At 30.4% G+C, this 110,445-nt stretch overlaps 13 protein-coding genes across 23 annotated transcripts; 8 read left to right on the forward strand and 5 right to left on the reverse strand.

Moving 5' to 3' along the window:
• The first annotated feature begins 4,351 nt into the window (after nucleotides 1-4,351).
• Nucleotides 4,352-11,291, forward strand: LOC127242640 (methionine aminopeptidase 2A-like). 3 transcript variants are annotated; one of them, XM_051262261.1, is made up of 12 exons: nucleotides 4,352-4,490; nucleotides 4,698-4,873; nucleotides 5,738-5,771; nucleotides 5,885-5,992; nucleotides 6,782-6,881; nucleotides 7,311-7,456; nucleotides 7,547-7,638; nucleotides 8,270-8,364; nucleotides 8,440-8,536; nucleotides 9,704-9,847; nucleotides 9,930-10,147; nucleotides 10,826-11,291. In XM_051262261.1, the coding sequence occupies exons 2-12, from the start codon at nucleotides 4,714-4,716 to the stop codon at nucleotides 10,934-10,936; spliced, it is 1,305 nt and encodes a 434-aa protein (XP_051118218.1). In that variant the 5' UTR covers nucleotides 4,352-4,490; nucleotides 4,698-4,713; the 3' UTR covers nucleotides 10,937-11,291. The 3 variants fall into 3 exon arrangements, with proteins under 3 accessions (XP_051118218.1, XP_051118216.1, XP_051118217.1); XM_051262259.1 differs by having other exon boundaries at nucleotides 5,732-5,771; nucleotides 10,826-11,290; XM_051262260.1 differs by having other exon boundaries at nucleotides 4,703-4,873; nucleotides 5,732-5,771; nucleotides 10,826-11,290.
• Nucleotides 11,292-11,754: 463 nt separating this feature from the next.
• Nucleotides 11,755-17,712, reverse strand: LOC127242638 (probable methylenetetrahydrofolate reductase). 2 transcript variants are annotated; one of them, XM_051262256.1, is made up of 12 exons: nucleotides 17,548-17,712; nucleotides 17,009-17,420; nucleotides 16,805-16,865; nucleotides 16,424-16,503; nucleotides 16,144-16,317; nucleotides 14,820-14,993; nucleotides 14,630-14,730; nucleotides 14,441-14,552; nucleotides 13,737-13,817; nucleotides 13,476-13,653; nucleotides 12,134-12,468; nucleotides 11,755-12,056 (listed from the first exon to the last, which is right to left on the reverse strand). In XM_051262256.1, the coding sequence occupies exons 2-12, from the start codon at nucleotides 17,414-17,416 to the stop codon at nucleotides 11,973-11,975; spliced, it is 1,788 nt and encodes a 595-aa protein (XP_051118213.1). In that variant the 5' UTR covers nucleotides 17,417-17,420; nucleotides 17,548-17,712; the 3' UTR covers nucleotides 11,755-11,972. The 2 variants fall into 2 exon arrangements, with proteins under 2 accessions (XP_051118213.1, XP_051118212.1); XM_051262255.1 differs by having other exon boundaries at nucleotides 17,009-17,712.
• Nucleotides 17,713-23,967: 6,255 nt separating this feature from the next.
• On the forward strand, nucleotides 23,968-33,374 carry LOC127242639 (ALBINO3-like protein 2, chloroplastic). Of its 3 annotated transcripts, none has more exons than XR_007836846.1 (15): nucleotides 23,968-24,498; nucleotides 24,906-25,012; nucleotides 27,299-27,426; nucleotides 28,107-28,178; nucleotides 28,288-28,389; nucleotides 29,274-29,333; nucleotides 29,759-29,824; nucleotides 30,384-30,431; nucleotides 30,738-30,920; nucleotides 31,007-31,062; nucleotides 31,157-31,274; nucleotides 31,562-31,651; nucleotides 32,374-32,483; nucleotides 32,594-32,877; nucleotides 33,265-33,374. XR_007836846.1 is itself a non-coding variant. In XM_051262257.1 (14 exons), the coding sequence occupies exons 1-14, from the start codon at nucleotides 24,167-24,169 to the stop codon at nucleotides 32,745-32,747; spliced, it is 1,626 nt and encodes a 541-aa protein (XP_051118214.1). In that variant the 5' UTR covers nucleotides 23,968-24,166; the 3' UTR covers nucleotides 32,748-33,236. The 3 variants fall into 3 exon arrangements, 1 of the variants encoding a protein (XP_051118214.1); XR_007836845.1 differs by having other exon boundaries at nucleotides 32,594-32,872; XM_051262257.1 differs by lacking the exon at nucleotides 33,265-33,374 and having other exon boundaries at nucleotides 32,594-33,236.
• A 6,045-nt stretch (nucleotides 33,375-39,419) lies between these two features.
• Nucleotides 39,420-42,843, forward strand: LOC127242641 (UDP-rhamnose/UDP-galactose transporter 2-like). The gene is made up of 5 exons (XM_051262262.1): nucleotides 39,420-39,890; nucleotides 40,273-40,457; nucleotides 41,131-41,331; nucleotides 41,630-41,791; nucleotides 41,979-42,843. Exons 1-5 carry the CDS (start codon nucleotides 39,761-39,763, stop codon nucleotides 42,330-42,332), a joined length of 1,032 nt encoding a protein of 343 aa, XP_051118219.1. The 5' UTR covers nucleotides 39,420-39,760; the 3' UTR covers nucleotides 42,333-42,843.
• Nucleotides 42,844-45,937: 3,094 nt separating this feature from the next.
• On the forward strand, nucleotides 45,938-51,328 carry LOC127242607 (chaperone protein dnaJ 10-like). Of its 2 annotated transcripts, none has more exons than XM_051262196.1 (11): nucleotides 45,938-46,103; nucleotides 46,236-46,367; nucleotides 47,192-47,251; nucleotides 48,166-48,248; nucleotides 48,362-48,521; nucleotides 48,924-49,053; nucleotides 49,881-50,039; nucleotides 50,317-50,495; nucleotides 50,601-50,681; nucleotides 50,766-50,915; nucleotides 51,045-51,328. In XM_051262196.1, the coding sequence occupies exons 2-11, from the start codon at nucleotides 46,281-46,283 to the stop codon at nucleotides 51,135-51,137; spliced, it is 1,182 nt and encodes a 393-aa protein (XP_051118153.1). In that variant the 5' UTR covers nucleotides 45,938-46,103; nucleotides 46,236-46,280; the 3' UTR covers nucleotides 51,138-51,328. The 2 variants fall into 2 exon arrangements, with proteins under 2 accessions (XP_051118153.1, XP_051118154.1); XM_051262197.1 differs by having other exon boundaries at nucleotides 45,939-46,098.
• A 1,029-nt stretch (nucleotides 51,329-52,357) lies between these two features.
• On the reverse strand, nucleotides 52,358-55,378 carry LOC127242608 (uncharacterized). Its single transcript, XM_051262199.1, has 7 exons — nucleotides 54,940-55,378; nucleotides 54,640-54,700; nucleotides 54,440-54,534; nucleotides 54,323-54,356; nucleotides 52,851-52,905; nucleotides 52,722-52,764; nucleotides 52,358-52,648 (listed from the first exon to the last, which is right to left on the reverse strand). The coding sequence occupies exons 1-7, from the start codon at nucleotides 55,201-55,203 to the stop codon at nucleotides 52,577-52,579; spliced, it is 624 nt and encodes a 207-aa protein (XP_051118156.1). The 5' UTR covers nucleotides 55,204-55,378; the 3' UTR covers nucleotides 52,358-52,576.
• A 2,030-nt stretch (nucleotides 55,379-57,408) lies between these two features.
• On the reverse strand, nucleotides 57,409-61,345 carry LOC127242590 (uncharacterized). Its single transcript, XM_051262171.1, has 11 exons — nucleotides 61,288-61,345; nucleotides 61,147-61,226; nucleotides 60,774-60,920; nucleotides 60,607-60,669; nucleotides 59,537-59,848; nucleotides 59,071-59,453; nucleotides 58,889-58,988; nucleotides 58,734-58,787; nucleotides 58,558-58,644; nucleotides 58,328-58,456; nucleotides 57,409-57,807 (listed from the first exon to the last, which is right to left on the reverse strand). Exons 1-11 carry the CDS (start codon nucleotides 61,343-61,345, stop codon nucleotides 57,490-57,492), a joined length of 1,731 nt encoding a protein of 576 aa, XP_051118128.1. The 3' UTR covers nucleotides 57,409-57,489.
• A 3,595-nt stretch (nucleotides 61,346-64,940) lies between these two features.
• LOC127242614 (60S ribosomal protein L35-like) lies at nucleotides 64,941-66,283 on the forward strand. Its single transcript, XM_051262209.1, has 3 exons — nucleotides 64,941-65,043; nucleotides 65,157-65,449; nucleotides 66,109-66,283. The coding sequence occupies exons 1-3, from the start codon at nucleotides 65,040-65,042 to the stop codon at nucleotides 66,181-66,183; spliced, it is 372 nt and encodes a 123-aa protein (XP_051118166.1). The 5' UTR covers nucleotides 64,941-65,039; the 3' UTR covers nucleotides 66,184-66,283.
• Nucleotides 66,284-66,309: 26 nt separating this feature from the next.
• LOC127242613 (chlorophyll a-b binding protein 7, chloroplastic) lies at nucleotides 66,310-68,493 on the reverse strand. The gene is made up of 6 exons (XM_051262208.1): nucleotides 68,278-68,493; nucleotides 68,005-68,171; nucleotides 67,599-67,745; nucleotides 67,319-67,451; nucleotides 66,768-66,860; nucleotides 66,310-66,681 (listed from the first exon to the last, which is right to left on the reverse strand). Exons 1-6 carry the CDS (start codon nucleotides 68,419-68,421, stop codon nucleotides 66,379-66,381), a joined length of 987 nt encoding a protein of 328 aa, XP_051118165.1. The 5' UTR covers nucleotides 68,422-68,493; the 3' UTR covers nucleotides 66,310-66,378.
• Nucleotides 68,494-71,795: 3,302 nt separating this feature from the next.
• Nucleotides 71,796-75,666, forward strand: LOC127242615 (mitotic spindle checkpoint protein BUBR1). The gene is made up of 11 exons (XM_051262210.1): nucleotides 71,796-72,102; nucleotides 72,203-72,262; nucleotides 73,214-73,358; nucleotides 73,453-73,610; nucleotides 73,977-74,058; nucleotides 74,140-74,203; nucleotides 74,289-74,343; nucleotides 74,526-74,694; nucleotides 74,994-75,076; nucleotides 75,164-75,241; nucleotides 75,348-75,666. The coding sequence occupies exons 1-11, from the start codon at nucleotides 71,885-71,887 to the stop codon at nucleotides 75,409-75,411; spliced, it is 1,176 nt and encodes a 391-aa protein (XP_051118167.1). The 5' UTR covers nucleotides 71,796-71,884; the 3' UTR covers nucleotides 75,412-75,666.
• An 894-nt stretch (nucleotides 75,667-76,560) lies between these two features.
• Nucleotides 76,561-77,794, forward strand: LOC127242616 (splicing factor U2af small subunit B-like). Its single transcript, XM_051262211.1, has one exon. It carries the CDS (start codon nucleotides 76,686-76,688, stop codon nucleotides 77,559-77,561), a length of 876 nt encoding a protein of 291 aa, XP_051118168.1. The 5' UTR covers nucleotides 76,561-76,685; the 3' UTR covers nucleotides 77,562-77,794.
• Nucleotides 77,795-84,102: 6,308 nt separating this feature from the next.
• Nucleotides 84,103-91,754, forward strand: LOC127242617 (AT-rich interactive domain-containing protein 5-like). 3 transcript variants are annotated; one of them, XM_051262214.1, is made up of 15 exons: nucleotides 84,103-84,238; nucleotides 84,347-84,473; nucleotides 84,846-86,352; nucleotides 86,465-86,595; nucleotides 86,674-86,713; nucleotides 87,057-87,109; nucleotides 87,531-87,576; nucleotides 87,854-87,946; nucleotides 88,580-88,696; nucleotides 88,796-88,847; nucleotides 88,966-89,038; nucleotides 89,782-89,848; nucleotides 89,943-89,993; nucleotides 90,204-90,301; nucleotides 91,038-91,754. In XM_051262214.1, the coding sequence occupies exons 3-15, from the start codon at nucleotides 84,871-84,873 to the stop codon at nucleotides 91,042-91,044; spliced, it is 2,310 nt and encodes a 769-aa protein (XP_051118171.1). In that variant the 5' UTR covers nucleotides 84,103-84,238; nucleotides 84,347-84,473; nucleotides 84,846-84,870; the 3' UTR covers nucleotides 91,045-91,754. The 3 variants fall into 3 exon arrangements, with proteins under 3 accessions (XP_051118171.1, XP_051118169.1, XP_051118170.1); XM_051262212.1 differs by having other exon boundaries at nucleotides 90,209-90,301; nucleotides 91,038-91,752; XM_051262213.1 differs by lacking the exon at nucleotides 84,103-84,238 and having other exon boundaries at nucleotides 84,246-84,473; nucleotides 90,209-90,301; nucleotides 91,038-91,752.
• A 3,946-nt stretch (nucleotides 91,755-95,700) lies between these two features.
• On the reverse strand, nucleotides 95,701-98,034 carry LOC127242618 (AT-hook motif nuclear-localized protein 29-like). 3 transcript variants are annotated; one of them, XM_051262217.1, is made up of 3 exons: nucleotides 97,740-98,034; nucleotides 97,360-97,601; nucleotides 95,705-96,977 (listed from the first exon to the last, which is right to left on the reverse strand). In XM_051262217.1, the coding sequence occupies exons 2-3, from the start codon at nucleotides 97,377-97,379 to the stop codon at nucleotides 95,966-95,968; spliced, it is 1,032 nt and encodes a 343-aa protein (XP_051118174.1). In that variant the 5' UTR covers nucleotides 97,380-97,601; nucleotides 97,740-98,034; the 3' UTR covers nucleotides 95,705-95,965. The 3 variants fall into 3 exon arrangements, with proteins under 3 accessions (XP_051118175.1, XP_051118174.1, XP_051118172.1); XM_051262218.1 differs by lacking the exon at nucleotides 97,360-97,601 and having other exon boundaries at nucleotides 95,701-96,977; nucleotides 97,740-97,975; XM_051262215.1 differs by having other exon boundaries at nucleotides 97,360-98,034.
• Between the last annotated feature and the right edge of the window lie 12,411 nt (nucleotides 98,035-110,445).

The following is a 110,445-nucleotide window of genomic DNA, read 5'->3' on the forward strand; positions in this document are numbered from 1 at the left end:
ATTTTGTTGCATTGCATTCTTAGAAAGCTTAAGTTCGTTCTTGTTCATTCCAGAAGCAAAATTTTTGCTCAAGAGAGACATTTTCAGGTATTATTTGTTTGACTAAATTATTTTATAGTTTTCATATTATATTTTGTTTTATATTGTTGGTAGACAATATTCTCTGTTTTGCATTGTATTTTCAGGTATTTATTGTTTAGTGATTGTTGTGTTTTTGTTTGTAATTTTATAACATCTTAGGTGTTTTTTGGTATTATTTGTAAGGTTTATATTGATATATTATTTAAATGCATAATGTATTTGTCTATTTCTTATTTTAATATTTTTATAGATGGCTTATTTTTATAATATATTAATTTTAATCTTATTAGTATTTATTTAATATATATTTTTTTACAGAAACAGATGACGAGTAGTGGCCAGAGCAATATTGATATTCTGCTATATTGGGATGGTAATATTCAAACACAACACTTCCAAACTACATTCAAATATAACACTCGAAATCTGTTTTCCCCCACTTGTATAATGCTCATTCATAAGCAATCAACTACAGAAGTTTCTCACAGACATCCTATTCATACCAAGAACTAATGAAATCAAAGGCTTAAGTATTCCTGTACCAACTGATGCACTAACCTTTGTATATCTGCCCAGTAAATGCCAATAGATGACCACTCTTGAGTATCTGTAAATCATAAAAAAGTAATTACAAAAAACTAATTATAAATCATGAAAAAAATTCATTTATAAACATAAATATGGCAATAGAATATGCAATATTACAAAAATTAGAAAAAATATATATACCATAAAAATTTTAAATATGATAAATAAAAATTCTGAAAATTATATGATTATACAATAAGAAATAGTAAAAAGTAAAAGATAAATAAAAATAATAAGATAATACCTTATGAATCTGGATTGAAACAACTTTCAAACTTTTTCAACAATCCGATAGGAAATCAGAGATACAATAGGAGGTGCTGATTTAAAAAAAAAAAGAAGCGATACTCAGACAAATTTATATGAAAACAAACAAAACACAAAAATTACAATATCCGTCAACCAATATTTTCCAAACCAACAATCAAAACAAAATAGAACGAAAGAGAACAAAATTTTGAAAATCAATTACCATATAAGAGCAACACCAACGACAATGGCAGAGATTGACAAAAGAAATTGCAGAAAACCCACAGTGTCGTCGCGCAGAAGAAGAGAACGAAGGGAGAATAGGTTTAGGGCTTAAATGATATTTATTCTTATTTTTTAATAAAAGTATTTGTAGTAGTTTTCAAAACTACTATATTTGATAATTTAGAAGTTTCAAAAACTTCTAAAATTATATATTTAGGAGTTTTGAAAACTACTACATAATATAAATATAGTAGTTTTCAAAACTCGTTTGAGGGCTAGAATTTTAAAATCCGATTTGACTTAGGCCATTTTTTTAAAAAGCCCAAAGCAGATTCGCATGAATATCTGTCTATGGAGCTCATAATCTTTCTGCTCATATCACTATTCACTTCGCTCGAAACACTTCGCTCACATGAACATCACCTATTTTTCGCCCTTGAAAATTGTTAAAAGATATTCTCTCTCTCCGTACCACATATATTGTACAATATCAATTTATTTTTTTCATAAAATTTAAAAAATATTAATATTATATTAAAATAAAATAAAAATAAAAATAAAAAACTAAATTAATATTTTATTAGTATTATATAATATAAAAATAATAATATTTATGTAATAATTAAAAAATATTTATAATTTTATATTGATAATACAATCACTAAAAACTAAAAAAATACATATTTTATTATGAGATGAATCAAAATTAAAAAAAATAAATAAATTATTAAACTAACAGAGGGAGTATTTAAAAATAATATACTCCATTCGTCCGGCTAAAAAGTATTAGGTATTTCTATTTTGAAATATTCAATTACAAAATAATCATTTCATTAAATCTCTTTTTTCTTTTTCACAAATATTTTTACTTTATATCACATCATTACTTTTGTACAATTATTTTTGGCACAGAAATTAAAAAATAATAATATTTTAATTATAGTAAGTAGTTAAAAGTAGCAAAATAATATTTTTGCCCATACTTTTTGGTATAAAAATAATGATGTGCTGTAAAACAGAGGTATTTGTGAAAAAAATAAAATATTTAATGAAATAATTACTTTATAATTGGACATTCCAAAATAAAAATATATATTCTTTCTAACTGGACGAAAAAAAATATATCGCTATAAATATTCACTTTTACGAAGGATTGAAATGAAGAATTTCTGATATGATTATCTCTGTCCACCTTAGAGAAAAAGAATTTTGGGTGTGTTTGTTAGAAGGATTGGATTGAATTTTCACCGTTCATTTAATTTTTTTCCCAAACAATATCAAATTAAACTCATTTTTTTTATTTTTTATATTATACTAAAAATCAATTTTACATTCAAAACATTACATGTAACACCTATTTATATCCGGTCATACAATTATTCAAATTCAAAATTTTTACTATTTAAATCTCAACTCAAAATCCAAACCCCAGACAAACAAACCTTAAGTTTGTTATAGCAAAATTCACTAAAATATGTTGTTGATATTATACCAAACAGAACTCCACCAATACTACAACCTAGCAACAAGTTCATTTTTAACAACATCAAGATCCATAACAACCATTACTTAGATAACATCACTAAAATGACATCAAACTTCAAAATATCAACACAACACTAGATAGATGTCAACCCTAACCCTACCAGCAAAACAAGCAAAACATTCAAACTGATCTTCAATGATTCCCATTTACCAAAACACACAACAAACCTTCAAAACATCAGAGGACTGTGATTGAGGAAACGGAATCCTCACTGTCATTAGCAGATTCAGATTCCTCGACAATCCCAGGGAGCAATCGACAAATCCGTCCGAGAGCTTTCATGTCCTTAGCCAATCCTTTCTCATGCGCCGCCAGTCTTCGCTGCAGGCGTCGAAGTTCCGAGCGCAGATAAGTCACGAGTTCTGCACCGCGCAAAGCATGTGATGGATTCTCGTCACCATCTTCAGCTACAACATTTTCTTCATTCGCGTTGGAATCATCCACAACTTCTGGATCTGTAATATCCACCGATACCGTCGCTAAAACTCTGTTCCTTCCGACTCGACGAACCGCGCGTGGAGATCTATCCGCCATGGCTTGTCGACCTCGTCGTGTCATCACCATTTTGAGGAGTGGTCTTTTAATTTGTGTAGAGCTCCTGACACGACCTTCAGCTCTTAATAAGTAGAAATACGCACTCAAGAGACGAAGAGTTGCTGTCGATTAAGCTTCTGATCATTTCTCTGTAGCATCAATTTCGCGTGGGAGGAAGTGAAGAAAGGATTAATGGCGGCAGCTTTATGGGTTTTTTGATAGGACTGAAGAGCTGATCTGCTACGCAATCAGACTGACAGCATCAGAAGTTTACACTGAAGTTCCAAACTTGCCCCTTTGAACGTGGGCATTTTATTTAGGATGTGTTTGTTTGAAATTTTTCGTATTTGAATAATAAAATTTTGAATAAAAATAATAGTACGATACTATATAAAAAGATATTGATATAATATTTGAAATATAAAATTAAATTTTAATTAATATAAATAAATAAATAGTAAATTTTTTGAAAAAATTCCCAAACAAACACACTTTTAGGTTATTATTTCAAGTACTCCATAGGCCCGAAACGAACTTGCCTAATGGAGCCTAGATGACTTACCAAGTTAATCTAGGGTATGCTTTTTCTTTATAAGTACGAGAAAAATTGAGTTAAAATTTGATATTAAAATAATATTATATGATAAAATATTTTATAAAAAAAAATTGTAATTTTTTTAAAAAAATAACAAGTTTAAATAGTAGAAATTTGTAGTTTAAAATAAAAATAAACAAACTCTATAATAAATATAAGTCTCAACCCAAACCACAAGATATTAATTCAAAGGGTAAAGGTTGGACTTATGATCCGTGATTGTGGGTTCAAATCCATATGTACCTCATAATGAAAGAATAAAAATTTTGAAATTTAAATGTATAAAAATAAATAGCAAAAAGTATAGGATTTGTTTGGATATGATTTTTTTGAAATTTTTTTTTAATTTGAAAATTTTAAAAAGTAAAAATAAAAAATTAATATTTTATTTGATATTTTATAAAAAATAAATAATAACAAAGGAATAAAAATGTGTTAAATAAAAAAAGGCATTAGCTGAGTGAATATATTAGTATTATTATATATAGTCGTCATCACCATTATTGTTATTATTATTACTTTGTGCGCAAGGAAGTTTTTTTTGACTTTGCTCCTGCAGAACGTATAAATGTGAAATACAGGAAGTTTTCAGTTTCTCACACAAAAATCCACATTCTGTTCAACTCAGTTGCTGAACATCGAAATCTCGCCTCACCTGTTCTGATTCACGAGGTTAAGAAGTTACACCTAATGATCTGTTTTCTGTTTTTCCTGTAAATGCAGCTCAATCGCTGTTTCCGCTCGTATCTGACAGAATATGAATCAGTGGAATCTAATTTCTCAGTTGTTATGTTACTGCTTTGATGGTGCATTTTGACTGAAGATAGAATTTACAGCGTATGTAGTATATTGATTGCGCTGTTTTTTCTGTTTTTGTAGAACAGTTTTGATCGAAATGGTGACCGCAGAGAGTGGAGCTGAAATCCGCCGGGAGGCGGGAATACCGAACCTCTCTATTGGAAGCATTCAAACAATCAGCCAGATTGCAAAAGACGAACAGCTCTTTGTTGAGGAGAAGGTTTCTGGTTTGAATTTGAATTTGGATGAGCCACAAGGTAAAACTTAGGGTTGGTTTGGCTCTTTTTTTTATTTTTTGAACTTATTACTGAGTCTAGGAGATTATGATAAGCGCAGTGGTGTTAGGATCGATCTTAGAAACAATCAATGAGGCTAAAAATGGAGTTCTCATGGAGACTAGCATGCTTGTCATCTTAAGTAGTATGGAGATCTGATTGATTTTTCTGTTCAAAGTTTGGGTTACATTTTGTAACCTTTAAGTTCGTTCATGCATGAGGTTTTTGATGTTTGTTTGTTCTCAAACCTGATTAGTATGGCTCCAGAAAAGCCTAGTCGAGGGCATATTATTTTCTTACCTTATATACAGGTATCATTAGTTTCGATTTGTTCACAGGACCTGCTATTGTCTTCAAATTTTGTTATTCGAGCTTCCAGTGTGATATGCCGAGTTTATCTTCAACTAGTGACCATTTTTTATCACCATTCCTCTTTGAACTTAGTGAAGTGAACAATCAAATGGATTTCCAGTGTATGAAAATTGGTTGTGTATTCAAAGTTTTTCCGTTGTTGATTTGGTGCTAAAGAGAAAATCTATCCAATTATTCAACTGTATCCAAACTAGTATATAGTTCTCGTCATTTTTCTTAATTAAACCAATTTACTTGTTTTTCTTGGTGATGAGGCATAATGTGAAGATCTTCTTCTTGTTCAACTGTTTTTTTCTTGTGGATGTAGATTTATTGTTTGGTATTTTTGCCCGTGACTTTTATATTTTATCGGACTTTGTAAGGTTATCCGAAAGTTATAATGTCTTGATTTCTACTATTCCGAGTAGTAACTTTCTAGTGACTCTGTTTCTTTCCAACATCTATAATTTCTACATCTGAATTTCTCAGAAACAGCAACAAGGAAGAAAAAGAAAAAGAGTAAAAGCAAGTGAGGCTATAACCTTTCAAATATCTCTTCATTTCTGATTTCTCCTTTTTCTTATACAAACATATACATACGTGTGTGTGATGCCAAGTAGCTAATATTTGTCTAATTTACAGGAAGAAAAAGGGGCCACCACAGCAAACCGATCCGCCAACTATGCCGGTAGCTGACCTATCTGCATCAGGGGAGTTTCCAGAGGGGGAAATTCAACAATATAAGGATGAGTATGTCCATCAATATTTTTATGCACTCTTTTCTTGCATATAGCTTTGATAGAACTTAAGGAAAGTTAACTGCTGTTCCATATAAAGAAGACACATAGTTTCTTTACTTTTATCTTTAAACAGGGATGGCATATTTAAGATTCCAACAATTTGCTTGGTTGTTTCCAATGAAGAAATGAGTGGATAACTCTGATAGTTAGATCGGTTGGAGTTATTTATTTCTAGAATTGGAATGTATCTTTCTCGGGTCCTAGATCCCCCTAAGGGTAGGCTATGAGCTAAATCGATAGGACTTGTGAGTTAGCAAGTCGAATTTTAACAGGTCCGACGCTGAGGTAGCCTCTCAGTCATAAAAATTGTAGATTGTTTTTTTACTGGACTTGGCAAACTCATTTCAAACCTATCGATTTTCATCTCTTAATTTTAACTGCTCTAAGTTTAATACTGTATCTTCTTTTCCTTGAAGCATTAAGATAGCATCTTCAAGATCACTTATTTTTAAAGAAAGAAACTACATCTTACTTTTTTGAAGTAAAATGGTAAATAATATATTAGACTTACTTAGCGGTAAGAGTTCCTATCAGCCAAGTTGGTGAGGTAATTTTTTACGATAAGATATTAGCTTGTCTTTGTATTCTGTGTTTTAATAGTGGTTGAATGTGATGTTTTATTTATGGAATAACGAGACTACATTGCATCGTAAGTTAACTGTAAAATATTTTTCGTTTATTTCTTGCTTGGTATTGTGGGAAATCTGAAAAAGGTATATGTTATATATTTTCAATGCAGTAACTTGTGGAGAACAACATCCGAAGAAAAAAGAAATTTAGAGCGATTGGAGCAACCAAATTATAATTCACTCCGGCTGGCAGCAGAAGTCCACCGTCAGGTAGCTTTATGCATTTCATATGCAACTATTTCTGCACTCAACCAGGAAAAAGATAAAATAATACTCCCCGTCCGGAAAAATTATGTAAATTTGTTTGGATACAAAAACTAAAAAATAATAAAATTTTATTAAAGTGGAGTATGTAAAATGTAAACTGAGGCACTATAAAAAATATTTTAAAAAATAGATAAAAATGTGATGAGGTAAATAAAAGTAGTCAAACTAGTTATTATTTGTTAAAATATGGATACTAAAATTTTGAATGAATAAAGTTATTTAATATGGCATTTGAATTTGTGTAACATAGAAAAGTTGGTGGGTTTAAAGTGTACAATATACAATGATATTTTGATAAATGGAGGTCAAAGTGAGGATAGATTAGAAATTGTAGCATGTTCCACATATGCTAAAATGTTCAATCCTTTATAGGTTCGAAACTATATTAGGCAAATAGTGAAGCCAGGAATGTTGATGATTGATCTGTGTGAAGCGTTGGAGGATACAGTTCGGAGACTCATTTCGGAAAATGGCTTAAAAGCGGGGATTGCATTTCCTACAGGATGCTCATTGAATTGGTAAGGATTGAGTTCCACTTTGTTGTCTCTCATAAAGTGCAGTTATCTACCCAGGTTTAAGGTGTTCGACAATGTTCTTTTTTTCCCGAGGGTTGCTGCTCATTGGACGCCTAATACCGGTGATAAAACCGTGCTTCAGTACGATGATGTGATGAAACTGGACTTTGGAACTCACATTGATGGTAATATATGTGTATATATAGGCTTTCTTTTAGATAAGAGAGTTATGCAGTTTTGAAATTTTGAAAATGGTAAAAATTAATATGTGATGCTATATCTTATAAATATATATATATATATATTATGTTTCTTAAAAGGAAATAGCGCCAAAATTCTAAAATCTGTTGTGTAAACAAAGTTACAGTGTTTGTAACTCATTTTCATGCATCATTGAGATTACGGTGGAAAGTGGTAGGATGGCTTCTAAATCTGACCTATTTATTGAAAAAGTTTGTTTCAGATTTATTGAAAAGGTTTTTTTTGCAATTGCAAAAGTTTTGTAGGCTGCCCCGTTTATAATGTGTGTATGTATATATATATATATATAATTCTTTATTTAATACAAAGAGGACTCATTTTATATAATTTATATATATAAGACTTATTTGATCTTTACTTTCGAATGGTCCTTAATTTTTGTTTCACCCCGAGCCCCTACTAAACTCTAGCTTATTTAGCCAAACCTGGCACAACCTATTTCCACCTCTAATTGAGTTTGATGAATGCCTTTTTTTTTGTGGAACTAACAACTCTATTTTAAAATTTAACACGATTTAGGTTTATAGATAAGCAGTGGTTACTTTGTTATATCAGGGCACATTGTGGACAGTGCATTTACAGTGGCATTCAACCCCATGTTTGATCCACTGTTAGAGGCATCTCGTGAAGCTACCAATACTGGAGTTAAGGTTAGAGGATGAATGATGGTTTTTGTTGATTAATCATAGCATGCGAGAATACAAGTTATAATTCTCTAAAAACAGGAGGCTGGAATCGATGTACGTCTGTGCGACGTTGGGGCTGCAATACAAGAAGTCATGGAGTCGTATGAAGTTGAAATCAATGGGAAGGTGTTCCAAGGTATGTTCTTACTTGGACAATTTGTATGCATTTATGGGTATTTTGGTGTAGTCTGATTTTCGGATTAGTATTTGAGTTTAGGGATGTCAAATGGGACGGGTTAGCCCCTAATCCACCCAGACCCGATCTTAATGGAGCAGATTCGGGTCTAAAAAAATTTGTTTCGGGTCAGGTTGTGAACTTTGAGTTTTAGACTCAGTCAGATTCAAGGCGGGTTACGGATTTTACTAAAAGTCCGTCATCCCCGGATCCGGACCCGGACCCAAATATTTTAATAATTATTATAATTTATTTATATTTTTTACAATATAAAATATATTATTTATTTTTTTTAAAAAAAATAATAATATAAAATAAAATCTTAGTTCTAAATTAAATTTGTTTTCGCATTTGTTTCTCCTACCATTCTCTTTATAATCTAGACTACTGTTGATAACCATTATTGTGAACTATTGTTAATATTTGATTGTTCTTATTTTTAGAACTTTGACGCATATTCTTTTTTTAGTATTAAGGGTGTGTTTGTTTGGGGGTTTGGATTTTGAGTTGGAATTTGAATAGTAAAAATTTTGAATTTGAATAGTTGTATGATAGCAATGTAAAATTGATTTTTAGTATAATATAAAAAATGAAAAATAAGTGTTTGATTTGATATTTTTAATGGGATGAATATTGGATTTGAAATCCAATCCCCAAACAAACACACCCTTTTATTTTTTAAAAAAATTATATTTTATTCTTTTCTTTGAAAAAAAATTGTTTGTCGGGTTGGCCCCGAACCTGACGGGTTTGGGGCGGGACGGTCTTGGAGCCATGTTGCGGCTCTTGAGTCCTAATATTTTCTAACGGGACGAGTTTCAGGGCCTACAAAATTCTAATGTTTTCTAGCGGGACGGGTTGTGGTTACTGTGTTGAATTTTATAGGTTAACACAGTACTAACAGCACAACGGTAAATAACATCATCAACATATATATATATATATATATATTTTAAAGATTTAGACTAATAATCGACTTGGATAAATATTGTAGGGAATCTTACTTGTACCTCTTGCAGGGGCTAAAAATTTGCTAACAATTTTTTAAGCGATGAAAAATTATTTTAATCTGTTATTTTCGAACATGTCACACTCAAGTAGTAATCTTGATGATTGATTGTTCAACAGTAAAAAGTATCAGAAATTTGAACGGGCATAGTATCGGAAGCTATCAAATCCATGGAGAGAAATCTGTTCCGACAGTGAAGGGAGGAGAGCAAACAAAAATGGAAGAGGGAGAGGTGTATGCCATAGAGACATTTGGATCCACAGGTTTTGCTCTTTCTTATTTTCTGTTGGTTAGAGATCTTTTAGTTTATCATAAGATAGACAATGTTCGTTGCACGCTACGCAGGGAAAGGGTATGTCAGAGAAGATCTAGAATGCAGCCATTACATGAAGAATTCGGATGTTGGACATATTCGACTAAGGCTGCCGAGAGCAAAACAGCTGTTGGCGACAATCGACAAGAACTTTTCTACGTTGGCATTCTGCAAACGCTATCTCGACCGCCTTGGGGAAACTAAGTATTTGATGGCACTAAAGAACTTATGTGACACTGGGATTGTTCAGGTACGCCTATAGTTGTCTCGGGTAGCATTACATAGTAGTTAACCTCAAAAATGCTATATTGGAATAGCAACAGGGTGACCGGTATTTAAAATTTTAAAAATACATAAAAATTATTATACTTGCAAATTTATAGTAAAAATCATGAGAAAAATTTATAGATTAATTTTATAAGTATTGTTCAAGTTGGTAAAATTGCAAAAATTATATGATTCTTAGATAGTTATATAAGTAAAAACAATTAAATTACTACTACTTTGATAGATAGATAATCAAAGTTAATCTGTATCTAATTTTCTTCCCTATTTTTTTATTGCTACTCTTGTATGAATTTTTTTTTTTCATTGTATGTTAATCAAATAGCACAATTTTATTTTATTTTTCCTTTTTAGAGTTAGAAGTACCTATAATATAATTAAGATTATGATATAATATATTATTCAATTTAAAAATCATTTTGCACCGCTATTAGCGAGCTATTGATAACTATGGGTACACTATATACATTCACACACTCACATGTGTGTGCATTTTTGGGTTTATGAATGGTGTTTGCCTAATGTTACATACAGCCAATAGCTCTATAAACAAACATATGATTCATGCAATGCTACAGTGCAATTACTTTAAATTCCTGCTAAATTGAGTTTTGATCTTATGTATTTTTGTCGGATTGAGCAGCCGTGTCCTCCGGTTTGCGACATTAAGGGCAGCTATGTATCTCAATTCGAGCATACAATATTACTTCGCCCGACGTGCAAAGAAGTGGTGTCTAGAGGAGATGACTACTGATGAAACAAATGGTGGTTGAAGATTGCAGAATTCGAATACGAGAGAGGTACGGTGATGATATTCTAAGAAACCCAACCAAGGTAAGTTTCTACAGCTACCTTCTCAAGTGCTTTATGTTTTTTGTATGATCTGTGTTGTTCTGTTGTTGTAATGGTCTGTCTGTTCCTTCTCTATTGAAACTCTTTGAAAATCCATTCATATATCAAACTAAGATCCCAAGCTGTGTTTATTTTGTATTTGCATACTCCTTTGATGCAATATTTTTATAAGAACTAGTTTTTTCTTAAAAAAACATGTAATCACTTTAAATTGGGAGGGCATATTTTGTGACATTGGCCACTTGTCAATATTTAAATTAAATATCTAAGAGTTATTTTCAAGTGGAAAAGCATGAATTTCTTTATTTATGCACATTCTAAACAGTACGGAATGCCTTCTGTTTTTATTCCCCTCAAATTATGCAAGTAAATATTCACGCCATATTACATGTGTTTACAACATAATATACCGGATTTTTATTTAAATATTCTATTTATTACCTCTATTTATTTGTAAATTTTGAATCTATATTTTACTATTCAGTATTTTTTTTTTTTAAAAAAAAAATCAAATTAAATATTTATTTTTTTTATATTAAATTGAAAATAAATTTTACTAAAATTTATATTGTGGATTAAATCATTATTCAAATTCAAAATTTTATTATTTAAAATTCAAAACTTTTAACTATTTAAACCCACAAAAATATGAAGCCATCGATTATAGATATTCATAATTATAACATGCAAAAAAAGAAATGAAGACACAAGTTGAGGGAATTTGTAGAAACACAGAATGAATAATTAGATATATGGCGATTCAGGGAATCAGAATTCTCAAAAATCCCAAGTTATTAAACCTTACAATTAAAAGAAGAGAATGAGAAAATCATCATGCCAATAATTAAGTAATTAAAAAACATAATGAAACCTCAGCTCAGGTAGTAGAGAATGAAAACCAGAGATATTAAATAAATGGCTTCGATCGAACCTTTTTTTCAGATGTCTTGAAAAACAGCAAACAGGTCTCCATGAATGTAGTCATTGTCCACCAAGCTCACCAAGTAATAGCTGCCCTTCACCTGCACACCATACACACATTATTATCATTTCCGCATCTTATATATACATATATATATATATGTGTATTCATTCTAACCCCCTCGAGCAATTTCCTCGATGGATCGTCTTCGGGGTAAAGTTTTGCCCAGCCCCTTGTCCATATCTCGAATGCTTCATCCTTCCACACAACAAAGCTTGCAGGATCGACAATCGTAGGCTGGATTATCTCCTGTGCAGGGAACACACCCCATGTCACGGCATTGATGCCTGTATTCTCGACATTAGATATCAAAGTTCCTCCGATATTCACGGCCATGTAGGTCAGCATCGGGTAGAGTTTGCATTTCTCGATCAGCAAATTCAGCTTTTCCAGAGGGCAGAAGAATTCCAAGTATGCCTTCTGGTAGACGTATCCACCCGGCCCGCCCCATCCTGCATATCCAATACAGAGTCGAATCCCATTAGACATGGTTACCAACACACCACAAAATTGCGTAAAAATAAGGTTGTGTTCTTTTGTGAGTTTTACCACAACTTTTTACTATTCAAATACTTTTTTCCGTCCAAAAATGTCTTGCATCAAACAATTATTTTTCTTTTTTTATATTATATTACAAATTTTATTTTACATTCAAAACATCATATCATCTTCTATTTATATCACATCAAGCAACTATTCAAATTCAATTTTTTACTATTCAAAAATCCAAACCCAAACATTAAAACGCACAAACAAACACACCCAAAAAGTCTCACCAAACAATTGCTATTGTTTATGTTGTAAGTACGAAATTGCAAACAAACGCACGTCTCACCACATAGTGTCATGCAAAGTTCTGATTTATGTAGGCATAACGGAAAACTCATATTCAAAGTTGCTCGACCTTACAAGGTTTTATATCCTAAAAGCAAACTCCCCCTTATACATTTCTACATTATTATCCAATCCCCAAGGTGTGTTTACTATTGTGATTCAGATTAATAGACTCCTTTATCCATCATAGTCGCATGTTCACATTAATGTATTTAAGTCCCTAAATATTTTATTTAAACCTGGAATTAATATTCTAAATGATTATCCAATCCAATAAAATAGTTGGAATAAACTAATCCTAAAAATTAAAAGTGAAATTGTTAGGGGTGTGTTTAAATCTCATTTTCCCCCAAAAATTTACGTCAAATAATTATTTCAGTTCAAATTTTACTATTTTCAAAATAACTCAAAGCACAACTAAACAACCTCGACACCATTAGTAGTAGAGACAAATAGTATTATGCAAAACTAAGCAAATCAAACAACATGCAATAGTATTCAGCATTCACCACCCCGCATCACAAAAATGCACTATTTTACCCCAAAAATAACATCCAAAAAAAGTAGACAGTTCAGGAAATCACAAAAGCAACCAAACACAACAAAACTAAACAGATTCTCTTACCAACAGTCGGGGAGTCAGATAGTGCACCATTAACAGCTGGCTGGCTGTTTATCGTGAGAAAACCTTTCATGTTAATATTGCCAAGTTGCTCGTTAATAATTTTGGTCTCTGGCTGCAGCCCATCTAGCTCGGACCACGGATTGCTTCTAAGTTCCCCGTGACAGAACTTCATAAATTTCTGATGCATTCGAAACACATAAAATTTACATGTCCATTCACTTAAGTATTGAACTCAAAATACACTTTATTGAAGAATTATACCTCATATATATCCTCAACATTTTTCAAGGGAACACCCCATTCCTCGGCAAGTTTCTTGTCACGGGCGCGGGGCCGCATGAACTGATGAAAGAAATTGAAAGGTTTATCTCATTGAAAGGAGAAATATCGTTTCAGGTGGAACAAAATACAGAGATTATTTCTATACAAGAAGCAACACTGAAATGGTTCCCTTCATATTCCATAGTTATGTGTTATTTTAAGATCCATACCGTCAAAGAAATATCACTTTCGATAATTGAGAGAATCCCACATAAAAGTTGGATGAGAAAATATGAAGCATTTGATAAGACTAAATCTGCAATTATGCAGAAGAGTAGTATACGGTAATTCAGGGTATATGTAAAGCTCCAAATCAATACAAGGCTAAAGGAAAACCTTCAAATTTTAGAAGACCTTAGTCTCGAATGTAAAAGCTCTAAACTCCTCAATTAATGTTTTTACTGTATCCACACCAATATTCCTACCAAAAGACCATTCATTGGCACCAAATATAAATAGTTTTATATAGAACTAAAAGATGAAGATGGTTTATCCAGAGATGGAAAATAAGAAAACCACTGTATATCAGTTGCGCCTTAAAGCAGGTATGCAAGAATGTCTAATTAAAGAAATGAAACAGAAGACAGAAGAGATTGATTGCAACACAGTCAACAAAACACTCAGGTTTGTCAAAAACCACTTGCCTGATAATCAGTGAGTGCACCATAACTTGCATTGCGGGAATCTCCCCATCGACCATGTGGATATTGATCCCAACCAATAGTCCGTGAAATATAGCTCTTAGGACGATTAGCCCTAAAATAGTTTTCAAAACGGTTTCAAATCAGAAATTAGGCCAAAGATCTTCCGGGTCCACAAATAAGTTTACGTACCAAAATATTGGACGAACATTTTCTTGCACCCGGTTAACATTTGCTGGGCGTCTCCATGGCAAAGACCTAGAAATTTTGGATTCCTGAATCAATCCAAGACTCTGCATGTCGAAGTGTAGATTAGCCTCATTCCCTCAATTGCATATAAATTTTGTAGCTAAAAGGCTTCACACAGGCTAAGAAAACCAACCGTTAATATACCCAATGCAGATTTTTCCATGTTCAATGTATAGAGATGAATTGTCCGGATCCCACTGGCCATAATTTTTTTGCACATTTCCGTTCCTAGGTGAATTCCATAGGCCCTGACAGCTTCTTCATTATCCTTAATAGGCTCCAAGGCAGCCATGATTTCTGGTGGGATCTACAGTAAAACATTAAAACCAGATCACGAAAGTAGTAATAACTAGAGGTGAGCTGTTATTACTAGCAATAAGTGTACCATAATGATAACAAAATCAGCATGACATATACAGACATATAATAACAGTAAAAGTTGTTCAACTAACATGAGAGACATGGAAGAAAAGAATTTTGACAAAATATACAAGGGTCATCCAATCAGTTCAATTTCAACTCCTCTGCTAAGCTAGTATGAATAGAAGTTGTTTCTTAAGATAAACATTATATATCAACAACATTAGTTGCCAATTATCTTAGGACTTAAGAGGCATCTCAAAAGAAAATTGACAGGTGATTGTAACCTTCAATAAGATACAATCACGTGGCTTATAAATTTATCATAAAAAGTTTTATGTTTCACGGATGAGGCAAGGCTAATTAAATATCACACATAACCATTCCATTTCTATCTTGATTCAATTACAAATCAGAAAGTATATCAGATGAAACTTTCTATGCATTATCTTAGCTGTTCAATCGGCAAGCTTACTAAAGAATAACTGAGAAATATTGTAGTAATAGAAACTTGGATGGCTTGTTCACATTCTTTGGAGAAAACCCCTTTGGGAACTCACATTTGTAGTTACTGTGGCAAGGACTGAAGCTTAAAGAAACATCCATGCGTTATCACATAAGCATCTGCCTAGCACAACTTTTTTAGCTGGGCATTTTGTTTTTTATTTGTAAAAATATTATACACTGAGTGGATATGCATTAGGATATACGAGTATAGTTAGGTTACAGGGTGTTGAGTGGTGAATGTGAATACTAGTAAAATTTTGTATCAAATTTAATGAGGTAAAAATTGTTCTGAATCTAAATTCATAAATTGAGTAGTTAATGAATTTTAAGTTTTCTATGCTTATGTAAGACAAAAAAAAAAAAATTATTTTGGATTATATTATATCTGGGATGTTAGTTGTTGGTGAGATCTAGTGGGGAGAAAGAATGGGCAAACAATAAGAGGAACTTTGGGCTGTCAGAGTAATGTCATCAGAAGACATTGCAAGCACAGGTAGATTGTGTGCAACAATATATGAAATTGGCAACTACCCCGAGTTCATAGCTAATAGTTACGAATCAAATGAGAATGGCAAGGCATTGTGTCACACCTTAGTTTTGCAGAAGCCAGTCATGCGAATGAAGCCCTTGTAATTATTAATGGGCATAATTCCAGGAACGATTGGGCAGGTTATTCCAATTTGACGGCAATCGTGTACAAATTTGAGGAAGATATCAGTATCATAGAAAAGCTGGGTTACAATGACCTCGCCTCCAGCATCAACCTGCAAAAATAGCACCAGGTTGATATAGCTTGCAGAAAAACTACAGTAGTCAAATATCTCAAATTCATTACAGTAAAATATTGCCACATTAAATTTCAAGAATGACCTTCTTCTTTAAATAAGCAAGGTCTTTTGCATATGCCTCTGGCGGTGCCACTCCATTCTCAATAACATCAGGATGTCCCTCTTGAATAAATGGTAAAAAGATAGAGTAAGATTAAATAACATTAACTCAATTAAAATTACACAGCACAAACAAGTTCATCATTATCATCAGCAGAATAAACATCACATAATTATATCACAGTTTAAAATGAAATAGAGATGAGCTTATCAGTTTGCAAAATTCAAATCCATCATGACAATCAACTACTTCTAAACAGAAATCCACAGGTATATACAATATAGATGTTGCATTAGTGAACATTTTTGAGGATCAACAATATTCAAACGTATTTTAAGCCAAAATATGAAAAAAGACCAGTACCTGGATAGCCAGCAACAGTAATCCCAAAGTAGTCACCATAATTGGCACGGATATGCTCAACCTGCAAACAAATAGAAAGGTACAAAATGAGCCATCGCTCAGCCGCAGGACATGCAATAATCATAAATCAGAATGAAAAAAGACACCATTAATTCATTAAATTCAAACTTGTATATGCACTCGTAGTTTCATATCCACACTTACAAGATCGAGTGCGCAACCAAATCCTCCCTCGACCTGGACGAACTTGTCCTGCCCATGAGGGGGATCTCCTCGCAGGGCGAGGACGTTCTGAATGCCATTGGACTTAATGGTGGTGAGTGCGTGGTCGATCTTCTCGACAGGCATGTTGGTGCAGGTAAGATGCATCATAGTCTCGACGCACACCATGTTCTGCATTCGATTAGCGATCTCCAGCGTTAGATCCGCCGTAGATCCGCCCGCGCCCCACGTGATATCGCAGAAGGCAGGGTTGTGCGCCACCATCCGCTCCATCCTGTCGAACAGGTTGTCGACGCCGTCCTCCGTCTTCGGCGGGAAGAACTCGAACGAAAACATCACATCCTTGCCATTGGCAGCCGTCGCCTCCCGGATCTTGTCAATCACCTTCATCGTGCTTCGCAAAACCAATCCAAACCAAACCAAAAATATTCAATCCAACCGCACAATTCTACACAAACTCAAAAAACCAAAAACCACCGCGCCAAATGTAATGCCGCTGCCGACAAAATAGTAACCCTCACCAGCCGACCTCCGATCAGATCCGCAGCAATTCCCCCACCTCCGCCACAGACTTGCACGATTAACAGAATGCAGAACCTCCAAACATCACTCGATTTATAGAATCTCGAACTGTAAAACTTCAGAGAGCAGAAATTACCCTCACGATCTGCGTCATTTCCCCCACACAATGAGGAAGAAGATTGATTGTGATAACGATGGCGAGGTAGGTAAGTGCGGTAAAACTACCAGGGTATAATTGTCAATTTACAAGGCGATCCCCGCACCACCAATCGAGGACGCACAGAAGTCAGATTACCAACCAACCTATATCGATCAAAATTACCAAAATGACCTCCTTCGATTTAGGAGACAAATCATTGATATGTAGCGGTTGGTGATGTATAAGGCTGTGTTTGTTTAGAGTTTTTTTATAATATTTTTATTAATCATTAAATTAAATACTTTTATCCAGCTTATAAAAATATCGTCATTTTGTTCGTAGTAAAATAAAATTGTCATTTTCACATTTAGGGTGTGTTTGTTTGGGGGATTGGATTAAATTTTTACTGTTCGTTCTATTTTTTTTCCCAAAAATATCAGATCAAACATCTATTTTTTATTTTTTATATTATACTAAAAATTAATTTTATATTCAAAACATCACGTCAATACCTATTTATATCACATCGTACAACTATTTAAATTCAACATTTTTACTATTCAATTCCCAACTCAAAATCCAAACCCAAAACAAACACACCTAAAATTCTCAGAAGTAAAATATTTACTCCATCCCTCCCAAAACTTTGGTTTTATTTGAGTTGGGCACTGAGATTTAATGAATATTGATATTATATTAATAGTTTGTAAAAAATATGAGTAAAAAAAGATTTTTATGCCAAGTGTATTAGTATAGAAAGTAGTTGTATTTGTGTAATAATAATGAAAAAGTAGAGATAATTTTACGGTAACACGAGTATTTATAGAAATGAGATTATTGTTTTGGGACGGACAAAAATGGTAAATAAGATTACTGTATTAGAACATAGAGAGTATAATCTTTTAACTGTTACATATTTTTCGTTATTTCATAACATTTGACGCATTTTTATTTTTACTATATTTACCATTTGTCATGTATTATATGCCGGGGCGGCTCATAGCAGGAGCATGATGAGTTGCTCAGGTCCTAATTAATAGAGGATTATATTTTAAATATTATATATTATTATTATTATTATTATTATTAAATTTTAAAATTAAATTCTAACTTTTAATTTATATTTTTTTCTTCATAATTATCATATTTAATTATAAAATTAAATTTTAATTTCTAATCATATATATATTTTATTTTTTTTGTCTACACTTCTTTACCTTACATCTTATCGCATTGTCTCCAGCAACTCGATCAAACTTGCCTCATTTTTTCTCTTATATCTTTAACCCTCCTTCAGTTTTTACTTTTCGAACTTTTAGACAGACCGTCTTTCATCTTATTTTCTCAATTGATATTGTCCAGACGGTTACGTTCAACCTCTTGTCTAACGTCAATCAGTAATATTATTAAAAATATTTTTTAATTATATATTTGTAGGGCATATAATTTATTTTTGCTCAGGGCCTAAAGAAAGTCCGAGACGGCCTGATTATATGTTATGGAATCAAACAACTCTTTTACATAGGAACGATATTGATCGTTTGTATATAATGGTTTCTAATTTATTTTATCTTCAGCAAAATTTCTCATCAATGTCTAACTTCTTAGTCTTATGTTAAAAATCAAGGTCGGCATTAATAGCCTTCTCCTACCAAGAAAATATATCACTAAAGAACTTAAGCAACATGACACTTTTTTATACTGTGTTACTCTTCCCTCCCCATATACCATGTCCACGTTGTCGTATCTGTCCGTTCCACATACCATATCACTCTCCTTTTTTGGAAAATAATTACACATTTTAATCTTATTTTAAATTTTTAAATTTTACTTTTTAAAATTTTAATTAAACTAATTAGTTATTTTAATCTTAATTTATAATTATTTATATTATAGGATAATTATTTTCACTAATACATTCTTAATTATCTACTAATTACACTCCTCCTAAAATACCGTATCTACAGTGTAGCAGACACGGTATCTGGGACGGAGGGAGTATTTTTTATAGTTTGATCACCTTAAGGCTCGTCCAGCGGCCAAAGACTTTAAAAAAATCTATGGTGATGATCATACTGACATTTTGTCTCATATGACCATAATGTCTTCTATTTGATTATTTCTTTTTTTTTTAATATATAATGTGGAAATCCGCAGTCGCTATCCGAAAGTGCACACTGAGTAAACCCCCGATCGAACCTAATACCCTGCAAATCAGGTTCGACGAAAAAGTCACACTAGGCAAACCATGTGTGGCAAGTGACCCGAGGCGTCGGGGATTTTTCTGCGACTATGTGGAGTTAGACTCATTTATCAGTTGGACATCAAGAATGTTTTCTTTCATGTTGACCTTTAGAATGGTATCTATATGAAGAAACCACATGATTTAATTTGGCAGAGAGAATCTAGTCTTGTGTGCAAGTTTCGTTGTTTCGTATATTATTTATAAGAGTCCCCTTGTGCTTGGTTTGGACGGTTTAGTGCCACTATACATGAGTTTAGAATAATTAGATGTGAATTCGATTATTCTATTTTTTACATGCATATGATTGCTAATAAGTTCTTATATTATATTGTTTATGTTGATAATATTGTCGTTACTGAAAACGATCAAAATAAAATACATGCTTTTAAATAACATTTGTACCAGTACTTTCAAACTAAGGGCTTAAAACTACTTAGATAATTTTTTGGCATTGAAATACTTCATCACCTGATGGCATTGTGTTTTTACATAGAAAGTATATTTTTGATACGTTGGAAGAATAACCCATTACAAAGTGTAAGCTTATCTGACTCCCGTATGAATGCTAAATTGTAAACTTCTTTTGGATCAATGGGAACTTTGAAATACATTAGTTGTTATCGACAATATTGTTACTCATTTTGATATTTTATATGTTTTTTTTTTATCATATTGATATTCCATATGTCAATTATTTCAATTTAAAATTTTTATTATTAAAATTTCAATTCAAAATTCAAACCCCTAACAAACAACCCTTAGTATTAGATGAACACACTCTTAGTAACTTTTATATATGTAGTAACTTAAACATAATTTTAATATTAGATAATTAAGATTAATAATTCGTTATTTAGTCATTCTTATTGCGAACTTTATCAGATATAATACATCATATTGAATTAAAATAACTGTAGCGGGTCCGATCAACAAATAACAATAATAATAATTGTAGTGGGACATAAAATATTAATATAAATTAAATTATTAAATATAACATATAAATTTCTTGAACTCAAATACGACGTGAATTCTATCAAATCTAATAAAAAGATACTTATTTCGTCCACACACAAAATAAACATTTACTTTTAGCTAGTGGGTAATTAAAAATAGTAAAATAATATTTTTGTCCATATTTTTTTTTAGTGTAAAAGTAACGATGTGATGTAAAGTAAGCGTATTTGTGAAAAAAAAAAAAGAGGTATTTAATGACATGTTTACTTTATAATTGGACGTCTCAAAATAAAAATATATATACTTTCTAACTTGCTGAAGAAGTATTAAATTATCATATGAAATTAATTTAAACATACAAAAATACAGTTGAATTACATTATATTTTATTAATATCATAAATAATAGTGTATTAAATTAGATATAAAATACTCATTTCGTCAGGCTCTAACATTTTATTATATTATTATATTTTTATAGGTTTTTTAACAAATATTATTATAATAGTATATGACATTAATAAAAATATTTTTGTCATTTTTTTTAATTTTTATATTATATTTTTTATAATAATTAATATTTAAATATTTATTTTGATATTTCTAAAGTAATGTAGTAATTCAATATATAATTTATTATAAATATAAATAATAAAAACTATAAATCCTAAATTATTTTGAATTACCTTTTACCAGCGGAGAAATATAAAGACTTTTGATTATAATTTGAAATGATTTAAAATTAATTGTTAATTTGAATTTTTTGCTTACATAATATTTTAATTTAATATGTTATTAAAAAAATAATTTATTTATTTTATTAAAAACGGTACTAATTTGAATTTAAAATAATAAAATAATAAATCCTATACTTGGTTTGCGTAATAAATTTAAAATTTAATAATAAATTTAAAATTTAAATAATTATTTAATATAATATATAATTATTGATACAATATTTAAATTTAAAATAATTTAAGTATAATATAACAAATATAAATTTGATTTAATATTAAAAAATAATAAAATTCTTCTAAAATTCCAACCAAACACAGCCTCAACCTGATATGTTTCGATCAGGTAATGCTATAGCCAATGTCGTATTCATATAAATATATATATATATATACATATATATATTATTTTCCATCAACAATAAAGTATATGTATTTAAAATGACAAGTCATTTTCATAAAATAAAATTAAAATAAATTATATAAAATACGTGTCAAGTTTTTAAAATGAATATATAACATATTTATGGCAAAAAATAAAAAAAAAAATAAATCCCGTGTATAGGCCGTGTCTCTTATGTATGTTTATTCATTTTTTACATATTTTTTAATAAATATTAATAAAAATGCCATATATAAATACTCTCATATAATATATTATATATTTTTTAAATTATAAAATATTATTTTTATAACAACTACATATTTTTTATAATTAATATAAAAAAATAAACAAATAATTAGTTTTATCCATATATATTGAAATAAAAATATTTTATTTCTTTTTATTTCAAGTTAATGAATTTTTTCTATTTAGTTTGATTTTAAATTTCATTTGAAATAAAAAAATAAAAACATTGTGTTCACCCATTTAATATTTTTTATATAAATTTTTTCATAAATATCATTAAAAAATACAATATATATAATATATATATTACCCTGTACTAAAAAATTAACAATTTTAAATAAAATATTATTTTTTTTTATATATTATCAATACAATTCTAATATAAAAAAAATTTAAAATAAACAAATCCCTAGTTATTATTCCCTCCTTTCCAGATAATTTGACCGCGGTAATGTGGATATGAGAATTTAAGAGGGATATAATTAGTAAATAATTAAAAATGTATTAGTGAAAATAATTATCGTATAATAAAAATAATTATAGATTAAGATAATTGATTAGTATAATTAAAATTAAAAAATTAAAAATTAATTTTTTAAAAATAAGATTAAAGTGTATAATTATTTTTTAAAAAAATGACAAAATAAGTAAGACGGAAGAAAATAAAAAGGTGAACATGAGAAGTGGGACGAAGGGATTATTATTATTATTATTATTATTATTATTGTTTGTGGGTAGTTGTAAGCTTGTAGTTGGGGTGGGTTGGTGGGGGAGTATTGCTTGTTGATATATTTTTTTGAGGTGAATTAAAATTAATAAAAAATTGTTCATATTTAATATTTATTTATTTTTTTAAAAAAAATTATGTTACAAATAAACACAAGAAACCCATGGCTCACGTGGATTTACTAATGGTGAGATGGATTTTTTATTTATTATTTTTTTACTAATGGTGAGATGGATGATGACCCAATGTTTAGATTATTGTGCACGTGTCGATTATATATATCCATCAATACAAGACAAATTTGTAGTATTATAAACAACATAGGTGGATATTTGGCAATTAGCATTTTCATCGATTTTAAATTTATTTAATAGTTTTATATTATTTAATTAGTTACATAATTAAGTAAAGTATTTGATAAATATATATACATATATATTTTAATTTGTTGGAACTTAAAAACAATTTAGTTCACATTTTATTTTATTTTTTTATTTGTTTTATTTGTCCTTAAACGATAGGCTTTCATTCACATATTGTGTATTTATTTTTTCATAATAAATATGTAATAAATATTTAATTGCTTTATTTTAACATTATCTATTCTTTTACACATTTAAATGCTATTAAAATTAATATATTTTTTACAAGTAAATTTATAAAAATATATTGAATAAAATATTGAAAGTATAATTAATAAAAGACTGCATGGTCGTAATTTTAAATAAAATATTAAGATATTTTATTAGTATATACAATTATATTTTAATGGAGTGACGGAATATTTTAATGTTCATAATTTGTTTTTTAGGTAAAAAATAAAAAATGAAAATTGTTGGACATATTTATTATTATTATTATTTTTAAAGAGACCTAAAAATTAATTAGATTTGTTGGGCTTTAGAGAAAATAAAACCAGTGGACTGCAGTACAGTTATTTAAGCCCAATAGTAGAGAGCATAAAACCCATCTCTGGGGTTTCGGCTATGGCGGAATTGGAGCGTATAACGACCAGCGGCTACTAGAGAATGAGCGGGGAGATGAGCTCAGGAGTTCCGTTTCAATGGCAGACGAGACGAGATCGAAATTAATCGCTGTACTTTGGTATTAGTGTGATTGATATGCTGATTGATTGAATTACACTCTTCGTATCTCGGATCGAACTCGCTGCCTCATCAAACTGGCAATGCGATTGATCGCATCGTTACCCCGCCGCCATCGTTGGCGGCAATCGCCACCGCTCCCATTAATTTTTGCTTCTTTCAATTACTCTCACCCTTCGTCGTCGTCTTCTTCATCTTCACAATCCTTATTTAGTACCTCAATAAGCAACTACACCACCACCTCAATTCTCCTTAACTACCGTAAAAGCAACTGCAGCACTCCGCATAACTATATTCGGTTCTCCCGACGATTTTCTACAGAAATTCCTCTGCAAGGATCAGACGAGTTCAGTTTTCCTGTAAAAGCTGTAATCTCCCTGCTCGATTCTTATCACGATGCTTCTGGCTTACCCTGGTAGTAGTAAATCTGTTGCACTTCTTCATAATTTTCTGATTAAGGATTTAGCAGTGGAATAGTTTCCGTATCGAGATTTAGAATTTACAGCAATATGTGTGGCATGAGTTTTTATTATGATCTATTTGAATTTGTTCTTATGGAGATTCAATCATACTCTATCACACCTATATACGGTGCTTATTACATCCAATTGAATCCCAATTTTTTTATTTTTGGGTATAGTTGTTTCATTTTCTGATCATGTTGTTGATGGATAATTTTGCTTCTTTTTCCCAGTATTAGTGTGGTGATTTCTAACGAATTTCCCTAATCTAGCTGAGGACTTTTGTATTTAATTGACCACATGGTTGTCTCTCTGTAGCTTTAACGGCTGTGTATTAACTTAATTGAGTTAATTTTGCTAGGTGGGTTGTAATATCATCGTCTACAGTGGCTTTGAGGCTTGCATTGTTTCCTCAAAAAGTTTTGCAACTCAAAAAATTGAAGAGGATAGCAGAGCTGCTGCCTAAACGTTAGTATCATTCTTTATTTATTTTAGCTAATTATGTATATCTGAGAAATTGAAAATAGCAAGGATGGAGTTATGACTAGAACAAAATTTGCTTATTCTTTTTTTCTTCTTAATTTCTCAGCTACATTAAATGTGGAATTTAGAGTTCTAAAGAACACTCAAAAGAAAATTCGTTTTTATGTTGGATAAATTGCCTCTTTACTTTGGATGGTTTAAACCTATAATTGATAAAAAAAACCCTATATAATGATAGTTAAATTAAGGATAATTAATCCTTGTTAAGTTTGTGGTAATTAAAGTATCTTAAGTTATTATTTATTAAGAAACTTTCTTATTTTTCCCTTAATTAATTAATTAATTATTATTATTATTTCGTGACATTGGCCAAAGCCCTTTAATGTTATAGGTGTGCCCACACCATGAATACAAAGAGGTAATAGGGAAGGGCAATAGGGATGCTGGGAATCGAACCCCCTAACGATCGAAGAGTTAAAGGGTTTCGCAACTAGACTACACCTTCAATTCCAACATTAATAATTAATTTAAAAATAGCTATATCATATAAATCAATGATATTTACTAAAGAAAATAATCATATTTAATAATCCATTAAAGTATATTTTATACTCCCTCGGTCCATCCAAAAGTTATACATTTTGCTATTTTTGTCTGTCAAAACATAAGGTATACATTTTTTAGTAAGTGTGGATTCCGCTACACATTACAAATATCCTTGAACTTATACTTATTTACATCTATACCATTAATCAAATTAAAACACAAAGGGAAAAAAGTCTTTACACAAAAAAGTACCCACCAATCACCATTTAAATATAATATTTCTTAATGAAGTAAATGCATACATGTATACAGAGGGAGTATTATTTTATCTTATGGTTATAATCCATTAGAATAGTCCCTTGAGTTAAATTCTATCCTACAAAGTACCACACCCTAAGGATACTCGGCGTCATACTATGATTCAAGGTATTTCTAGTATCCTTTTGACACGGTACCTTTGTAAATGCAACAAAAGCAGTTTTGTGGAAGCTCGGACAATTTGAAATATAATTTCAATTTGGAATGGTGTAGGGAAAATGTAAGAGCTCTGGTTGCTGAATTTCAATGTGAAGGGTTATAAAACAGTTAAGTTTTGTGATTTTGTACAATGGAATGGCGCAAGAAAATCAAAGATAATCAGGCATTCAGTTGAATGATCAGTTAAGAACTTGGATTCTCAAAAAAAAAAAAAAAAAAAAAAAAAAGAACTTGGATTCAAGGTCCTAGACTTGCTAACACTAAATTAAATGAGAATAATGGTAATAGGTATTAATCCTTTCTAAGATTAAGTTATGGATGTGAGATCAAGTCTCACACTCACAAATTGAAGTGGTGCAACTATGCTTAAATCACATTGTAGTGTTGTTAATAAACTAGAAAGTTTTCAGCTTATATAAGTTCCAAGATATTACATATAACTCCTTGAAAGAACAAAACTTGAAGGGCTGAAACACAAAGTTCACACTTTAAACTTTCACTGATACCAAACATGATGATGAAGAGGAAGACTCCTAAATGGATGTGTGTATGATGCATTTTTTTGAAAATTTGACGCTCATCAACCACTGGTAATGCGAAGCGAAGGCTACTTGTATATTAGGGAATTTCAAGGATGTCTCTAATTGGTGAAATGATGGTTGAATTGGAGTTGGTTCTATAGGAGTAGAGGAATAATCTTCAAAATTGTGGCCTAGAGTCTAATGATGTCAAAAATCATGAGTAATCAATTTGAGCGAGTTATAGATCTTGGAAGTCTGGAAAAGGTGTAATATGGTTTGGTGAACTGAGATTGGGTGGACTTTGGTTTGGTTAAAAGACACTGGTTTAGAAGAAGTTGATAGTGGAAGTTCATTGGTTTAGCAGTTTGGAGCCCCTTGGCATAACTGCAGATGATCAGTCTGGTGGTCTGAATCTCCGTGTCACCAATACACGAACACTGTATCACACACTGTTGAATTAATAGATGGGAGTGGTAGTTGTGTTCTTACTTGGATGAAAAATGAAGATTTACAGTTATTTCTATGAGAAAAACATTAGTCATTATCTCTGAAACCCGGCCTTTATATAGCATCATTCCTCATCTTTATTATTATATTTTTTAACTTTCCAATTTTTTCTTTCTCTACTATTTTAAATTATGAAACATGTAAGAATAATGTAAGGTGAAGTGTTTAATTCAACATAACATGTATTTTTTTCTTTTTGTTGTTTTGTGCATCCTAATAGTACCTCCACCATTTCCACCGCCTCTGTCTGGACGAAGTTTCAGAGATCAGCTTACCCTTTTCTTCAAGGAAAAGAAGACTGCTGGGTGCCCGTCACTTTTTTGGTTTATTTCATCACTGGTCATTGAGGTCCTTTTCCTCTTTGCTTTGCTTGGATTTTATCCAAAACCCTTGGCGAACAATTTATCTTGCCATACAGAGCAGTTGTGTTATATAACTTATGTTGTAGGTGCTTTAATAGATCGAGTAATCTGTTCCTTTATCCAAGAAAAAGTATTTCTAGTCTAATATGAATACCTTTACGTTTTGCCGAGATATAAGGTGAAGATGGAATTGATTTTAGGTACTACTGAAAAGTATGTTTTGAGCAAAGGACCCCTTGTATACTATTTCCTTATCTTGGCAAAGTAAAAAATGTACCTTTGCAATGTGGAGACATAATGATGACAATGGCTGTGCTGACAGCATCACATTCATTGTCAGCTAAGTGCTTTTTTAGGTCCTTTGTTTTACTAGTCATTCAATTCATTGAAGCTGTTTATTCTAGTTTGCTTTTTTATTGGTTTTGTCTTTGTTTATCTGTAGTGTGTACTATTATAGATTCACTTTCATCACTTATGGTTCACAATATTTTCTCTCTCACTTGTGAGCTCCATTTACTGATGTGTTTTCTTTTGAAACGATAAGCTAGTTACAACTGAAGTAGAACAATGACTTAAATTTGCAATATTCTCTATAACTTCTACTTTCTGAGTATGTTAGATGAGGTGTCATCTTTCTTATTTTCTGGTCTCTTGAATAATTTGCAGGTCCCCTGCTTTTTTGTGTGGCTAATGAGCATCCGTAGGATGTCGTTAAATAATCACCCTGGTTTTGATAGTGTAAGGCCAACTTCATTATTTTAATCTGATTTTTTTATTTGAAATCCCCTTCTGGCATTTTGCTGCTCGTTGTGAATGGCAAGTTGAATCTTATCTTAAAATATTACAGGGAGGAACTTTATGGTTTGAGAATTTGACTGAATATCCACATGGTACACTGGGTCCTATTTTCCCACTGATAATTGCAGGCCTGCATTTCACCATTGTTCAGGTTGGTACAGTTCTTAGCATGTAACTTTGATTCTAATTCAACATTTACAATGGGTTTCAGAACTGATGAAGTTTGAGATTGTATGTTGGAAAATTGTTTGTTTGCCCTCATCTTAAAGGATGGAGTATTGGAGTGTGATGATAGTGTATCAATGTATTCCATGAAACATTGTTTCCTTTACAATATATTGAATAAATATCAAAACATTCCTTGTTGGAAATCAAAATTGATTTAAAACTCCACAATATGGCATCTGTGATTAAGAGACTCCTAACGAGAGTTATTACTATTGATTATTTGATATGGCTTCCCAGCGTCATATGATACTCATGCCAATAGTCTCCTTGGATTGGCTTCTATTGTCTTTCCATTCTTCTTTGAAGGCTTTTAGAAATGGCTTGTGGATATCATTGAGGAACGCTGATTGTTATCTTAAAAGGAAACAAGCTGTTCAAGCCAGTTAGATTATTACCAGTGAGAGAGGGGTTGGTTCTTTATTTCTTACCATGGGTCTGCTACTTAAATAGTATATTAATAATGGAATTGGTTCTACTGATGTTTAGAATTTATCACAGTTGGTCCTTACTGATGGAAGCTTTTGTTTGAGTATCCTTTAAGTTGTTTCTTTACATTCTGGTGTTTATCGCTTTTCTAAATCCAAACAGAGATTTTAAAACCATTTATGTTTAAAGATGTCTTTCAAGTTGTTTTCCACAATGCTAGCTTTAAATTCGGATGCATGATTTACAGCAAAATGATTTTAAAAATTATACATACATATATATATTTACTAATTACATGTATCTACTTGTCATTGCTGCTATTCTTGATTGGTCACATTTCTAATGGGGAATATTCTAAAGTCTTATTTAAGTTACTTTCAGATTTCTCTTCAGAGACATTCACGTGAGAATTTACAAGGTTTATTGGGATCATTAATGAAGGTTAGCTGGTAAAACTTATTTAAATGCTTTCTTTGCTCCACTTTAGATCCATTTCCATCTGCAGACTTAACTAGCTCACGATATATTATTTCTTATGTTGTCTATTCATATAAATAATGCATTGCATGATGTTTGTACTGCAATAATGGTATATTTGCATAAAGTTTGTTACCATAATATCTTAATTTACCCATAAAACCTAATGTCACAGATCACCTTTTTGTATTTGTACATAGGAGTGGTTAACCGTACTTATATCCTAGTTTTTGTTGTGTTATGAAGTTATTTGTTCTGCAAAAACAGTCATGGTAGTTGTGAACATTACATTTAATCCTAATTCCTGACATGTGCTTTAAATAATTGCAACATGTAATATATTTAATATAATGGCGGCAATCTAAATATTTTTTTTGCTGTATATATAGATATACAAGATTTATTTGGAACTGCTGACTTTGCCTATCTTGGTTGCTACATTCAATGTTCCTCAGGTACATTGCTTCATCCACTTTGTATTATCACTATACTGTACTAGTAAAGTTTTTATGTCAGGCCATGTTGATCACCCATAAACAGAGCATGACAGTTTATATATGCTTCGTGCTGCAATGTGAAGTTCTCAAATTCAGAAGGAATATATATATTATTTCATTTGGAGGTCGTTTGACCTATGCATGATGCTGTCAAATATGGACAACTAATTATAGGGAGACATATCCCCGGGATTATGGGATAGTTTCTAAACACACAATCTAATTTAATCTAAAAAAGATATAGCTGTGATAAGAAATAAAGCTACAACTAGAATAAAGTGAAAAACTTCCTAAACTACACAATGAAAAACACAGTCTTAATAGAAGTAAATGAAATTTCTTTGTTGAACATGCATATTGAATTTTGCTACTTATTTTATGCTTTATTTACATGAATCCAATAATAATTGGTTATATGTTTCTGTGTTCTTGGTATTTTTTCTCAAAATGTGCATGCTCTTTCTCTCTCTCTTTATATATATATATATATATTCACATATTTATATATCTCTTTCAGGGGAGCTTGATATATTGGCTGACAAATAGCTCTATGAGCCTGACACAGGTTGGTAGTACAAAAAATTAATCCCATTAATATTTCGATCTGTTATGGGAAAAATTAAGTGGCAGTATCGATCCTGGGTTGGTTCCTATAGTATCCTTTTATTAACTATATTGAGCTCAGTTTGTTATAGGGTGTGCTTTTTCTTCTGATGCACAGTTGTCTTTCATTGCACACTGTACATCGACTGTGATGGATTATTAAATGATATAATTGTGATGAATTAGTATGGTGTTCTTTTCATGTATCCAGTGTTATGAATCAGCCTGTTGTTGATATGTCATTTTACTTTTCTTCCTTCCTCTGCAGATAGTGAGCTTACAAAACCCCAAATTTCTTGATCTTCTTGGGATTCCTAAAATGAATGCTGCAGCTCTTGCTCCAACTGAGCAAGAAAGACAAAGCTCAGCAGCAGCAGCAGCAGGTAATATTATTCGTACAAAGGACGGTCAGATCTCTGTAGAAACACTATCACCTGAAGAATTGGTTTCTGTAAGTGTGGAACACTCTACACTTTCAATATCTTTGAAATTTTCTGAAAGCTCTTGTTATCAAGCTGTCTTACCACATTTCCACAGTATTCAGTCAAAATCTTAACTGATGGCCGTAAGGATACTGCAATTAGATATCTAAGGTAACACAATATTTGATTTGTCATGTGTTTTAGGATTTTATTTATTTATTTGTTTTCCATGTTCGTTTTGCATCTTGTGATGTGTGAAATGCAGAATTGCTCTTGAAAAGGATCCTGGAAATGTAAGAGCTTTGCTTATTATGGGGCAGACATTAATTCAAAATAAACAATTTGCAGAGGCGGTTGACTACTTAGAAAAGGCAATTTCAAAGGTCTGTTTCAATTCTATAATCTATAAAGTTATCAATTTTCTTTGGGTAAATAACACCTGAAAGATGTGATCCATGTTGATAAAAATATATGCATGTGTAACATTAAATAAAGGCGAATGAAATGTTATTTCATCCGGGCGAAACATATTGGTTTTCATTAAACTGTTCTTGTTCTTCCAACTACTTATACTAGTTAAATGTCATACACATACACCACTTTTTAGTCAAGTATTAGTTACTCTCCTAATAAACACTCTGACTGGGGGTTTTTCCCTAATTGAATCCAGCTCCGCGATGCCAACTATCCTACAGAAGTTGAAAAGGTCGATCATCTGATTCTTTCATCTCTATGGGCTGGTATTGCTAATGTGAAGCAGGTATCATCTGAATCTTTGCATTTGTTAATTTTCGTAATGTTGTGAATCCCATATACCCTGGATTGGCTAGAGACAGGAGTTACTCATGACATGATAATATATTGAATTTTCGACTTGACGACAGACACAGTAATAGGGAAAAGATTATATATACTGCAACTGGGAGTTATATCTTCAGTCCTGTTTATAAACATGTTATATATCATTGATCATGGATAGATTAAACTAGATTGCTATGGTGGACAAATTTTAAAGCATCAAATCAATTGAAGGTATTAACTAGAAGGCAAGTAGTGACATTCTGTGGCTAGAATCAAGTGGGCCGAGACATACAATTAAGCTATCTATTCAACGAGGTACACTTGTTGTGTAGTGTAACTTTAGATTAAATTGAGGACAGTTCTCTGTTTGCTCCAAATGACAGTTTTTCAGTGAATGCATAATTACACTGCTTAAATTTTCCAAGAACACCCAGGACGTCAATTCTGCGTGGGGACGAAAACATGTGACATGTCTGTCTTCTGAATTCTGATTATTTCTTCGTCCAAATTAGATAATATCACAATGTGCCTCTGATTTGATTTTACTACGGATAGATGAGATATTGTCAATGCTGCTCACCTTTTAATCTTCTCCCTGCTCTCTTCTACACGGGTTGAAAATTGAATGACACAACATAGATAGTTGATTAATTAATTTTTCCATGTTTTCCACACTGGTAGGGAAAGATGGAGGAGGGTCTTCAGCATCTCGAAAGAATAGGTCAATTAGAAGAGCCTGAGGATTCTAAGAGCAAGGCACACTACTATGATGGTTTACTTGTTCTTTCAAGGTGTGAAATTGTTTCCTCAACTTCCTTTTTTTTCCGAATTTTATGTCATTTAACATATTCTATATCTCCTGAATTTCTTTATTTCATTTCTTTCTAATTTGGGTTTGCAGTGCTTTGCTTAATGTGGACCGTAAAGCTGAGGCATTAAAATACTTGCAAAAGGCTGCTGCTTATAACCCTGAGTACAATGTGTATTTGGAACAACTGGAAGCAGAGACACAGGATTTTACAAGCGATCTAGTTAACAGCAGGAGGGAATTCTAAGCTAGCACAACTAGTACAGCAACCAAAGGGGCACATCCAAATTCTTCCGTAAGCCTTTGGTGGATGGATGACCATGATGCCTCCGACACATACAAGTTAATCGAATAACGCTCTCCTCCATGATGGTCCGGTACTACACCCTGACTGAATTCATACGTTCCATTTGATTGTTTATGTTTTTTGTACAATACACCCTGACTCAATTTATATGTTCTATCTGATTGATTATGTTATCGTACAATAATAGGGGGATGAGTTATTATGCCAGAATTGTGATGATGATTAGTGTTTGAAAGATTTTGATTGCTGCAAAAACAAGCATGATATTGATTATTTGATTGTTAGACTGTGCACTCTCATTCCTAGCTTTTGAATTAATTTTATACATACATCACATATCTGTTTCTTGTTATTTGATTTTGGGTCGGCATCTGGTATCTGACTAAGCTCGGCATCGCCATTCCTCCTGTGTAATCCAACGATTACTACATGTCCTGGTTTATCCTCTTCTCTGCAGATTCAGGGCTTCTCTGAGACTTTCCTCGGATTTTTTAGATCATGTCTATCTGGAGGATTGCAAATTGCAGCTTCTGCTCGCGGTTATCAATCCCAAATTCAATGGAACAAGTAAGTAACACACTTGTTTATGTAGTTTTTCTGCGCATTTTGTTAACGTGCTCATACAAAATGCCATGGCCTTATCATTTGGGAGTTTAATTGAATAAGTCTTGCATATTTCGTTCATTTTGCACATTTAAGTTCCCTTGAATTCCGTTAGTTCATACAAATTCGCTAAAGCTGCTTCTGGCAATATGATACATTGTGATGTTTTCCATTTGGTTTTCAGTCTAGATTTTGATTTTGATTTTGCAACAGATCCTTCAATTTGGATGTTAGTCGAACAGGTTAGGTTGTACTGTTTTGTTATGTCTGCACTAGGATGACCTTGATTTTCCCTCCAATCTTGTTTATTTCTTATCTTGTTCTCTTCTGTCAATTTCTAAGGCTTACATTTCCTTTTTGAGCAATTATGCATGCTACAACTAACTAGTAACTATTAATACTTTTTTTTTTACACTTATTTATCATTTATCTTTACTTTATTATAAATTTATATTTAAAAGTAAGGTCAATTAGTATTTATCTTATTATATCTATCTATTATTATTATTGAAATACTAATATTTTTTAATCTGCATAGAAGGAGTACATCATTTGTCTACTAAATTTATGCCTGATTTTTTCTTCTTTTGTTTGTCAAAGTATGCACTTTCCATATATATCAACTAATTTTTACTAACTTCTTAATCTATACTTTTTAATATTATATTTATTTACAAATAAAATATGGCATGATTACTTACAAATTCAATTTATCAGAGTTTTTTCACTTTATTAACTAACTTATATTTCTAAACCATTATTACTTTATATCACAAATCATAATAAACTAATATCATAGTACTTCTTTCTTCCTATATAAAATGTTTTTTTTTTTCCTCATATAATTTTTTTATATAAAAAAAAATAATTACATTTTAATTTCACTTTAAATTTTATAATTTATAATTTTTTTTTACTTTTAACAAATAATTCAATTATTTTAATTTATAATTATTTGTATTATATAATAATTATTTTTATAAATATATATATTTTTATTATTTACTAATTATATTTTTTTTAACTTTTATATTTACGTAGACAATTATATTTATGAATACATGTAACTATAAAAAATTAAAAAAAAAGTGTATCTCAAATGAATACAGACAGATTTTGTGGATGTGGACGGATGAAACCACTATTATATCAGGATTTGCTGTTTCACAAAGGCAAGTATAAATGTTTGCCTTCCATTTTTTTTACCATAATGCATTATGTGAAATATTTATTGATTTTTTTTTTTAAAAAAAAAAAAGACTTAAAAATCATTTTCTGTTTGCTATAGATTTTTCTGAAGTTTTAAAAAATCTTATAAAGGGTAAAACCAATATATTTAATATGATACTTTTAAGTAATAAAGTAATTAATTGATATAATATATTTTAAAAAATTTACTTGTATCAAACTTTTCAAGAACGTCCCGGAACCCATTTTTGGAGACGTATGCCCAATAGTGACTTGTCACTTAGTCCTTGTTCAACGGTCCTTTGTCTTTTTTAAAATTTTATTGGTCCTATTATGTCCGTCAGTTTTATATTTATTATAAAATAAATATAAATTTGATAGATAGGAGTAGTATAATTTTTATTTTTCTTAAGTTTGTTTTGTTATTTTATTTTTATATAATTTACTTTTTAAAAAAACTAAAATTAATTTTTTTAGTTATAAAATGTCATATCAATTTATTAAATTCCATTTAATATTACACTGAGTAATATAAATAAATAAATAATAAAACCACTAAGACGAAAATATACTCCTTCGGTTTGTTATAATTATTGTCAACTCCTAATCTAATAAATAATAAGTAATAAATTTGTCACTATTTTTGTGATTATTATATATATTTTTTTTATTAATTTTAATAAATTTTTTATAGCTCACTTTACTTTTTATATACTTTGCTTTTATATTAAAAATTATTATCTTCGTCCACAGTGAATCTATCTATTTTTTTTCATGTTAATCTTTGAATATTAATTATTATATAAAAACGTAGTACGAATCCATAAAAAATGACAAAAATAATTCTATTGGTGTCTTATAACACTAATGTAACGATATTTCTACAAAAAATATTATACAAATACAATACTCCCTCTGTCCTATAACAAAGTGTTCATTTTTCCATTTTAGTCCATCTCATAATAAAATATTCATCTCTGTAACTGTACTATCTACCTAACATTACAAATACCATTACAATTTACAATATTACATTTATATCACACATACTAATAAGGTTATTTTAGTCATTTCTACTTTACTTCTATTATATCCCAATATAATACTAATATTTCTAAAACTACGTGCAAAAAACAAATAGATATTTCTTTATGGGACGGAGGGAGTAATATTTTTAATATTAAAAACAATGACCAAATGCAAATGGATAGATTGGCGGTGGATGGAGGTAGTATTACTTCATCCGTCCTACTTATTATGTTTATATTTTCATTTCTGAATGTTCTACTTATTTTATTATTATTTTTTTAAAAAAAATTATACACTTCAATCTTATTATAAAATTTCTAAATTTTAATTAAACTAATTAGTTATTTTAATTTTAATATATAGTTATATTTATTATACGATAATTATTTTCACTAATACATTTTTAATTATATACTAATTATATATTTTTTAAAATTAATGTGTCTATGGTGAAATAGACATATATCAACGACGAAAAGAATATTAATTTTTAATCTATGTTGTTCAAGCAAAGTGACATACGAAAAAAAATACTAATTTTCTTGTAAAATACAAAAAAAAAATACTAATAAACACGATAATTTATGATAAGTATAATTAATAGATAATTAAGAATGTATGAGTGAAAATAATTATCTTATAATATAAATAATATATATTAAAAGTAAGATAACTAATTAATTTAATTTAAATTAAAAAAAAAAAGAGATTAAGATGTATAATCATTTTTCAGAAAATAAAAGTGACATAAGATATGAACAATGTGGACATGGTAGGTGGAACAGATTGAGTATATTTAAACGAATAATCAAATAAAATATAAAAATAAACTAAAGAGCCACCCTCGTAATACTATTTTCAATAAAAATATAGAGTACATTTGTTATAAAAATAAACTAAAGAGCCACCCTCGTAATACTATTTTCAATAAAAATATAGGGTACATTTGTTTTATAAAATGATTTGAAGAGATATTTTTTATGAATAATATAAAAATAATAATTTTGTATAATATACTAGTATATTATTTTTATTTTTTTTTTTTTGAGGGGGATATGTTGGTTTGTTTTGACAAAAAGAATAAATCCATATTTTATTCATTCAAATCAAAGGTATCTATTTTTGTTATTTTTATCCGTCAAATCATAAATTTTTTAGTAAAAATATATCTCAAGTAAATATCAAATATCTCATTCTTTTCATACTTTGTTATTTTAATCTTACTAATATAAAGGGTAAAATACATTTTTATATATCTCTATTAAACTTTATATTATAAAATACTACTTCATTCGTTTCAAATATCCTGCAACATTTCATTTTTAGTATGTCTCAAATATTCTGGAACATTTTCAAAATAGAAAATAGTATCTACTCAACACTTTATCCCATCACACCATCAAAATAAAAAATATATATATATTTTCTCCAATACATCACCTAATTTTTAAATTATTCTACTTAACACTACCCACTTAAAAATCCGTGTCCAAAGCAATGTTGCACTTTGTTTAAGACAGAGATAATACTATTAATATATTCATTATCTAAATACAGAAATCAAATAAATATCTTTCATTCGAACAATTTTTATAAAATATTACATTAAAATACTATTTAAACTAAAATTTTAAATAAAAATTTCAAACACAAACACAAATCAAATAAACCCATATTGTTCGAAAAAGTTAAATAAATCAAAACAAACCCACTCTAAATTATACATTAAAGTATTTTGAAAAGAAAACTTAAGTTAAAGAGAATATGAGAATTGAAATTCATCTTTAAACACTTTCCAAAAATATACGCAAACAATAATAAAATATCATCTAAATTCAAAATGTTAAATGACAGCAAAGGTGACATTAAATAAAACTATAAATTAAAAAAAAAAAATTGCAATAAATCAAACTATTGAGTATAAAATGGTCCTAAACTTTTCTTTTTCCCTTTATATTTAATTTCCTTGAATTACACTCTAGCAAGCCCACTTTTTTTTTTTTTTTTTTTTAATTTTTTGTAGAAGTCCAATTTAATTTTGAATGATTTTCTATATATGAAATAGGTTTTATTTTCTAAAAATAATTAGTAAGTACATATAAAAAGTTTAAAATTAATATATTATTTTTATTATTCAAATCTCACATTAAGTATTTTTATTATTTTTATTCACACTAATCATATTCACTAATTATCATTCAAATACAAATATCTATACAAAATTGCATACAACTATTAATTAGTTCATAAAAAAAAAAAAAAAACCCAAAAACACAAATAAAAATGCTCTGTCATCTTTAAGATTTATTTTTTTTTCAATATTTTTTATTATATAATCTCATTATTCGTAAAGAAATATATATTCAAAAGCAAAATACAAATCAAATATACTCAAAGTAGACAAACCATTAAAAATTGTTTGACTGTATTTTAATATTGTTATTATGCAATAATTATACTTTTTGTTATTAAAATAGAGTATATTATTTAATTACCATAAAATATTAAATTCAAAGTATTATTTAAATATAAAGTAATAGAAAAAAAAAATCAAATTTAAAAAAAATAAAATTGTTGCACTACCTCCCATAAAAAATTTACATTTTTCAATATAATATGATAGTATAAGATGTTGGTTAATGAAATTGTCATTGTAATATTTTATTTAAATTGAAAAAATTATAGTATTTGTATAATAATAATAAAAAAATTAAAATAGTTTATAGTGATATGATTATTTATGATAATAAATTATTTTTTGGAAGGATATAAAAACAATAAAATAGACCTATTATTTGAAACAAAAAAAAAATTACTTTATTTATTTTCTAATATAAATTTTATATTCAAATTTTATTTTTATATAAAAAAAATAAGTAGTATAATAAAATAATATAAACACAACAAATATATACACGCCTTTTTTTTTTTAATAATCTTTATTCAATTGTTTTACAATTTTAATGTTGTATATTCTGAAAATATATACTTTCCCGTATATCTTTATTTTGTAGTGTACAATTACAAAATAATTATTTTTTTAAAAAAATATAACCTCATTTATTTTATAAATATTTTTGTTTTATCATTATATTATTATCTTTACTATATAATTAAAAAACTGTTATTTTTTTTAAAAAAACAAATAAACAAATTTATAATTACTTCTATTTTGTTATTACATTATTAACTATTATATAAAAAAAAAAAGTAAAAAGCAAAATTATATTTACACTACTTTTAACGGTGGTTATAATTATTATCTTTTAAACCGTGACCTAAAAATAAATATTTACTTTTAAAATTGATGAAAAAAATAATTTTTTTTTTTCAGATGATTATTATTTTTTTGTTATAAATTAATAAATTTGTCCTTAATTGAATGATAGAGATTAAAAGTAATAAATAAATTAAGAATAAAAATATAAAATTTGTGTTTAAAAAAAAAAAAACACCAATAATAGTTCGACTTCCCAAATAAAAAAGTAAAAAACCCTTAATAATATAAGTGATATATGTTGTGCCAATTAGATAATCCACAGAAACATCGTGTATCAGTTCGTTAACAACAACACACATTGTAAGCCTCCCTTTTGATTAATTAATTAATTTATTTATTTATTTATTAAAATTTAAGACTACACAACACTACAGTACAAGGAAAAGCCATTCCATTCCAGCTATATAATTTAAAAATATTTTCCATACAAAAGAAACAGCTATACATAATATATGTATGTGTGTGTATATATATAGAGCGATGGATTTGGGGCGGCATCGCCAATTCAGATCTACAACTTCTTCAAAAATTATCGTCTCCTCAATCCTCATAATCAATTCAAATTCAGATCTACAATCCGCGTCTTCGATCAGCATTGTCGGTTTGATTTGTCGTTTCCGCGGCATTGCGTGTCGTTTTTCGTCATCGGCGCAGCAATTGAAGGCGTATTACATGTGAGATTTATATGCAATCGCTGTGTTCTTCAAGTTTCCGCTCGCTCTCCCCGTATTTTGACCGCGAGGAGGGTTCTGCTGCGCCAGAGTGGTGTTCGTGTTGCCGTGATTGCCGCCGCAGTGAATTTGCAGTTCGGGAGGATTGTGGATAGCGCGAAACGAGGATTGGGGAGGGAGGGATGGACGGAGAGAAGAAGTCTTCGCCGGTGTCCGATGTCGGGGCTTGGGCTATGAACGTAATTAGCTCCGTTGGAATCATCATGGCTAATAAGCAGCTCATGTCTTCCAGTGGATATGCTTTCAGCTTTGGTTAGTCTTAATGTTCTTCGTGCTTTGGATCTAGATAATTACTGTTTTTATCTCTTTTTCCTGGAGAAAATTGAAGTTTATTCAGTTGCCTTGTGTTCCAATTATGCTCTCTGTCTTTATCATCTTCAATTGTGAAATCTCCTGCTTCTCTGTAGCTATGGGATCTTCTTTTATGAATTTTGGAAGAAAAATGAAGTATACACTCTGTTTTTAATTTACTTATCGGACTAAAAGTTTGGCTTGCTTAGAATTCATCATTTTAGGAATCTTCACTAATTTTTTGTAAACTTGGATTATATTTTCATCTGTTGAATCGATAATTTAAAGTGTTGCTATTGCTAAGAATGTTTATGATCTTCATTTATTGTTTTGGTCCGTGCAGCCACGACATTGACTGGTTTCCACTTTGCTGTTACTGCTCTTGTTGGCATGATATCAAACGCCACGGGGCTTTCCGCGGCAAAGCACGTGCCATTATGGGAGCTTATTTGGTTTTCAATTGTAGCGAATATGTCTATCGCTGGGATGAATTTCAGCCTCATGCTAAACTCAGTCGGGTTTTACCAAGTATGATATAAATTTTCTTGCTTATTATGTTTATGGTTAGGAACATGATAGTTTTGCAAAAGATATTATGATATCTTCGATGATTAATGTCCTCTTTACTCTATTAATGGTATGCATTTATGTTTTGTTTTGCTGAAATATGCTTTTAACACACTGTAATCGACAATCAGATGCCACTCTTCTAAACCAGAAAAACCAAAATCGTAGAACTTGCCCTTTTGCATCCATCTTGCTCTGTCATATATATTCCGTAGAGTTTTTAGGCGTACGATGTTGAATTCCGATCTAGACTGTTGATAAAATTAAACGATACAGTCGTGTTAGGCATGATTAATGGATGCTTGAATACTCTTGGTCTTTTCCAAAATGCAGTGTATGATATCATTATCATTCAGAATTCTACCCTTCTTGCAAGAAATTATGTTCCTGTATTTGTTTATCGATAAATCTTATGCCAAGTGATTTATGAGAATAATTAAGTGCGTGCCATATAATTTGTACTAACTGATTTCTATTCTTATTGACGTATAATTGTTTCTCATGTCAATATTCGTCCAGTTTCAAAGCAAATTTCTCATAAATTCATCTAGATATCCATTCAGCGCTATTTGGTTGTTTGCTCTGCAATAATTATCTGGACTGCAAACTAATGCTTCTCGTACTTTTGATGTAGATCTCAAAATTGAGCATGATTCCGGTGGTCTGTGTGATGGAATGGATCCTTCATAATAAGAAATACACGAATGAAGTTAAAATGTCTGTTGTGGTTGTGGTTATAGGTGTAGGTGTTTGCACTGTGACTGATGTCAAAGTGAACGCCAAAGGATTCATTTGTGCTTGCGTCGCTGTTTTCTCGACATCTTTGCAGCAAATTGTGAGTAAACCATAACCTTAACATCATAAACTCTTCATTCAAAGATAATTTCCATTAATCCGTAAATTTGTTCTCGTCTCAATAAGTAGCAATTACTTTGGTTTATGTTTGTTTGGTTTTTATTTAGAATTGAGATTTTGATTTAAATGTACTTTGATGGGGGATTTTTGTGAGATGGAATAGTGTATTTTTATTGAAAACTGTACGTACTGAATAGTGGTGATTTTGGTTTGAAATGCAATCCAAACACATTAATTTCTTTCGAACAATAATTGGATGATACTCTTTTTAAATGCAGTCCATAGGCTCATTGCAGAAGAAGTACTCAATCGGATCCTTCGAATTATTGAGTCGAACAGCTCCTATTCAAGCCGGCTCTCTCCTCGTGCTCGGTCCCATCGTCGACTATTTTCTTTCCCAAAAGCTAATCCTCGACTACAGTTTCACCTTCGGAACCATCGTAAGTATTCTTCAACTTCCCATTTCGCACCATTACATACAAATATAATCATATAAAATAGAACTGACAGTACATACTAATTATTTATACATAATGTGCTCTCTGTTTTAATATTCATATGCTATCTATAGTATTTTCATGTACTGATCTAACACAAAAATCCCAACTTTTTTCGCAATTTGTGCAGCTATTCATACTCCTATCGTGTTCTCTAGCCGTGTTCTGCAACGTGAGCCAGTACCTCTGCATCGGGCGCTTCTCAGCCGTCTCATTCCAAGTTCTCGGCCACATGAAAACAGTATGCGTCCTAACTCTAGGATGGCTTCTGTTCGACTCCGAGCTGACTTTCAAGAACATCTTGGGGATGGCTGTCGCCATTTTCGGCATGGTGATCTACAGCTGGGCTGTGGAACTCGAGAAGCAAGGACACTCCAAGATAGCCAAGAACAGCTTGACCGAAGAGGAATTCAGATTATTGAAAGAGCGAATCGACTCGTCTCCCCTTAAGGACGCCGAGCTTGCCATCACCACGAAGGTCTAGTAAAGCTTATCCTTCTTCTGTTATTGATTTATTAGCAGCACCATAGCTTTTGTGTAGTTCATATTTATTTTGTTCCGGGAAGAAAAGAAAAAAGAACCTCTTTTATATATATATTGCTATCGATAAATTAGAAATTTAGTTAAAATGAATCGACAAAGATATAGAAAAGATGAGGTTTTTATCTCTATGACCGCAATCCGAAAGGGGTGGCCTGAGGCGTTGGGGATTTGAACCCATGATCTTACGGTCACACGTCAACTCCCACGCCACCAGGCCATCCGTAATACCTTAAGGATGACCATTAATTTATTTGTTGTAATTAGATAATGTTGCAATGCATTTACCAATTTGTTGTTTGTTTGGAGGCCACAATCAAAATTGTTAATTGCTTTTGGATTAGCAGGCTTTGACATTTGACAATTCCCATGTTGGAAAGAGTCTTCTTCTTTGGTCTTTTTGTAATTGTTGCAAGATAATGACCTATGTATTTTAATAAGTTGGAATTTATACATGGAACATCTATATGTAATTGTTTATTTTTTATAATCTTTTTGATATTTTGTGTAAGAAAAAATAAAAATTTTGATTAAAATTTTTTTATTAATGAATAGTATTAAAATTTGAAAAAAAAATATATGTAATCGAAACCTTATTCTTTATGTTAAACATTACATTCAATATATATTGCTTGAGATGCTATTCAATGATTTTTCATTGTTAAGGAAATAATTAGAACACTCCAAAATACTTTTATATTATATCTAAAATCAACTTTGGATTCTTATTTTGGGTATATATGTACTTTTTATCTCATTTTAAATTAGCATTTTAATCAATGAATTCAGCGGTGTAATTAAAATATATATAGCTATTCAATTTACTGTTTTAACTCAAAATATTTTTAAAAAAAAATAAAAATAGTGATAAATACTATATTCAACATCAATTTGTTTATAGAAAATGTTTAAAATACTACATTGTCAATTATTTATATATATAAAATAATATTTTAAAAATATACGGTAATTAAAATGTTAATGTTTTTTTTTAAAAAAAAATATTAAAAAAATATATACGGTAATTATTTTTATATAAAAATAAAATTAAAAAATAGTGTAATTATGTTTACTTTTTTGGAATAATTTATCGCTAGCCTCAAATCAATCTCCAGCCTCCTACACTATCACACGTTTTTATATACTCCCTATGTCCCTTAATCATCTATCCATTTTTTCATTTTGGTTCGTCTTGTAACAAATTATCAATTTCTTTTTTTTAAGTAATTGTACTATCTATTTAACATTACAAATATCTTTCCAATTTACAATATATTACACAAATGTCATTACATTTATATTATACAATACTAATAGAGTTAATATAGTTTTTTTATTTTTATATCTACTTTATCCCAATATAATACTAATATTTCTAAAATTCGTACAAAAAGCAAATGAATATAGATATGGGAAGAAGGGAGTATAAAAAGAGGGTTAAATAATTTTATTTTAAAAAAGAAAACAAAAAACAAAAAACAAAAAGAAAAAAACCAAAAAAAAAGAGCAAATTTTCATAGACATCTTAAATTAAAAACAATAAAAATAAAAAATTGGATTGAAAGAATATATAATATGAAAGTTGTCAGGGTTATTTTTTATATGATAATAGTACTATAATATATTGTGAGGTTATTTTTATCAATAATTAATTGCATGAAATACATATTTTCAGATACATTTATAATTTGTTTTAATTTTTTTTTATAATTTTTGCTAAACTGTATAGATTGAATTTTGAGAACCAAGCATAATTTAATAGTATTGGATTTTACTTTTAACTGGTATCAAAATAGATATAATAGTATTGTTCTTGTTATTCTTTTTTTATTGTTTCTAATATTATATAATTTTGTTGTTTTTAATAAAAAAAAAAATGCTAATTATACATATATGATTTAACTAGTATTTTATTCAAAAACAACGAAAATCAATATTTTATTAAACACAAGCAAACAAACTTGCATTTGAAAATAATAATAAAAATAAAATAATAAAAATAAAAATAGTTCTAATGTGCTAAATGGTCAGATCCCAATCTAAAATACTTCTTGTATTCCAAAATAATTGATTCATTTAATTAATGATACAATAGTTAAGATAATAATACTTAATTTCTTAGCAGTATATTTATTTTTTTATTCTGGTACGTCCTATAATAAGTATCTATTTCATTTTTTTTTAATAGCGGTACTTTCTACTAACATTAAAAGTACTCCTACAATTTGCAATATATTACACAAATATCATTACCTTTATATCACACAATACTAATAAGGTTATTTTAGTCTTTTTATTTTTTTTAATTTATTAATACCACACCCCAATATGACTAATATTGCTAAAACTCCGTACAAAAAGCAAACAGATAAATAGACAAGAGACGATGGAATATTTAATTAGTTAATAATAGTAAATTATAGTAATGTTTTTTTATATAATTAATTATATTGATAGTATTGAAATAAATTTAATATATATAATAAAAAATTAGAATATATATTTAAATAGTATTTTAAAATTTATATCGCAATAAAAAATATATATGCAATATGAATAAGAATAAAATTTTCTACAATACAAGTAAATAAAAATAATTTTATTTATTTATAATTAAAATAAAATAATTTTATAAAAGATGTGAAATTTTATATGTAGATAAAAATATTTGTTTAAAAAGAGAGCGATATTAATAAACGAATTACGTATGATATTATATATCATGTACTTAAATTTATATTTATTAAATATATCTAGTAAATTTTACTTAAAATAAAGAGATATCTATAGTTATGGAAACAAAAAAATTAAAGAAAAAAAATGTCAACTAAATTGATTACTAGAAGCAAACTGATGTTTAAGGTAAGTCCCTTTCTAGCCACGGGGGGCAGAGGGTCAATCAAGTATTTGTTTCCCCTACTTGGGGTAGATGGAAAATGAATGTGTGGACGGATCGACATTGGGCTGCCCCGGGAATGCGGGTATGGGCTACGGGGTTCCCTGCAAACTATGCTCGACAGGCAAGTCACACTAGACGAACCATGTGTGACAGGTGACATGAGGCGTCAGAGGTTTGAATCCATGACCTTACGGTCATACGTCCAACCTCTACACCACCGGACCATCCCTTACGGGACTCGAGGGATGTTGATTTTCATGTTCCTGAGAGTGGTTGATCAATTTTGGTAGCTTTAAGGTGATGAAGGTGATAAATGCCTAATGTGATCAAGTATTTGTGGAGTCTGGCTGTGCTATATTTTGGTAAGGTAAGTTAAATAGGCATAAGCAATAATACTTAAGGGTGTTAATTTATATTTTAGTCGTATTGGTATTAGATTGAGTCATAAGTGTAACAAAAAATTATCATTTTGAATTCGAAATTTGATCCGAAATCCTAGACTAAATACAACATAAATTTTTTGGATCGGATTCAGGTCAATCGAAACCCAATCAAACTAAACATGAAATAGACCCGAATTTTTTTTTTTTTTTATTTTTAAAAAAGAAAATAACTATTTTACGGTTTTATATATATGAATGAAAACTAGTTTTAAAAAACGCGCTTGTGAGAACAAATCAGGGTAGCCATTCCATTCCGCACGGGTACAGCAGCCTCCACTCCTCTGGTGAAATTGACCAGTCAGACATCCGTCAGCGCCACCGGCCAACTCGCCCCCGCCCTAGATTCTGCCGTCCTACTACCACCCGAGGTGAGGTCAGTGGTCCATGATCCATTCGATTGGGTAGATTTGATTCCGTGCTTTTCTATTTCGTTGTTGATTTTACTTCTTTCTATTTTTTATCTTTTGGTGAAGTTAATTGTTCGATCGTACTGATTTTGTTGCAGGATCGTTTTGACTGACCTCTCGGTGAGTTAACTACGGCGAGGACGATGGTAAAGGAGACGGAATACTACGATGTGCTCGGTGTGAGCCCCACGGCCACCGAGGCTGAGATTAAGAAAGCTTATTATGTTAAGGTTTGATTCGCTTTATCGCTCGAGTCGTAAGTGGTGTGTATGTGTATGTATGAGTTTGGGGTGTTAGGGAACTTCATTTGACGGTACAATAAGGTTTTTGACCTGATGTTAATTCTAGTAGGTGTTTTGATTTGAGAGTTGTGATTTGCTTATCTGATTGAGATCTTGGTTCGATGAAATCATTGTTGGATTTAGAGTTGAAATTTAGCAAGGCTTCTGCTCTAGGATTGGATTACTCGAGTTTTGAAGGGGTAATATGAGTTCAATTTATTGGTTGAACTTGTGTTTGCCTATTTTATTGGATTGTTTATACTTTGAAGTATTACTGTGTGAAGCAATTAGGTTTTCTCTGTTGGTTTCCTCATTACTAGGAAGATGCTTTCGTGGGATCAATGCCGTGCTTCTTTTCATGATTGTGTTGGAAGCATTGGCCTAATGCTTCATCTGTTGCTTTTCCTTGAAATGGAGGCATGCTGAATTTTGAATTGTATTCGAAGTAGTTGGAATGTTGGATGCATGACGTGTTGTCACAGCACAGCTGCTAATTCCGGATAAAATCGAAGATATTTATAGTTGCTCTAATGTTAATAATTTTCTGTTTTTGAGTAAGAAGCTGTTTCTACTCAAGATGGTATGTCAAGAATTAATATAGGTGAAAGGAAAAATATGCACTGGGTAAAATAATTTATAGCAGGTGTCATGTTTTTGTTAATTTTGTTTGAAAAATTCCACTTCTGAATGGTGAGAATGAATGATTATCATTTTCTGTTCCTAAATTTGATTTTGGGACTTCTTTTCCTTCATATCGTAACATTTCATTGCAGGCCAGACAAGTTCATCCAGATAAAAACCCTAACGATCCTTTGGCAGCACAAAAATTTCAAGTGAGTTTTTACTAATTTTTTCTAGGCTTTAGGCTTTTAGTGTGTAGCGTATTGTTATTAATTTTTTGAGTTCACATTATTCTGAAATCAACATATATTTTGCATTATGGACTCACAAGGAAGAAATCATCACTTAAACACAAATCCTTTATTTGTGCAGGAGAAATCAATATGTCCATTAGTATCCAGTTGTTTTAAACAAAAAAATTATATTGTTGCATGTGTAATTTGTCATTTTAAAGGTTTGCCCTTATCTAATCTCACACTCGCTAACCTTTGATTTTAAATCATACAAGATAAAATTGTAAAGTTCTAAGTGGAACTATATTCTGACGGTCAAGCATGCATCTCTGAAACTTTTAATTAGAAAAATATAGGGAAGCAGTCATAAAATAAAATAAAAAAAATACAGGGAACATTCCAATGCTTAAACAATATAGTCTCTCTTTACTGCAAAATATAAACACCACAGTTTGGCCAGTTGATATTAGATTCAATTTTGGATATGAAAACAAAACGTTTGTTATTGCTATATAGTTAACTTAAATCTTCTTTTTAAGAAGATTTATGAAGAAACAATAGCTATATAGAATACTTTACTTTTAGAATAATTCATATTATTATATTTGTCGAACAAGGCTTGGTTTCTTTCCAAAAGTGATTGGTATGTTTAAACTTGTATCAGAATTCATTCAGTTTTACTGAATTAGCAATGCTTATACTAATGTTTTACTACAATGCATAATAGAAATATTGTTAAGTGGTGCTTAGGCAGGGCTTTACATGACCAAGCTTGAACAGTAAGCTGATGGTGTTTTGCGGGAATAGATGCATCAAGACTCATGTTTATGAATTTGTGTACTCATTTGCCATGTATATTAAAAGATGCTCATTGCTTCTACATTTCTAATCAGATTTTAGGCGAGGCCTATCAAGTGCTGAGTGATACAACCCAAAGACAGGCATATGATGCCTGTGGGAAATCTGGAATTTCAACGTTAGTTTATTCTGACATATATGGCAGTAGTATTCACACAGTCACAGTTAGTTATTAATGTTTTCATTTTACATCTATTTCTGACAATGTGTACGTTGTTGACTCCTTTTCAGAGACTCAATTATTGATCCTGCAGCTATTTTTGCCATGCTTTTTGGAAGCGAGCTTTTTGAGGAGTACATAGGCGTGCTTGCTATGGCATCAATGGCGTCATTGGATGTTCCAACAGCTGGTGAAGAGTTTGATACAAAAAAGTTGCAGGAAAAAATGCGGGTTGGTTTCTTATATCTTCATAGTTTATTGTACCTATATCACCTCTATTATGATTAACAGCGGTACAAAGTCTACACTGTTTGGCCAAGGAAATTCTAGGAGTAATTCAGTTTTCAATGCCAGTAGAGAATAAAGAAGAGTTGAGGCTAATGCTGGGCAATATATATATATATATATATATGATGAAAAAGATACCGAATTTCCATACTGATTGCCAGTCTTAGTTGACCATGATTCAAATTAAACTGGACGATGGCTTTTGCTGTGGACATATTTTGCATCTACTTATAAAAAAAAAACAACAGAAAAATCTCTGATTAGTTTTCGTTTTCTAAATACTGAATTCCATTGATATGTCTTTCCATTCTGGTAATGATTTATTAATTTCCAATGAACTGTCAGACTGTCCAAAAGGAAAGGGAAGAGAAGCTCGCTAGCATACTGAAAGGTAAACTTAACCTGTACGTCCAAGGAAATAAAGAAGAATTCATTCATAATGCTGAGGCTGAAGTGTCAAGACTTTCGAATGCTGGTACGATCTAACTCATTAGTATCTCTATTTATTCCCTTCTTGCAGTTTTCGTTTTTTTTTCTTCGCCACTACTGAGGCCAAATGGATTCTAGCTATAGCTAGGAACCATGATCGTTAGGCTTCTCTTTTAAGATATATAGAATTGAGGATCCCTTATCATTATTGAGGAAAAGGTTTTAAAGCCTTTTTGTTTTAGCATATCCGTGACCTGGCATGGGATTCATTAATTGTTGAAATCATTTATATGTAATCATTCATGTCACGAGTGATTACACAATGAAAGATACACTTCTATAGCATTTTAATGCCATACCAAATTACCAATGTTAATTCAGAGAAGAAGCATTTTGCTTGAGTCTCTGTTGTGCCCCATTAATGATGAAAGAAATTTCAACTTATTAGGAAAAAAAGAAAATTCTGGAAAAACATGTGTTTGTTTAGTGTTTATAGAGTTAATTGTTTTATTGCTAGGTACGAGAAATTCTTAAGGTATTATAGTGAATGATATTTTGTATGTTTGAATTGTTGAATATGAGTATATATTGTATATTGTTTATTATATTTGTTGGTTAATCTTTTTGGGGAATTATGTAGCTGGTTTTAGTCTTGGGCGAACAAACTCCATGTGAATGGTGACCTGACCTTTCAAATGGCTAATGAAATTGAATATGTCTGACATGAATTAATTAATTACAGTAGATATATTCACCGTACTTTGTTTTCTAATAATAAGTAGATATGGTTTTTGCTTTTATCGAGCTATTCTTCTAAGTTCTAACATGCACTTATATGACCTTTCTTTCCCACAAATTCGTGCTCTATGACAGCTTATGGTGTGGATATGCTGAACACCATTGGTTACATATACGTAAGGCAGGCAGCAAAAGAGCTTGGAAAGAAAGTGATGTACTTAGGCGTGCCGTTTGTCGCTGAATGGTTCCGAAATAAAGGGCACTTCATCAAATCCCAAGTAACTGCTGCAACAGGTTAGTTTTTGTTTTATACTGTTCCTTCAAGAAGTATATATCTTGGCTTAAATTATCGGATCAAACACTTACATAATATATTGATTTATTGCCATTGATCCCCGGCTGCGCCATAAACGTATTCTTAAACAGATCTAGCATAGAATCTTGGGAATTTACTCAGCGAAATTTATTAAGCAAAGAGTTCCAATTAGTTCTTATAAATGCCGAGATTAGAGTGTGCTCTCTCGTCTCTATCATTGCTTGTGGATTCATGTTCGTCGTACTGTTTCCGTAGGCGCCATTGCGTTGATTCAGCTTCAAGAAGACATGAAAAGGCAGCTCACTGCTGAAGGAAAATACACAGAGGAAGAACTCGAAGCGTACATGGAAACACACAAGAAGCTAATGATCGACTCCCTCTGGAAGCTCAATGTTGCCGATATAGAAAACACCCTCTCGCACGTTTGCCAAATGGTTGTCATGTTTTCTTCTTGTTTGGCAATGAATTGCTGCAGCCGGCAGCTTCGTTCGTTCGTTCGTTCGTTCTTGATTAATTGTTCCTTACGTTTTTCCTTTTAGGTTCTTCAAGATAACAATGCAAAGAAAGAGGAGCTCCGGATGCGCGCAAAAGGTTTGAAAACCCTCGGCAAAATTTTCCAGGTTAGATGAATGCTCTAACCCCACTGAATTTCCCTCTTTGAAATTTTCTTTTATTCATGATCGAATAATGTTCGAATATTTCAGAGGGTGAAATCTAGCTCCGGTGCAGAAAGTACACAAAGTGATCCAATTCATCAATTGAATGGAAGCGAGGCGAATAACAATCCGGCGAACACATCGGCGAGATCTTTGAACAAACAAGACGAGCCGTATAAGACTCCATTCGAAGCCCAGGTATGATCTGATCCGATCCATCCATCGATCTTGTTCTGGTCCTAGCCATGAACGAATTAAAGCTCGGTTTTCCGGTATGATTAGTTACTATAAGCTGAATTGAGACTCAACTTGACTTTTGGTTTGTAGAGTCCGTACGTGGAGGCGCCCCCGTTTCCGGGGGCTGAATACAGCAACTTTCCGATGCCGACTGCTCCACCGGGCGCTCAGAAACATCCTTGAGATGGAATGGATGATGTATGGTATGTGCTCTTCCTCCTTTGATGGTTTTTGTGTGTTTATTTATATGCATGCATGCATTTACTTGTTTGTTGTGATTTTTTTCTTCCCATTGTTGTGTATAGATATCAAGCAATCTTGTAGGTTTTTGTGCTATTCTTATTATTATTATTACTATATGCTCTCCACCCAAAGCCTTTTGCCTTATTCATTTAATTTTCGTTTCAAGAATCAATCGGTCTCTGTTTACATAATCTTTTAAGCTTTATTCATCAGCATTATTTCTTTCAAAAAATATCATATCGAATAGCTATCTAACAAAATATTATATTAAATATTTAGTTTTTTACTATAGTTAACACTCCAAAACTTGCAAAATTCTTATTTGAGATCATTGTCCGACTTGTTATAGTGGATTGATTTACTTCATATTGACTGAAATTTCATCCACTCTAGTTATAATTCCGAACAAAGGACTGGCAATTCGGGAGGGTCCGGTTTTTCGAGCTGGCTCGGCCCGACTCGATTCTGAATCAGGTTGGGTCATAGCCCGATTTTAAATTGGGCCTCGTAGGGCAAAGTATAGCCCGGTTTAAAACTGGGATGTGCTCGCCTGGTTTTATTTTAATTATTTTGTTTCTTTATAAATTTTAATTTAATTTAGAAAAAATTTAATCCAAATGGTATAAATGAATAATTAAACTCACAACCATACATAAATTAACCAAGACTATTACTATCGAGTCATCATTTAATTTTTTTTATTATTTCATTAGTTAATATATAAATATATATATATATATATAACTTAATTTTAAAAAATTTAATTTGAATAAATCAGGCCGCGCCCGGTTTGTAGGTGCGTCGGATCAGTCCGAAAATTTGAGCTATTTTTGGAAATTCAAGCACAATCTTTTTGTGTTGTGCTCGGGCGGACTTTCAGATTGCATTTATTTTGTCCCTCTTTAACTTGTAGTGATAAGCTTGAATCATTATGTAATCAATCGAAAAAAAAGTATGGCATACAATATACTAAAATTATTTTTGAATTTAAAATATAAACTATCACTACTTATTTATATTCAAAATCTCACATTCATATCTATATTATACTAAAATTATTTTTGAATTTAAAATATAAACTATTACTACTTACTTATATTCAAAATCTCAAATTCCAACTCTCAAAGTTACTATCAGACAAAATTAAACACTACACAGTGTTTATGTAACTCCCCTTACTACGATTGATTTTATTCAAATATCGAGCCCAATAGTCATTAACACCATAGGAATATGCATCTGCTTCAAATATCAAACTTCGATCCATTTATCTTATCTTAGCAATGGCACCACGGTTTGTTTCGATTTATCATAGTAAAGAAGGAAATAGTTGTACATACCTTGCGGAGAAGTAGGATCGGAACACAAATGTGTGTGTGTCAAATCCCACTAAGGGTGACCACAATTCTGCGCGGTGTTGCAGCATCACGGTGCTCGCATAGCCATATACCCTAAATGACGAGGAAATGAAACCCATCCTTAATTTTAGTCGATTCTGTGCCAAATTGTTTATCAAGTACATACCTGCCAGGTTCCCATGTTTAATTTTCCATCTGTGATAGGTATCCTGAAAAAGTATGTAGTGAATAATTTTGTTGTATTCGATTATACAAACTTTAATATAAGTACATGTCCGAAATTTGAAATTCATACGTGAGGGAGCAACCAAACATAGACGCCTTAATGTGTGCCGGCATGTCATCTGGACCTGAAGTAATAACCAACACTCGATTATCAATCATCGAAGAAAAACAGAAAGAAATGGCAACAATGTGCTCTTTTTTTATGCTTCAATTAGATTTTGATTTTTACTTCTAATGGTGTGTTTGGTTGAAAGTTTTTGTGGGATTTTACTATTCCTCTCATAACCTCCAAATATCAAATCAAAACACTTGTTATTCATTTTTTATATTCAAAATATCACATCGAATCTTGCTAGCCATTCAATATAGTAAACAATAAACAAACTGCAGGTTTCTATCAAAATAAAGTATCGGGCGTTGCATATTATTGGAAAGCAAGGAGAGCAACCCATCGAAACAATCTTTTTAAGATATAACATCCAAAAATTCAACAAGCAAATTCCAGTTTGCTTCAGGAACAAACATGCCTAATGCTGGTTTAGAATCAACATTCCGATTCTAAACCAATACGGCCAATCTACGTTCTGTGTTTTACTCTATTTTGTGGGTTGACGGCAGAAGAGGATTCTGCCACATTCATGCGATGCATTTTTAACAAACATCAAATTGGTTGGCAATTAGAAATAATTTGCAGTTGGCCCTTTAGATATACCACACCGAGTTCATGAACTAACCACTTAGATCAACTTATTACGCAATACATTCAGAATTAGTTGTGATCACATAACATATATTACTCAACTAGTCCCTTTGGATAGAAGTTTTGAAATAATAAATGTGGAAGGCTATGTTACATGTAGTTAATGATGCATTTTCATATTAGCTTAAGATCGTGAAATAATCCTTTAACAATAAAGAATTCCCTATTAATGGGATTTAAAAGATATATATATTTAAACCTTATACATAATCCATTTATAGTAAAAAAATGTATCCATTCACAATTTCATCACACAACCTTTAATACATAATAACCAATTTGCCGTTATTTTCTCTATTTGTTCCAGTTTACTTTTACATACCTCATTTTTATATTAAAATACTACTCTCTCTGTTCGAAAATTTTATATATGTTTGTGCGGAGACTAAAAAAAAATTTAATATTAAAGTAGAGTAGGTAAAAAATAAAATAGGAATATTATTATAAATTTATTAAAAATTGATAAATATATATATATATATATATATAGTGGAGTAACTAAAAAAAATAGAAGTAAATTAGTTATTATTTGTTAAAGTAAAATTAATAAAATTTACTGAGAGAGTATTATTTTTCAATATAATTATTGAGGGAGTATTGTCGACAAATAGTGTCAAAAGGTTTAAAAAATGTCTATGCAAGCAGAGTCTATGTTCATGGGCAGGACACTACACCAACCAAACAAACAAACAAACTAGCTAAGATAATTCAAGAACACAGAATTGCATAATCATTGTGGTAAGAACATAGTTAATAAAGATTAGGAGAGATCGAGAAATTACCTTCTAGTGTATGTTTCCATGGCGCAGACCTTCCCTGAAGCCACGAAATTCAAAAACCTGTGATTCATCTGCCAACACAGCTTATGTCACAACATCAACCATGGACAAGAAAATTACCTCCGGTACTACTTTGTTCAAAAATGTCTCTGTATCGTCTCGAACATCCGAGTCGTAGTTTTCATTTATAGTTAAAGATGCACTCGTGTGTTGCACTGTCGAAAAGGAATTGAAATGAAATGTGGAAGAATCTCATTGTAATAATACAATATTCCATATCAGTAAGTCTTATCTTATGCTCGAAGATCTTCATCACTCACAGAAAATATGAGCAAGGCCACACTTGAATCCTGACAAGTCCTTCCCAATCTCCTTCGTAATCTGAGACAAATTCAGAGTTAGTGCAATCAGAATTGTGCGCTTTTCATGTTCATTAACCTAATGGTTTCATATGGAACACGTTTCAACTCGAATACTACGCCATAAGTGGTACGGAACACGATTCGAGGAGCTGAGGTAATACGATTTCTGGCGTGGTTATGTCAGGATCTAATTTCCGATGGAAATTCTAGTTCTAGACAACAGTTACTACGTATAGAGAATTAGAGATCGAATCGTACCGTGGATGTGATGAGATGACATCCTCGCCTTAGAGCGGGGACGGTTACAGTCTTCTGCGCCCATTTTGGAGCAGTTCCGACGGACGATGGTGCTGCCACCGACATATCAACACGGCGACGACGATGAGGAGGAATCCACACGCGATTATTGGTTCCTACGGAGTTGCAGTAATGGAATTTTGCAGCTGCGATCGGTAGAGGTACAGCCTTGGGAGAGAATATCAACGGCGGCGGAACGGAGAGTGATACCGACACCGAATGCATTTGCACCGCCTTTGAGCCCAAAAACCTGGTTCTGTGTCAATTAACGAACGTAGATCGATGGAGAAGCTTGAATTCTAGGCAGAATTGGATTTGATCCAGTTCGATTAGACGACGCCTTGTGGATTCTGAAGACGCCATTGAAGTTGGGCCACATCACATTTTTTGTGGACTCGTAAAAATTCTTCTCATACCTGTGGCCACTGTATTTCTTTTCATTCATTTATATCTACAGATATATATTTATTTACAATATGATTTGTTAGTCTCTTTTTATATAATGTGTGTTTGTTTAGCCATATCAAATCTCAAATTTTTATTATTTAAATTCTGTATTTTTAAATATTTTTTTTCACAAAATATTATATTATACTCCCTCCCTCCGTCCACAAATATTTACTTTTGGCGCGGTGTTTAAAAACTAATATTATTTTAATTATAGATGGTAGTTAAAATTAATAAAATGATATTTTTGTCCTTACTTTTTGGTGTAAAAATAATGATGTGATGTAAAGTAAGAGTATTTGTAGAAAAAAATTAGTAATATAATGAAATCTTTATTTGTCCCAAAATAGAAATATGTATACTTTTTCTAGTTGGACGGAGGGAATATATTATTTTAATACCAAATTCAAACAAAAAAACAATATTTCAAATTCCATCAAAAATAACACACCCATAGTGCTTTAAATTATTGTCAATACTAATAAAATAAATTAGGTTTTTTAACCAAATTTAATACTCTTTCCGACCCACATAATTTATCATATTTTCTATTTTCGTTCTTTCTACATAATTTTGTTTCTTTTTTGAAAATATAATTTTATACATTTTAATTATATTTTAAATTTTTTATTTTTTAATTTTAATCTATAATTATTTTTATATTATATTCACTACTTAATTTTTCATTCATTCTTTTTATTATTATACTTAAAAATAAATAAATAAATAATAAACTCTTCCAAATACACAAACTTGGTACATTAACGGCTTACTTTTAACACTAATTCATCAGTAATCTTTTATATATATATATATATATAATATCAAATAATTATTTTATCTTATAAAATAATATTGAAGGTTGGTTACGGCAAGATCATTAGTTTGAATTGTTACAGAAATAGGAAAATTAAGAAAATGAGAAAAAAAAAAAAAAAAAAAAAAAAAAAAAAAAAAAAAAAGAACTTACAAGAAAACCATAATTTGGTGATCTGTTAGATCAAATCTATGGTTGGATGACCAAACCAATATTTTTTATAGCAGTTTTAGTTTATATTATAGAATAAATACATCAAATATTTACAAATTCATAAACAAAATTCTAGCTAATATGATTTATAAAAACTATTGCTCTTTGCTGAGAGGTTTTTTTGGTCTACGCCCCAAGGAATAATATAAAAATTTTACTTCATTAAAAAAATATAAAAAATAAAATAAAATCGTACAAAAGACAAGCAACCATTCCTAGAGCTGTTAAGCGAATCGAGTCGTTCGTAAACTCAGCTTGGTTTGGCTCGATTTGGCTCGGTTAAAACTCATTCGGGAATGTTAACGAGCCGAGCCGAACAACATAAACAGACTCGTTTGATTAATGAACGAGCCCGAGTTTTGTTTGTGAACGATTTGTTTAAATAATATATTTATTAAAAATATTATATATATAAAATTATAATTTAGAAATAAAATAATTTTAATTTTTCTTTATAATCTATATATAAATTTAAAAAAAAAAGACAAACGAGCTCGTTCGAGCTTAATCGAACCTAAACAGAGCCGAATACGAGCTCAAACAACAAAAATTCTTAACGAGCCGAGCTCGAACATTACGAATGAGCTCGAAAGCTTAATGAACGAACACGAGTGTTGTTCGCAAACATTAACAAACACTTAAAATTTGGCTCGGCTCGACTCAATTCGGATCGGTAACAGCTCTAACCACTCCTACCATTCATTTAGAAAGAAGAAGAAAAAAAAAAAAAAAAAAAACAAAGAATTGCTGTTAATGTACAATGCAATTTTTAAACACCACACCAAACAAAACAATTTGTTGTTGGTTCTGAAAAAAAATCAAACATCCAACCACCCAAAATCTACGTTACTCCAGGTCTCCCTATACAGTGTATATATATATATATATATATATAAAAAAAAAAAAAAAAAAAAAAAAAAAAAAAACTCAATTCACACACACAAACTCATATATACTAACTGAAGCAATCTTTGATTTCTGGAGGAGAAAAAAGAAAGGGATATTGTCAACATACTCTCTTGTATCATCATCAATCAAGAACTCCATCTCATTTCAGCTACTTCCTTGTCGATCAAGTATCGAAACGACGCGCTCTGCTCGAGCCAGTACACGTGCTTCTCCGGCCTACCCTTGGCCATTTTCGTGATGTCTTTCTGCTGGCTCACCGGGAGGCTTCCGCAGACCACTTCCAGAAGCTCTGCCATGCTGAGCGACACGTCCTTGGCATAATACCGAAGGATTTTCGGCAGGTATATCTTTGTTTGCTTGTGGATGTACACGGTGGCCTGCATGAACTCGTCCTTGGCGACTTTCAGATCGTGAAAGATGTGCTTTGAGGTGTAGACTCGAAGCTGTTACACAGTTCAACCAACATTATCAAGAATTATGATCCGTCCCACGAAATAAAAAAGATTTTACAACTAGTAATCAAGAAATATGAAATTTAAATTTTACCGGTATATCTGTAGGAAAAGAAAGAATTCGACATTTTCTTTGTAAAACAGTTCGACCAAAATTATCAAGAATTATGAAAAGTCCCACGAAATAAAAAAAGATTTTACAACTAGTAATTCAAGAAATATGAAATATAAATTTTACCATTATATCTCTAGGAAAAGAAAGAGTTCAACATTTTCTTAAAATGATATTAGCCTTGACTGAAAATGTAAGTGTTATAATTCCCCCGGAGACATTGCAAAAGAATAAACATACAAAAGGTTATTATGAATTTATTAGTTATTACCTGTGTAAATTCTCGAGAGGTTATTATTCTACACGGTAATTTTGTGAAACGTGTGGAGTGGTAGTAGACAAAAATCACTCGATAAGAATAAGATGAAAAAGGTGAGAAACAAATAGTGGATGTTTTACCGCAGGATCAGAGTATGAGCCCGAGCAAAGGGCGAAATGAACGAGCGGTTCAGGGTAGTCGATAGCACAAGGATGTTTGGTAGTCCCAGCCCGGAACTTCTTCCCGGGAGATAGAAGTGTCTGAAGCCACTGAGATAGTAGCATTCGTGCTATGTCAATAAAGGGGTTAAAAAACGAAACAGAAAATATAACATGAATGCTTCGGAGGAGTGAAATTTTCAGAGACATACAGGGGCAGAATAATGTGATTTGATTCCCAGAATGCTGCTTTGTATGTCGTAAGCATTTACATGATGTCCTCCGACATTATAAGAAGCCTGAGAAGATATTCTGCCCGTCAAACAATTGGAAATGGAAATAGTAATAACAGAGATTAGTCAACATGAAGAAGTTGTGAGATTGGTACCTTTTCAATGGAAGCGCTCTTTATGTAGTTTTGAGTTCCGTACGCCAAGTAAGCCTGCGATCAAAGTAAGCATTGCAAGGAGGATTTAACTCAGAAATACGGTAATTAAAATATTTTGTAAAGAGGACGGGGAAAATAAGTTTAGCGAGGCATACGTGCATCACCAATGCATTGTGAATGTTGATCCAAAAAGCGAGCTTCTCTTCGCGCCTCATCTTCTTTAAGTCAATTTTCTCGAGATGCTTGACTAAAGACCTGCACGGATTCGATGATTTGAAAGATGAGGATGGATTAAAGCATTATAATGATTGATGGTAGGGATTGGGTGTGAAAAAACCTGAATTTATGGAGCATCGTAGCTGCATAACCATAACTCTCGTCGTCCAAACGTATCTTCGTAACTTCCACCATTCCAGAGTAGGGTCCTTTGTCCTGTTTCACGCCTTCCGAACCACAATTCTCGCTAATTTCGTCAGTGCATTGAGGACTCCAACTGCCTGATAAATTTCTCGGGGAGAATGTGCTGGAGGAGCAGAAGGAGGAAGAGGACGAGACGGAATACCCTTTGTGAGTCTGTGCGGGGCTGGCGAGTTTGCAATAAATCAACGATATACATCTCATAATGTCTTCGGATAGTCTACCCGGGGAGATGAAGGAATCATCTATGTAATGATTCCCGAAATGATCAGCAAGGCTACGGTGCCGGAAGCTCTTCCTTTCCTGCAGTCAATCAACAGATACACAAGAAATCCATCAATAGCTAGTCGATTTCTGTCGAAACCAATGAAAAGATTATCACAAACCTTGCAAGGCGAGGGCTTTGGAAGGGCAATTTGAATTGATTTTGAAGAGCTGGTTAAAGCGCTTTCCGAAGAGCTTCGGGCTTTCTGATCCTTGGAATTTCTTGGTGTTTCCAGTTTTGATTTCAGGGAAAGATGATCCGAGGTAAAACGTGGAGATATTCCAGTTATTTCTTTTACATGGTTGCCGTAGTCCCCTGGAATGCTCGGGAGATGCCGGTGAAGCGCTGTCCGGTACAGAGAAAGAAGGTAACTCTCCAAATTCACTATTTCAACTTCGAGTGCAGCAATTTCTTTCACAAGTTCCGCGGAAGACTGCATCCAATGACACCAATGAAATACATTAGTCCAACAAAAATGAATCGAAAGACAACATCAAAGCAAGATTCGATTGAACCAACATTGTCCCTGCCTAAAAAATACACAAGATATCAGTTAATCTTGTCTTCTTCGCGGCATTATTTCATTATTTGATCTTATACCAGAATACTAACACAGATGAAATCACCAAAAAATAGTTTCAAAGACCATACTCAATCAAAAACAATGGCTACTTAACCAAAGGATTAATTCAGGATCAGCACTGCATTATTTCATTGTTTGATCTTATACCAGAGTCGAAAAGTTAAGTTATAATACTAACACAGTTCAAATCAACAAAAAATAGTTTCAAAGATCATACTCAATCAGAAACCATGGCTACTTAACCAAAAGCATTAACTCAGGATTAGCAAGTTCTAGGTCAGCTCTAGGTCAGCAGCAAGACAAGATCCAAGATGAAGAACTAATAATAATGATGTAATCGAAGCAATTACTGCAAAAAAATCTGTAACAGACAATAAAGATCAACCACCGTTTAACCAGATGGCACAGGGTTCAAGGCATGAACCCTAACAACAATAAACTGTGAATATCAGAGTAGATCACCACAGCTTTCCACCAAAGACACCCTAAATCGTGGCTTTCAAAAACCAGTAAAATCAATTCCATGGCAGTCCGTCAATCGATTTAAAGGAAGAAATACCAAAACACACAAAACATGAATAAACCTAAAACCAATCGCAAACACTGACATGATTCTGGCGATGGAGCGAAATCTTGGGCGACATATTGAGTATATGATGATCCTTAGGCATCTGACAACCAACGGAAGAAATCGAAGCGAATGGAGATGGAGGGGGAGAAGGTGAGCTCATTATAAAAAAGCACGAATCCACCGACAGTAGGAGCACAATCTTACAGGAACCCGTGCAGAATCATCCTTGTACGGCGAAAATATCCAATTCCATGGCATGAAATAGCCTCCGACAATATCTAAAATATACCATGGGGACAACACCGGCCATGGCGGAATGCTCCAGAGGCCATTGAATGTAGCAGAAACGCACTAACAAACAAACAATACAAAATTATCAATATACAGATATATATAATCCAAACACGATGGAGTGGGTAGCCAGAAGCATTAAATACTACAGATTCAGTAATTCAATTGCAGTAATTCAGATATTGAAAACAGATGGAATGGGTGGGTCAAATTCAAACCATCTTTTTAATTAAGGAAAATTATGGACCGTAACAACACAATAATAATGAATTCGGAAAATTATCACCATAACTTTTGGTAGGGAAGGGGAATCATGACGATCATTATTGATTGAGGGCCAGAACGACAAAATTTGGGGGCAGGTTACTGTGATTGGATTAAAGTAATGTCAGACATAACGATTACTGAAATTGAAATTAGGGCTTACCAAGTGGAGATGGAATTTGCATTTGGTGGTCAGGTAAGCTTAATCCAACATCCTTCATGGCCACAAAACCAAAACCAAAACCAAAATCATAACCATAACCATAACTAACATCAGCATCAAGAGATTGGTTGATCAGTCGTCTTCGTCGTTTTCCTAAAACCCTATTTAATAATTGATAATATGAATAAAAGTTTGTAAAAAGGCTCGATGCCTTTTCACTCGCAACGGTCATTTTCAAGGGTTTTACGTTACAGCATTCAAATTGGGTCCCACTGCTGACCATCACGCACCTATTATTTAACAATAAATATTTTAATAATATAATTGTGTTGTAAATTATCTAATACTATTATTTATATTTTATTAAAATACGTAAAATATTTGATGTAAATTTTATACAATAAAATAATTAAATATTCAAAATAATATTTTTTAATAAAATAAATAACTAGATAATTTACTATATTGTTGTAATTTGAAACCCAAATAATATTATTTATCTTCTCATTATTGATAATAAAAATGTATATTTTTACTTAAATAAAGTTTTAAATTAATATTTTATTTTAAATTGATTGAAAACCACAATCAAACAATTACATATATTTTTATTTTATAGTACTCTTTTAGATATTCATATATATATAATTTTAAATATTAATTATTATATCAACCATGTTTCTATTAATATTGTATAATATAAATATAATAATATTTATATAATATATTATATAAATATAATAATATTTTTAATAATAAATACATTGTTATTAGACAAAAATAGTACTATTTTCTCTAAATATTTGATTAATTTAAGTTACCTATATATATATATATATGATAGGCATCAAATTTAAAATTCTTAATTAATCTTATACAGTTATGTAAGTGGATAATTTCTATGAACACGTGTGCAGAAATAATTGAATTTGTTTTATTTTTATTTGAATTTGATTTTTTTTTTTTTACTTTTGTTTAAATACAATATTTTACTGTCATATTTTATAATAAAAATAAAATATTTTATTGAGATGGTAAAAATTAAATAAAGAAAATTGAGGCCAAACAAACGCAAAATTCGTCCGAGGGAGTTTGGGAGATAGACTCATATTTTTTTTATAATTTAATAAAATGTATACAATATATATATTATTTTTTAGAGAATAAATTTTTTTATAATATAAATAAAAAAAATTAAAATATATAAATAAATATAATATAAATTTATAATTAAATTATACAAATTACTATATATTTATATTATTCTATTTATATCCATCAAATCAATATACATTAAAACTCCTCAAATTTTAACAAAATTCAAAAAAAAAAAAAAAAAAAAAAAAAATCAAAACTCAAACTCATTTCAAAATTCAAATAAAATCAAACACAAACCCAAACCTAAATTTTCCCAAAATCTCCTAAAGAAACTCACCTATAGTATCATTACTATCAAAATATATTACTACTGCTAATAATAAGAAACATTTGGAGCTGTTTCATATTAAAATACTTACTAAAAACATCTTAAATTAAGAGATCAATCATGTCATAAAATTATATTTTAAAAGATAATTATTAGTTTAAAAATAAATATTCTGAAATTCCAAAGGAATATACATGATGATATTCCTTTTTTATATATAATTATATTTTAATTATTTCTTTAGTAATCCAGATGTTAGATGAATAGATGGGGTAATATTTTTATTATAAAATTAATTTTTAATATAATATAAAAATATTTAATTTAATAATTTTTAAAATATAAAATAGACAAAAGAATGCAATCACGAGCGATGATCAAGGGTCATCAGCTACTATAGTTATATAAAGGTGACAACTATCGTACTAAATTTAAAATTGTGTTGTACAATAAAATATAATATTACTATTGACAATATGTCATTTATATTAATATAATACAAACACAATATAATATAAGCAACAATTAATTTTAACATATGATATACTCTTATAAAACACAAGTTATAATTACAAACAAATAACATATGTCTTTATTACATCAATCACCTGTATTATTTATATATTTTACATGTGTTGTTCTAAAATTTCTGCAAGGTAACCCTTCTCTTATAAAAAATTATATTATGTCTCAAATAATCGTGTTAGTATTTAAAAATGATAAATGATTAGAACAAAACAAAAGGATTGAGAATATAAAAATAGCACAATATGGGCTTCTCCATATGTGGCTAAGTTAAATAAACTTTTGGACCCCATCATGATTCGCACTTTGATATTTTGTTTGTTGCAATTTTATATATATATATATATATATATAGGGGTCCAAGAAATCTTTAGAAGATATATGTTTGGAATTATGAGAAAAATTATTCAACTTGTTAGGATTACGATCCAAACAAATATCGGTAGAATCTTAATAAAAGTAAAAACAAAAAATTTAAAAGTAAACAAATAAATACGTGGTTTGGTCAAGATAACCTACATTCACGGATAAAGAGACAAAAGCGGAGCAAACTTTTACCATATAAAATAGGCTTGAATAGCTATTTAAAGCCCACAACTCTGAATCTCACAAAAATACTCTCAAACTAAAAATAAGTAACCCACAAATGTAAAAAACTACTTGTCTAATTTGTTTGTGTGTGACCAAGGCTACAAATTCATAGGAGATAAAGTACACAAACATATACCTGGTTCAGTCAAGATGACCTACATTCACAGACAAAAAGACAAAAGCGGAGCAAACTTTCACCATATAAAATAGGTTCGAATAACGATTTAAAGCTCACAACTCTCAATCTTACAAAAATACTCTCAAGCCAAAAACAAATAACTCACAAATATACAAAATTACTTGTCTAATTTTTGTGTGTGTGACCAAGGCTACCAATTCATAGGAGGAGACTTATGGCAACTTTGTCACCAAACACAATTGATGCAATTTTATTTAATTATTTAATACTCCATCCGTCCCATATAATTTGTCCATATTTTCTATTTTCATCCGTCCCACATAATTTGTCATTTTCTTTTTTGAAAAATTAATTATACACTTTAATCATATTTTTAAATTTTAAATTTAATTTTTTTAATCTTAATTAAATTATTTAGTTATTTTAATGTTAATCTATAATTATTTTTACTAAATAATAATTATTTTTACTAATACATTTCTTAATTGTTTATTAATTATACTTTACTTAAATTATCGTGTCTACAATAATAGACCCTATTACATGGAACGGAGGGAGTAATATTTTTTATTTTTAGAATATATATGAAAAAAAGATGTGAGATTTTCGAACCATTTAGAATGTATTTATATAAATAACTATATGTTGGAATTAATCTGAATTATTAATTTAAAATTATTTATTTTAAATAAATAAATTAATTAATTAACTAATAATAATGATTAAATTCAGCTGTGTTGTCCCCTTTGTTTAAGGATCAACATTAAATATAAAATGATGATGAACTAAGAATCGACATGATTAATTTTAAAATAAATATCATAAAATAAGGAAGAAATGTTTTTTTTTTCAATTTATAAATTTTCTATACATATAGATAAATAAAAATATTAAATCAAATCAATAATAAGTGGAATATAATATTAATTAGATTTTCCAAACTGGGCTTTGGAATGATGAAACAAGTACAGTTTATATATAAGCCCAATAGTAGTGCATAAAATCCATATTAGGGTTTACGGCAACGCCAGAACTGAACTGAAGCAGAGAACGACCGACGGCGACGAGAAAATGGGTAGGGAGATACGCTCACGCATTCCATTTCAATGGAAGCGAAAAGAGAGCGAAATCAATCCTGTTATTTTGGTATTTATATGTTACTAATGCTTACTGACTTGCTTTTCGTAGCTAGGATCAAGGTGCACGAACTCCGGCAGAAGACGAAGGCGGAGCTGTCGGCTCAGCTGAAGGATCTGAAGGCGGAGCTGGCGTTGCTGCGCGTGGCGAAGGTGACCGGCGGCGCTCCGAACAAGCTGTCGAAAATCAAGGTGGTGAGGCTGTCGATAGCGCAAGTGCTGACCGTGACATCGCAGAAGCAGAAGGCGGCTCTGCGGGAAGCTTACAAAAACAAAAAGTATTTGCCGCTTGATCTCCGCACTAAGAAGACGCGAGCCATCCGCCGCCGCCTCACGAAGCACCAGGTATGTTCGTTAAACTCGTTTCAAGTTTCGACTTACTCAGATTTATAGATTAAACTTATGTGACTAAAAGGATTCAAAATATTCAATTTATTGGTAAATCTTACGGTTAACTACGCAATAATGCTCGTTAATATGCCATTTCCAATTACCTTCTGTTGTCGCCTATGTCATTTACAACATCATCTTAATCTAGAAGCATAATTCGGTGGACTGTGGGAAATTCACTGCATTCTAGTCTTAGATTCATGCATTGTGTAGAGAGAATGTAACTGTAACTGACCTCAATTGGTTTTAAATCTGTATTGCTTATCTCATATTGTTAATGCCACTTTTCACTAACCTCTGGTATCATCGTTTGTGATGTTTTTCCGACTTCTGTATTACATTATTTTGATTTGATTTGATTTGGGGGATACAGTATTCTGATAAAGTTAGTAGAGGTAGATAAACTATAAGGGTGTGTTTGGACTTGTATTTGGATTTTTTAATATAAAACTTTTAAAACATAAAACTAGGTTAGGTTTGGATTTGATGCCCTTTAGAGCAGATGAAAATACAAACAAACACACCCCAAGTAAAACTTAAGATGTTATTTTTTGTGGCTAAAATCGATTCATTATTCACATAAGCTGATGAATTCTACACTTCAATTTCTTCAGGCATCTTTGAAGACTGAGAGACAGAAAAAGAAGGAAATGTACTTCCCATTGAGAAAGTATGCCATCAAAGTATGATTTGCAATTGTTTCATAAGTTTTTAATGTCAACAACAATCTTTTCTACTAAAGCTTTTGGATTCTATTTTATGAGAAGACTTCAACCTGTTCTTTGTTCATTCCAATAGAAGATTTGCATGTTCCGTGGGGGAAAGCGTGCTCGACTATGTATATAACTTTAAGGTTTAGATAGGTTCAGTATTGACAAAATCTTCTACAGCAATTTTATAGTCGAAAGTAGATTATTATGGAACGGATCTGCTATGTGTTCTAGGAGATTCTGTACAGGCCCTTTGCCTGTAACAGCTGCTTGAACATAAAATCCTAACCAGGCAACCATAGCTAATCGACCATTCTTAATCTCTTTAACTTTTAGTTCCTCAAAGGTGTAGGGATCTTTAGAAAGGTTTAAGGGGTCGAAAAGCGCACCTCCCGGATAATTTATATCACCAGGCAAATAAATCCCTAGAGGCTCCAGAGCTTCGATGCCACAATATCGTGCATATTCTGGACCTACCTGTAGAGATATACACGTGGAATGTTAGAATTATAATAGAATTTTGGTGTGATCCTTTTGTCATTTACTATAAAGGGATGGTTTACCATTAAAAGTGCTTGACAAATAGCAATTATAATCACTCCCTGACCTCCTGCTACATGGAGACCAGGGATGCCGAGGTAGTCCAATGTGTCCCCCTGGTGTAAGATCGCAAAGCAAAGTGAAAAATAAGGTTAAAATCTTCACCAGTCGGGGGATTACAGATAATTTCAATCCCCGTGAATTACTGTGCGACCTTTAGCAACTCAAATATTGAAGAAGGCTTAGGTGGGTGGAGATTTGTCAACTAAATGAGTCTCAAGTTGGCGGTTTATTATTTAGAATCTTGTTTTAGGTCGATGAAGGATTCTCCCGGAACTTTTTGAAACCCTATGAAGTATAGTAGATAGTTGTACTAAATGCTCGGAAGGTTTTACGTTGTAGAACCATGTAATGGAACTCTTGGCCTATAAAAGACTTTCGCCCCAAACTTTAGGAGTGAATTGCTAAGGGGTGCACGATTTAACTTTGACGGATTGAAGTTATCTCGTGACACAAGGCCGTGTCTCTACCAAAATGGGCATATAACATAATCGAAAGAGGATGAAATGCAAACCTTAAGCTTCGAGTAGCCCACCCGCCACCAAACAGGCTCGACAAACTGAAATGCTCCTGTTAGGTCTAATATTTCTGGAATCAAAACACCAAGTGCAGCAAGCATAGCCCACCTTGCATGCAGTATTTCAAAGCTACATAATAACATGTAGAAATCTGCACTGTCAGTATTCTCTCAACAAATCTATTATGATAATAGTTATGGCAGAAATGTATCATTGAGGCTTCTGAATGAAGAACACCACTGGTCATGAAAATAGATATGGTTATGGTGTACTCACTTGAAGTATTTCTGCAAAGCCACGGGATCCTCACCCAAACCTGCTATATCGAAACCGTAGTCGCCGGGAAGTTCACCGGAGAGGTAGCCTGGATAGTCGTACGAGATTGGACCGAGCCAGCGAGGGCGATTCTCCCCATACCACAAGCTGCAACACCAGAGAATTCAATTTTCATCAGCAAACGAATTTGATGATCTTCATCGCGGAACAGTACATTGCTTGATTCAGAATTTGCAACAGATGGAAAACTAGGGCAAAATACGAACGAACACAGGCAGGCATGCTCAATTTCCTTCTTTCATTGTTCATCATCCACTACTTTGTTCAACAGAGAATCGAATTGGAGTAAAGTATATAGATCGAATACAGTTGTGAATAGGTGAAACGCAAACAATCGATTAAATACCTTTCTGTTTTGGCCTTCTCAGAGAGCGCCTTCAACTTGGAAGAGTTATCCTTATAAAACTGCTTCTTCTCCTCCATTCGTCTCTGCAGCGCCGCACCGAGCGGACTGTTGGCGATAGCTTTCACCGCCGTGAAAGGAATCGCTGAGAACACCAAAACTCCGGCGACCTTTCGGTCGATTGTTCGTGTGGCAGAAGAGAGGAGAGAGTAACCGACATACATACGAAGCAGCACAGAGAGTAGAGGTATATCTACAATGTTACTATGTGCTTACCTCTTGCCATGAAGCTTTGAAGCGGGAAAAGGAGTTAGCAGGACGGCCGGTCGGCAGAATTTGGGCTGCGCGGCGGCGGCGGAGGAGGAGCGACGGCGGAGAGAGGAGCAGAGACGTCATGGCTTGGCCATTCAACTGAGCCATTAACTTTCCTCGTCCACTTGTTTTTCCTTGTTTTGTTAATACTTTATTTGCTGTTTTAGGGTGTGTTTGTTCAAACGATCCGGAAAGATTTACACTGTTTATATAAATTTTTCTCTTTAAAAAATATCAAATTAAATTTTTATTTTTTATTTTTTATATTATAATAAAAATTAATTTTACATTAAAAATATTACGTATTTTTATATTACATCATTGTTCCAATTCAAATACACAGTTTACTATTTTTCTTAGAGTATGTCTTTGTTTTTTTTTTGCACACATATTTTTTCCCAACAAATTAATGCACTATATTATACATATTCTACTTATTATTTTAATACTCTTTTCATCCCACGTAAATTATTCAATGTAAATTGTTCATATGACTGTAGATACATACGGAAAGATATAATTAATACTAGATTAAAATCATTTTTGGTCTTATTCAGTATCATAATTATCAATTTTGGTCTCACTCAAATAAAAATTTATCAATTTTAGTCCCAAGATTTTCAAGATGGTTGACTGGGACTGAACACGGCCGTGTTGGATGACTCAAAAGGTGACTGGGCGTCCCAGGTAGCCAACACGGCCGTGTTGATTACCCTGCACTTTGCACTTCTGAACACGGCCGTGTTTTGAACACAACCATGTTCCTGTCCATGTTTTTTCAACACAACTATGTTCTAATCCGTGTTTTTGTCACGTTCTCAACATGTTCTAGGTCATGTTTCTGGCATGTTTTCAACACAACCATATTTTAGGTCATATTTACGACCATGTTTTCAATATAATTATATTGTAGGTCATATTTATTATTATTTTTACTTTTTGGTTAAAATTATTTGATATATATATATTTATAATTCAATAAAAATATTTTCTACAATTATTTCATAATATAAAAAATAATTAATTTTTAATATTTAAAAAATACTTCCTCCGTCCCATTGAAAGGTTACCATTTTCCATTTTCGTCCGTCCCAAAATAAGGTTACCATTTTCTAATTTAGTAATTGTACTATCTACTTAACATAATAAATACCCTTTCAACTTACAATATATTACACAAATGTCGTTACTTTTATATTACACTATTCTAACAGGGGTTATTCTTGTTTTTTTTAGTACAATCCAATATAATACTAATATTTAAAAATCTACGTGTAAAAAACAAACGCCACCATTCCAACGGGACGGAGGGAGTATATAAAAATAATAATATATTAATATATATTTTTCATAATCATTATATATATTTTTAAAATTTATACAAAAAATTTTAAAATATTATTTTAAATTAATTATTTCTATAAATTATAAATTAAATTTATTATTCCAAATAATATTTTAAAATAATACTCCCTCCGTCCACGTTAGATGTATGGGTTATTTAGACATGAGAATTTAGGATAAGTATAATTAGTAAATAATTAAGAATGTATTAGTGAAAATAATTATCATATAATATAAATAATTATAAATTAAGATTAAGATCATTAGTTTAATTAAAATTAAAAAAATTAAAAAAATAGTGTGTAATTATTTTCCAAAAAATAAAAGTGATATGGGATATGGAACGGACATAAACCGCAATGTGGATATGGTAAGTGGGGCAGAGGGAGTATTATTAAAAATATATATTAATATATTATTATTTTTATATATTTTAAAAATATTAAAACATAATTATTTTTATATTATGAAATAATTGTAAAAAATATTTTTGTTGAATTATAAATATATATCAAATAATTTTAATCAAAAAGTGAAAATAATAATAAATATGACATACAATATGATTATATTGAAAATATGGTCGTGAACATGACCTAGAATATGGCTCCGTTGAGAACATGAGTAGGAACATGGATAGTTGTGTTGAGAACATGGACAATAACATGATCTAGAACATGGCTATGTTGAGAATATGAACATGAACATGACTGTGTTCATAACACGAACAGGAACACAGCCGTGTTCAGAAGTGCAGGGTAATCAACACGGCCGTGTTAGCTTGAACACGGCCATATTGGCTGCTTGAGACGCCCAGTCACCTTCTGAGTCATCTAACACGGTTGTGTTCAAGCCAACACGACCGTGTTCAGTCTCAGTCAACCATCTTGGGACTAAAATTGATAAATTTTCATTTGAGTAGGACCAAAAATTAATAATTTTTTTTAATGAGACCAAAATTGATAATTATAATATTGAATAGGACCAAAAATGATTTTTACTCTTAGGTTGTGTTTGGTACAGAGAAATGAGGTCAGACAAATAAAAATGGTATCAATGGAACTTGAGAAATAAATCATTTCCATTTCTATGTTTTCATTTCTCTCCCATATTTGTTGCAGTGTATGTTTTTTTTTTTTAAAAAAAATTGTACTATTTAATTTTTATAATTTTTTAAAAATTATATTATTTTAATTTTACAAAAAAACAAACTTAATTTATTTTTAAAGTATTTAATTTTTACGATATTTTAAGAAATTGTACTAAAATATAATTTTAAAAAATATCGTATATAATTTATAATTTTTTTTAAAAAAAATTACCAAAAATATTTTTCATGAATTCACATTCGTTAAAACTCTCTTTTTATCGGGTTAATCGTTTATTTTTGTTTGATTATTCATATATCTGCATTTTTTTTTAAATTTTTCAAATGAATTCTCTGTTTTATCAATTCTCTGATTTATTTTTGTTTTATCAAACAAGCTCATTCTTTATTAATTCCATTTCTCTTCGATATATTAGTAAAAATAATTATTATATAATTACAAAATTATAAATTAAGTAAAAAAGTTATAAATTATAAATTTTAAAATTAATTATTAAAGTGTATAATTATATATTCATCATAAATTATATGAGACGACCAAAATAGAAAAAATATTATTTACACAATTACAAAACAAACATACATAAAAAATTAAATTTAAGCAATTTTTAATTCTAAAAAGTAAAGATTAACAAAAAAAATACACACCCTCGTCAAAAATTTTAGCATTTGTATTTTAATATAATATTTTATAAAATAAAATAATGCAATTGAATAATAAGACAAGTCAAAATACAAGTTTTATACTTTTTTCTGTCGTAAAAAAAATATAAAAATAAAAGATTAATTGCGAAATTTAAAATGATGTGCAATTCTTTTATTTTATTTATTTTATCATTAATAGTAAAATAAAAATAAATATATATATATATAATTATAAAAGAAAGAGTAGTATTATTTCGCAACTTCACGGGAGTCAAAAGTTCATGTGGTATGTAGGGGCAATACAGTAAACTCACAGCATCCGCGGCACAGTGGGAGATCCATTTCAGGGCCAGTCTCCTCTAACGGCACTAACGGCTAGAAAAAAACTCAGAGCGTTCCCAATTTCAAATTTCAAATTTTAATAAAAACCCTAGAGCTAGAAAAAGAGTAAAGAAAATAAATCCGAGGATAACGATGGAGGTCGGGAAAATGGATGAATCGGTGGCGACGGAAGTGTTTTTGGATCCGGAGACAGAGTTTTTGGTGTCCAAGGAGCAGAGCGGCAACGAGTGGGAACTGTACAAGGAAAATGTCCGCCCTCTGAAGCGCGGCCGCAACGTTCGTCTCCTTAACCATGCTCTCAAATCACATGCCCAATCTCAACTGCAGAATTCACTTCTCCATCATCGGAGGTTATAAGGATATTCTTGATTCTACTAATTCGTTTGGATGTGTTCTATTTTTTTTGTTGTTGTTTTAAGGCACTGATTGATGAAAATTTGGAAAATAAAGGAAGTTGATTGAGGCGATTGACGAGTATAAAGGCGAGGATCCTCTGCACCCCTGGATCGAGTGAGATTATTTTATGTGCTATTTGATTCATTTCATTTCTGTCTGAGATTTGTCATTTTGCTTCTAAATTCATTCATTTTCTTCTTCACTTCATGTTTAAATAAATTTATGTATATACCGGATTGGAAGTTAAGAATGGCAGTGAATCTAATTGATTTTCAGAAGTGCTAATTAGTCTGTCAATTAAGCTCTTCCACCGGAAGATTAAACTTATTATGTTCAGCTGCTTGGGATTAAATCAATGATATGGTTTTACACCAACGCCCTATTTCTTTAGCGTTAATCCATATCAATTATTCAAGCGGTAGAAATTTAAAATACAGCAGAGTTCAATCTAGTTACTTACAGTTGCCCCAAAGTTCATTGAGCATGGGGCTACATAGTATAAAGTGATTGAATTTCAATGTTTAGGCAATTTGGAATAATATAGTGATTAAATTTTAAATTTAGTTTGTGTTGGTTGAGCATGGGAATACATTTCCATCCTCTTAAATATAGCTTTCTTTGTGGATTCTGTGATTCTTTTTCTTCAAAACAAAATAGTGAAAATTGTGGGCTGCAGCCCCGACACAGGGTATCAAAACTTTTTAATTAAATTCCTTTATTGTGTGCCATTTTTTGTTCGTTCTTGTAATATTTTCTTCGCAAGAAAATAGAAATGGTAACCAAATTCATTTGTTTTGTGTGTCTTTACTGAGGAAGGTAGACTTGTATAGAATAAGGGCTCTTAAGGCAGTGGACGGTATCTTCTTTCTTCCTCAAAATTGATAACATTTTATATCAAAACTAGAAGTGGTATATGATTTAAAAATATCTTGATACGTGATCTCTGGTACAAACATTGTCATGTGAGTTTTAAGTTCTTGATATTAAACTTTGGTGAAACTAATTGAAATGAGGAAAGTTTGTGCACTTACTTTTTCCTATTTGATGTTATTGATTTTGGAAAAGGTGCATAAAATGGGTTCAAGAGGCTTTCCCTCCAGGTGGTGACTGCTCAGGGTTAATGGTGATTTATGAACAATGTGTTCGCACCTTTTGGCACGAAGACCGTTACAAAGATGATCTGCGATACCTAAAAGTTTGGCTGGAATATGTAAGGATCTTCTTTGTGTCTTTATTTCATTTGTACCCTTCATGTTCAGATACTAACAAAGTAATTATGTTTGCTTTCTGAACTTGTGAAATAGGCTGAAAGCTGTGTTGATGCAGAAGTCATTTATAAATTTTTAGAGACAAACAAAATAGGGGTAACACATACCTTATTCTACATTGCCTATGCACTACACATGGAACACAAGAACAAAAATAGAACTGCAAATGAGATCTTCAATCGCGGGTTATCTATGTAAGCATTGTTTCTATTCTGTGATCTGAAGTATATAAAAGATGCTCATAGTTTTCTATAAGAAATCGATATTTCTGGTACTTCTGTACTCTCAGTTTTCATTCAATGCATATACATACACGATAACTGTCTTGCTTTGCAAGTTAGGCTTCTAGCCAATCATTATTTTTATAGCCATGTATAGATTGGAGGGATCTTTTTCGATGATTACAAATTAGACCAGGTGCTCATTCCATTTGTTATTTCATGCATATAAGTCAGTAATCAGTTGTTTGCTGCTAATCTTGATCAACAAGTTTTTTCTTGTCAATTTGTTAAACATTTTCCCTTACGCTTATAAACTGCTCCTTCCTTTTCGGCTACCAGGAAGGCTCAACCAACCGAAAAATTGGAAGAAGCTTACAGGAAGTTTCTAGCACGCTCAATGAGACAACTGAAAGCTACTGAAGTATGCAATTTGTCGTTTACACCATATATATATATATCTGCTTGAGTTAATATTTATAGTAACCCTCTTGTTAATCATCAGGAGGATGTGACCGAGAACCAGTTTCCCACTAGAAGCTTTGGAACTGTATTGGCTAGAGATTCAAGTAAGCTATGCATATAAATTTTGTAATCCTTTAAGGTTACTCTCATATAAATGTTGTTTTAAGCAGTATCTTCTTATGATGGCAGGAAATCGAACTCCGGAAAGTTCAGATATTCTTAGGAAAAAACATAAACTAGACAGGTCCGAACAGAATTCCTTCACTATGTTGTTCAGATGTTCAATTTCTTGGATAAATCCAAATATTTATGATAAAGCAGCCGTTTGTTTAAAAAAATTTCAAGAATTTCTATTATTCATTCGAATTTTTCCTTACAAAGAGCCGTAACATGTGATTTAATATTTGTGGCTTATTCGATTTTCAGGGCTCCTGGAACTAATCTGTCTGTCTTCAAAGACGACAGCAGCACTTCGTCTTTCGGACATCAGCCCGAGCTAGCAATCCCAGACATGAAGCCATGGCACTCACTCGGTGCCCGAGCAGAAAGAAACAAAGAAAACAACTCAATTCCTTCCAAGTGGACATCAACTAAGGTAACAAAAATAACACCAAAATATAATCCTCTGTCGAAGAATTTGAACTCCTTATACTCTCTACTATTATAGATTGTTAGAACTTAATCTTGATATATATTTTGATTTAGTAAATATTCAATAATGGATTATATAATAATATACGATTGAGTGAATATGGGATAATAAATTACTGATATTTGTGTTAATCCATTATATATATTTATATATATTATAATAGTTTTGTAAGGAAAAGAGTCAGATAAATAAAATTTATTTTTCCTCCTCAATTACTCTATTTTGTTAATTCTCTGTTACAGATTCCCCCAAGGCCTGGCCAGAGACTTGGAAGACCACCCCCTGGCCCTCGCATCGAGATTTTTGTTGATGAAGAATGCCCCGAGTAAGTAAACAAAAACACCACGTCCAATTATTTCGAGGACTCCATCCGATATACTATAACTAAAAAAAACTTTTCTATTTCTCATAGGAAACATAAACAAGACAATGAAAGTGGAAAATCTTCGGCCTTGCAGCTTAGAGCCGGGGACGGTAGAGATCTTACTAAGTAAGAAAAGCATTCATGCTTTTATCCATAAGTCTTTTTTGCAAAAAACAAGACACAACTAACTAACCACATCTCCGACTCCATTGTTGTCGATGATCTTTTTCAGGGAAACTTTGCTGTTGAAAGAGAATCCTCTGCGCCACTTCCCTCCGAGTTCTCTGCCTCGATAGATAACTAACTGTCCAACCAACCGTCCATGTTGGTATATTCCTTGTCCTTTTATTGCATTGCATAAGTTTCGATTTTTTAAAGCATGTGTGTGGTTTGTCGATTCCAATAAGCCTTTGAGTTGATATGATCATGTCTGGTATCGTATGGGCTTCTAATGTTGTTGTCTGTTTTCTTTTTAATTAATGTAAACTTTGGCGGGAGTTCTTCATTTGTATGCAATTAAGGTTACAGTTGGTGTTACTTATCATTTTCAAAAGAATACTTAAAAATAATTTAGTCGGTAAATGGTATTGTAATAATTTAAAATTATGATACTCTACTTAACATTACAAATATCTTTTCAATTTACGATATTACACCAATGACATTACTTATATATCATATTTTTAGTCTTTTTACTTTTATTTCTACTACATCTCATATAATACTAATATTTCTAAAATTTCGTAGAAAAAACAAACAGATAGTTAAATATGAGATTGAGTCGTATATAATTTAACATGATTATGATTTAACAAAAAAGACAATTAAATTATACCCCTTCTTTTTTAGTGATTTTTAAGTAATATATAAGTGAGCTATAAAAATGACTGTAAAATCATACTAATAAACTAGAATAGAGATATCCAATTGGTACAAATGAAATCAAAATTGATCAAATAATAATTCGTTTAGGGTCATATAATTGAATAAATTGATAACAAAAGTGTCAGGTTGCTTTAGTGCACCAAGTTTACGTGTGTATTTCTTTTACATAAGATTGTGTCTTTTTTGTTTTTTTAAGTTTTCACGGATTTTTGTTATTTATTTTGTTTAATTTAAAAATATCAAATTAAATAATTATTATTTTTTTAAAAATTATACACAAAATTTTTATTTTATATTTAAAATGTTATATAAATATTTATTTATATCACATCAAATAATTATTAAAATTAAAATTTTTACTGTTAAAAAATCAAATTTAAAAATCAAACCCACGAACACACATATAAGTCTTAAGAAATGAAGAGATACATCGCGTTAAAAAACGTACGTACGTGTAGTGTCTAGGCGCAGCGTCGGCATCCGGAAGATAACGAAGGGGGTATTTCGGTCATTTCAACCTCAGACACCTTCACCATCGCTGAAGTCGATTTATGCAGCAGCTCCTCTTCCCCCATTTTATTATGTTCCCACAAAAATTAGGGTTTTTTACCTCCCACCTCCCTCCCTCTCAAACCCTAATTAAATTCTACAATCGTCTCCGATTCGCCTCCGACGACGATTAACCATGGCGGAGCACTTGGCCTCCATTTTCGGAACCGAAAAGGACCGCGTGAACTGCCCGTTCTACTTCAAGATCGGCGCCTGCCGCCACGGCGACCGCTGCTCTCGCCTGCACAATCGCCCCACCATATCTCCGACGCTGCTGCTCTCCAACATGTACCAGCGTCCGGACATGATAACCCCGGGCGTCGACGCCCAGGGCCAGCCGATCGACCCGCGGAAGATCCAGGAGCATCTGGAGGATTTCTACGAGGACATCTACGAGGAGCTCAAAAAATTCGGCGACATCGAGAGCCTCCACGTCTGCGACAACCTCGCCGACCACATGATCGGGAATGTGTACGTTCAGTTCCGCGAGGAGGATCAGGCCGCGGCGGCGCTCAACGCTTTGCAGGGGAGGTATTACTCCGGTCGCCCTATTATTGCTGATTTCTCTCCTGTCACAGATTTCCGCGAGGCCACCTGCCGGCAGTTCGAGGAGAACAACTGCAATCGCGGCGGCTATTGCAATTTTATGCACGTGAAGATGATCAGTAGGGATTTGAGGAGAAAACTCTTCGGTAAGAACCCCGGACGTTACTGGGGCACTAGAAGGAGCCGCAGCCGGAGCTCCAGTCCCTCTCACCTCCAGAGGCGAGAGAGGGAAAGAGATAGAGATAGGGATCATGATAATAGGAGAGATCATGATCGGAGGGACCACCGCGGGGGTGGGCGGAGGGGCGGTGACCGGCATGAGGTTGATAGGAGAAGGCACGGTGGGAGTCCTCCGAGGAGACGTAGCCGGAGCCCGGTGAGGGAAGGGAGTGAAGAGCGTAGGGCAAGGATTGAGCAATGGAACAGAGAGAGGGAGGAGAAGGAAAGGGAGGAGGAGGTCAAGTAAAAGGGCAGTGATGGTTTCAAAACTTTAGGATTGAGAGGCTGTTATATTTTGTACCAAATGAATCATTTTTAGACCAGTGCTTAGTGTTTTGTTGTGGTTTTTTTATTCTCTATAGTGTTCTTCTATGATTCGGTGCTTATATGTTAGTATTTGAAGTATCTCAGTTTATCGGGTTGGGTTCCTCTTGTCGAATGTGGCTTATGAGTTATGAGAATCGAATTGGTTGTTTTTCATGTTGATTATATGGGTGTTGATTCTATTTATGTTAATAATGAATTTGCTTATGGTATAGCTATATTTAATTTCCTGAAAAAAAAAATGGCCTTGCTTGAACATTTTGTTTGGGATTTGCTCTTTGTCGGGCTCTTTATGAATGCTTTCGATCAGTTTGTGCATGATCCAAAATATGGATGGTTGTTTAAGCTTTTGTGTAGATGTTATTTGAAGCATGGTTTTCCATTGATGAAGTGTCTCAGTTTATCGGGTTGGGTTACGTTTGTCAACATTGTTTATATGGCTTATGAGTAATTCGCATCGTGGGTCTGTGTTGGTTTTCTTTTGTTTGCATTATGTCTTGGTTATAAGGTCATTGATTCTATTTATGTTAATAATGAATTTGCTTTCTGTATAGGTATATTTAATTTCCTGAAAAAAAAGAAAAGGAAAAAGAGAAAAATGGCCTTGCATGAACATTCTTGTTTGGGATCTGCTCTTTGTCGGGCTCGTAATGAAGTTGCGCTGTCTTGTATACTATAAGGAATGTTGATTAGATTGTGAAATCTGTACAGTGTATATACAGTATATGCTGAGTTAATGCTTTCGATCAATTTTGGTAATGTTGCTTTGGGATGGAGAGCTTGTGCAATGTGCATAATCCGAAATACGGATATGGTTGTTTAAGCTTTTGTGTAGACTGTTATGAAAGCACCCTTGCCTTTCGTGGGATGTTGTAGTTTACACGAATGCATCTAATGGCCGAAAGTTGAAATTCAACGAGGTAATTTTTCTTAACAGTTTCTTTCTTGTCTTTTTTATAATCTCATCTCTAAGTTCTTCCAGAAAATTATGTGCTTTAATTTAATGTTTATAAGTTGTGTAATCTAGCAAGCATTAGAAATTGGGTTGGGAGTAACTTTGAAATGTTTGCTTTCTTTGAAGTAATGTGATGTTCTTTTATTATTACGTGTTGCTCTGCTAAACGCTGATCTACTTTCTTTGTAGAATTCATAAATGGCGTGTTTACTCTCTTTCTAATGTTAGCATTGCTCAGTTTTGCGGATGCGTTTCTTTGCTTTTTTAGCTTGGGTAGATATTTTCGAGACATCGATCCATGCATTTGTTCGAGAGTTTGGATTTTTTTGTTGAAATTTGAATGGTAAAAGAATTCAAATTTAATAGTTGTACAATATGGTATAAATAAATAGATGTTATGTAATATTTTGAGTGTAAAAAGATAAAATGACTAAATAGACCACGCGCTCTCGTGTACGAAATCCACGGCGGTATTGTTAAATTAAAGGGTAAACTGTTTTTTCATTCCTTAAGTGGATTCTTTTATCATTTTAGTCTCATAAATGGAGCATGTCGCAAACTAGTCTCATAAGTGAAAAATTTTCGATATTTTAGTCCTCCGGCGCCGCCGGAGATGCCCGCGTGGCTCGCCGGACGTGTCCGCCAGGTATAACATCTGGCGGACACGTAGATTTTTTTATTTTTTTTAATTTTTTTAAAACTTATTTTTAATTTATTTTTAATTTTATTTGTATTTCTTTATTTGGTACAATTAAAAAAAATTATAAAAATTATAAAAAAATGAAAAAAATAAAATAAATCCACGTGTCTGCCAGTGTCACTGACCTGGCGGGACATCGGGCGTCTCCGGCGCCGGAGGATTAAAACCGAAAATTTTTCACTTATGGGGCTCCACTTATAAGACAGTTATAGAACTAAAAAACAGTTTACCCTAAATTAAATTTGCAATTTGATCCCCTTGTGAAATTGCAATTTAATCCAGGGATTAAATACACTCAAATTTTAAAAATTCTACAGTATTGAATACAATCTCTTATGGGCTGTTTGGTTCATGGACTTTTTTTTAGTGGGATTGAGATTTCATACTAGGATTTATATGTGATGAAATTTATTATATTTAGTATTTGGAATCCCATATTATGTTTGGTTGGTAAAATATAGTGGGATTTATATTTAGTGGATTTAGATTTTTTATATTCTAAATGACATAATTGTCCTATTATGAATTTTATTTATTTTGACAAATTAAACATCTAATTCATTATTAATATAAATTGAAACGATATCAATAATTTTATAGGATGATAATAGATTGGCGTAAACTCGAGACCCGACCGAACCCGACCGAGCCCGACCTATTTATTTGAAGTTGAGTCCAATTATTTAAGTATTAAGCCTGGATCCGGATCATGATCAAGGTAATATAATAATATATCAACCATACATATCAAAAAATATTTTCGAATAATATAATTATATTAAAAATATTTTTTGAGTTTAACTTATTTATTATTTTATTATAATATTTTTCTAATAAAATACATAAATTTTAATATACATTGGATCCGGTACATGTGTAATTTTAAATTAAAATTTAAGAATTGTAAAAAAATGGATTTTTCGGATCCATCAAGTCTTACCGGGTAGTCTCGGTCGGATCTAGTATAATCGGATCCAATTTGAATCTAGGATTTAACAATATATATTTGGGATGGATATCGATTTCGACTGAACCCGACTTATGGTCATCCTTATAATTTTATAATTCAAATAAAATTTATAATAAATAATAATTTAAACAATGAATTTATTAATTTATTTAAAAAATATTGTACAATAAAAAATAATATAAATTTAATTAAGTATATAATTCAAATAATAATTAATGTTAAAATTATTTAATTTTTTATATAAATATAATACTATTATTTTTTTTATTAGATGATATAAATGTAAAAATTAAAATTTCTAAGAATGAGATTTAAAAGTAACAGGGGTATCCCCATTACAAAAAAAAATCCCTTATTTGTAAGATTTTAGACCTTTTTTTTCAAATCCCATCGTTTTAAATTTCACCTTCTTTTTCTTAACCAAATATGAATTACATAGAATTTTAAAATCCAAATCTTGGAATCTCATCAAATCTTTGAATCAAACAGCCCTTACTCTATTAAAAACTCCAAATGGTCGTTTCAAAAGGAGTATTTTATAATTGAGATTGAATTCGAGTTGAGAATCTCAATCCTATCTATATTTGTTTATTGTCATATCGAATTCGTAGCGGATTGTCTTGGTGTCAGTTGTGCTAATCTTGGTTCCAACTCGGCTAAGTCGGGAGAACTAAAATTGATTAAAAATATTTATATTTAAACTAATATTAACTAATTATTAATATTTTTTATAATTGGATCAAATTTAATTGATTTTAGTTTCAATATAATTAGTTTGGATTGTTTTTACAAATTTAGATTATAAACATTCTATATCTTTAACATTTACTTATTTTTATTAAATTTATTTTTATTTTTATAATAATATAATCATATATATATTAACTGAAATTACAAATATAGTATTATTATTTGTATAAAATAAATTTATATTATTGTCGTAGTCGAAATCAATACTCACTCTTTCATTCAAATTTATGTTCATTTTTTTTAGATTGTTATCGAAAAATATTCTCATTTCATTTTTAAGTAAAAAATCATTCTATTTTTGTATTATTTTTCTTTTTAGATTGTCATCGAAAAATATTCTCATTTTATTTTTAAGTAAAAAATCATTTTATTTTTATACTATTTTTTACTATAAAAAGAAAAAATTAGCAATTATTTATTACTTTTATTAAAATTCATACCCACCCGATCAAATGAGCATATGGAGTAGTATATTATATATTCACAAGATTTTGACATTCCAATTTCCACGTACGCCGCCGCCCGCAACACTTATTCCTCTTTCCTTATCTTCCTTCTTTCTTTTCCTCCTCCTCCTCTCTTCAACTCTTTCCTAAACTTCCTTCTTCTTTCCGCCCCCGCCGCTCGCTATCGGATGCCGTCTTCGACCTCTATAAATGTGCATTCGTCGTCTCTGTGCTGTGCACAGTTTTTTTTTTTTTGTGAAGGTATTGACTGAAGCGTGTTTGTTTTTGAGTTTGATACAATGGCGGGAACGTATTCTGGGGGAGATAATGATTTGAACGTAGGTATGGATCTTCTGTCGATCGAAGGAATTCCATTGAACGCAGTTGTTGAGTCTACCGTCGAGAAGGTGGAGAAGACGGCAAGGTACGTACGCAAGCAAGCAAGCTTTTCAGCGGATTTATAATTTAGGTTAGGTTAGGTTAGGGTATTTTATAACAATATTCCTGGAAGATTAAGATTAGAAGGAACATTACCTATTAATGATTAATAATTGATAGTTGAAATTGCAGGAAACTAAGGAAGGGTGTGTTTGTTTGAAGGATTTTGGAGGATTTTCACTATTCATCCAATTTTTTCTCCCCAAAAATATCAAATCAAACACCTATTTTTCATTTTTTATATTATACTAAAAATCAATTTTACATTCAAAACATCACATCAAACCCTATTTATATCACATCATACAACTATTCAAATTCAAAATTTTTACTATTCAAATCTCAATCCAAAATCCAAACCCCCATACAAACACACCCGAAGAGAGCATCGACGGAGGAGAGAAAGAGCGCGTACCTTGTTGATTTGCAGAGGGATTGCAACAGCTTCCTAGCGCAGTTGAAGATGTTGGAGGATGGGCTCCGGGAGCTGGAAGCGGCTTGCAAGGAGATACAAGACGAGCTCCGGGACTTTGGTTCCTAGAATCAAGGTACTTTGTAATGTATTGTTGCGAGTTTGTGCATAATCTGAAATATGGCTATGGTTGTTTAAGCTTTTGTGTAGATGTTGAACATCAATTTTGGTAACCATTGCCCTTTTGTGGAATGTTTATGCCATTTGAAATCATCTTTTCATTTTTAATTTACATTTTTTACCTCATATTTTCTTTCATTCCTGTTAATAATAATAATAAAAAAAAAACATACATATTTATATTTATAATTAATTTTTTTTTAATATTTAAATTTTTAAAAAAAATTATGCGTATCATTGTGTATAAAAATAAATAAAAAAAAAAAAGTAAATACAAATATATTAAGAGTTTGTTTCTTTTTGTAGTTTTAGCCAAAACTACTTTATAGCCACTGTTAAGTCCGGATTTAGGGCCAAACCAAGCCTCCGTTTTTGTCCCTGATCAGCTCTGTTTTTTAAATTATAAATTTAAATTTAAATTTTTATAATATTTATAATTTAATAAAGTATATACAATATATATGTCATTTTGTAGAGAATAAAATATTTTATAATACAGATAAATAAAAATTTAAAAATATATATAGATATAATATAAATTTATAATTAAATTATACAAATTAATATACATTTATATTATTATATTTATTACTCATAAAATTAATCATATCATATCAAAACTCCTCAAAATCTCAACTAAACTTAAATACAAAAGAAAAATCAAAATTTAAACTTAATTCAAATTTCAAATAAAAACCAAACTCAAACTCAAATTTTCCAAAACCCCCTTAAAAGACACACCCTAAATATATAAAAATAAGAGAAAGAAAAAGAATATTTCTGCCGAGATGTCTATGAGATGGTAAAAATATATACTCCATTCGTCTCATATCTATATATTTATTTGCTTTTTATACAGAGTTTTAGAAATATTATTATTGTATTGTGATAAAGTAGAAATAAAGATAAAAAGACTAAATTAACCAGTATTGTATGATATAAAGGTAACGATACTTGTGTAATATATTGTAAATTGAAAAAGTATTTGTAATGTTAGATAGGTAGTACAATTACTAAAAAAAAATAAATATTTTATTATGGGACACCCAAAATAAAAAAAAATAGATAGATTGTTAAATAATATATAAATACATTTATGCATGTATGTACAACTAATTAAATTCATTTATTCATTAATACGGGGTTGTTCACATGTATTTACACTTAACTAAATCAATTCGGAATGTTTATTCAAGACATTTTGACCTTTTTTTTTTTTTTTTTTTTTTTATCTCCGGTTCAAATTTATCAATTAAAAGATTTGCTTGTTTAGTGTTTTGAAATTATGACCTTATGATCGCAAATTTAACTCTTACACCATCAGGTTATCTCTTAAAATTTATATTTTTAATTCTATGTTGACGGAGGAAGTATTATTTTTAATTATTAATGTGATTCTTCAAATTTTATGTTAAAAAAAAAAAAAAAAAAAAAAAAACCAAATTAAAAGACTAAACCAAGGCACATTATTTTTCTTGAAAAATACATATTAAAATAATGTTTACAAAAAAATTTAATAAATAAAAAATTCAAATTCGTAACAATAAAACAAACCAGAATCATATCCATTTTATCAATTAAACAGTAACATCAATTTTATCAAATCATAGGGGTAAATTTGTCATTTCACCTGCCGAGTCCTTTTAAACTACGAAATCCCAAAGCGCTCTCACTCAATTTCTCTCTCCCCACCGGCGATTGCAGAGCTGATGCTTGTTCTTGGCGTGCCTAAGGCTTCCATTTTTTAGGGTTAGGACGTTTGCACAATCTTCAATTAATGTCGAAGTATTTTATTGCTTTTTCATCCTTATGATTTTTTGTTTGGCAAAATCTGGTCCCGAAAATGTGCGTCTGCAGAAATTGGCAGCGGTCGCGCAGAGGCGCATTATTTTGCTCGAATAGGGACAAAAGACGGGCGCTTAATTTGATTGGTAGGTCATTCCGCGGCCACGAGCTCCGACAGCGGCGTGGTGGTGTTTTTAAGGTGAGTTAGTTAATGTTGCTTCGCATTTATTTGTGTTTGCTCGAATGTAACTGAGTTTGTCGCGCTAATCTGGGGAATCGAATCGCCTTCAATAGGAATCAGATGCTTTTGTTTTCAATTTTAATTTCGCCACTGTGTTTCTGATTCAGGATTTTGGGATTTTATTTGTGCTCGGAAAAAATTACTGTCGTGTTTTGTTATTCAATCGTAGCTAGGGTTTTAAAATGGCAGTGTGATCTCGAGGGTTATAAGGACATTTGAAATTCTTAAAATTGATTTTTGCTTGCATTTTATATTTTTATTTTGATCTTATGGATAAGTTTTTGATGATATTTTTTAACCGTGTTTCCTTTTGTTGACAATGGAATGCAGTTTAATAATTTTATTAGTTTCCGACATGAGTCAAAACGACGTAGAGATGGAGGATGTTGAAAAGCACCCGCATGAAATTAAAATTGAAGAATCTGAAAACAAAGGTATGGATCATAACAGTGAAGATGTGGGGGAAGGAAAAAATCCCCCCTTTCCGGCCACAGTTAAAATGGAGAATAATAGAGAGGATATAAGTGAATCTATAAATGGGGACAAAGACAGCATTGAGGCGAAAGAGCAAACTAATCCTGAGAATGAGGGAAATGAAACAATTGAAGGATCGATTCAGGAGCACACAGATAAAAATGATGACAATGAAATGCTAATCAGCAACAAAAGTGAGGAACAAGAGGGGCCTGCGAAAGAGCAAACTAATCCTAAGAGTGAGGGAAATGAAACAATTGAAGGCTCGATCCAGGAAAACTTGGATAAAAATGATGAGAATGAAATGCCAATCAGTACTAAAACTGAGGAACAAGAGGGACCTGCGTGCAGGAGTGTAGACGAGGGGCGGATGGATAAAAAAGATGAAGAGTGTCAACAGAACATTACCTGTGATGGAGAGGAAGAGAAGTCTGCCGAGAATTGCTTGGGTGGTGGAGACCATTTGAAACTTATGGAGGAAAAATCTATCGAAGGTGTTGTAGATGAAGAGCCCAAAGAACATGCCGAGGGGGATGCGAATGATGTTGAGAATGTTAGAGGAGATAACCAATCTAATTCTGAGAGGGATGCTGATGGTGCTGGCAACGTTGCAGGAGATAACCAGACCAATTCACCGAGGGATGCAGATTATGTTGAAAAGGTTGCAGAAAATAACAAGATGATCTCAAAGGGGATTGGGGGTCATGTTGAAGCAATTACAGGAGATAATAAGAATAGTCCTAAGGAGGGTGATGATGCCGGAGGTAACATAACGAATTTTGAGGGGCATGCAGAGGATGCTGAAAATATGGAAGAAGACGACAAGGTGATTTCCAAGGGAGATGCGGATTGTGCTGAAAATGCTGCAGGAGATGAAAAGACAATTTCTGAGGCTGGTGCAGATGTTGAAAATGCTGGAGATAACCGGACAGTTTCTGAGGGGTGTGAAGATATTGAAAGTGTTGAAGGAGAAAAAATGGAAATAAAAAGGGAGGATTCTGAGGACGATCCTAGTGAACACAAGCAGCTTCCAACAGAATTATCTACTAACAAAGCTCCTCAAATACAGGATGCTGAGATGGGTGAGGTTGACGGGACGAACAATTCTACCAATCTTGATGGGGATAAAACAGTTATGGATGCTAGTAAAGAACAGGATGGTGAAACAGTTCATGCTGATCCTGAAAGTGATGAGAATGCCAAGACTACTGAAACCTCCAGTAAGCATGATGACGATCCTTCATTTGCAAACGAGCAAGAACCATCTACGCCAAATTCTCTTATTAGAGATTCTTCGGCACTGGCTGAAGATCATAGTGGAGGAGGATTCAAGAGTACTTTTTCTCCCACAACACTTCCTCTGGTAATAAACATAATATAACTCAAGTCAAATTTATGAAATTGAATTCATCAATATGAAACAAACATTTTTGCAGTTCATGTGTTAAATATATAGAAATATTTTTGATTCTTAGTTGGGGGAGAAAGATGATGGGACACCAGAGGAACAAGTAGCTTTCATGAAGGAGATTGAAAATTTCTACAGGCAGAGGGCACTCGACTTCAAACCACCTAAATTTTACGGGCATCCCCTGAATTGCCTGAAGTAAGCTAGCCTTTATGGTTATATTTATTGTGGCTTTGTTCTTGGCAAATATTCATTTATTTCTCTATTGGCTGCTAGGTTGTGGAGAGCAGTTATTAGATTGGGAGGCTATGACAGGGTATGCATATCCAGATATTCTTATATCATTGTACTTTTTGTCTTCGATGCTTCCTGTTTTGTGTATAGGAATTAATAATCAACGGTTGTTGCCTTTTGGCATTCAAATCACATGTCTGCCTTTACATTCTGAATATGAAGTTTTTGTGTAATGGTTTAAAGCCTCACATGATTGTTGTTTACTGGCCGAACTGGAGGCAGCATATTAGTCTAATGTCTCCAGGTTTCATTATACTAATTTATCATAGATCAAATTGTTAGAATTGATATTTTGATTTATTATGCCATTTTCTTTCATCCAGACACCACAACATGAGTTTGCTGAATTTGTGTATTTTTTATAGGTAACTGCATCCAAGTTGTGGAGGCAAGTGGGAGAGTCGTTCCACCCACCAAAGTTAGTCCTTTTCTTGATAATCTAGTATTATTTATTCTCATTCTCTTGTACTACTGCTTCCCCCGTAATTTTGAGGTTCTAGTTCAAAGATACATTTTCAAATTATAAAATTTCTGAAAGTTCTCATTTTTTAAAAAACTTTTATTATTTTGTAATTGACATGATGTATTGTGTTCATAAATTTCTGAATTGATGTTAGAAATGAAGAAAGCTTATGAATGATTATACTGTCTAACATCATAAGAAATGCATTCTGTAAATTTATCAATTATGGTTATATTTGAAATGTTATAGAGAATATTTTCAAATAATTTTTTTTTTTTTAGTTTTACATTCTACCACTTGTGTAGCTTTACTATAGAAGTAGGCTTAAAATGAATTATGGTATGATTCTGTGGGCCCTGTTTTTTCCGTTTTGCAGGACTTGTACAACAGTTTCTTGGACATTTCGGATTTTCTATGAAAAGGTGATGCTCTTGTTTGATGATTCTTGCTCTATCAAGTACCTGTTTTCATTCATCATCATGTGTTCTTACTTATCCAGATCCACACTTTTCTAATGTGCAAATTGTGGCTGCAACTTAATAAGTGATGCTCTACGGAACCCTTTATTATTATTATATCTTCTTTTCCTCTCATAAGTACAGAAACCATATATGGTTTTATGTGTGATGAAGATTTGTCATCATAGCTGCTTGCTACATTTTTACGTTCAAATATTAAATTTTCCTTTACATGCTCTAGTCTCTTCTAGAATATGAGAGGCATAAGATACTCAGTGGTGATCTCCAACTCTCAGCGGCAACATTACCTGAAGCTTCTGGTGGTGATGTAGAGGTGAGTTTTGTTTTAACATTTTCTCGCCTGTTCTCTTGTCAAAGATTTTTTTGAATATGGTATCAAGTATATATATTTTTTACTATATCAAGGTGATGTTGCATTTATTTTGTCTTGGGACAATATATGCCATTTATCTATGAAGGGTGTGTTTGTTTGGAGGTTTGGATTTTGAGTTGGAATTTGAATAATAAAAATTTTGAATTTTAATAATTATATGATGTGAATCTAAATAGGTGTTGATGTGATATTTTGAATGTAAAATTGATTTTTAGTATATTATAAAAAATGAAAAATAGATGTTTGATTTGATATTTTTGGAGGAAAAAAATTTGATGAATAGTAGAATTTTTGTAAAATCCAACAAACGAACACACCCAAAGTTCTCCTAGGAGTTTGAACTTCTTGCACATGGATTCATAATCTGCCTTGTGTCTACTGTACTGCTGAATAATACCTCTCAGATATTTCCGGATGTTCTCTAAAATCTTCTAGACAAAAAAACATATGACACTGTTGAATCTTGCCTTTTTCTTTGATATCTGCATAATAGCGAACATGTAGAAGATACATATAAGAAATAGAATACACTGTTGACATAACTTTTTAAACATTATTTGTATCTTACGAAAGGGAAATGGCTGTCAAGCATTAGGAAGGGTCAGAAGAGATGCAGCTACTCGCGCTATTCAAGGTTGGCATGCGCAACGCCATTCTGAGTATGGTGAGGTTGGTGAACCAATTGTAAAGGTTCGTGTAATTTAAAATGCTCTAGTCATATTTTTTCATTCAATTGATTTTGTTGCCAGTATACATCATGTTTTTTTTTTTTCGGCAATTTTCTTACAGGATAAGAATCTCAATAATGTCCCAAAGCGTGAGAAGAATCTCAAAAGCATTGGTAAGAAGTTTCCTTTGGCTTGATTTTTGTTGTTGTGGAACTTAATTGAGTTTCATTGAATGTATAAGTATCGTGTTGCTTCTCTAGTTGGCTCATTTTGTATCTGAATATTGTCTAGGCTCAGCCAAACAGAAGAGACCAAGTGAAGCAGAGAATTCAAATAAAGCTGCTCGAACAGAAACATCTAGGCAGTTAAGCATTTTGTTAAAATAGTTAATACTTTGTTTAAAGCTATAAGACTAAGTCCATGTTTTTGGACATCATGCGCTGTTTCTTTTTTTTTTTTTCCAATAATGAGTTGAAACTATATTTTTAGAGAGAACCCCATGTTAGTGTTGGTTATATGCATTTTATTTATTTATTTTCTCATGCTAAACAAAATAAAAATAAAAAATAGAGTGCAAATGTCTATGTTGTATCTGAGTTGACTCAGTCAATTTTTACCAAGGCCATTGCAACATGATACTTCCTAAAATTAAAAAATTGTGTTTGAAGTTTAAAGTTATGTGAGAAAGCATGGCTTTGGTTATCGATGGCTCGTATCTTAGTTTTTCTAGGTTATCAAACATTATATGTACAATTTTACTTCGATTGATTAACGTAGGTTCTTATGTGTGCTTGCTTCTAATATTTAGATCTTAACCGTGCTTATGTGTATCGGTATCGAACTTTGCATTTCCCTGTACAAAGGCAGATGATTTATTTAAGTGCTAGTAGCATATTATGGTCGTAAACTACTGTTTGATGCCACAACATTCTTCATGCATCCAACTCTGTTCTGTTGCTTGTTTATTGGTTTTATGTCTTCTATACTTTTGCTAATAAATGAACTTGCTTGGAATTTGCATTCTAAATGACAGATGATGATTTCACTTTTGCTGCTTCTATTTATAACTTGGATATAGACATTGAATTGTTTCTTTTTGACTTTTAGGCTGGTGACGTCAGTTGTTGATGTTGGGCCCCCAGCAGACTGGGTGAGGATTAATGTACGACAAGCTGTATGTGTCCACCAAAAAAATTCTATTTATACCTTTACACATGTTCTTAATTTACATATGCAAAAAGAATGTGACTTGTCTTTTTCGTGTGCAGAAAGACTGTTTCGAGATTTATGCCCTTGTACCAGGTCTATTACGTGAGGAGGTTTGTGCGCATTGTGATTTATAATATTATTGCTGCCAATCGTACCATAATCCGTGCTGATAGAACTTATAGTAATAATAAAAAAAATAAGGAAATGAGCATGTGGTGATATTTATATGCTGCAACCTGTAACTCTCTGTAACTCTGTGACTTCTTATCTTCTCAATTGAGGATTGTTACCTTGTTAGTAATTCAATCATTAATTGGCAGCGCAGGTTCGAGTTCAAACAGATCCTGCCGGACGTGTGGTCATTACAGGCCAGCCCGAGAAAACTGATAATCCCTGGGGGGTTACACCGTTCAAAAAGGTACTTTTACCCTTCCTTTTCCGAAAAATGCTTTGAATATGAAGGGCAGAATTATTTGGTATTATTTTTGTATGAAAAAATATGCATGCTTACTGGGATTCATAAGTAAAATGGGATTCAATTTTTCGTCAAAATAAATGGAAAATGGAGAATGCGTATTTGTTTGAGACTTTGGCTTTTGGTTTTGGGTTTTGAATAATAATGTTTTGAATATAAAATAAATTTTTAGTACTCCTTTCATCTCTCAAATTTGTGTTTGAAACTTTTCGGCACGGGTTCTAATGTATGGGGTTTTTATTGATACTTTTTTGTTACTTTTTGCCTTTTATAAGTAACAAAAATATATAAAGTTGTATAGTTTTTTACTAAATAAGAAAATGAGAATATTTTTAAGAGAAATAAAAAATGAAAGTGAAACACAACAGGAGACAAAGAAATTATAATTATAATTATAAAAATAAAAAGTATAGGGGTTTACTTTGATGTATTTTTGCTTAGGCTCCAACTCCAAGGCGTTCTTTCTAAGCAAATAAAAACATATTATCAACTATTCTTTAGGCACACTTGTTTTATAATCTAATGACAAGACCAGATGCTGCAATGTTATTATTACTGTAATTGATCGCTTTTGGTTTTGGGACAGACCATGTTAATTGTCGACAGAGAGACAGACCATGTTAATTGTCGACAGAGAAATGTCGATCTATCTTTAAATTTGGTGGCGATTGATTTTCAGGTGGTGAGCCTTCCATCAAGAATCGACCCACTTCAGACTTCGGCTGTGGTAAGCCTGCATGGTCGTCTCTTCATCCGCGTCCCTTTTGAGGATCCAAATGTCTAAAGCTTAAAAAGTGCTATAATCCATACACAAGGAATCCAAGTCAGAGGTGAATCGCCTGCCCTAATTAATTTCATGTAAGCTTCGACTAATATAATTTGCTTTTGTGTTTCGAAGGATTACTTAGGTTGTTGTTGCTTTAGGTTTAATTGTTGGTTTAGATCACATTACTACTGTCATATTGGAGAGGAAATCGAGTATTTGGAGGCATTTTCGGCTTTAGTCGCCCGCCCTTAGCTTAGCTCTCCTCTCCTCTGTAAGATTAAAATGGAACTTTATCACTAATTGACAAATTTGGGACTTTTTGTTTCTACCATGACTTATGAACTTGATTAGGAAAATTACATTTTGCATCTTCATGCTCGTGCATAATCAATCCTAGACTTGATTTCGACTATTCCTAAGTTAATACAAATATATTGTCGAATAAGATCTGCTTGATTAAGTTTGTTGAACTTTCGAAAAGATATTTGTGCGGTCGAATGATTCTTGCGTAGACTGAATTGTTTGTCTGATTTACGGATCCGGCATGCGCTACATAGAAGAAATTAGAATTTGATGTATGTTGATGTATCGTTAAAAGGTTGTAATCTGATTGTTGAGCTTTTCTTTGTTTTTTTTTTTTTTTTTTTTTTTTTCTTCTCTATGTATCTGCTTATGGAATGATGCTAATTACGACTAATCAACACAAAAAAAAAAAAAAAAAAAACGACATGCTTATAGTTCATATTGATATGATCGTTTATACGGGCGTATATTTTGTGCTGAAATTAATTGTAATATGTGATGTGTGTATGTCATATATTGGTAGTTCATATATATGTATTGTTTGCACCATTTGGGTATTCATGGTAAATTTTCGATTGCAAAATTTGATCTGATTGGATTACTACTAGAGTTATTTGTGTTTAATTATTTGGAGACATTATAGTGTTTGTTTTGAAAAGTCTTCATGCCAGATTTCTGTGTAATTTGTTTCACATTGGTGCAATATACCAATGTAATCATTACATTCTATTTATTTATTTTTCTTATAATAAATATCATAATTTTTATTGTATAGTATGTTTTATAAAATTTTAACTAAATTTTAAAATAACTTTTAATTATTATTATTTATTATTTTCAATAAAATACTCCCTCGTCCCGCGACGGATATAACTTTTTTATTAGGGGCACGGTGTTTTAAGTAGTATAAATTAGTAAGTTATTAATAATAAGTTATGATATTAGTTTATTATTTTTTATATGAATAATATTATTGTTATTTTAAAAAAATAAGATTATATCTCAAAAAAAATAAAATATATGCAATATAGATATTATTTTGTAAATAATAAAATTTTATATAATACAAATAAAAAAAATTATTTATTATTACCCTAAATTAGTTTTATAAAAATGAGGAATTTGATTTATATTTGTTAAGTATATTTAAGATTGATAAAATTGTCAAAAATAAAAATAGTCATCTTTTGTGGGATATATTAAAAAGGAAAGTGAGTCATGTGTGGATTAATTTTACAAAATAGTATAGAATGTATTTGCTTTATAAAGTTGTGTTTATTGTAATTAATATTAAAAATATTTTTATATTTGTGTAATTTTTTTACAAATATTTTTATATTAATATTATAAGACACTATTTAAATTATTTTTGTATTTTTTAAAATTTGTACTGTGTTTATATAATAACTAATATTAAATATAAACAAGTAAAAAATAAAGAGGATGGAGGTAATTTATATTTTTAGTTTTGTTTATAAAATATATAGTATTTTTTCATTTTTATTAAAAACTTCTTATACATTTCTATTTAAAATTTTATTTTATCTTGTTAACTTATTCATATATTTGTCAATATTTTTATTTTATATTATCTTCTTTTTCCCCGTATAAATTGTCGTATTCTTTATTTTAGTCTATTAACATAATTTGTCTTTTTTATCTTCTAAAATAATTATATACTTGAAATCGTATTTTATGATTTTTAAAATTTTAGTTAAATTGATTAGTTATTTTAATTTAAATTTATTTGTATAATAGATAATTATTTTTTATCATACACTTTTTAATTAATTAATAATTATAATCTTCTAATATAATAGGGAGATAAATATATTATTTAAAATTCATGTGAGTTAAAATAAACATAAAATTGGTAGATGGGAAAAAATTACTATCATAATAAAAAAATTAAAATCAAACACACCAAACTGAATACAGAATGTTGAGTGATCATTTAGGTGTTTTCATTGTAGATACAGAAATTTGAAAAAGTTTTACAAAAAAATACTCACTTGTCTATTTTTATTAAATTTTATTGTTATGCATAAAACCAAACAAACACACCCATCACTAAAGGCTTGTTTGTTTGAATATTTGAATTTTTTTAATTCTGTCCCATAAAAATAATAGTAATAGTAGTAAATAAACGCTGAATTAGATATAATAGTTATATGTTGAAAATCTAATTTTATCAAACTAAAAAATAAAATGGAAAATGAAAAAAGTTAAAAGTTAAAAGTTAAAACCCAAATCCATGCAGGAAACAGTAACGTCAATTCATCATTCAGTAAGAGAGGCTGAGGGCAAAGAAGGACAAAAACAAATTGAAAAAAGATGTTTGGTAATAATGAGCATCATGTCAAAACCATATCTCAGGACCACTGTCTTCTACTCTCTCTCTCTCTCTCGACATGATGAAAATTGTCCCACAGACCATGGATTCAAGAAAATGGATAGATAGATAGATAGATAGATAGAGGATTGGGCAATGAATGGGCATCGTCATCACTACATAGCTGATAAGTCAGCCACCAATCCATTAGAGTGAGAAAGATAGGATAGACTGACTAAGAGAGAGAGAGAGAGAGAGAGAAAGAAAGAAAATGAGGACAAAACCATACATTGAAATGTGTGCCAACCCATATTTAGACATGTATCTATTAGGACACAATCCGAACTCATTGCCAAGTCAAATGTTTCACATGATCAAGAATCCCCAACAAGAGATCCAACTTGGTTAAAGACTACTTTTAAACAAACATATTTGAATTATCTATATATAAAATACTTTATATATATATATATATATAATTTCACAACCAACCTTAGAAATTTAAAGCACACCAAATTGCCAAACAAAACTAATGTATTTAAAGATACATTTACTATACGTGTATTGATATTTAAATATTAATTATTATATCAAAATGTAGTACAAATTAACAAAAAAAATTACAAAAATACTTCTATTAGTGTCTTTTAATACTAATAGAGGAAAACATTTGTCCAAATAATTATACAAATATAAAGATATATTTATTGTTAAGTACAATGACATTATGATCCTTAAAGACAGACGGAGGAAATATTTGGTACTCAAATTCACCAAACCAAAACCAAAGGTTAGAAAATTAAGAATTCAAACTCAAAAATATCCAACTCCAAAAATACAAATATCATCACATCATATTTCTAACTGATATTTTTCACATTGCTTTCAAAACAAGTGGCACATATGGAACCATTTTTTGTTTTCTTCTCCTAGCAGTAGTCGAGCACGCTCGCAGCATGCGCAAGTTACACCATGCGACAAAGCAATACTCGACACAAACAAAAGCCCATCGAGACAACAAATAAGGTTATCCGATTGAAGGGTCGAGGATGGAGCCCATCCCGACCGTTCATCCCAGAATAAGCCCCCCACCCCCACAGAATATCAGCTTACCCGTACACCGAGAGCTAAAAATAGTATTTACCATATGGTAATTTATGAGATTAAAGATTATTTAATCATCTATAGTAAAAACATTACACAAAAGCAATTGCGAGGGAGATTGAAAGACAAGTGGATAAAAAGAAAAGCAAGAAAACATTCCAAGAAGCAGTTTTTGCAACTTTTCCTTTAGGCCCTTTTTTTCTAGTTTTGAAGTATTCAAAGTTGCACTAGTTTTTTTATCGTTAACTTCTACCCAACTTTTGTTCATTCTATTATATGGTGTGAAGAGGTTTCGGGTCTTTTTTTTCCATAATTAGGTAAAACGTCGTTGGGATGCTTACCATCAATATTCCTAAAGTGAATGTTAAGGTGTATGTGGTGTACTAATTCATCACAATTGGTAGTTACTACGATGAATCCTAAGCCTACCCGAATCGCACTTATTTAATATTCAATCTAACAATATCCCATAGAAAATCATCACATTCTTACACCAATTTTTCATAGCAACTATTTCACCTAAAAAATATCAAAACAAGAAAGTCACAAAGAAACGATTTACCCTTCAATTATTGAACATATCTAAGGAACACTCGAAACAAATAAGAAAAAGTAAAGCAAGTAGCAGAGCATGGAAACTCCCACATCATGATCTAGCAAATTCAACAAATACAAAGACAAATGCAATTCTTTTTTAATCGATTTTTCGGATACATGCATTGAATATGAAAATTCTGAGTCCCTACCAAATATGCTCACATCATCCATCACTAGGCAAATTGCTAAACATCTCATTCATAACATGTAAAGAACAAAATTTTGAATTTAACCACTCACCTTGCTATTTGCTCCACATTTCTTGATTTTCTTATCTTGTTAGCTGATGTCGATACCCCGTCGTCCTCGATTACTAAACCTGTAATTAATCATCACAGAAATGGCAAGACTTGAATGATATTTATATATATATATATGTAAAATAGGCTGATTATGATGGGAAAATTCTTACAAAACCTGTTGCCTTTTTTCAATGGTTCATGTTTCCATAATTCACATTATGTAGAAAAGTGCATAAAATTAAACCCTAACAGCAATTGACGGATCAAAATGGTGGCCTTGCTGAATTTCCACTCCCCCAACCGAATAAATCGGCGGGGAACGGGTAATTTCCGGCAGCCATGGGTGCACCATTGCCGCCAGCACTTGCTCCTCCTCCACCAGTGTCATTTCCATTGCCGCCAGGCTCACCAGGATGAGCAGCAGCAGGAGTAGCAGTAGCGCCTCCGCCTCCGCCGCCGCCGGCAGTCACACCGGAAGACTGGGAGGCGGCGGACTGCGGCTGAGCAGCTGGAGTTCCTTCTTCTTGAGTATCCTCCAATGGCAGGCGTTCAAACACGGCGTTTGCAAACGACGCGGCCATCAGAACGACGGGGCCGGACGCCAGCAGCGGCCCGACTATGATGCCTCCGACGACCTGCCCCTGGCCGCCGGAGAGGAATATCGACAGGCCGCCGGAGCCAGGGGGCGCCGGCGGGGGGAGCACCGTCCCGGAGAGGGATAGAATCTCGAACCTGCCTTGCAGCGTCACTCCGCCGCCGGACGGCCCCGCCGGCTGCCGGATAGTCACGTTCGACACGGTGCCGCTGCCGCTGAGGACGCAGACGCCTCTCCCCCTCCGGCGAGCGTACACGGAGACGCTCTCGACGACGTCGTTTCCGGAGGAAACTTCCAGAACATGTGACCGGAGAGCGTTGGGGCTGTCCCGCGTGACCACTATCGGAGGCTTCGGTTTGTTCTTCGAACCCGGCGGCCGCCCGCGGGGGCGGCGGCTGGTGGTCGGAGTCCCCCCGGAGCTCGTCGTCGCCGCCGCGTCTGCGTCCTTTTCCGGCGGAGAGTCCTTGGAGTCTGCCGAAGCGTCCGGGAGCGGGTTGTGCAGCGAAATGGCCGACGGCCGCGGCTGCAGGTGGAGGTCCGGCGGCAGAAGCTGATGCACGTACCGCGACCCCGCCGCCGCCGCCGCCTGCGGCGGCGGCGGCGGCGGCTGGTTGTAACCGGCCATTCCGGCATCCAGATTCCGTTCCCACCACTTGTTAGCCAGTTTTGTTTCTTCTGATCTGTACAACACAGCAAAAAATTGAAAGCGTAGCCACACACAGCTGCCTGTATTTCTCTGAAGCTTTTCTTCGAACAGGTTGCAGGAAGAAGAAGATTTGTACGGAGAATAAATAAGGCAGAAAAAAAATTCAAAGAGGATGAAGACAGAATACTGAATGCAGTAATTAAGAACAGGTTTGCATCAAAAGGAGGGATAAAAAGTATCTTGAGATCCACAGTGGGGAAGAGAGAGCAGCAAAGGTACTATTGACTAGAAAGAATCCATGGATTGATTGGATTGGGACACCTATCGGCTATCGCTCATGGCTTCTAGGTTTGCACGCATTTTGAATTTCCAATCGCACACCAAAACAGGAATTAAAATATTCTTCCTCCACCTACTCGTCAAAATGCAATTCCATAATCACTGCGCATCACTGTTCATCCATCTATATTCAAATCAACAGGAAAGGAGAGGCGAAATTGTGGAATCCATGGAAGAACCCTAACTCCGACTACTTTTCATCGTCGAGACGATCCAAACTCAGCTTCACATCGACTACTTGAACATCCTTGCTTGCTGAATAGAGGAATATGATTGATTAAACAAACTGTTTTCCTTCAATTTTTATCTCCAATCCTTTCTGTACGTATGAACGCGAACAAAACACTTCAGAATTAGTCCAACTGATAACAAAACAAAATAATCTGAACACCAGAAATCAAATCAAATCACAGCAAAATAGAATACACAGTTACGGAATGGAACGACGAGCAACTACCGATTTTCGAGGTGCGGGAACCAAATGAATGGAGACAGAAATAAGCAAAATTGGAGGTAGCAGGGTGGGGGTGATGGAGCGTGGAGTATTGAGGAAGGAATGGAAGGAGATTGGCAGTGAATGGCGGTGGAAACTGAAAAGTAGTGTGGAGTATAAACAACAAGTGGGCGAACTACCGAGTGAGTGAATACTGAATCGTCGTCAGGCAACTGTTGCTGCTGATGATGGTGCTGAGGCTAAGGCAATTCCAAATTCACCCACCTTCCTCCAATCTCCATTAAAGCACCTTCCATATCTCTTTCTCTGTCTGTTTGTTATTACTGTAAGTAAGTAATGTACATGAAAATAATTCATATTTATATATATCCATCAGTATCTTCAACAATGATGGTTGCCTAGATTTCTTTGTCTGTCTTGTGTATTTTGATGTTTAATTTCCAATAATTTTTTGAAAAATTTCAAGTTAATACTGATTTATTTGAAGGGTGTGTTAATTGACAGAATGGAGGTTTAAATTTTAAGTTAAATAATAGTATTTTGGGTGTGTTTATTTTGATGAGTTTGGCAAAAAATTAGGTTTGAATTTCATATAAAAATAATGTTTGATGGGATGTTTCGAAAAAAAAAAATATAATTTTTTTTAAAAAAAATACAATAGTCAAAATAATAAAATTTGAAAAAATTGCAGTAAAAAAACAGATCCTTCATTTTTACTTAACTAATAGTACCATTTTTCGTTTTTTTTTTTTTAAATAATAGTATCATTTGTATAAATTGATGCATTGTTCATATAAATTGATAAAGTAATATTAAACAAATAATTAATTATATTGACAAATATTTTATAAAATGATACAAATATTTTTAAGCCTTCAACAATTCATACTAAATTTACCATGTGACAGAATTCTTTCTTATCGTATTAATGAAGATATAATTAGTAGTATACATATATAAACACAATCTATAAATATGTTAATAAACTCTCGTACTAATTATATATCATTTCCTGTTATATATTTAAAAAATATATTAGTATGCTAAAATAATTAACAATGAAATAATATACATGTATATTTACACGTGTAAAATATGTCTTATTTTGTAAATTTTTTAATAGAATAGTTGACATCGAAAGATAAATTAAAATTATTTGTGTGACAATTTTAAATTCATAATTACGGTATCGTCTTTTATTGTCTAATTAGTCTTATATCTACACTAAAGATTATATATAAAATAACTAAAAAATTGCGGCCTATTTATAGTTATATAAACATACAATCTTTGTCAAATTAGTTTCACTTCAGATATTTTGAACATCAATATGGCCAATTCATCCAATAATACGAAAAATTTAACATTCATATAAAAAATTAAAATAAATTTAAAATTATAAATTGAAAAAAATAATTATAAAATTAGTATATATTGTACAATAATTATGTAACAATTTTTAGTATAATTATTACATAAAAAATATATGACATAATTAAATTATTTATACAAATTGGAACAACTACTAAAGTAAAATAGATAATTTGTTTTAAAAACTAATTTTTAATTTTTTTATAAAAAAATAATATAGAATAATTTATCTTAATTTCTTATTATCAATTTAATAAATAAGCAAAAAATAATGTAATTTAATCATTAGTATTTATAGTCACTGAAATATCAACTATAATTATTCAAACTTATTTTTTAAAATTAAATTAGACATTAACTTATAAATAAAAATATTATATTAAAAAAATAAATCAAACCATTTAGAATTTTGAAAATTAATTAAATTTTTTTAAAATTTATTCAAATATATATTAATTGAATATGATATACTTGATAAATAAAAATTAACAATAAATTTACATATTAAATACAAATCAATCATTCGTCCCCCATATATGATTCATTGTCCTTTTTTGTGACATTTTTTTATTTTTAGTAAATTTATCATTCTTAAATACATTTGATAAATATAAATTAATTTAATTAAATTTCTAATATTTTACACCCCCTCAAAACATTTAAGTAAAAGTTATTTTATATTGTAGATGGAATCTAATATAATATAAATCATAACATTTAAGTAAAAGTTATTTTATAAATTACGGAAAAAAATTTATAATTCCAAAAAAAATAGAAAAAAATAGTTAAAATTGTGAAGGTCTTTCAAAATATGTGAATATTTTTCACACCAATCTACGGTCATAACTTGAAACATCGGAGATAGAACATCTGATCTTGCAACAATGAATGTGAACGCTCGGTCAATAAATGCAGTTAAATAATTTTTTGGCATTATTTTTTCATTTATATAAATATAAATATATAAGAAATATATATTTACTTATTAGAAAAAAATAAGTAATTCAAAATTTTTAATTAATACATATGCATTATCTTCCTAAAAAATTACTAAAACTATCTAAAAATATATATAAATATATCTAAATTTTCTCCATAACAACCTTGATACTTCATGTCAGTATATATATAGACACAATGATGTGCAAGATAAATTATTAAAGAAAAATTATAATTATTTATTTATAAAAAAAATACTCACCTTATTTGATGATTGACACTAAAATCAACACAGATAAATGAAATAATTATAAAAAAATACACTTTATCTGTCAACGAAGATATAATTAGTATTATCATGATAAAAAAACTGTAAACCAAAAAAATTAAAAAATCAGAAAAATCCAAAAAATGTCAGAATGGAGTAACGATGATTGATCTCAAATACATAATATATAAATTATATCACCGTAAAAATATTTTTTCTTTTATTATTATTAACTAATTATCACTATTTTTTATACTAATACATTTATAAAAATAAAATGAATTGTTTACCTATATATACCCAACACAACTAAAGCCTAGTAGAACTAAGGGAGTATACTATTGCTGTCACAGTCCACAAATTTTATACATTTTTTTATTCATAAAAAATATTATTTATTTATTTATGAAATAAGATTTTACATATTTTTAATTTATATTATAATTAGTATTATTCAATACTCTCTTTGTTTTACATATCATGTCACAATTCTTTATATTTTCGTTTATTCTATATATTAGGTAACTTTTTATTTTTGAAAAAGTATTTTAAATTTTAGAATTTTTTATTTTTTATTTTTATTAAATTAATTAGTTATTTTAATTTTAATCTATATTTTTTTTATTATAATATAATTAATTTTACTAATATATTTTTAATTACTTACTAATTATATTCCTCTTCAACTTTAAACTTTCGTATATACAACAAATATGACACAATGAGACGGAGGAATATTATACTTATTTATAAATAGGGCATGAATATTTGCATACTTATTTTATTAAAAAATTTCTTTTACATTGTTAACTAAAGTATTTCTTAAAATTATTTTTATTTTATATCATAATCGTTTAATATAAGTATTATATTTATTAAAATTTGCATTAAGTTCATGCTATCATGCTCCTTCAATTCCACATAAAATGTTTATTTTTTTTTTTTATTTTTCTAAATAATTTGTATTTTTTCAATTTTAAAAATAATTATACATTTTAACCACAATTTAAATTTTATAATTTATAACTTTTTAATATTAATTAAAATATTTATTTATCTTAATATATAATTATTTATATTATATAATACTTATTTTTATTAATATTTTTATTAATTATTTATTTTATTTAACTAATTTCTCGTATGTTGACAATTTATCCGGAACAATGAGAGTATATAATATGTATTATCTATTTTATTTCTATATATTTTTTATGTTCGTTAAATTTATTTTTATTATTTTTAGTATGTCCGTCATTTTTATTTTATTCTCTTCGTCTTATAACTATGTATTTATTTTTTTTTTACACGTAATTTTAGAAATATTAGTATTATATTGGGATGTAGTAGGAATAAAGTATAATGACTAAAATAACTTTATTAGTATTGTGTGATATAAAGATAATGACATTTGTGCAATATATTATAAGTTGTAAGGATATTTGTAATGGTAAGTAAACAGTACAATTACTAAAAAAAATGAAATAAATAATTTATTATGAGACAAACTAAAATGAAAAAATGAATAATTTGTTATGAAACGAAAAAAGTATTATTAATTTTGATAACGTTAAAATGTCAATATTTAACTATTAATTTGTATTCAATATTTATTTATAATAAACATTATTATTATTATATATTTACATCACATTTCCTTATTTTTTTCTAATTTTCACAAATATTCTCATTTATTTTATAGTTTTTTAAAAAATATTTAAATTATTTAATTTTCGTATTGATCCAAAAATGGACTAAAATTGAAGTATTGTCATACTCCTTCCAAAATATACATCATTCAATTTTTTGATAAAATTTATTAAATTAGAATATATATTTAACATATATAAATCAATATAATTAACTAAATAATATTTAATATAATAAATAAATAAGATATGATTAACTCAAAATTATTTTATTTTTATATATCTCTTCAAAATAAATATTTTTATTTATATTTAAAATTCTACATCTTTTATTATAAAAAAAAATAAAAATTATTCTCTATAAAAAATTGATATTCATACTATATATATATTTTTTGCCATATAAATTTTCTAATATTTAAATACATATTCTAATTTTTTTAATCATATATATTAAATTTATTTTAAAACTATTAATATTATTAATTAAATAAAAATAATAGTCTCCCCGTCCAGTAAAAAAATATACATATTTTTATTTCTAGACGTTCAATTACAAAGTAACAATTTTATTACATACTCCATTTTTTTTCACAAATATTTTTACTTTACATTATATTATTACTTATATACCAAAAAGTAAGGACAAAAATATCATTACACTACTTTTGTTTATCCACTATAATTAAAATACTACTCCTTCTACCCCTTAACAATCTATTAATTTTTTCATTTTGGTCTGTCCCATAACAAAGTATCAATTTTCTTTTTTAGGAATTGTACTATCTACCTAATATTACATATACGCTTTCAATTTACCATATATTACACAAATGTCATTACTTTTATAAAATACAATACTAATAAGGTTAGTCTTTTTACTTTTATTTATACTTTATTTCAATATAATATTAATAATTCTAAAACTCCGTGTAAAAAATAAATAGATATATAAATATGGGATGGATGGAGTATTATTTATTAAACTCCGCTCCAAAAGTAAACGGGGTGGATGTACGTGAGGGCAAGGGGCTCCCCCTTCTCCACCCCACCCACTTTTAATTTGTAATATTTTATTTTTATTTTATAATATATAATATAAAAAACAATAAACAAATTAAAAAATTGTTAAAATTGATAAAGTATTTATGTGAAAATTTAAATTTTTAATTTAAAATTTGAATAATGAAAAAAATTATAGCATAATAATTGTTTGATGCTATAAAAATAGTTATGAATAAAAAATAATAAATAATAATTTTTTTTAAAAAAGAAAATTTTAGAAAAAAATTTCAACCAAATGATAGTTTTAAGAGCTATTTTTTTAATAAATGTTTTTACTATTTATCAATCTCATATAATACAAAATTCATCCGGTAATGTGCAATTGTCACTGTAGGTTGATATTTTACAAAATTTTCGAAATATGATAAATGTATTGATAAAATTATTTGATAACAAATAGATGATGATTGTTTCGAAATTTGAAAAATTAGCCCCCCTCTCATTCCGGTCTGGTTCTGCCTTTGAAAGTAAATTTATACTTCTTACTTGATGGAAAGAGTGTTATAATTCATTATTAGTAATTAATTAAAAATTATTTTATTAAATATCTTATCACTGATAAAAAAAAATCAATAATTTTGATAAGGATAAAATATATTCTCTCCGTCCCACTTTATGTCCACTATTTTTTTCTTTTTTTTTTTTGAAAATACAATAATATATTTTAATAATATTTCTAAATTTATAATTTATAATTTATAATTTCAATTAAATTATTTAATTATCTGAATTTTAATCTAAATTATTTTTATTAATATATTATTTAATTATTTACTAATTATATAATATCTAAAATTTTGTGCCTAATTTAAATGAGATAAATTAGTCGGAACGGATAGACAAATTAGTTAGAACGGAAGAAGATATTTGTACGATGATTAACACCCTAACCATTGTATTAGAATGTAAAACCAAAATGATTTGAAGGAAGAGGGAAATGTGTGGGGCGGAGAAGGGAGGCACGTGGAGGGTGTCGGTACATTGGAACTTGCTCTCCCTCCCTCCCTCCCTCTCTATTTCTTTAATCCTTATCTCATCACATCCCCCTCCACAATCTTGAAAAATTTATTTATTTACTTATTTAAATCGATCAACGTTATTTAATATTCTCTCTCTCACTTAAATACTGTGTAAAATTTGGCACAAAAATTTAGATGATAAATATTAAATAAAATAATTTAAAATAATTTAGAAATTAAATGATATAATTAAAGAAATAAATATATATTTATTTATATATAAACAAAAAAAGAAATATTGAACTAGACGCGACAAGATAAGACACAGTAGTAGGAGAACCATGTGTGACAAGTGAACCTGGAAGTGTCGAAATTTGAACTCATGACCTCATGGTCACAAATTCACCCCACACCACCCGATCATCCCTTGTTGGACTAATGATCCATTTAGTTAGGGATATGGTATTTTAGAAAATGTAAATTAATAAATTATAATATTCTTTTATTGTTTTTATATGAATAATATTGTTCGTATTTTAAATATTTTTAGCATTATATCTCAATAAAATATATACAATATAAATATTATTTTATAAATTATATTTTTTTATAATAAAAATAAATAAAAAATTTATAATTAACTTAAAATTAATTATATAAAAAAATTTAAATATCACTAAAAATTTTGTTTATGAAGATAGATACAGATAAATTAAAAATTAATTAAAATTTTTTCATGAATTCATATATAAAAAATTAAAAATTAAATTAAATTGATTTATATTAATATTTAAATATATTTATGAGATTGTTTAATATATATATTTATAATTTAATTAATATTTAAATTATTAAAAAAATCATAAATTTTTTTTATATTTAAATTTGATTGCAAAATAACAATAGTATATATATATAATTAATAATTATTGATATTTTATTTTTACTATTTAAATTCTGTATTTTCAAAAAAAAATATATTTTTTTCTTTCGTAAACATTATATCGTATATTATTTTAATATTATCATGTAACTAAAATTTTCCAAAACTCATCTAAAAGTACACTACATTAAATAATTACTTACATTGCGTATTATTCTTTTCCTCCCGTATGACGTGACTTCATTAATATTTTAATATCCTGTGTTTATTTATTTTTTTTTTTCTGTTAATTTATTCTCTATTTTTTTTTAAAAAAATAAAATTATACATTTTAATTTTATTTTAAAAATTTTAATATTTATAATTAATTTAATTTTCGTTAAATTAATTAATTATCTTAATTTAAAATAATTTTTTTATTATACGATAATTAATTTTATTAATATATTTTTAATTATTTACTTATTATATTTTTTTTAAATTTTCGTATCTATGGTAAAAAAAAACATGATAGTCAGGACCGAGGAAATACTAAGTAATACAATTAATAATAATTAAAAATATATTAATAAAAATAATTATAATATAATATAAATAATTATAAATTAATACTAAAATAATTAAACCATCTAATTAGAATTTTATAAATTTAAATTTTTATAATATAATTAAAATATGTAATTTTCTTTTAAAAAAATAATAATATGAAATGCGAGACTAAAAAATAACAATATAAACACAATATAGAATGGAAGTAGTAATATTTTATACACTTATTATTATTACTCCATCCGTCTCAAAATTATAGTTTGAGTTGTGTATAGCTTGAGATGTAAGGAATATTAATATTATATTGATATGAGATAAAAAGTACGGGTAAAAGACTTTTTTGCACTTATGAATGTATTAGTGTAAAAAGTAGTGGCAATTGTGTAATAATAATGAAAAAATATGGATAATTTTATATTGATATGATTATTTATAGAAATGAGACTATTGTTTTGGAACGAACAAAAATAATAAACATGACTATTGTATTGGGACAGAGGAAATATTATCATTCATTATATCGTGTGTGTATGTATATATATGACATGCATGTTGATTATATGATCAAGATATATTTCATTTATACTATTCAATCCGTTCCATAACAAAGTATTCATTTTTCCATTTTTTCATTTTTTAGTAACTGTACTTTCTACCTAACATTACAAATACCCTTACAACTTACAATATATTACACAAATGTCATTACCTTTATATCACACATACTAATAAGGTTATTTTAATCATTTCTACTTTATTCCTACTATATCATAATATAATACTAATATTTTTAAAACTACGTGCAAAAAACAAATAGATACTTAATTTCGAGACGGAATGAGTATTACAATATATATATTTAATATGATTTATATTTTTAATATATTTAATATAATTTCAATCTCAAATATCTCCAAAATATAAATTCATTTATAAAACAAAAAGACAATTCGCAACAAACATTTTCATGATATTTTACAACTTTCAAAACATAGGTTCTAGCCACTCAACATTTTTAAATGGATTGATTTTTAATATATGATATAAAAAATCGTGTCAAAAATATAAAATATATTATTTTAAATTTAATATTTTACTTTTAACTTTATTACTGATAAGTATTTAATTTATTTTTTATTTTTTGACTTTTTAACTTTATAAAAGATACTTTATGTTATTTTTATTTTTGGAGAAACATAATTAAAAAATAAACTTAGGTGAATAGAACCTGAGTTGGTTTACCCAACAAAAAAAAAATAAAAAAAAAAAAATTGATATGACTTTTAATATATACAATACAATATATTATTTTATTTTATTTTATCACATAAAGTCAACATTCTATATAAAATATAAATATTTTTTTATGTTATTCATATAAGTTTTCATATATCAGAAAAAAAATAAATAAAATTGTCAAAGTAAAACACCTATAAAATAAATTCTAAAAATATATTTAAACAAAAAAAAAAATTGATTGAATTGAATTTTTATTAAATTTAATTTTTAAAATGGGATTATCGGATGGGGGCCCACAGTAGTCTCTGAACAGCCCTACCCACATATTTTTACAAACCATTGTCCCCCTCCAAACAGTATTTAGCTATCCTTCCTCTTTTTTTTTTTTTTTTTTTTTTTTTTTTTTTTTTTTCAAGTCAGTTATTAAGGGTTTGTTTGTTTGGAGGATTGGATTTGGATTTTGGGGAATTTTGTGCTTGTTTGGGAATTGGATTTTAAATATACTTTTTATTTTTTTATATTACATTCTCTCCGTCCTAAACAGCCTGCAACATTTATTTTTTGTTTGTCCTAAACTCGTTGCAACATTTTTAAATTTAGAAATAATTTAATAATATTTATATACATATATTAATATATATTTCACTTTATGTCATCGTATCACTCAAATAAAAAATAAATAATCATTTCTCTCTCCAATCACATCACTTAATATCCAAATTATCTCAAATTACCGTACTTAATACTCCTCACCTAAATTCTTGTGCCAAACACAAATGTTGCACGGTATTTGAGACGGAAGGAGTACTAAAAATCAATTTTACATTCAAAATATCATATCAACACATATTTATATCACATCATACAACTATTTAAATTCAAAATTTTTACTATTCAAATCTCAATTCAAAATTCAAACCCCAAAACAAATACACCCTAAATATTTTCTTAAAATTTAAAAATATATTGAATGATTTTATTTATATTATTAATAATAGACATGTGAAACTATTTCTTTCTTTTCCTTTAATCTTGTCAAAGTCCACTTAATTTTAATTCTTTTTCCACTTGATGCTTTTTTTTTTCTTTTTTTTTTTTGGTTCATTTTTCTATCATTTTTCTGTATTCTGTTTTTACATTTTGTGAATATTATCCAATCTGATTTTTGATGTTTTTTCTGGCATTTTAATAAATATTATATAAAATATAATATATTAATACAATATATATAATTTATATACTCTATTTATTGACAAAAAACTTAATAATTTAATATAAAATATATTTTTATTATCATCAATATAATTACTCATATCTAGAGTACAAAATAAACACGTCTAATTTTCAATAAAATTTGTAAAAATCATACACGGTCAGTATAGAGCACCCGGACCGCAACACCCAGAAAGGTCCACACGTCTGTAGTTGGGCCGCGCCTGGTGCTGTGGTCCCCGGAGGGGGGCAGGAGTAATCACTAATCAGTGATCCCCACCAACTTTCCATCCACGTAATAAATAAATAAATAAAAATAAATAAATAAAGATGACATGCGATGTCCAATTAATTATTAAAATTAAATTAATTATTTTTTTGTTACGAATCAAATAATCGAATAAACAAAGATGATAATGATAATTTCATGTTTTAAATAATGATAATGGTAATAATTGGCTAAGGGACAAAGGGAAGGACAAATATAGTTAGGTCCAAGGCTTCAAGTACAAGTGTATCTAAAATATTAATTATAATAATAAATAAATATATATATATATATATTTTTAAAGTACAAGTCTATCACTCTATATAAGAATGCACCAACAATTGGATTATATAAATATATATATATATATTTAAAAAGCCATAAATGGAGTGGTCCTATGTAAGGGTTTGTCTAATTAGAATGTGAGTAATTATTTATTTTAACTAATGATTTGAATTAAATCAATTTATATTATACTCCCTCCGTCCCAGATACAGTATGTGTTACATTGTAGACACAATATTTTAAGAAGAGTATAATTAGTAGATAATTAAAAATGTATTAGTGAAAATAATTATCCTATAATATAAATAATTATAAATTAAGATTAAGATAACTAATTAGTTTAATTAAAATTAAAAAAAAAAAGCTAAAATTAAAAAATTTAAAATAAAATTAAAATGTGTAATCATTTTCCAAAAAAGGAAAGTATCATGAAATTTAGGACGAACAGAAAAAACAACGTGACATGGTACGTGGAGAGAGGGAGTATCATTTCTTAGAAAAGGAATCTGTGATGTAATAATTTTTTTTAGCATAATTAGAGGACAGGAAGTGATGGAAAATGGGACCAATATCGTTGTAATATAATATTATAATAATTTTGAAATTTAAAAATGAATGATACTATATAATGTGGTTTTATTCAAGGTACCAGCACACTAACCCTACCCTACCCTACCCCCCCACCCCAACAAATAGGGTTTGCCACTCACACATCTTCATTCATTTCAATCAATTTTTAGGGTGTGTTTGTTTGCGACATTATATTACATTTTCACTATTTATCTATTTTTTTTTTCTCTAAAAATATCAAATCAAATACTTATTTTTTATTTTTTATATTATACTAAAAATCAATTTTACATTCAAAATATCATCAACACCTATTTATATCACATCATACAACTATTCAAATTCAAAATTTTTACTGTTCAAATCTCAACTCAAAATCCAAACCCCCAAACAAACGCACCCTACTGTCCCCGTTGGATTTTACATATGCTATTTTGTTCATTATATATATACAAAATAATTAATATTAATACTTATATTAAAAAATAATATTTGAGAATATATTATTTAAAATATTTTTAAAAGTAAATGTATATGGTATAATAAGATACTATTGTATTGACAATTTTATAAGAAATACTAATATTTTATTATTGTGTAACAACATATTTCGTAAATTAAAAAATGAATATAGTATATTATTATATGCTACCAAAAATATCGAAATAAATTTTATTTTAAAGTATTACATCCAATTATATTAAAGTAAGTGAAATTGTTATTGCACATAATACTTTATATATGAAAAATGTGTTGAGTATAATCACAATAATTTCAACTATAATACTTTTTTCTGTTCTGTCAAAGTTATGATTATTATTTTTTATTTCTTCTATTAAATTTATTTTATTATTAATTTTGAAAAAAAATTAAAATTTCAATATTTAACTATTATTTTTATTTAACATTTATTTACAACTATTATCACTATTATTATTACACACTGTTTACATTCTTTCTTCATTTTCTTTAAATTTTAAAAAATGCCTCAAATTATTTTTATATTTTTAATAAAATATTTTTTTTCAAGAAAATAAAATAAATGGTGAAATAAAACTTAATGTAAAAATATTGTATATCACACATGATTGAGGGCCTTATTTAAACTCCAATATTTGTCCCATTGTAAAGTTCAAAAATCAAATCAACATATAATTTGCAAGTTGGTAATCACTTTCCAAACAACAGTTACAGTGACCACTAATCACTTACAAAAAAGACTATATAAAAAAAAAACATATATTTAGTAATTAAATATTAGCATAATTATATAAAATATACTCTCTCCGTCCACAAGCTATTGTCCTACTTTTTTATTTGGGACGTCCAACAACTATTGTCCTTTTTTTTTTTTTAAACACAAATTTTATATTTTTACTCTCTACTTATTTATTACTTTTAATATCTACCATACAATTAAGGGCAAATTTGTCGATTCATGACAAAAAGGAC

This window comes from Andrographis paniculata, unplaced genomic scaffold, assembly GCF_009805555.1.
Source record: "Andrographis paniculata isolate CXL003 unplaced genomic scaffold, ASM980555v1 Contig87END, whole genome shotgun sequence".
NCBI classification, from domain to species: domain Eukaryota; kingdom Viridiplantae; phylum Streptophyta; class Magnoliopsida; order Lamiales; family Acanthaceae; genus Andrographis; species Andrographis paniculata.

Bases quoted from the DNA above. Each gene is read 5' to 3' on its own strand.
- LOC127242618 (XM_051262217.1), bottom strand. From the start codon at position 97,379: ATGGAATTGCATTTTGACGA. The intron at 96,978-97,359 runs GTAGGTGGAGGA...TGTGTTGTACAG, and splicing joins ATGGAATTGCATTTTGACGA to ATCAGAAGAAACAAAACTGG.
- LOC127242641 (XM_051262262.1), top strand. From the start codon at position 39,761: ATGGACGGAGAGAAGAAGTCTTCGCCGGTGTCCGATGTCGGGGCTTGG. The intron at 40,458-41,130 runs GTATGATATAAA...CTTTTGATGTAG, and splicing joins ACTCAGTCGGGTTTTACCAA to ATCTCAAAATTGAGCATGAT. The intron at 41,332-41,629 runs GTGAGTAAACCA...TTTTAAATGCAG, and splicing joins CGACATCTTTGCAGCAAATT to TCCATAGGCTCATTGCAGAA.
- LOC127242607 (XM_051262196.1), top strand. From the start codon at position 46,281: ATGGTAAAGGAGACGGAATACTACGATGTGCTCGGTGTGAGCCCCACG. The intron at 50,496-50,600 runs GTTGTCATGTTT...TTTTCCTTTTAG, and splicing joins TCTCGCACGTTTGCCAAATG to GTTCTTCAAGATAACAATGC. The intron at 50,916-51,044 runs GTATGATCTGAT...TTTGGTTTGTAG, and splicing joins AGACTCCATTCGAAGCCCAG to AGTCCGTACGTGGAGGCGCC.
- LOC127242615 (XM_051262210.1), top strand. From the start codon at position 71,885: ATGGAGGTCGGGAAAATGGATGAATCGGTGGCGACGGAAGTGTTTTTG. The intron at 74,204-74,288 runs GTAAGCTATGCA...TTATGATGGCAG, and splicing joins TGTATTGGCTAGAGATTCAA to GAAATCGAACTCCGGAAAGT. The intron at 74,344-74,525 runs GTCCGAACAGAA...TTCGATTTTCAG, and splicing joins AAAAAACATAAACTAGACAG to GGCTCCTGGAACTAATCTGT.
- LOC127242608 (XM_051262199.1), bottom strand. From the start codon at position 55,203: ATGCATTCGGTGTCGGTATCACTCTCCGTTCCGCCGCCGTTGATATTC. The intron at 54,701-54,939 runs GTACGATTCGAT...AATTTGTCTCAG, and splicing joins GTCATCTCATCACATCCACG to ATTACGAAGGAGATTGGGAA. The intron at 54,535-54,639 runs GTGAGTGATGAA...CCTTTTCGACAG, and splicing joins TGGCCTTGCTCATATTTTCT to TGCAACACACGAGTGCATCT.
- LOC127242616 (XM_051262211.1), top strand. From the start codon at position 76,686: ATGGCGGAGCACTTGGCCTCCATTTTCGGAACCGAAAAGGACCGCGTG.
- LOC127242640 (XM_051262259.1), top strand. From the start codon at position 4,714: ATGGTGACCGCAGAGAGTGGAGCTGAAATCCGCCGGGAGGCGGGAATA. The intron at 7,639-8,269 runs GTAATATATGTG...TTGTTATATCAG, and splicing joins CTTTGGAACTCACATTGATG to GGCACATTGTGGACAGTGCA. The intron at 8,365-8,439 runs GTTAGAGGATGA...CTCTAAAAACAG, and splicing joins CTACCAATACTGGAGTTAAG to GAGGCTGGAATCGATGTACG.
- LOC127242617 (XM_051262212.1), top strand. From the start codon at position 84,871: ATGAGTCAAAACGACGTAGAGATGGAGGATGTTGAAAAGCACCCGCAT. The intron at 86,714-87,056 runs GTATGCATATCC...TATTTTTTATAG, and splicing joins GATTGGGAGGCTATGACAGG to GTAACTGCATCCAAGTTGTG. The intron at 87,577-87,853 runs GTGATGCTCTTG...TACATGCTCTAG, and splicing joins TTCGGATTTTCTATGAAAAG to TCTCTTCTAGAATATGAGAG.
- LOC127242638 (XM_051262256.1), bottom strand. From the start codon at position 17,416: ATGAAGGTGATTGACAAGATCCGGGAGGCGACGGCTGCCAATGGCAAG. The intron at 14,731-14,819 runs GTTGGTTTTCTT...TTCGACATGCAG, and splicing joins CTGCATTGGGTATATTAACG to AGTCTTGGATTGATTCAGGA. The intron at 13,654-13,736 runs GTATAATTCTTC...CGAATGCATCAG, and splicing joins ATGTTGAGGATATATATGAG to AAATTTATGAAGTTCTGTCA.
- LOC127242639 (XM_051262257.1), top strand. From the start codon at position 24,167: ATGCGATTGATCGCATCGTTACCCCGCCGCCATCGTTGGCGGCAATCG. The intron at 28,179-28,287 runs GTAAGGCCAACT...AAAATATTACAG, and splicing joins ATCACCCTGGTTTTGATAGT to GGAGGAACTTTATGGTTTGA. The intron at 32,484-32,593 runs GTGTGAAATTGT...TTGGGTTTGCAG, and splicing joins GGTTTACTTGTTCTTTCAAG to TGCTTTGCTTAATGTGGACC.
- LOC127242613 (XM_051262208.1), bottom strand. From the start codon at position 68,421: ATGGCTCAGTTGAATGGCCAAGCCATGACGTCTCTGCTCCTCTCTCCG. The intron at 67,746-68,004 runs GTATTTAATCGA...CTGGTGTTGCAG, and splicing joins GAGAAGGCCAAAACAGAAAG to CTTGTGGTATGGGGAGAATC. The intron at 66,682-66,767 runs GTAAACCATCCC...ATATCTCTACAG, and splicing joins TTTGTCAAGCACTTTTAATG to GTAGGTCCAGAATATGCACG.
- LOC127242590 (XM_051262171.1), bottom strand. From the start codon at position 61,345: ATGAAGGATGTTGGATTAAGCTTACCTGACCACCAAATGCAAATTCCA. The intron at 58,989-59,070 runs GTTTTTTCACAC...GAATCCGTGCAG, and splicing joins ACGATGCTCCATAAATTCAG to GTCTTTAGTCAAGCATCTCG. The intron at 58,457-58,557 runs GTATGTCTCTGA...CTACTATCTCAG, and splicing joins AATCACATTATTCTGCCCCT to TGGCTTCAGACACTTCTATC.
- LOC127242614 (XM_051262209.1), top strand. The intron at 65,450-66,108 runs GTATGTTCGTTA...CAATTTCTTCAG, and splicing joins GCCGCCTCACGAAGCACCAG to GCATCTTTGAAGACTGAGAG.